Here is a 144,179-nt window from a genome sequence, read left to right as displayed (position 1 = left end):
TTTCAGAAGGTTGGAAAGCTCGCAGCTACTGCAGTTGGTGGTGGCTTTCTTCTGCTTCAGGTAATACAGTAATTCTTCAGGTTTCGATGTCTAGAAAATCCATCTAGTCCCTTCCGTCTACTCAACTCATTATTTACTAGATATTAACTCGTATAAGAAGAAAATTGTATGTTTTTGGGGGTAGAGGATACAGACGGCAATTACTAGGGAAACTTTTCTTCCTTTGGCAGCTCATGATAATTACATGAAATCATTTATAGGTCAGTGAACCTATCACTGTATATAAGGTGGACAAGAAAGGGATAATTAATCTTAAATTTCACCAAGACAGTCTACATTAGCGGAGATCATTTATTAAAACCTTCTAGAGAAATTTCTAATGGAGTACTCAAGCATCATAGAGGAGACAAGGTGGGAAGACCCATAGGCCTTTGTTGGATGGAATGGTAGTTTGGCCATGTTGAACTCCCAGCCATTCAGTCTCCGAGGGGCCCTTATTTTGTACCAATTAATGCTTGCTGTAGAATATTCTTAGAAGAACCTTTAGCATAAAATGACTGCTAATGCCAAGCACAGACGCTTGGTGAACCCTTAGGGTTAGTGCCCAGATCAGTTCAGTGCACCAACCCACCACCTTCTTAGTGTTTCAGTCTTTGCCCTCTGGTTTCTTGATTGACAGCTCTGCTATTAGAGTAAATTGAGTATGGTGGAAATGATCATTGCAATTGGTTTGAACAGCTTTTTTTTCTGGCACATTCACTTGAAAAAGAAAAGCAGAGTTTCCTACATTGATATTCAATGGCCATATTTTTTGTTTCCTGCTTCTAGATTGCAAGTCATGGTGGGTACATACAAATAGACTGGAAAAGAGTTGAAAAGGATGTAAACAAGGCAAAGAGAAAGATAAAGAAGCAGGCTAATAAGTCTGTTCCAGAAATTAACAATTTAATTGAGGAGGTAAGAAAATGTCTTTTAATCACTTTAAGTATTAATTTAACAACTAGTTGTGCTTTTTTTTCATCTAATCGATACCGGTTTTGTCAAAAATACAGTTTTAATTTCCTTTTCACTTTTTTTCTGAGATTAGGAGTATAATACTGTATGAAAAAAGCATTTTCCTATTCATATAATCATTCTGTTTGCAAATTTCTCATTGACAGTCAGCTCGTAATGACATCTAAATTACATTGCAGAATGTCACAGCAGTGATTGCCCATTATGGTTATTTTCTCTAGTGTTTGTTGCCAATCCTTACCAAACTACAGATTGATTGTCGCATGTGGCAATCATTGAATTAAATCATTGAATGCATTTTTTTCTCTTGCAGTCACAAGATTTTATCAAGCAGAACATTGTAGTGTCCGGGGGATTTGTTGGAGGATTCTTGCTAGGCCTTGCCTCTTAGGAAGCTGCAAAGAAGAGTGCAATGAGAAGTGTTATAAAACTGAAAATTATGGAGGATGCCTGTCTGCTAACAGAGATGCCTAGTTCTGTCTGTTTTCTTTAGGGTGGTCTTCTTGTACATGCGCACCTGAGACTGCTTGCAAAAAAGGCTGTGGCCTAGTCTGCATAAACATCATCAGACTGAACTTTGTATACGTTACACATGAACATTATTTCTGATATTACTAGTCATCTTACCGACATTAGTTTGTTTCATGAGCAGTTTAATTTTTTTGTGAATTTATAATGGCTATCATAGGGTTTGAAAAGTTCATGTTAGCGTCTATAAATCTTTTTTTATATATATTTATTTAACTGTATTTTTCTTTTCTTGACTAGTGCCAAAACTATGTACTGTAATGGCATTTGGAGCCCTATTGGTAAATGTTAGTCTTGAAGGAAGAGAAAAAAAAAAAAAAAATACTGTGCAATAGGTTATTTCCAAGAATTAGACTAGAAGTCACCAAAATAAAGCTAAGTCTATCATTTAGCCTGTGTACAATTATTTTTTTTCTCTTCAAAATTGAATGATTCTATTTGTAAAATTGTATACGGTTTATACAAGTAATAGAAAAATAATAGATTCCAGCTTCTTTAGAACTCAAAGATTTAATTATACAAAATTAAAAGCTAATTGGTGTGATCACAGAGCAACGCGTTTCCAACTCTGAGAGTCTTATAGCTTCAGTAAGGACACATGCCAATAATTTTTTTTTTTTACTAGGAAGATTCTTCCTTTTGGACAGAATGTAAAGGCTGCAGCCGATCAGTAGCTGCTGATTGGATGAATGTAGTGTTCATTTAATGCCTCCTCCAGATGTTGTCAGGAGACAAGACACATAAGGAAAAGGCTTACGGCACTCGCTAAGTATGAACGTCCACTCTCGATCTAAGGAACCCACTTGGAAAAGTAGCAGCAGTCAGGATAAATGAGAACAGCGTCTAGTCCAGGTGAAGAAACTCAAAGCAGCTTTATTCCGTCATAAAGATACAATGTTAAAAACCTGCTACAGGTCGAAACGGTGTATCTTTATGGCGGAATAAAGCTGCTTTGAATTTCTTCACCTGGACTAGACGCTGCTCTCATTTATCCTGACCGTTGTCAAGAGAGAGTCAAGGGGTACCATATAGAGTGCTGAGGATAGGCACTACTGCATTAGCAAGATTATCATTAACCCCCCCCACCTCTCTTCTTCCTTCTGCCCACAATGGGGACAGAATATTCTTATTGCTAAAATGTCCATTCAAACTGTATTGTTTCCTTGAAATGTCCGCAAACGAGTGCAGATGGAAGAAAAATCAGTGTCTCAAATGAAGCTTAACCCCTTTACTCCCAAGGATGGTTTGTATGTTAATTCCCAGGCCAATTTTTACAATTCTGACCACTGTCCCTTTATCAGGTAATAACTCTGGAACGCTTCCATGGATCCCGGTGATTCTGACATTGTTTTCTCGTGACATATTGTACTTCATGATAGTGGTAAAATTTCATTCATATAACTTGCGTTTATTTGTGAAAAAAATGGAAGTTTGGTGAAAATGTTGAAAATTTCGCAATTTTCCAACTTTGAATTTTTATGCTCTTAAATCACAGAGATATGGCACTTAAAAAACTTAATAAATAACATTTCCCACATGTTTACTTTACATCAGCACAATTTGGGAACCAAAATTTTTTTTGTTAGGAAGTTATAAGGGTTAAAAGTTGACCAGCGATTTCTCATTTTTACAACACCATTTTATTTTTACGGACCACATCACATTTGAAGTCACTTTGAGGGGTCTATATGATAGAAAATACCCAAAAGTGACACCATTCTAAAAACTGCACCCCTCAAGGTGCTCAAAACCACATTCAAGAAGTTTATTAACCCTTCAGGTGCTTCACAGGAATTTTTTGAATGTTTAAAAAAAAAATGAACATTTAACTTTTTTTCACAAAAAAAATTACTTCATGTTTAATTTTTTTTTTATTTTACCAAGGGTAACAGGAGAAATTAGACTGCAAAAGTTATTGTACAATTTGTCCTGAGTACGCCGTTACCTGACATGGGGGGAACACTTTCGGCGCATGGCAGAGCTCGGAAGGGAAGGAGCGCCATTTAACATTTTTGGCTGGAATTTAGTTCGAACGCCATGTCGCAGTTGGAAAGCCCCTGATGTGCCAAAACAGTGGAAACCCCCCAATTCTGACCCTAGCCCTAATGGGAAAATGGAAATAAATAAATTTTTTTTTTATTTTTCACTAACTAAGGGGGTGATAACGGGGGGTTTGATTTACTATATATGGAGGGTTTTTATTTTTGGCAGCTGTCATACACTAAAAGACGCTTTTTATTGTAAAAATAGTTTATGCATCACCACATTTTGAGAGCTATAATTTTTCCATATTTTGACCCACCGAGTCATATGAGGTCTTATTTTTTGCGGAACGAGTTGACGTTTTTATTGGTACCATTTTTGGGCACGTGACATTTTTTGATCGCTTTTTATTCCGATTTTTGGGACGCAGAATGAACAAAAACCAGCGTTTCATGAATTTCTTTTGGAGGGTGCGTTTACACCGTTCTGCGTGCGGTAAAACGGTTTTATTCTTTGGGTCAGTACGGTTACAGCGATACCGCATTTGTAATTTTTTTTATGTTTTGGCGGTTTTATGCAATGAAAGCAATTTTAATATAAAAAATTATTTTTGCATCGCTTTATTCTGCGAGCTATAACTTATTTATTTTTTCGCTGATGACGCTGTGTGGCAGCTTGTATTTTGCGGGACAAGATGACGTTTTCAGCGATACCAGGGATATTTATATGCGTCTTTTTGATCGCGCGTTATTGCACTTTTTGTTTGGCCGTATCATAATAAATTATTTTTTTGCTTCGTTTTTTATTTTTTTTAAGGGGTTCACTAAAGGGGTTAACTAAAGGTTGTTTTATAGGGTGGGTCATTATGGACGCTGAGATTTCTTTTGTTTTTTTATTTTCAAAAAATGAATTTATTAGGCAATTTTTTTTATTAGCGACTTTAATTAATTTTTCCTTTTTTTTTTTTTTTTTTTTTTTTTTTTTTTTTACTTTATTATAATGTCCCATGGGGGACATCACTGTCCTGTGACAGATCGCTGATTTGTTCCATCACAGATCAGCGATCTGTCACAGGCACTGCTGCAGGCTTCCTCATGCCTGCGCTCTGCGGGCAGTGAGGAAGCCAGCTCCCTGCAGACCCCCGTCGCCATATTGGATCCGGGGACCTGCAGGGTTCCCTGCACTGCTGTGGGGGTCGCAGGGAAGCACTGAGGGAGCCCCCTCCCTGCCGATGCTTCCTTTAACCCCCGGTACACCGCGATCATGTTTGATCGCGGTGTGCCAGGGGTTAACATGTCGGGGGCGGTCCGTGACCGCCCCTGACACATTGTGCCGGGTGTCATCTGTGATAATCAGCTGACACCCGGCCGCGATCAGCTGCGCTCCCCCCCCCCCCCCCCCGTGAGCGCAGCTGATCGCATTAGACACACTATTCCGTCCTTGGGACTTAGGTCCCAGGTCACATGGACGGAATAGTACTTCTAATGTAGGAAAGTAATCTCTCTACATTTTTTTTTTTTTTCTATCTTTTATATAATGCAGATTGGTGGGGATCCATGTCACAATACACCACCAAATGATCGCATAAAATATTGCTCTGATGTTCACAGCTCATGTATGCCAAATACACAGGTGTGCGGACCTAACAGGCCGGTGTCACACTAACGTATAGCATCCAATGCGATATACTAATGACCCTCGGGTCCTGCTCTGCTGCGAGCGTTAGCCGAGTGTCCAGTTCTCTGTTCTCCGATCTTCTCTCATGACAAGATCGAAGCACAATTGCAGAGGAGATGGAGAAAGGAATTTTTCCATCTCTGCTGTTGGTGGGAATCGCACTGCATTTGGCTGATATCCGAGTGCAGTACGATGTTTCACTCGCACCCGTAGACTTGCTTGTGTGTGAGAGCCAAGCTGCCCCATAGTATAACAATGGGCCAAGTGCTATCTGATGTTTTATTGCATGTCACTCGGCCGTGTTATACAGTAGTGACTCCAGCCTAGGTCTGAGCTCTGTGAGTTGGTGTTCAGACCCATAGGCTAAAGGCCCCGTTACATTTAGCGATGCACCAGCGATCCCGACCATGTTATGACCCGGTCAGGATCGCTGGTGCATTGCTAAATGGTCGCTAGTGAGCTGCCAAACAGGCAGATCTCACAGCGATGCAGCAGCGGGCAGCGGTCGGCGGTCGATACATGTCTAACGCAGCGATGATTATCTTCCACCCGCGTCCATGGCTCGCTTGTCGGCGCCAGCAGGAAGCCGACGATAAGAAATGGACCAGGCCGATCTCACGCGATCAGCAATAGCCAACGGGGGGGCCGGTCGGAGGTGAGTGTCACATGTAGTGAGATTGCTACCGCGTCACAAAATCGGTGACGCTTTAGCGATATTGCTATGTGTAAAGCCCCCTTTACTGTTGAGCCCATACGCCACTCTGTGCATGCAGTATACAAGAGCTGCACATGTTTAAAGCAGTATTGTGTGCAGTCTGTGGAGGTTTCAGTACCCAAACCCCACCCACTAGAACGAAAAAGAAAAAAAATCATAATTAAATTTTGAGTGTAACGTTTGTCTATATCTGTTATTCCATTCAGTTATTTTCATGAAAATCTCTCAGATGCAAGTCCTTAAGGAACATTTTTCCCTTCACCCATGAAAACACACCTGAGAGGGGGATCCGCCCAGCCAGGACAGAAAACCTACTGAAATAAAAGGGCGGTACCTCTCCCCCACTTCAGTTGGGTTTCCTGTCCTGACCGGGACCCTCGTGCTGAAACCCGGGGCAGGTTGAAGGTTTATCCATCTACTCACCCACGTCTGTCCTGGCACTGGAAGAACAGGCAGGGTACCTGTATGCCTGCCTTCAGGTGGTGGAAGCGCCGCCTGTGGGGCCTCGAAGTACGTGCAGGTTTGGGGCGGTGCAGTCATGGGCCGCTGCGCCGCTTTCCTTCTGCCTCCTGACCGCCGCTCCATAGTGAGCCCGGCTTCCGACTTCAGCAAGGCACACTGGGAATGGGCGTGCTCCCGTGATGTCAGGGGGTGTGCGCCGGGGCCAAGATGGCGGCGTCCATGGTGAAGAATGCTGGTCGGGGCACGTGGATATTTGGCATGTCCTGGTGGGGGGGCTGGAGGAGGGAGGGGCATTGATTGGGTACTGGAGGAGGCTGGAAGCACAGTGGATCCTTCTTGTAAGGACAGGCCGGAGATAGATCTGTTTTCCAGTTTACACAATAGGAAAGTGAGGAACTTCTCATTAAACCCAAAGAAGAATCCATTTGCAGTAGATGCCCTTCAGATACCTTGGAAGTTCAGTATGGCCTACGTATTTCCCCCGCTAGCGATGATTCCAGCGGTCGTCAGAGATCAGAGCTGATCATTTGAGAGTGATTCTCATTGCTCTGTTTTGCCCGAGGAATTTCTACAGTTGGAATTGCAACTAGAGTTAGAAACTATACTCTCAAGGTACAGGTGTCGGCCTTGGGTGCCTTTTATAATTGCAGCCTAGCATCCAATTGATGTGTATCCCGATTTATTAAATCATGTAGTAGATATAGACCGGTTATAGTTCTGAAAATTCCTCCATGGGACTTGAACCTAGTTTTAGAGGCGCTAAGTAGGGAACCATTTCAGCCCTTACAGGAGTTATCTGCGAAATTCCTCACGCTTAAAATAGTGTTGCTAGTTGCCTTAACATCAACCCGTAGGGTAAGTGACATACTTGCCCTGTCTATATGCCCCCCTACATGCAAGTGTATGAGGACAGGGTTGTTCTAAGACCGGATCCGGCTTATCTTCCCAAGGTAGTTCTTAAATTCCATAAGAGCCAGGAGATCACCTTACTCTCCTTCTGTGATAACCCTAAAATCCAGGAGAGGAAAAATTCCATACTTTAGACGTGAGGAGGTCCATGTTAGAGTGCATGTCCATGACTAGTCAATGGAGGAAAAATCAGTCCCTATTCATAGCTTTCCAGGATAGCGGAAAGGGTTACAGGGTATCTAAAGGTACCTTTGCCAGACAGATCAGGGAGGCCATTAGTTTATAATACTCTGCAAGTGGCGCACTGGTTCCTGAAGGCATCAAGGCTCACTCCACCAGAGCCGAGGCTACTTCCTTGGCAGAAAAGGCGGAGGTATCGATTGATCAGATCTGTAAGGCTGCCACCTGGTCCTCACCATCTACCTTCTTTAAGTACTACAGACTGAATCTGTCCTCAGCTGACCTAACTTTTGGTAGAAGGGTGCTGCAAGCGGTGGTCCCTCAGTAAAGGTGTTCTCATTTCTCAAAAAATCTCTCAGGTATGCTGGCATGGGTGAAGGGAAAACACCAAGGTTACTTACCGATAGCTGTTTTTTCCGGAACCCATGACAGCACCCGTATATTCCCTTCTCACCTCTTGGGTGTGCATTATAATTTGGGTGTCTTTTTTTTATATAATGTGGAGTTGGTTATCCATGTTAATTTTACTGGAGGTCCTCTCATGCTCTGTAACCCAACTGAAGTGGGGAGAGAGGTGCCACCCTTTTATTTCAGTAGGTTTCCTGTCCTGGCTGGGCGGATCCCTCTCTCAGGTCTGCTGTCAGGTTTGCTGTCATGGGTTCCGGAAAAAATGGCTACCGGTAAGTAACCTTGCTGTTGTTTTTTTTAAACCCTCTACATCTAATATTGTAATATTACGTAGAGTATGTATAAGGTGATTGTAGAGAATACTGCAACTCTACCTATGAAATACTGGTATTAAACTATAGCTCTAAACATGAATTACCAACCCCAAGGAGAGATGACGTATGTGAAGGAGACCTTGGCCATCATGTCACCCTACTCCACACTCCAATAGCTGTTAATGAAGCAGCAGTTGCACATGCTCATTCACACTGGAGGACTTTGGTTCTCACATTCTCATTTTCAGTAGAGGTCTCTGACACCCAAAACCTTAGCAATCCTACCTTTCCAACGGATCCTCTGGAAAGGTGATGTGTGTTGTTTATGAGAGATCTCCTTTCATGTGAAATGTTATAATTCCCAAGTGTAAACAGTCAACTTTACTAAGGCTCCACACAATATGTACGCTATGCTTGCACACTACAGCAAAGAAGGTGTTAAATTTTGGGTATTGTGGTGCTGCTTACTTCTGCATTGGGAGGAGCAGAGGCCATGGCCTCATGTCCTCCGGTCTCTGCTGGAGCGAATGTTTGATTGGTAGACACCTGTCCTGTTCTAATGAATGTGGAAGATAGGGGAATAGGTATAGCCCATAGGCGGGGTTCTGATGAGCGTATGAAAAATTATCCCTACGTCATCCAAAATTCTTGGAAAACTTTCATCCATATTGTCATCTGTCCGTTTTTATTTCTGTGTAGCATTTCTTTTTATACTTGATCAAATTGTTTGCTATGTTAATGGCAATAAACTTGCAAAAAATCAGATGCTGCACAGATATTTTAATATACGGTATTTATCTTTTGTGTGTGTAACAGACTTGGGTGAACTGTAGTGAACAGCTCCGCTAAGGCCATGTTGCATAGTTTGAAAAAAGACCTAGGTCTATCAAGTTCAACCTTTCTTCACCAGTTAATTGTACATTTTATCACTAAACTATCTACTTGCTAGAGATGGGGTGCACCTTACGAAGACTGGAAAACATGTATTTGGAAGTCGCCTTGCTACACTTGTAAGGAGAGCTTTAAACTAGAACAACATGGGAAGGGAATTAAAAGACCAGAAAAAGCCATACACCTGACAAATGCTATTGAGAACTCTGCTATTAGAAGTGGAAAGGAAGAACAAAGACAAAAGATTCTAATTAATAAAAAAATTGGAGAAAGAGAAACCAATCACAAACTAAAATGTTTCTATACTAATGCACAAAGCATGGGCAACAAACAAGGAGAATTGGAACTACTAACACAGGAAAAGAAATATGATGTCATTGGAATCACTGAAACTTGGTGGGACGATACACATGATTGGAATACAAGACTAGAAGGATACAACTTATTTGCAAGAAACAGACTTGATAAATGAGGAGGAGGTGTCGCATTGTATGTTAGAAACAAGTATATCTGCACACAGATAGAAGCTTCAGAGACTGGGAGTTCTGTGGAAACTGTTTGGGTAAGAATACAAGGACAGAACAATAGAAAGGACACCATTGTAGGCATTTACTACAGGCCGCCTGTGCAAGCTGAAGATATGGATGAACTCTTTATGCATCAAATGGCCAAGTTCTCCAAAAAAGATGACATAGTTGTCATGGGAGATTTCAACTATCCAGACATTTGTTGGGAATCTCTCTCAGGCAAAACTAACAGGTCAAGGAAATTCTTATCCTCTCTTGCTGACAACTTTATCTTCCAAAAGGTAGGGGAGAAAACAAGGGGAACTGCTACCTTGGATCTAATCCTTATAAACAGGGAGGAAATGGTTGAGGAGGTAAAAGTGGCTGGGACCCTAGGAGGTAGCAACCATGCTATTTTAGAATTTTGGATAACTAGAGGAGGAAGACCTGTGAAGACTCAGACGTCAAGGTTAGATTTCAGAAAGGCAGATTTTAAGGGATTCAGAAAGAGAATTGGAGGGATCCAATGGCTGGATATCCTTAAAGACAAAAATGTCCAGGAAGGATGGGAAATCTTGAAAAGTGAAATTCTCAAAGCACAATTGTTAACAATTCCGAAAAGAGGGAAGAATAGGAAGCATTTAAGGAAACCAGGATGGATGAACACAGAACTTAAGCACATGCTAAAAAGGAAGAAAAAAATGTTTATAAAATGGAAAGAGGGAGGCATATCTAAAGAAGAATATAATGCTGTCTGCAGAATCTGCAGGGCACAAATCAGATTATCTAAAGCTGAAAATGAATTGAGGCTTGCAAGAGATGTCAAAAGCAATAATAAAGGATTTTGGGGATATGTCAAAAGTAAAAGAAAAGTCAAAGATGCTATAGGATTTTTACAGGATGAAAATGATGAAATGGTAAGACAGGATGTTGAGAAGGCCGAACTTTTAAATTACTATTTTGCATCTGTTTTCTCTCAGAAAGGAAATGTAACATCAACTGTTCTTCACTGTCCTATTAAGGGAATAGAAGAATCCAGGATATCTATAAACAGAAAGATAGTGAGGAAACACTTAGCTAACCTAAATGAATTCAAGTCTCCAGGTCCAGATGAATTATACCCCAGAGTACTGAAGGAGATAGCTGAAGAAATTTTTGAACCCCTCTCCATAATCTTTGAAAATTCTTGGAGAACAGGAGAAGTCCCAGAAGACTGGAGAAGAGCAAATGTTGTTCCTATCTTCAAAAAGGGGAAGAAGGTGGACCCAGGCAACTATAGGCCGGTGAGTCTGACTTCTATACCAGGAAAGATCTTTGAACAGATTATTAAACAACATGTATGTCAGTACCTGGATAAGAATGAAGTGATTAAACAGTCAGCATGGGTTTGTAACTAATAAGTCATGTCAAACTAACTTAATTTCCTTCTATGACGGAATCACTGATTGGGTGGATCAAGGAAATGCTGTAGATATAGTATATCTTGACTTCAGCAAAGCATTTGACAAAGTATCTCATACAATCCTTATTGAAAAAATGACTAAGTATGGAATGGACAAGGCAACTGTTAGGTGGATTCATAACTGGCTTAGTGATCAGACCCAAAGAGTGGTCGTAAATGGCTGCACATCCAGTTGGAAGAATGTGTCAAGTGGGGTACTACAGGGCTCTGTCCTGGGCCCTGTATTGTTCAACATCTTTATCAATGATTTAGATGAAGGAATTGAGGGTAAACTGATTAAATTTGCTGATGACACAAAGCTAGGAGGGATAGCTAATACTAGAGAAGAGAGAGAGGATTCAAAAAGATATAAATAAACTGGAGAAGTGGGCAGCAACTAACAGAATGGTTTTTAACAGGGAAAAATGCAAAGTACTACATCTGGGCAATAAAAATGAAAAAAGCATATACAGAATGGGAGGAATAGGGCTAAGCAACAGCACATGTGAAAAAGACTTGGGTATACTAATAGATCACAGACTGAATATGAGTCAACAGTGTGATGCAGCAGCAAAAAAGGCAAATGCAATTCTAGCATGTATTTACAGAAGCATACAGTCTAGATCACGTGAAGTCATTATTTCCCTCTACTCCTCTTTGGTCAGACCTCATCTGGAATATTGTGTTCAGTTTTGGGCACCACATTTTAAAAAAGACATCAACAAACTGGAGCAAGTTCAGAAAAGAGCGACCAGAATGGTGACCGGTCTGCAAACCCTGTCTTATGAGGAAAGGTTGCAGGATTTGGGAATGTTTAGTTTGCAAAAGAGAAGACTGAGAGGAGACTTAATAGCTGTCTACAAATATCTAAAGGGCTGTCACATTGTAGAAGGATCAACTTTATTCTCATTTGCACAAGGAAAGACTAGAAGCAATGGGATGAAACTGAATGGGAGGAGACACAGATAAGATATTAGAAAAAACTTTTTGACAGAGTGATCAATGAGTGGAACAAGCTGCCACGAGAAGTGGTGAGTTCTCCTTCAATGGAAGTCTTCAAACAGAGGCTGGACAGACATCTGACTGGGATGATTTAGCGAATCCTGCTTTGAGCAGGGGGTTGGACCAGATGGCCCAGGAAGTCCCTTCCAACTCTACGATTCTATGATTCTAACCCACAATGTTGTGTACTGAGAAAATCATCCAGCCCCTTTTTTAAAGGCGGTTATAGTATCTATCATTACTACCTCTTGCGTTCAGGCATTCCACATTCTGACTGCTCTAACTGTAAAGAACCCTTTCCTATTTAGTTGCTGAAATCACCTTTCTTCCACCTGTAATGAGTGCCCCTTGGTTATTAGTATGGTCTTTGGAAGGAATTTGCCAGTCCTTTGTATTGACCACACATGCATTTATACATGTAAATGAGATCTCCTCTAATGCTCCTTTTTTCTAAGTTAAACAAGGCCAACTTGTCCAACCTCTCAAATGAGAGGCCTTCCATCCCTTGTAATAATCTAATTGCCGCCTTTGAAATGACTCTGAACTTCTGAATATCCTTTTTAAAATATGGAGCCAAACCTAGTTCCATATTCTACATATGGCCTCACAAGTTATTTACAAAGGGGTAATAATATGTTGGGAACATACAGTTGTGGCCAAAAGTATTGACATCCCTGCAATTCTGTCAGATAATACTCAGTTTCTTCCTGAAAATGATTGCAAACACAAATTCTTTGGTATTATTATCTTCATTTAATTTGTCTTAAATGAAAAAAACACAAAAGAGAATGAAGCAAAAAGCAAAACATTGATCATTTCACATAAAACTCCAAAAATGGGCCAGACAAAAGTATTGGCACCCTCAGCCTAATACTTGGTTGCACAACCTTTAGCCAAAATAACTGCGACCAACCGCTTCCGGTAACCATCAATGAGTTTCTTACAATGCTCTGCTGGAATTTTAGACCATTCTTCTTTGGCAAACTGCTCCAGATCCCTGATATTTGAAGGGTGCCTTCTCCAAACTGCCATTTTTAGATCTCTCCACAGGTGTTCTATGAGATTCAGGTCTGGAATCATTGCTGGCCACCTTAGAAGTCTCCAGTGCTTTCTCTCAAACCATTTTCTAGTGCTTTTTGAAGTGTGTTTTGCGTCATTGTCCTGCTGGAAGACCCATGACCTCTGAGGGAGACCCATGTTTCTCACACTGGGCCCTACATTATGCTGCAAAATTTATTGGTAGTCATCAGACTTCATAATGCCATGCACACGGTCAAGCAGTCCAGTGCCAGAGGCAGCAAAGCAACCCAAAAAACATCAGGGAACCTCTGCCATGTTTGACTGTAGGGACCGTGTTCTTTTCTTTGAATGCCTCTTTTTTTCTCCTGTTAACTCTATGTTGATGCCTTTGCCCAAAAAGCTCTACTTTTGTCTCATCTGACCAGAGAACATTCTTCCAAAACGTTTTAGGCTTTTTCAGGTAAGTTTTGGCAAACTCCAGCCTGGCTGTTTTATGTCTCGGGGGAAGAAGTGGAGTCTTCCTGGGTCTCCTACCATACAGTCCATTTTCATTCAGACGCCGACGGATAGTTCGGGTTGACACTGTTGTACCCTCGGACTGCAGGGCAGCTTGAACTTGTTTGGATGTTAGTCGAGGTTCTTTATCCAACATCCGCACAATCTTGCGTTGAAATCTCTTGTCAATTTTTCTTTTCCGTCCACATCTAGGGAGGTTAGCCACAGTGCCATGGGCTTTAAACTTCTTGACGACACTGCGCACGGTAGACACAGGAACATTCAGGTCTTTGGAGATGGACTTGTAGCCTTGAGATTGCTCATGCTTCCTCACAATTTGGTCTCTCAAGTCCTCAGACAGTTCTTTGGTCTTCTTTCTTTTCTCCATGCTCAATGTGGTACACACAAGGACACAGGACAGAGGTTGAGTCAACTTTAATCCATGTCAACTGGCTGCAAGTGTGATTTAGTGATTGCCAACACCTGTTAGGTGCCACAGGTAAGTTACAGGTGCTGTTAATTACACAAATTAGAGAAGCATCACATGATTTTTCGAACAGTGCCAATACTTTTGTCCACCCTCTTTTTTATGTTTGGTGTGGAATTATATCCAATTTGGCTTTAGGACAATTCTTTTTGTGTTTTTTCATTTAAGACAAATTAAATGAAGATAATAATACCAAAGAATTTGTGTTTGCAATCATTTTCAGGAAGAAACTGAGTATTATCTGACAGAGTTGCAGGGGTGTCAATACTTTTGGCCACAACTGTATCTCTTTTTATACACCATAAAATTTGAGTACTGCTGCTCAGCTTACTTATAACCAGAATACCCAAGTCCTTCTCGTGTTCTGTAGTCCCGAGTAAATTCTCAGTTAATGAATATGCAGCTATAGGATTACTCCATCCTAGGTGCATTATTCTACATTTATCTACATTAAACCTCAATTGCCAAGTGTTTGCCCATTCAGTCATCTTATCCAGATTGCTTTGTAATATTGTTCTGTCAAGGACAGATTTTAATATCCGACATAGTTTGATATCATCACTTTTACTCTTAATTCCTTCCACAAGGTCATTAACCCCCTTACGACCTTAGACATCCATACGTCCAGGGTGCCTAGTACTTACTGGCCTTGGATATATGGATATGTCATGGCGATCACCAGTGCACGGGGGCTGTGCGCTTGTAATCGCCAGATGTCGGCTGATTCTGACAGCTGACACCTTGCTCTCAGTGCCAGGAGCTGTGCCCACACTGCTCCCGGCACTTTAACCCCCAACCATTTAAAGAGCAAGCAGAGGGAAGAAAGCTGCTCTGCCCTTGGATCGGCACCTCCGCGATATTATCACATATTGCTATGGTGACTTGATGTCATCATGCCGACATCCGGGTCACCAGGCACTAGCAAGTTAGAAAGATCATGTGCAGTGCATGATCTAACTAACTTGCGTCTGCAGCACTGACAGGTTATAAGATATATCAATGCTCCTGCATTGTTATGCATTATAACTGTGATCAGACTGCAGAAAGTAAAAGTCACATATTAGGACTAAGTAGAAAAGAAATGACGAAATTATATAAAAAAAATATATTGTACCTATAAATAAATATTATTCTGAAAAAAACAAACAAACATTAAAAGTACACATATTTGGTATCGTCGTCAGGAATGACCCAACCTATAAAACTGTTCCACCAGTTAACACCTTTAGTGAACACCGTAAAAAGAATAAATAAAAAACGAGGCAAAAACCGCTGCTTCATCATCTTACCGCCAAACAAAAAGTGGAATAAAACACAATTAAAAAGACGAATGTAAATAAAAATGGTATAGCTGAAAACATCATCTTGTCCTGTTAAAAACAAGCCGCCATACAGCTCAATCAGCCAAAAAATAAAAAAAAGTTATACAGTCCTGCTCATCATTAATGGCATTCATGAAGTGTAAGTACCTAATGTGGAATATCTCCTGAAAAAAATGAATCAAGTGAAAGTTATTTTGTATAGCGCACTCGTGTTAAATGCAAAAGAGCAAATCATAACAATTTAAAACAAAAAACAATGGGATGGAAAACTTGAAAAACCTAAAGCTTGCTCCGACAGTGGTATTGGCACCCTTTTCATTAAATTAGTATGAAAACACTTTGACTCGCCTGTGGTAACTCACAAATAAGAATCACCTGTGCCCATGTGACATGAATTAGCCAATGAATGATGACTTTACTGTTTTAAAAAGCCAAATAGTAGGCCATGCTCTCAATGGTGCACACAAAGGAGCTGTCTGAGGACATCAGAACTGCTATTATTAGCAAATACAAGACTTCCTAAAGGTATAAGGCCATCTCCAAAGACTTTGTCATCCCAGTTTCAACAGTGCACAATGTTATTAAATAGTTTTCCAAGCATGGAACCATCAAGAACCTCCCTGGACATGGGGGAAAATTTACAAGAGATGTCTTTGAAGGATGGTGAGAATGGTGGAAACAACACCACATCAAACATCCAAAGACCTGGAGGCCAACATAGAGCAGTCTGGGGTTATAATTTGAACAAGTACTATATGCCACACAGTAAGTGAAGCAGAGCTTTATAGGCAAAGGCCTAGGAAGAAACCACTGCTGAAGAAAAGATGTAAAAAGGAACGACTGATCTTTGTCAAAGAGTACCTTGACAAACCATAATCTTGGGAAAATAGTTTGTGGACAGATTAAACAAAAATAGAACTTTTTGTCAATGCAAAGCAACAGTTTGTTTACTGATGACGCTATGAAGCTTATAAAGAAAAAGAACACCCTACCAACTGTTAAGCATGGTGGAGCATCCATAATGCTCTGGGGTTGCTTCGCTGTGTCTGGTGCTGGAAGCCTTGACTATGTCACAGGAATCATGAAATCAGAGAATTATGAAGAGATTTTAGAGCGAAATGTCCTACCCGGTGTAAGAAAATTTGGTTTGTGTTGGTGATCATGAGTGTTCCAACAAGACAATGACCCAAAGCACACATTCAAAACTACACAGGAATGGTTGAAAAAAAAATGGACTGTTTTAAAATGGCCAGCATTGAGACCTGACCTTAATCCCATTGAAAATCTTTGGGGTGAGCTGAAATCTGCCATTAGGAAAAAGAACCCTGCAAACAAACATTCAAGAGCTTCAGCAAACTGCAAAGGAAGAGTGGGAGAGAATACCAGCTGAGAAGTGCATGAAGCTTGTAGATGACTGCAAGAAACGTTTGGAGGCTTTCTTTAATGTCAAAGATGGTCAACCAAGTATTAATTAAGGGTATCTTTATTGCTGCACTTGCTGTTTATTCAGTTTCTTCTTTGAAATTGCAACATGCAAGTTGAAAAAAAAAATATTTTATTGTTGTATTACTTTGGACCACTAATTAAAAAAATCTGGTGCTATAAATATGGTACATTTCCATTTATTTTTGAAGATATTGTACAGTCTATGAAAAATATGAAGGGGTGCCAATTATGGTGACCAGCACTGTAGTTCTCAGAGAAAAGCGATGCAAAAATAATTATTTTTGCTATAAAATAGGTTTCATTGTGTTAACCCCTTTCTGTCATGTGACGTACTATCCCGTCCGACTTAATTCCCAGGGACAGGATAGTACGTCACAGCGATCAGCGGCGCCCACTTGGTGAGTGCCGCTGATCGCGGCCGGGTGTCAGCTGATTATCACAGCTGACACCCGGCACAATGTGTCAGGGGCGGTCACGGACCGCCCCCGACACGTTAACACCTTGCACACCGTGATTAAACATGATCGCGGTGTACCGGGGGTTAAAGGGAAGCATCGGCAGGGAGGGGGCTCCCTCCGTGCTTCCCTGAGCCCCCCACAGCAGCGCAATGTGCAGCGCTGCTGCTGGGGGCTCCATCCCTGCAGGTCCCCGAATCCAAGATGGCGACGGGGACCTTCGGGGGCCTGCAGGGAGCTGGCTTCCTCATGCCTGCAAAGCGCAGGCAAGGAGGAAGCCTTGTGCAGTGCCTGTGACAGATCAGCGATCTGTCACAGGACAGTGATGTCCCACCTGGGACAATGTAATAAAGTTAAAAAAAAGAAAAAAAAAGTGTAAAAATAATTTTTAAAAAAATATCGCTAAATAAATTTAAAAAAAAAAAAAAAAAATTCCCTAATAAATTCATTTTTTGGAAATAAAGAAAACAAAACAATAAAAGTACACATATTTGGTATTGTCGCGTCCGTAACAACCCGCCCTATAAAACTGTCCCATTAGTTAACCCCTTTAGCGAACCCCTTAAAAAATAAAAAAAAACGAAGCAAAAAATAATGATTTATTATCATACCGCCGAACAAAAAGTGCAATAACGTGCGACCAAAAAGACGCATATAAATATGCATGGTACCGCTGAAAACGTCATCTTGTCTCGCAAAAAACGATCTGCCATACAGCATCATCAGTGAAAAAATAAAATAGTTATAGCTCACAGAATAAAGCGATGCAAAAATAATTATTTTTTATATAAAATTGTTTTCATTGCATAAAAGCGCCAAAACATAAAAAAAAGACCTAAATGAGGTATCGCTGTAACCATACTGACCCGAAGAATAAAAGGGCTTTATCAATTTTACCGCACGCGGAACGGTGTAAACGCACCCCCCAAAGAAATTCATGAAACGCTGGCTTTTATTCATTTTGCGTCCCAAAAATTGGAATAAAAAGCGATCAAAAGATGTCACATGCCCGAACATGATATCAATAAAAGCGTCAACTCGTCCCGTAAAAAATAAGACCTCACATGACTCGGTGGGTCAAAATATGGAAAAATTAGAGCTCTCAAAATGTGGTGATGCAAAAACTGTTTTCACAATAAAAAGCGTCTTTTAGCGTGTGACAGCTGCCAAATATATATACCGCCATAAATAGTAAATCAAACCCCCCGTTATCACCCCCTTACTTAGGGAAAAATAATGAAATTAAAAAAATGTATTTATTTCCATTTTCCCATTAGGGTTAGGGCTAGGGTTAGGGCTGAGATTAGGGTTAGGGGTGTGTTGGGGTTAGGGTTGGAGTTAGAATTGGGGGGTTTCCACTGTTTGGGCACATCAGGTGCTCTCCAAATACAACATGGCGTCTGATCTCAATTCCAGCCAATTCTGCGTTGAAAAAGTCAAATGGTGCTCCTTCCCTTCCAAGCTCTGCCATGCGCTCAAACAGTGTTTTACCCCCATATATAGGGTATCAGCGTACTCAGGACAAATTGCCAAACAACTTTTGGGGTCCAATTTCTCCTGTTACCCTTAGGAAAATAAAAATTGGGGGCAAAAATATTATTTTTGTGGAAAAAAATGATTTTTTTATTTTCACGCCCGGGCGTTATAAACTTCTGTGAAGCACTTGGGGGTTCAAAGTGCTCACCACACACCTAGATAAGTTCCTTAGGGGGTCTAGTTTCCAAAATGGGGCCACTTGTGGGGGGTTTCCACTGTTTAGGTACATCAGGGGCTCTCCAAAAGCAACATGACACCCGCAGACCATTCCATCAAAGTCTGCATTCCAAAACGTCACTACTTCCCTTCCAAGTCCCGATGTGTGCCCATACAGTAGTTTTCTCCCACATATGGGGTATCAGCGTACTCAGGACAAATTGGACAACAGCTTTTGGGGTCTAATTTCTCCTGGTACCCTTGGGAAAATAAAAAAATTGGTGACTAAAAGATCATGTTTGTGGAAAAAATACGATTTTTTTTATTTTCACGCCCGGGCGTTATAAACTTCTGTGAAGCACTGGGGGGTTCAAAGTGCTCACCACACATCTAGATAAGTTCCTTGGGGGGTCTAGTTTCCAAAATGGTGTAATTTATGGGGGTTTTCACTGTTTTGGTACATCAGGGGCTTTCCAAACGCGACATGGTGTCCGATCTCAATTCCAGCCAAAAACGTCAAATGGCGCTGCTTCCCTTCCGAGCTCTGCCATGCACCCAAATAGTGGTTTACCCCCACATGTGGGGTAACAGCGTACTCAGGACAAATTGCACAATAACTTTTAGGGTCCTGTTACCCTTGGAAAAATAAGAATTGAGGGTGAAAAGATCATTTTTGTGGAAAAAATATGATTTTTTAATTGTACCGCTGTACGTTATAAACTTCTGTGAAGCCCTTGGGGGTTCAAAGTTCTCACCACACATCTAGATAAGTTCCTTGGGGGGGTCTAGTTTCCAAAATGGTGTCATTTGTGGGAGGTATCCACTGTTTTGGTACAACGGGTTTTCCAATCGCGACAAGGTGTCCGATCTCAATTCCAGCCAAAAAAGTCAAATCGCGCTGCTTCCCTTCTGAGCTATGCCATGCACCCAAATAGTCGTTTACGCCCACATATGGGGTATCAGCATACTCAGGACAAATTGCACAATAACTTTTAGGGTCCTGTTACCTTTGGGAAAATAAAAATTGGGGGTGAAAGGATCATTTTTGTGGAAAAAATATGATTTTTTAATTGTACCGCTGTACGTTATAAACTTCTGTGAAGCCCTTGTTGGTTCAAAGTTCTCACCACATATCTAGAAACGTTCCTTGGGGGGTCTAGTTTCCAAAATGGGGTCACTTGTGGGGGGTTTCCACTGTTTAGGTACATCAGGGGCTCTCCAAACGCGACATGGCATCCGATCTGAATTCTAGCCAATTTTGCATTGAAAAAGTCAAACGGCGCTCCTTCCCTTCTGAGCTCTGCCATGCGCCGAAACAGTGGTTCCCCCCCACATATCAGGTATCAGCGTACTCAGGACAAACTGAACAATAACTTTTGCAGTCCAACTTCTCCTGTTACCCTTGGTAAAATAAAAAAAATTGAACCTGAAGTATTTTTTTTGTGGAAAAAAAGTTAAATGTTAATTTTTTTTAAAATATTCAAAAAATTCCTGTGAAGCACCTGAAGGGCTAATAAACTTCTTGAATGTGGTTTTGAGCACCTTAAGTGGTTCAGTTTTTAGAATGGTGTCACTTTTGGGTATTTTCTATCATATAGACCCCTCAAAGTGGCTTCAAATGGTGTTGCAAAAATGAGAAATCGCTGGTCAACTTTTAACCCTTATAACTTCCTAAAAAAAAAATTTGGGTTCCAAAATTGTGCTGATGTAAAGTAAACATGTGGGAAATGTTACTTATTAAGTTTTTTGTGTGCCTTATCTCTGTCATTTAAGGGCATAAAAATTCAAAGTTGGAAAATTGCGAAATTTTCAAAATTTTCGCCAAATTTCCATTTTTTTCACAAATAAACGCAAATTATATGAATGAAATTTTACCACTAGCATGAAGTACAATATGTCACGAGAAAACAATGTCAGAATAACCAGGATCCATGGAAGCGTTCCAGAGTTATGACCTCATAAAGGGACAGTGGTCAGAATTGTAAAAATTGGCCCGGTCATGAACGTGCAAACCACCCTTGGGGGTTAAGGGGTTAAAGAGCTAAAATGTAAAAAAAAAATTCTATATAAATGGGGTATCGCTGTATTCGCACTGACCCAAAGAAGAAAGTTGCCTTATCAATTTTACAGCATGCGGAACGGCATAAACAAAATCCTGAATTGTTGTTTTTTGTTTATCCTTCCTCACAAAATTTGGAGTAGAAAGCGATTTAAAAAAAACCTGAATTTTTTCACAGTTGGTTTTAACTGAGAGGAATTGTAATGGAAAATTCGCATACGCGTCTCTCATACCAGCAACACGTGCGTCCAGCCACAGACCAAGCACTATTCCTCTCCACCCTCAGTGCTTCTCCTGAACAGTGCGTTAACTCTCCCTGTGACACACTTGCCTCCCTGGGCAGGACAGACCATTTGGATAATCACAGCACCCAGTTGTGGACATTTATGCCTGTCACAAACAATACAGGATAGTTTCCTGAATATATTACAGTACAAATTTCTGGACACCCACACCAATTATTGGATCTACCGGTCCCTGTATAACCCAAGGTGTCAAACCCGTGGGTCTGATGATTTCCTAAATGAATGGTGTCCTTTCATCCTCAGTAGCTGCTGCTTCCCAGACGTCTGTTTCTCCACATTATTAATGAATATACCCAGTACTGAATAGTGCCTACTTATGACAGTGGTTCTTTAATAATAATATATGGAATTTTCCGTTATGGCTCCTCTCAGTTAAAACCAACTGTGAAAAAATTCTGTTTCTGATGAAGGTCAATTGTATGACCGAAAACGTTTAAAGAAGTAAAAGAAGTATATTTAACTGGATGCCTTTTACAATAAAGGAACTGTCAAATCAATTTTTCTTTTAAGTGCCAAGTTTTTGTACTACATTGTTAGTTGGCTGGATACACGACTTGTGCACCTCCCTCCTCACTGAGTGCCGTGTTTTTTCTATATTCTAAAAATGTCATGAGCCTGAAAATGGTACCAATAAGAACGTCAGCTCATCTCACAAAAAATAAGCCAGCACATGAATTTTGTCAGCAGAAATATGGACAAATTATAGCTCTCAGACTATGGTGATGCAAAAACTAGTTTTTGAAAAAAAAGCGTCTTTTAGTGTGTGACAGCAGCCAAACGTAAAACAAAATATAAAATTTGCTAACGCTGTAATCGCACCGACCCGAAGAATAAAGTAGTCTAATCACTTTAACCGCACGAGGAATGGCATAAAAAATAGATTAGAACCAATTCTTCAGATGTTGTTGATTTGCTCATTCTGCCTCCCAAAGATCGCAGTAAGGCTCAGATCACATTTATCCTGCGCTCTACACTGAGTGCTTACACCGCGGTTTCCGTGTAAATCTATGAAATATGTGATTCAGACGGAATTCCTGGCAGGAGATTTCCTATAATGAGGCAGATGAAGGCACTGTGGACACTGTCTGACTTGTGATCCGGTGTTGTCCGTCTTTTTATTAGGAGTACATAAAAGTGCCAACGGCCACAGTTTTATGCACCTCTGACAAGGGCACAGCTGAATAGAGGCCAGACAGAGTAACTCTGCTGCCTCATTATAGCAGATGTCCCTGCCATGCGCTGCTTATAAGCATAAAGCAATTGCTAGCTGTGAGGGAGCGCAGGAAAGGTAAATGTAATGGTTTGTTTTTTAATGATTTCTGATGGAGCCATGCATACCAGGATGTGGGTGGGGGCTAATCATACCAGGATAAGGATGGGACCATGCATACCAGGACCGAAATGGGGCCAATCATACTAGGGTAAGGATGGGACCATGCATACCAGGTGTCATGATCGGATTTTGAGTCCTGTCTTTCCATGTTCCCGGTCTGGTCACTTCAGGGGTTAACTTTTCTCAGTCTCAGTCTGGTTTTGGGTTTGCATTTTAGCTCCACTGCATCCTGCAGGCAGTGTCAGCTATAGTTCTGCTTTCGGCGTGTGTATCTGTCTCTGGTATATCTTGATTTGTCCTGCTGTGATCCCTGACTTGCCCCATGTCTGTTTATTACCTCAGTATGTCCTGACTCAGTGTTTCCCTGTAAGTTTGTTGACTCCCTGGTTTTGACTTGGCTTGCAATCAGACTTGCTTCTGTCTTTTATTTTTGTCTTATCCACTTCTGACCGTTGCTGATCCCCTGGCTTGTATCTGACCACATGTACTGCTGTGACCTCTGGTACATCTGCTCCTGACTGTTTCTGACTTGGCTTGTCTGACGACTCTTTCGCCACCTGGTGGCGCTTGTGCTGCTGCTCAGTGTTGCTATGCTGTGTGAGCAACCTCTCTTTCCTCACCAGCACCCCCTGGTGGAGGTTGCGCTATACTGCACTGCACTAGCATGACACCAGGATTGGAATGGGGCAATGCATATTAGGACGATATGCGGGCCCTGCATACCATGATATGGATGAGGGAGATCATGCCTGCCATGATAGGGATTAGGGGGCATGCATACCAGTCTAGGGATGAGGGAGCCATGCATACCATGGTAGGCATGGGGGGGCTATGCTTACCAGGGTAGGGATGAGGAGGGCCATACATACCAGGGTAGGGATGAGGGGGGACATACATACCAGGGTAGGGATGAGGGGGTCCATGCATAGCAGGGTAGGGATGAGGGGGTCCATGCATACCAGGGTAGGGATGAGGGGGGCCATGCATACCATGGTAAGGATGAGAGTGGTCCATACATTCCATGGTAGGGATGAGGGGGGGCCATGCATGCCAGGATATGGCTGAGGGGGCCATGCGTATCAGGATAGGGGATATTAAGTACAAAAACGACCACATTTTTTGCTTCAATTTTTTTCCTAATTTCCTCCTCTAAAACCTAGGTGCGTCTTATGGTCCGGTGCGTTTTATAGTTCGAAAAATATGGTAAATGCAAGTCATATCAAAGACATTTTACCACTATCCTGTACAATATGTCACAAAAAACAATCCCAGAATCAGTGGAATCCGTTGAAGCATTCACGAGTAGAGTTGAGCGAAACGGGTCGAAAAATTTCAAAAGTCGCCGACTTTTGTCAAAGTCGGGTTTCATGAAACGAAACCCGACCCTAGGATGAGGTCGGCCACGAGGTCGGCGACTTACGCGCCAAAGTCGCGTTTCAAAAGTTTGTTTTGCGCTCTTTTTCAGCCAATCAGGATCCACGGACACTGTGGGCAACGTGATGACATAGGCAGGGGTCACCACCATCTTTCAGAAGGGCATGCAAGTGATTGGCTTGCTTTGGTGGGCGTCACAGGGGGTATAAAAGGGCGTGCACGCCGACCGCCATCTTACTTCTGCCGATCTCAGTATAGGGAGAGGTTGCTGCTGATTCTGTAGGGAGAGCGTTAGGCAGGGAAGAAGACAAAAAAACTGCTTCTGCTGCTAGCGATTTGGCCTGCACAACACACCAGTCACTGTGTGTGCAGTGCAAGGGGAGGCTATATAGTGGTGTATCAGTGGTGTTGGTTGTTGGGCTGCCTTCTAAGGCTTCCTGACATTCCTGCATTGCTGTTTACCCACTGCTCCGCAAACTGCTTTTTTAAAAGCAATCCCAATTTTTTTTTTTTGTCCTGCTGAGAAGAAAAAAAAACTGCTTCTGCTGCTAGCAATTTGGCCTGAACAACACACCAGTCACTGTGTGTGCAGTGCAAGGGGAGGCTATATTGTGGTGTATCAGTGGTGTTGGTTATTGGGCTGCCTTTTAAGGCTTCCTGACAGGCTGGCATTGCTGTTTACCCACTGCTCCGCAAACTGCTTTTTTAAAAGCAATCCAATCTCCCTTATCCTCTAGTCACTTTTGTCACAGCTGTGCCATCGAGCCTGTGACATAGCGCTCAGATATCAGTGGGCCTCACACAATCCAAAAGTGTCCAGTGTCCAAAAGTGTGTGCAGAGATTCAAAATCTCCCTTATCCTCTAGTCACTTTGGTCACAGCTGTGCCATCGAGCCTGTCACATAGCGCTCAGATATTCATTGGGCCTCACACAATCCAAAAGTGTCCAGTGTCCAAAAGTGTGTGCAGAGATTCAAAATCTCCCTTATCCTCTAGTCACTTTGGTCACAGCTGTGCCATCGAGCCTGTCACATAGCGCTCAGATATTCATTGGGCCTCACACAATCCAAAAGTGTCCAGTGTCCAAAAGTGTGTGCAGAGATTCAAAATCTCCCTTATCCTCTAGTCACTTTGGTCACAGCTGTGCCATCGAGCCTGTCACATAGCGCTCAGATATTCATTGGGCCTCACACAATCCAAAAGTGTCCAGTGTCCAAAAGTGTGTGCAGAGATTCAAAATCTCCCTTATCCTCTAGTCACTTTGGTCACAGCTGTGCCATCGAGCCTGTGACATAGCGCTCTGATATCAGTGGGCCTCACACAATCCAAAAGTGTCCAGTGTCCAAAAGTGTGTGCAGAGATTCAAAATCTCCCTTATCCTCTAGTCACTTTGGTCACAGCTGTGCCATCGAGCCTGTCACATAGCGCTCAGATATTCATTGGGCCTCACACAATCCAAAAGTGTCCAGTGTCCAAAAGTGTGTGCAGAGATTCAAAATCTCCCTTATCCTCTAGTCACTTTGGTCACAGCTGTGCCATCGAGCCTGTCACATAGCGCTCAGATATTCATTGGGCCTCACACAATCCAAAAGTGTCCAGTGTCCAAAAGTGTGTGCAGAGATTCAAAATCTCCCTTATCCTCTAGTCACTTTGGTCACAGCTGTGCCATCGAGCCTGTCACATAGCGCTCAGATATCAGTGGGCCTCACACAATCCAAAAGTGTCCAGTGTCCAAAAGTGTGTGCAGAGATTCAAAATCTCCCTTATCCTCTAGTCACTTTGGTCACAGCTGTGCCATCGAGCCTGTCACATAGCGCTCAGATATTCATTGGGCCTCACACAATCCAAAAGTGTCCAGTGTCCAAAAGTGTGTGCAGAGATTCAAAATCTCCCTTATCCTCTAGTCACTTTGGTCACAGCTGTGCCATCGAGCCTGTGACATAGCGCTCTGATATCAGTGGGCCTCACACAATCCAAAAGTGTCCAGTGTCCAAAAGTGTGTGCAGAGATTCAAAATCTCCCTTATCCTCTAGTCACTTTGGTCACAGCTGTGCCATCGAGCCTGTCACATAGCGCTCAGATATTCATTGGGCCTCACACAATCCAAAAGTGTCCAGTGTCCAAAAGTGTGTGCAGAGATTCAAAATCTCCCTTATCCTCTAGTCACTTTGGTCACAGCTGTGCCATCGAGCCTGTGACATAGCGCTCAGATATCAGTGGGCCTCACACAATCCAAAAGTGTCCAGTGTCCAAAAGTGTGTGCAGAGATTCAAAATCTCCCTTATCCTCTAGTCACTTTGGTCACAGCTGTGCCATCGAGCCTGTCACATAGCGCTCAGATATTCATTGGGCCTCACACAATCCAAAAGTGTCCAGTGTCCAAAAGTGTGTGCAGAGATTCAAAATCTCCCTTATCCTCTAGTCACTTTGGTCACAGCTGTGCCATCGAGCCTGTCACATAGCGCTCAGATATTCATTGGGCCTCACACAATCCAAAAGTGTCCAGTGTCCAAAAGTGTGTGCAGAGATTCAAAATCTCCCTTATCCTCTAGTCACTTTGGTCACAGCTGTGCCATCGAGCCTGTGACATAGCGCTCAGATATCAGTGGGCCTCACACAATCCAAAAGTGTCCAGTGTCCAAAAGTGTGTGCAGAGATTCAAAATCTCCCTTATCCTCTAGTCACTTTGGTCACAGCTGTGCCGTCGAGCCTGTCACATAGCGCTCAGATATTCATTGGGCCTCACACAATCCAAAAGTGTCCAGTGTCCAAAAGTGTGTGCAGAGATTCAAAATCTCCCTTATCCTCTAGTCACTTTGGTCACAGCTGTGCCATCGAGCCTGTGACATAGCGCTCAGATATCAGTGGGCCTCACACAATCCAAAAGTGTTCAGTGTCCAAAAGTGTGTGCAGAGATTCAAAATCTCCCTTATCCTCTAGTCACTTTGGTCACAGCTGTGCCATCGAGCCTGTCACATAGCGCTCAGATATTCATTGGGCCTCACACAATCCAAAAGTGTCCAGTGTCCAAAAGTGTGTGCAGAGATTCAAAATCTCCCTTATCCTCTAGTCACTTTGGTCACAGCTGTGCCATCGAGCCTGTCACATAGCGCTCAGATATCAGTGGGCCTCACACAATCCAAAAGTGTCCAGTGTCCAAAAGTGTGTGCAGAGATTCAAAATCTCCCTTATCCTCTAGTCACTTTGGTCACAGCTGTGCCATCGAGCCTGTCACATAGCACTCAGATATTCATTGGGCCTCACACAATCCAAAAGTGTCCAGTGTCCAAAAGTGTGTGCAGAGATTCAAAATCTCCCTTATCCTCTAGTCACTTTGGTCACAGCTGTGCCATCGAGCCTGTGACATAGCGCTCTGATATCAGTGGGCCTCACACAATCCAAAAGTGTCCAGTGTCCAAAAGTGTGTGCAGAGATTCAAAATCTCCCTTATCCTCTAGTCACTTTGGTCACAGCTGTGCCATCGAGCCTGTCACATAGCGCTCAGATATTCATTGGGCCTCACACAATCCAAAAGTGTCCAGTGTCCAAAAGTGTGTGCAGAGATTCAAAATCTCCCTTATCCTCTAGTCACTTTGGTCACAGCTGTGCCATCGAGCCTGTGACATAGCGCTCAGATATCAGTGGGCCTCACACAATCCAAAAGTGTCCAGTGTCCAAAAGTGTGTGCAGAGATTCAAAATCTCCCTTATCCTCTAGTCACTTTGGTCACAGCTGTGCCATCGAGCCTGTCACATAGCGCTCAGATATTCATTGGGCCTCACACAATCCAAAAGTGTCCAGTGTCCAAAAGTGTGTGCAGAGATTCAAAATCTCCCTTATCCTCTAGTCACTTTGGTCACAGCTGTGCCATCGAGCCTGTGACATAGCGCTCAGATATCAGTGGGCCTCACACAATCCAAAAGTGTCCAGTGTCCAAAAGTGTGTGCAGAGATTCAAAATCTCCCTTATCCTCTAGTCACTTTGGTCACAGCTGTGCCATCGAGCCTGTCACATAGCGCTCAGATATTCATTGGGCCTCACACAATCCAAAAGTGTCCAGTGTCCAAAAGTGTGTGCAGAGATTCAAAATCTCCCTTAACCTCTTGTCACTTTGGTCACAGCTGTGCCATCGAGCCTGTGACATAGCGCTCAGATATCAGTGGGCCTCACACAATCCAAAAGTGTCCAGTGTCCAAAAGTGTGTGCAGAGATTCAAAATCTCCCTTATCCTCTAGTCACTTTGGTCACAGCTGTGCCATCGAGCCTGTCACATAGCGCTCAGATATTCATTGGGCCTCACACAATCCAAAAGTGTCCAGTGTCCAAAAGTGTGTGCAGAGATTCAAAATCTCCCTTATCCTCTAGTCACTTTGGTCACAGCTGTGCCATCGAGCCTGTCACATAGCGCTCAGATATTCATTGGGCCTCACACAATCCAAAAGTGTCCAGTGTCCAAAAGTGTGTGCAGAGATTCAAAATCTCCCTTATCCTCTAGTCACTTTGGTCACAGCTGTGCCATCGAGCCTGTGACATAGCGCTCAGATATCAGTGGGCCTCACACAATCCAAAAGTGTCCAGTGTCCAAAAGTGTGTGCAGAGATTCAAAATCTCCCTTATCCTCTAGTCACTTTGGTCACAGCTGTGCCATCGAGCCTGTCACATAGCGCTCAGATATTCATTGGGCCTCACACAATCCAAAAGTGTCCAGTGTCCAAAAGTGTGTGCAGAGATTCAAAATCTCCCTTATCCTCTAGTCACTTTGGTCACAGCTGTGCCATCGAGCCTGTCACATAGCGCTCAGATATTCATTGGGCCTCACACAATCCAAAAGTGTCCAGTGTCCAAAAGTGTGTGCAGAGATTCAAAATCTCCCTTATCCTCTAGTCACTTTGGTCACAGCTGTGCCATCGAGCCTGTCACATAGCGCTCAGATATTCATTGGGCCTCACACAATCCAAAAGTGTCCAGTGTCCAAAAGTGTGTGCAGAGATTCAAAATCTCCCTTATCCTCTAGTCACTTTGGTCACAGCTGTGCCATCGAGCCTGTCACATAGCGCTCAGATATCAGTGGGCCTCACACAATCCAAAAGTGTCCAGTGTCCACAAGTGTCTGCAGAAATTCAAAATCTCCCCTGTCCTATAGACACCTTGTACCTTGTTTTACATTACTATATAGTTTGTTGGATTTTGTCTACATTTCTACCAAAAATGAGGAAGGCTGGTGGAAGAGGCCGTGGAATTGGGCGGGAGTTGGCAGCTGGTAATGATGGTGTTGGTGGTGGATCTGATGGTAGTGGCAAGAGCAAAATAGGACCGAATGCAGGAGGTGTTGAGCCTGCGTCATCGTCTGGCTACATAAGGCCTCGAACGCTTAGTTTTCTAGGAGTTGGCAAACCGCTTTTAAAGCCAGAGCATCAGGAAAAAGTTTTGTCTTACATTGCTGACTCAGCCTCCAGCTCTATCGCCTCCTCTTCTTCAGTTGAAAAAAGTAAAAGCACTGAGTCGTCATTGGAGGCTCATGTTCATGAACCACACCTTTCCTTGTGTCCTTCACCCCAACCAAGATTGAAGGATGACGCAGGCCATACTACTGATTACTCCATGGAGCTGTTTTCACATACCATGCCTGGATTATCAAGTCAAATGGTGAATTACCCAGGCCAAGATGAATCTGACATGGAGTGCACTGATGCACAGCCGCTGATGGATGATTCTGCTGGTACATTCACTCAGAGCACTACATTGTCCTCGCAGTGTACAGAGCCAGATTCTGACCCTGATGAGACTCAGGTGCCCCTTCCCGCACACTATACCACCATACACGGTGACACAGAGGAAGGTGCACATGACATAGAAGAGGAGGTGATGGATGACCCAGTTGTTGACCCGGATTGGCATCCATTGGGGGAAGAGGGTGCTGCTTCCAATAGCTCAGATGAGGAGCATCCACAGCAGACATCGACATCGCAACAGCTGTTATCTGGCAGGCCCGTAGCACTCCAAAGACAGGTTCCAAACATCAAAAGAGTTGCTGGACAGCTTGTCCAGAGGGTCAAAAGATCACAGCGTGCTAGGCCGCAAAATGTCTGCCAAAGTAGGAAGAGTGCAGTGTTGCACTTTTTTGAACAAAATCCTCATGATCAGGCTAAGGTTATCTGTAAGAAGTGCGCAAAGACCTTTAGCCGAGGGAAAAATCTGAAAAATTTGAATACCAGTTGCATGCTTAGACATTTAACCAGCATGCACTTGCAAGCGTGGACACAACACCAAACCTCAAGTGCCACATGTGCAACTGATCACAACGAAGGTAGTCAGCAACGCTACATTGTTTCCTCCACTGTAAGCCCACCGGTTAGCACAGCAGCAAATGCTGAGGTGTCGTTGCAAGGCCACAGCAGTCAGGGAATCCCACTGTTATATCAATGAATGACTGATTCTAGGCCATCAGAAAGAACACCAACTCCATCACCATCATCAACCCTCTCTCAGTCCGCCCTGTCCACCGCTACTTCCACCATATGCAGCTCTCAAGTCCAGCTCACCCTCCCAGACACTATGAGTAGGTCAAGAAAGTACTCAGTCTCTCATCCGCGTACACTGGGTTTGAACGCCCACATTGCCAAACTAATCTCGTTTGAGATGATGCCCTTTCGGTTGGTGGAAAGCACAGCTTTCCGCGAACTCATGGCCTATGCAGTACCACGCTATGACCTACCCAGTCGCCACTTCTTCTCTCGCAAAGCCATCCCAGCCCTCCACCATCATGTGAAAGACCGCATTGTCCATGCACTCAAGCAGTCAGTGAGCGGAAAGGTGCACCTCACAACTGATGCATGGTCCAGTCGGCATGGCCAGGGCCGTTACGTGTCCATCACTGCACACTGGGTTAATGTGGTGGATGCAGGGTCCACAGGGGACAGCGGTGGTGGGACAGTGCTGCCTAGCCCACGGTATAGGAAACAGTTGGCTGTAGGCGTTCGACCCTCCTCCTCCTCCTCCAGAAGCAAAAGCTCGTCCACAGAGCGCAGTCGTACGAGCACTCCATCTGCAGGTGCCACTGTTGCACACGATGTGTCCCCCTATCGAGCAGCTAGTGGAAAGCGTCAGCAGGCTGTGTTGCAGATGATGTGTTTGGGCAACAGACACACCGCCGAGGTGCTGGCCGAGTACTTGAAGCGACAAACTGAGTCATGGCTGGGCAGTGTACATCTTGAGGCAGGCAAGGTAGTTAGTGATAACGGCCGTAATTTTGTGGCAGCCATAGCCCTTTCAAAACTCAGCCACATACCTTGCTTGGCTCACACCTTGAACCTGGTGGTGCAGTGCTTCCTCAAAAATTATCCGGAGTTAACAGCCCTGCTCCAGAAGGTGCGAAGACTGTGCGCGCACATCCGCTGGTCGCCTGTACACTCCGTTCGTATGCAGAAGCTGCAGCGATTGCTCCACCTTCCCAACCACCGCCTCATTATCGACATTGCAACAAGGTGGAACTCCACCCTGCACATGGTGGAGCGGCTGTGCGAGCAGAGGCAGGCCATAATGCATTTGTGGGAGGATACACGGCCAGGCACTTTGAGAGCAGACATGGAGTTGACAGGTGTGCAGTGGTCGAAGCAGAAAGACCTCTGTAAAGTCCTTCAGTGTTTTGAGGAATGCACACGGCTGGTAAGCGCAGACGACGCCATCCTAAGCATGAGCATCCCACTTATGCGTCTGCTCATGCAAACTTTGACGCACCTTAAGGAGCAGGCGTCTGCAGCCAAAGTTGATGAGGAGGAAGAGGAGGAGGGAATCCTTGATGACATTCAGCCATTGTCTGCTCAGGGACCTCTCCTGGACGAGGTGGAGGAAGAAGAGGAGGAGGAGGATGATGATGGGGATGATTACTTAGGGGAGGAGGATGCATCTCGTGGGGCAAGTGAAAATGTTGGCGTGGCAAGGTCTGGTACAGGGTTTGTGCGTGACTGGAGGGATGTGGATTTGCCAGAAAGTGCTCCTCCACCCAGCACTCGCAGTGCATCATTGACACCGGGAACATTGGCCCACATGTCAGATTATGCCTTGCAGATCCTAAAAAGGGACCCCCGCATTGCCAAAATGATGAACGATGACGACTACTGGTTGGCCAGCATCCTGGATCCACGCTATAAAGGCAAATTACAAAACATCATGCCACAGGAGAACCTTGACCTAATATTGGCTAATAAACAAGCAACTCTGGTAAATCGGTTGCTTGAGGCATTCCCAGCACACAGCAGCGGTGATGGTTCTCACACGAGCCGTACGGGCCGGGGGCAGCTTGGCAGAGGTGTTCGTGGTGCACACAGCAGAAGTGGCGTTGGAGACAGGGGTTTCATGACAATGTGGTGGACTGATTTTTCAAATACCGCTCACACAACTGGTAATACTGCATCGATGGAAAGTGAAAGGAGACAGCAGTTGTCAACTATGGTTACAAACTACTTTTCCTCCCATATCGATGTTCTCCCACACAGGTCATTCCCCTTTGACTATTGGGCCGCTAAACTGGACACATGGCCTGAATTGGCCCAATATGCCTTACAGGAGCTCGCTTGCCCAGCTGCAAGTGTGCTATCGGAAAGAGTCTTCAGTGCAGCTGGATCAATCCTGACAGAAAAAAGGACCCGTCTGTCAACCCAAAATGTGGATGATCTAACCTTCATTAAAATGAACCATGCATGGGTTTCCAAGGATTTTGTCCCACCTTCCCCTGATGACACATAGGGTGACAGAAAAATGGCTTGCTTTGGTCCACCTCTTCCTGGGACTTCACCTATTTCGCCTTTTGCATCAGCTGAATGTCCAACATCAACATATCCCACTTTCTAAAACTCCCTAACTGTGCTGCCTCCCCCCCATGGCCGGGGTCACCACCTAGCGCACGACACCGTGCGAGTGCCGTTGCCCTGGACAGGTGGGTAGGCTGACTCTTGGGTGCGGGCACTGGCACAGGGTCCCTCATAGTGCAATCAAGTGTCTCTGACAGTGGTGGTGCACACCCGCCGTCAGACACACCGCTGTACTATGAGGGGCCCAGTGCCAGTACCGACGCCCACGAGTGGGCCCCCCTTGCTTGGGCAGGGCCCCAGCATTTGCAATCTTTACCTCTCCCTGCTCCTCCGCTGTGTAATCTGGGCCGTCAAATCCATACTGTGCCTGACACCGTCTGAGCCTGCCTCCTGATGTATAGACATATATTTTTAATGTGTACGCTATCCATACATGTTATCCGGGGATACGGTACCCTTTCTAACCTTTGTGCAATCACGTGCAATCCATACTGGGCCTAACACCGTCTGAGCCTGCCTCCTGATGTATAGACATATATTTTGAATGTGTACGCTATCCATACATGTTATCCGGGGATACGGTACCCTTTCTAACCTTTGTGCAATCACGTGCAATCCATACTGGGCCTAACACCGTCTGAGCCTGCCTCCTGAGACATATATTTTGAATGTGTACGCTATCCATACATGTTATCCGGGGATACGGTACCCTTTCTAACCTTTGTGCAATCACGTGCAATCCATACTGGGCCTAACACCGTCTGAGCCTGCCTCCTGAGACATATATTTTGAATGTGTACGCTATCCATACATGTTATCCGGGGAAACGGTACCCTTTCTAACCTTTGTGCAATCACGTGCAATCCATACTGGGCCTAACACCGTCTGAGCCTGCCTCCTGAGACATATATTTTGAATGTGTACGCTATCCATACATGTTATCTGGGGATACGGTACCCTTTCTAACCTTTGTGCAATCACGTGCAATCCATACTGGGCCTAACACCGTCTGAGCCTGCCTCCTGATGTATAGACATATATTTTGAATGTGTACGCTATCCATACATGTTATCCGGGGATATGGTACCCTTTCTAACCTTTGTGCAATCTCGTGCAATCCATACTGGGCCTAACACCGTCTGAGCCTGCCTCCTGATGTATAGACATATATTTTGAATGTGTACGCTATCCATACATGTTATCTGGGGATACGGTACCCTTTCTAACCTTTGTGCAATCACGTGCAATCCATACTGGGCCTAACACCGTCTGAGCCTGCCTCCTGAGACATATATTTTGAATGTGTACGCTATCCATACATGTTATCTGGGGATACGGTACCCTTTCTAACCTTTGTGCAATCACGTGCAATCCATACTGGGCCTAACACCGTCTGAGCCTGCCTTCTGATGTATAGACATATATTTTGAATGTGTACGCTATCCATACATGTTATCCGGGGATACGGTACCCTTTCTAACCTTTGTGCAAGCACGTGCAATCCATACTGGGCCTAACACTGTCTGAGCCTGCCTCCTGATGTATAGACATATATTTTGAATGTGTACGCTATCCATACATGTTATCCGGGGATACGGTACCCTTTCTAACCTTTGTGCAATCTCGTGCAATCCATACTGGGCCTAACACCGTCTGAGCCTGCCTCCTGATGTATAGACATATATTTTGAATGTGTACGCTATCCATACATGTTATCTGGGGATACGGTACCCTTTCTAACCTTTGTGCAATCACGTGCAATCCATACTGGGCCTAACACCGTCTGAGCCTGCCTCCTGAGACATATATTTTGAATGTGTACGCTATCCATACATGTTATCTGGGGATACGGTACCCTTTCTAACCTTTGTGCAATCACGTGCAATCCATACTGGGCCTAACACCGTCTGAGCCTGCCTCCTGATGTATAGACATATATTTTGAATGTGTACGCTATCCATACATGTTATCCGGGGATACGGTACCCTTTCTAACCTTTGTGCAATCTCGTGCAATCCATACTGGGCCTAACACCGTCTGAGCCTGCCTCCTGATGTATAGACATATATTTTGAATGTGTACGCTATCCATACATGTTATCTGGGGATACGGTACCCTTTCTAACCTTTGTGCAATCACGTGCAATCCATACTGGGCCTAACACCGTCTGAGCCTGCCTCCTGAGACATATATTTTGAATGTGTACGCTATCCATACATGTTATCTGGGGATACGGTACCCTTTCTAACCTTTGTGCAATCATGTGCAATCCATACTGGGCCTAACACCGTCTGAGCCTGCCTCCTGATGTATAGACATATATTTTGAATGTGTACGCTATCCATACATGTTATCTGGGGATACGGTACCCTTTCTAACCTTTGTGCAAGCACGTGCAATCCATACTGGGCCTAACACCGTCTGAGCCTGCCTCCTGATGTATAGACATATATTTTGAATGTGTAAGCTATCCATACATGTTATCCGGGGATCCGGTACCCTTTCTAACCTTTGTGCAATCTCTTGCAATCCATACTGGGCCTAACACCGTCTGAGCCTGCCTCCTGATGTATAGATATATATTTTGAATGTGTGCGCTATCCATACATGTTATCTGGGGATACGGTACCCTTTCTAACCTTTGTGCAATCACATGCAATCCATACTGGGCCTAACACCATCTGAGCCTGCCTCCTGAGACATATATTTTGAATGTGTACGCTATCCATAAATGTTATCTGGGGATACGGTACCCTTTCTAACCTTTGTGCAATCACGTGCAATCCATACTGGGCCTAACACCGTCTGAGCCTGCCTCCTGATGTATAGACATATATTTTGAATGTGTACGCTATCCATACATATTATCCGGGGATATGGTACCCTTTCTAACCTTTGTGCAATCTCGTGCAATCCATACTGGGCCTAACACCGTCTGAGCCTGCCTCCTGATGTATAGACATATATTTTGAATGTGTACGCTATCCATACATGTTATCTGGGGATACAGTACCCTTTCTAACCTTTGTGCAATCACGTGCAATCCATACTGGGCCTATCACCGTCTGAGCCTGCCTCCTGAGACATATATTTTGAATGTGTACGCTATCCATACATGTTATCGGGGGATATGGTACCCTTTCTAACCTTTGTGCAATCACGTGCAATCCATACTGGGCCTAACACCGTCTGAGCCTGCCTCCTGATGTATAGACATATATTTTGAATGTGTACGCTATCCATACATGTTATCCGGGGATACGGTACCCTTTCTAACCTTTGTGCAATCACGTGCAATCCATACTGGGCCTAACACCGTCTGAGCCTGCCTCCTGAGACATATATTTTGAATGTGTACGCTATCCATACATGTTATCCGGGGATACGGTACCCTTTCTAACCTTTGTGCAATCACGTGCAATCCATACTGGGCCTAACACCGTCTGAGCCTGCCTCCTGAGACATATATTTTGAATGTGTACGCTATCCATACATGTTATCCGGGGAAACGGTACCCTTTCTAATCTTTGTGCAATCACGTGCAATCCATACTGGGCCTAACACCGTCTGAGCCTGCCTCCTGAGACATATATTTTGAATGTGTACGCTATCCATACATGTTATCTGGGGATACGGTACCCTTTCTAACCTTTGTGCAATCACGTGCAATCCATACTGGGCCTAACACCGTCTGAGCCTGCCTCCTGAGACATATATTTTGAATGTGTACGCTATCCATACATGTTATCCGGGGAAACGGTACCCTTTCTAATCTTTGTGCAATCACGTGCAATCCATACTGGGCCTAGCACCGTCTGAGCCTGCCTCCTGAGACATATATTTTGAATGTGTACGCTATCCATACATGTTATCTGGGGATACGGTACCCTTTCTAACCTTTGTGCAATCACGTGCAATCCATACTGGGCCTAACACCGTCTGTGCCTGCCTCCTGAGACATATATTTTGAATGTGTACGCTATCCATACATGTTATCTGGGGATACGGTACCCTTTCTAACCTTTGTGCAATCACGTGCAATCCATACTGGGCCTAACACCGTCTGAGCCTGCCTCCTGAGACATATATTTTGAATGTGTACGCTATCCATACATGTTATCCGGGGAAACGGTACCCTTTCTAACCTTTGTGTAATCACGTGCTATCCATACTGGGCCTAACACCGTCTGAGCCTGCCTCCTGATGTATAGACATATATTTTGAATGTGTACGCTATCCATACATGTTATCTGGGGATACGGTACCCTTTCTCACCTTTGTGCAATCACGTGTAATCCATACTGGGCGTGAGAACGGCTGGCGAGCTGTTAAGCAAGCTACAGCACCTGTGGTTTGCACACGTAAGTTTTTCATTTTTTCAGGAATGACGGTTAGGCCTAATTCCGGAACTGCGGTTGACCTGCACTTACTGGGAAATCATTGTTCGCGGGTAATAATTGTAATCAGTGATCCCCATCACTAACGTTGTTCAGCGGGTTATCTGCACCTGTAAGCGACAAACGCTGGCCTTTTCAGTGTAGCGCATATGCAGCCACGGACATGTAAGGGCATGACACACCAGTTATTGGCCAATCTCATGTGCCAGAGCCTCACGTGTCCCTCTAGTAAGCCGGACTCGGACCGCGGGGCATGACGGAGTCTCGTTCGTTAACGGAATTAAGCTTGCAATGTGTGCATCTGTTCTGTAGCTGGCATGGTTGAGGTTTCCCAGGTGGAGTCGAATTTAACCGTAGGCTCCACTCCTGGTGGTGTCCTTCTGGACATTCCTTTAAGGTTCAGCTTTGCAACCATACTGCCCACGTAAAACAAACACTTTGCCTTCATGAATGCTGTTTGGAGGGTCATGACTCGTGGGAATAACGCCGCCCAATCAGTTAACCTGCTAGAGAGATCCTTCGTTGCTCCCAAGCATGACATCACACTCCCTAGGAAGAAGGTAATGCCACTGTGGCGACCGTACTCCTGGGGGCGACACAAGTGCACTGATGCCCAGCCACTGCTCGATGAATCTGCTGGTACATTGACCCAGACCACTACATTCCCCTCGCATGCTACACGACCTGAATCTGACCCTGATGAAACTCAGGTTACCCTTCCCATATACAGTTCCATCTTACACGGTGACAAAGAGGAAGCTGCAGATGAAAGTGCAGGTTCGGCCCACCCGCCATCAGACACACCACCGTACTATCAGGGGCCCTGTGCCAGTGCCGTCGCCAACGAGTGGGCCCCCCCTGCTTGCCCAGGATCACAGCACTTGCAAAGTTGAAATACTGTGCAGTGAGATGGAAGATGGGGACGACGAGGAATCCAGACAAGTACAGGGATTCCCTAGCAAGGAGACTTATTTGATTGTTTTCAATGTTGGGACAGCAATTTTTGGGGAGCACTATACTCTGGAGAATGATAGACGGGGCCCACCATACACTGGAACATTCCAAAGGTGGACATCAGACACTGGAGCAGCATTTACAGGGCCCATTATACACTAGAGCATTAGAAATGGGGCCCATTATGTTTGGAGCATTATTTGGGCCCATAAGACAGTGGAGCTCCATCCATGGGGACCAACATATACTGTAGCATTATGTGGAGCTCATCATATACTGTTTCAAACATTATATGGGACCAATGATTCTGTATGGAGAAATAGATGGGCCTCGTCATGAGATGTAAAAAGTGAGGTATTTTTCATTGTACTATACCGCTATTTCTCTGCCGTATCGGAGCATGATGAGTTGTGGTATGTGTTAAAGGGGCGCTCTTTCGCCCAGGGCACATGAAAACCTGCAGCCAGCCCTCCCCCCCCACAACTTTAGCCAAATAACCCCCATTTTTCAGTGCGTAACTTGTATTATGAAGTTAATTAAGGTTGACAAGCTTAAGTAAGAAGAATTGATGCTTTTGGCATTCAAATGGGCACTGTAGGTGTGTTTCCTGTCCTCCTCTCACTGCCGACTTTTATTCCCCATTGACTTACATTGGGTTTCGTGTTTTGGGATGACCCCGACTTTTCCCTATAATCGGCCGATCTTGCTCTACCCGACTTTTGGAAAAGTCGGGTTTCACGAAACGAAACGCGACCCTACAAAACCAAAAGTCGCTCAACTCTATTCACGAGTTATAGCAACATAAAGTGACAGTGGTCAGAAATGGAAAATTTGTCCTGGTCATGAAGGTGCAATCAGCCTTTGCTGCGCTTGTATCTCCCTCCTTCCTACAGCAGCTGTTTTCCTGATTGCTAGGAGCAACGTCCAGCTGTAGTGATCCTAGCCCTGAGTACTGTCTCCACAGAAGGCAATTGTAGCTGACTGATAAGGTATCCAAGATGAGGAGCAGACAGGACCAGCCCAGACTCAACATCTGTAGACTCGATTGTAGAACCCCAGAGTGGTTTATTTAGACCCGGATACAGAAATAATATTTGTCGGTACAATGCTGTAACTTTTATTTCTTCACAAGCCCAGCACAAGTGGTCCCTATCTCACAGCAACAGCTATAAAATGGCTAGAGCAAGTGACCCACCACATGCCGTGTGACACCACGCTCAGTTTGAACCAACTTAATTGGAACTAACGAGTGAGTTGTAAACAGACACTAGACAGCAGATGGCGACGTAGAAAGTTTATACATTTAACAGGTAACAAACAAATGCAGAACTTATTTTCTAAGATATACAAACCAAACAGCTGAATAGTAATTACCTCTGGGAGACAGCATTCCTATTAGCCAAACAGGCATATTTACTAGGTTGTGCCAGATCAGGGCTGGGCTCCCTGGCACTTTTCCCCCTACAAATTCTTCTAAATGTTACCCAGCTACCTACTTTTGGGTCCTGATTTTCCCCACCGCCACCCTCCTCCATATCACTGGTCCTAGGCAGAGTGGCTCAAGAGCTCTAGTCTCCTCTCCAGGTTTGCAGTGTTCCTGAGGGTTTCCAACTGCACATTTAGATCCATTACATGGGCTTCCAAACATGTAATTCACTGATAGCGAGCACAGATATATTCACCCTCAAACGGCTGTTCAAGGCATGTATACATGTTTTCAGGCTAGAGAACTTTAGTTGGTTGGTGTGTCTGCTAAGGCCATTCACAGAGCAGTATGGGAACATGCTCCTTTAATAGGCGGTGTGACAATATGGAGGGAACTTATCAGGACGGGACTTTTCGAAGTCGGTTTTGCTTGCTGCTGTGTTGTCTTTTTTTGTTCCAAACCTATCAATGTGTTAAATAACAGTCGATAAATTTTGCACCGTTTACATATAAAAATGCCAGAAAACTATCACAAAATTCTTGATAAATTATCTCTTCATTGACAAGTAGGACAAATGAAATGCTATAGATTGAACTAAAACATTGGTATTTCTGTGCAGCTGATCAGGACTTTGTACGTGGATCTTTGGCAGCCTGTGTCACAGGTGAACACAATTATCTGGTAATTAAAGTTGCATAGCGAAAAAAAGAAAAAAACTGAATAGACGGTCACTAGGTAACTAACTGGTAAACAATGCTGTCTCCATGGCGGCAGCAAGTGAGTGACTTACATCGGAGGCTGATCAGTGTGACAGCCCAGACTGCCGATCACCATGGCGCTGCCACTCTTACCAGGAAACTCCTTTAATCAGAATGTAAGTAAAAAGTGTTCGATATGAAGCTGTCACATCACCAGGGAAGGAGATCACTGGTCATAAAGTGCATGACCAGTGATTAGGTGTTAGGTTGGAGCTCTATTTATCTGGATAATTTTGTTTTTCTGTCGTTTTTACAGAAAAAAAGCTCTTAAAAAGAGGCTACTTTAACATCCGCACTATTTACAAAAGGGTAAATTTAACTGAAGGCAACCAGTATGCAACTACTGTAGAGCAGGGCAGCGGGGACAAGCATTTACAAGTGTACATTCATTTGGCTTACAAATACTGATGAAGAATGCTGAACGTGCAAACATGGCCAAAGACTGAGCGATTTTAAGCACCTTTGCTCTTTTGTTCTTTTTTGTAACTTTTTTATCTTCTTCCTTAAGTAGCAGTATGGGGGCTTGTTTTTTTTGTGGGACAAGTAGTTTTGGATAACCCCATTCATTCAATGCCACATTTTTTTTGTTTTCATTCTATAATAAAAAATGACTCTGAATCATTATTCTCCAAATTACTACTTTATTATTTTAGCTATTATGCTTTGCTTAAATAGCGCTATCTTATTCCTCAGCGCTTTTACATACATTATCATCACTGTCCCCATTGGGGCTCACAATCTAGATTCCCTATCAGTATGTCTTTGGAATGTGGGAGGAAACCGAAGAACCCGGAGGAAACCCACGCAAACACTGGGAGAACATACAAACTTTTTGCAGATGTTACTATGATTATTGTGATGTCATTATAGTGATACTAAACTACCATAGTGTTTGGCTCAAAAATTTTGTAAGAAGAACATTTATGGAGCAAGTCGGTGGCAGGTGTGCAGAGCCCCCGACGGCATAAGCACGAGCAATACCTGGCAGATAATGGCTGTGTGTCACCCGCGAATGTTAAGCTGTTAAATGCTGCTGTCAAAATCTGTGGCGAGGCATGGAGGCGAATCCACCATCGGCGCCGATGGTTTGCTATGACAGCCATGGTTCTGTTGAAGAGCTCAGTGTCTGTCATCGTGGAGCTCCTTTGAAACTCACCCTGTAGCTGGGCTTCAAAGTGGACCATGATTTTTACTATATGCAACAATACTATGGTATTTCATTGTATAGTACAAGCGATGAGATGATCGCAGCTTCAAGTCTCCTAAGGGGACTAATAAATAGAGTAAAAAAAAGTTTATAAAAATATGAATAATAAAAAAAAAATTACTTCAAATCACCCCACCGGACTGTTAAAAATATAAAATAACAAAAAAATACACATTTGTGCTATCTCTGCATCAAGAAATGTTCGATCTATCAAAATATGAACATAATAAACCCGATTAGTAAAACTGAAAACAAAAAAAAATCAATATTGCAAAATATTTTTGTATTATTTCCCCGCAATACTGCAAAAATGCTGCAAGAAGTGATACAAAATCTTGTGTCTATCCAAAAAAGGTATCAATAAAACCACAATGTCCAAAAAAAAGCCATCGATGACACAGACCCATAGATAGACATATGAAAACGTCACGGGTCTTGGACAACGCCAACACAATTAATGTGTGTGTGTGTGTACATTATATATATATATATATATATATATATATACACATACACAGTACAGACCAAAAATTTGGACACACCTCATTCAAAGAGTTTTCTTTATTTTCATGACTATGAAAATTGTAGATTCACTCTGAAGGCATCAAAACTATGAATTAACACATGTGGAATTATATAATTAACAAAAAAGTGTGAAACAACTGAAAATCTATCTTATATTCTAGGTTCTTCAAAGTAGCCAGTTATTACTTTGATTACTGCTTAGCACACTCTTGGCATTCTCTTAATGAGCTTCACGAGGTAGTCACCGGAAATGGTTTTCACTTCACAGGTGTGCCCTGTCAGGTTTAATAAGTGGGATTTCTTGCCTTATAAATGGGTTTGGGACCATCAGTTGTGTTGTGCACAAGTCTGGTGGATACACAGCTGATAGTCCTACTGAATAGACTGATAGAATTTGTATTATGGCAAGAAAAAAGCAGCCAAGTAAACTAAGTAAAGTATGTGTAGGGCTGCAGCACTTCCTAAGTCTAATAGAGACAGAGCAACAAAAACTGTCAGTCTTTACTTTGCTGCTGAGTTGCCAGGTCCAGTCCTGGTTCCACTTCTCTGAGGGCTGCATACCCAGACCCATTTCTGTGTTTCTTGTGTTCACCTCCCTGGGGGCTGTATGCCTGTATCCTTTGTCCTGTACTTGTTCCCGCGTCCGTCCTTGTCTACTAAGTCCATTTCTTGTACCTGTTTGTGTCCTTGTCCGTTTCCTTAGCTACTCAGCTGTGTGTAGCCTTGTGTCTACTCCTTCAGCTCTGCTCTGCTCTTTGCTCCGCACCCTGCGTCTGTGCTCTGCTCTTCGCTCTGCACCCTGCGGCCCTGCTCTGCTCTTCGCTCTGCACCCTGCAGCTCTGCTCTGCTCTTCGCTCCTCACACTGCGGCTCTGCTCTTCGCTCCGCACCCTCCAGTCTGAACTGGTTCCTACCTGTCTTTTATCCTACCCATGCCTGCCTGTATGCTAGCCGTGCCCGCCTGTTCTTGCCTGCACCTGTCATTAGTGTTCCATCCCCCAGTGGGATCAGCTGCTACAGGGAGACACCGCCCTGGAGTGGTACCTGGCAGCTAGATGCTGCACATGCCTGACCTCACCACTAGAGGCTCCAGTGAACACCAAGGTAGCTGCTTAGGCCTGTTTCACATTTCCATTATTTTGACGGGAGGCAAATCCGCCAGAGCGGTTAAAAACGGATCCGCCTCCGTCATGGGCTAAACGGATGCTACAGGATCCATGTGATCCGCTGGAGGGGAAATTTAAAGGAACCGCGGCCTGGAAAGGAGAGAGAGAGAGAGAGAGAGAGGGGAGAGACAGTTTTTTTTTTGTTTGCATGGCTGTTCCGGAACACCATTCAGGGGTTAAAAGTCCTGCTCCAGTGAATCTGCCTTGCATGCGCAATAGAAATTAGCGGACCGTTGCTCGGAAAAAACGTTGCAGAGTCCGTCCCATCCGCCCGGGAGACGCTAAAATTTTGACGGATCCGCCAAAAAACGGGTAGGATGGACGACCGTCAGTCAAGATCCGCCGCTAATGTAAGTCTATGGGGGAAGAACGGATCCACCCCTTTTTTGGCGGATCCGTTTTTTTTAGAAAATTGGCGGATTTTGACTGACGTCAAAAAATGGAGGTGTGAAACAGGCCTTAGTCACGCCCTTCCAGGGTAGTCTGGTTTGTGGCACAGTGGGGCCGCAATCCTCGCTCGTGTCATCCTATCTCGACGCGAGCGTTACACCCACATAGTGCTCCTTATAGCATCATGGCCCCACGTAGTGATCAATACAGAATAGTGTCCCCACATAGTGCTCCATACAGTATAATGGCCCCACCTAGTGCGCCATACAGTATAATGGCCCCACATAGTGCTCCATACAATACAAAAGCCTCACATAATGCTCCATACAGTATAATGGACCCCATTTAGTGCTCCATACAGTACAATGGTCTCACTTAGTGCTCTATATACAGTAGCACAATGGCCTCACATAGTGCTCCATACAGTATGATAGGCCTACATAAAAAAATACTCACCTCTGCCCTTTACCCTGCTGCTCTGGTCTCTTCATGGTGTCTTCAGATCCTCTGCACATCTCGGTACAGCGGGTTCGTTATAATGACGTCATTGCACCTGCTGCCAAGAAACGTTATACGCAGAGAGGGATGCTCCCTCATCCATCACTGCTTTCAACTGTATTGGCATTTAGTTTAAAGTACGATACCGGGTGGGGGCATCACAGGACAAATATACTAGGGCGGCCCACCTGGCATTGCGGACCAAATATCACCCTGTGGGCCAGGTTTGGCCCATGTGCCACAGTTTGATATATGTGGATTAGTGGATAGCATTTGTATATTTATCTTTTTTTTTTAGACGTTTGATACTGTATAAGGGTGCCCACAGCATTGGAAGAGAGGATTATTGTAAACTCCAGCTTTTGTCATTATACTCCATCAAGTATCATTGATGAGCTTACCCCTGCATTGTGAATCCCATTATTTCATTATTCTGTTGAAGAGTGGCAGAAAATGTTAGTTTATTAGAGCTATGAGATGCCACTTAAAAGGCACACCCTACTTTACATGAAGTTTAAAAAATGTTTGTGTCTCAGTAAAAGTGAAAATTAAGGTTTCTCAATATGTGTTTCATATACCATTTTGTATTACTCCCATTACAGGAAAACATTATTTTTGATGCCCCTGTATTACTTGAACCCCTAATGACCGTTGTCTGGTTTTCAGGGCCAGCTCCAGGTTTTCGTGGGCTCTGCGCGAAAGAGTCTCAGTGACCCCTTTAACATCTACCATGATTTATAATGCACAAATATGGCAGAGGTATATTATAATGACAAAAATGTCCCTCATTTCTTACATTACATGAGTGATATATCTATTGTCAATTTTACAATAGCTCAGAAACCGTCGAAATCTCGCAGCAGTCACAGAGTGATGAGAATTCATATTAGACAGGTAAAAAGTTCTGTGTTTTCCAGCTCTTTTTTTTACCCTTGAGCACTGAAAAAAATTCCTTTTAACTTAATTTGAGTTGTCTCATCTGCCTAAATAGGCGAAATTATTGTAAAGCGTTACGTTAAACAAGCAACTTTGCAATTTACTTTTTAATTAAAAGCATTTATAGTTCTATTGTGTTCTGTTTGCTGTTCCCGGCCACCTCTACAGTTTGTCAGCTGGGAGGCAGGGACATGGTGCGCTCCCGAAGAAAAAAGATGATCAGACCTCTGTAAGAAGTACCTATTACCCCCAGAGAAACTTTATGATGTAAAAGGAAATAAAAAAAAGTAAAATCTCCCAAATAAATAGTTAGGGAAAAAAGTTTTTTGCCCCTTAGAAATAGATTTCTGGATCTAAGATGAAAAGTCTGCAGTCATTTTATGTGACTGTAGAATCATGACAGTGTGTAATGTGCACACAGTCACAATTCCCCTGTATCTCAATGCGAGTGGGTGATCACAGGACAGCATGCATGCGATATGCACAGTTGTGGTGGCTTCTTTCAGTGGATGAGAACTCTGAAAAGCCAGATGAGACTAGTCTGTACGTGACCGCCCACTTGCATGGCGAATCGTGACAGTCTACACATCACACACAGTCATGATTTAGCACTGAGTTACTGCAAACTTTTCCTCTTAGACAGCAAACTCCACATCTGCATTGAGGGGTGAGAGGGGCCGATGACGTCATGCCTCCAGATGTCTGTCGGTTTGCTTGTGTGTGTGTGACGACCTGGTATCGTTCACCAGCCCTATATGGGATTCTATAGGGACAATACAAAGCTCAATCTGGGGCACTGATCCATCACTTGTGGAATATTATTTTTTGGCCAGTTCTATTGCTGTACCAGGTTTTGAGCTTTCTGACCCAGGGATCTGTGAAGATTGTTCCATGACGTATTCCATACTATTAACAGGAAACTATTGGCCTGATCTCTGTGTATGGGCTGAGCCTAAGGAAATACTTACACAAAATGTTATTCTTTACTCTGCCGCAAAAACCCAGGAAAGTGCCAATGTTTTAACAAAATCGCATTAGCCGCCCATCCGATAGCACCAGAACCAGTGCTCCCAGCTAATATAGTAAATCTCATACAAATTGCCAAGGGCAGCGGGGACTACAATGACCAGAAGGCATCTCCCGGCCTGCGGGGTATGACACAAAGTAATAGCAAGTACAAAGTGCAGGTAACCCAGCACTAGCCACCAGCTCTGCTACATGTGCAGGCAGAACGCCGCTTCCTGGGTCTGGGTACGACAAGTGTCAGAACCCTACACAGCAGTGCTCTGCCCCATTGCTGTGCATTTACTTAGCAGCTCCTGCCCAGGTCAGTGCACGTGTGTGCCCCATAAAGCGCAGCTCATGTTTATATAGTGCCAGGTAGTGATGTTGCCACTGTGGCTCCTCGCCCTCTGCACACCTCAACAGCGTCCTGCGCTTACTTTTCAGCAAGACTGCACCTAAAGGACCCCCCAACATCCCCAAAACTGCTCGTCCTCCCACCTTCACCTCCAGCAGCACCGCTGTACCTGCTGCTCTACATCCTGGCACTGTCCGGAGCCTCCAACACCGCTGCCTACACGGATCCATCCCTCACACTGCACAGCGTCACCAAATAAACACGTCAAGTGCCGGTGTACCCGACGGTCAGTGGGTTCCCCCATTTGTCTAGGGCCCCAACTCTTGTCTGGATACGCTGGCCCTGCCGGTAATCTTGAGTTACTGAAAGTTTCAGATGCATTTTTACAAGTGCCTGATTTATTCAAATTTTCTCAGAGCCATTAAAAATAAGAATAATTTTGTGATTCTTCAATAATATGTGTAGACATTGTTTGTTGTCATTTTTAGTCCTTGTGACACTTTTAAATAAAGTTGTAGAGTTAAAATAGGAAAAAAAAGAGGGAGCGAGTAGACTTGCGGTTACCAGGTAACCAGAAAAGAAACAATGCCGTCTCCATGGTGGCAGCAGCTCAGTAAATTACACCCAGGACACTGCTGCTGATCAGTGTGACAGCCCAGACTGCAGATCACCATGGCGCTGCCACTCTTACCAGGGAACTCCTTTAACCGGAAGGTAAGTATAAAGGTTTTCTCTTTAAGATATAATACAGATTAACAATTTTTTTTCCTACATCTTTGTGAAACGTCCTGTTACTGCTTGTATAAACTTTGCTCCCCTGTTTGGGCTGTGTATCTTGTATATATAGCTCTCCATGGGTAGCTGTCTATTTAGCAGGCACAAAGTGAGGTGAACTGCAAGCGTTATGGAGCACCCTGATTGGTCACCTTGTCGTTGTGTGTGTGGGGGGGGTTTGCTCTGTTCATCAAAATAGCGTCAACTAAGTACCCTATGTAATGTACATGTACTACTGCTATTTATTTACTTGCTGCTCATTTGTTTTTATCGTCAGTTCTGTCTGATAAATGGCCGCAGTGTGAACGTGCACCAACACATTGCACTCATACCAACAGGTGTGCTGGCCCATTTCTTCGGTTTTGCAAAATCTATTGATGCATTCTCCAGAAATGTGTTCTTTTGTAATTTAAATATGCTAATAAGGTTCTCAGTGCACCTCAGGTGTCTCTGACCAGTTCAGTGCATCTTCCCATCTACTTTTTTTCCATCACCCCTGCTGTGTCCTTGATTGACAGCTCTGGCATTACAGGGGCAGTCATTTTGTTCTGACAGACTGCAGGTCAATGGGGTAGTCCGCAGGAGCGTTTTTAAGCACGGACTGATTGTCCACATGTACAGAATTGCAGAATGAACTAATTCGATCTATATTTTTTTAATAAAACTCCCCTATTAATCTCAATGGGTGTGTTAAAAAAACTGATGCCGTACAGATACTATCTGCACGGTATTAGCTTTTTACGGGTCCAGTGCAATTAGCCGTATTTGGTCTTGTAAGTTTCTCATGCTTCTGCCACCAAACCTGAAAGCCAGGCAGCACAAGGATGCAACTAGGATGGTATCCGAGTACAGTGTTTTTCATGGACCCATAGGCCTAAATTGTTGATGTTGCAGATTTTCTGTAGCATTTCTACACCATTTAGGTAAATTTTATTACTTGTGATTTTTCATTGCATTTTTTGGAGTGTGTTATTTTACATGCATTTTTATTGAGTTTTTCATGCTATGGTTTTTATAATTTTTTTGTTTCATGTTTTAAATAAATTTGTCATATTTTTGATACTTCTTGATATTTGCCTTTGACAAAACTTTATTGATACAGTCATGAGTAGATTACATGTGTTTTTAGTGCATTGTCCCAATGGAAATGTAGAAAAAAACACTTGGGAAAAGCCATCATTAAAATGTAATGTTTTATGTGGTTGCATTATCCCAAACAGAAAAGAAAAGAAAACGCCAAACTGGTTAAAATAATACATTAAATTGATATCAAATGTTGGTATATTATTGATAACAAATACAGTTGTGCTCAAAAGTTTACATACCCTGGCAGAATTTTTGCTTTCTTGGCCTTTTTTCAGAGAATATGAATAATAGCCCCAAAACTTTTTCTCCACTCATGGTTAGTGGTTGGGTGAAGCCATTTACTGTGTTTTCTCTTTTTAAATCATAATTACAACCCAAAACATCCAAATAACCCTGATCAAAAGTTCACCTACCCAGGTGATTTTGGCCTGATAACATGCACAGAAGTTGGCACAAAATGGGTTTGAATGGCTAATAAAGGTAACATCCTCTCCTGTGACCTGTTTGCTTCTTTCATCCAGCTACTGACGTTTCTGAATTGTGAGTCATGGGGAAAGCAAAAAAAAATGGCAATGGATCTACGGGAAAAGGTAGTTGAACTGTATAAAACAGGAAAAGGATACAAAAAGATATCCAAGGAATTGATAATGCCAGTCAGCAGCGTTCAAATTGTGATTACCAAATGGTTAATCAGGGGCTCTGTAAAAACAAAGCCAATAAAAGGCCAAGAAAGCAAAAATTCTGCCGGGGTATGTAAACTTTTGAACACAACTGCATTTAGAATCCAAAATTGGAATGTAGGAAAAGACAAGCTTATAACTGTATCTTTGTGGTCAAAGAGAGATTAGGTAATGGTCTGCTGTAATAGATACTAGTTTGTAATATATAATTTTTATTTCCAGCTTGGAAAAGAGAGATTTCATAAGTCACAACATTTTGGTTACTCCAATGACATCTCCTTGTTGCTGGGTGAAGACAAGCCGGGGATTGGAGGAGAACGGCTTCTTGGACAGAGGTTAAAGCCTAAATTTAGTGTTTTCCCCAGAGGAGTGGGCAGCGATGCTCCATCTTGGGTTGCTTTTGACAAACAGGTTTGTATAGGTGGTTCCCTTCTATGTATGATGAGAGCAACCTTTGCTTGTTTTGTGGTTTCCTAGATTGCTTTTCTAGACTCACTGAAAATGTGATTATTACTAGAGATGAGCAAATTTGATCGGGTCACTGCTTATTCTGCAAGCTATAGCGCTTCCCGAATAAGCTGCAGAGGGAACCCGGATACATGGAACATGGCGGCTGATCAGTTATCCGGCTCCGCAGCTGCATGTGTTGTGGCTGTGTGACAGTCACAGCACATGCATGGAGAACCTGTGTGTTGAGCTCTCCATGCATGTGTTGTGACTGTGACCCAGTCACGACACATGCAGCTGCGGAGAAAAACAGCTGATCAGCTGGCGTGCTCCATGTATCCGGGTTCCCTCTGCAGCTTATTCGATAAGCAGTATAGCTTGCCGAATAAGCAGGGACCAAATCAAATTCGCTCATCTATACTTATTACCATAAAACATAACTTTTATTATAAATCATATTCATAGACAATACAATGACATACTACATATAGTGCAGTCAAGTCATATATAACCTGATAAACTATTTATCTATCAGGAAATAATAGATAAACTAAGGATAATATGACCCGCAAATAAAACCCAGATCACAATACACCTTTACGTCCTAATATCTCTACACATTTCATACCCCTTAGTATGTGCAAATCATCAGGAGACAATAGCCTCTGATCAGGATACCCAAACCATAGCCAAGAGATCCCCATTAAAACACATATACAACAATGGTTATGTGTATTCCTATTTACAAAGGTTGATCGATACAGACTGTATGTTGTCCAAAAACTAAGAGAAAGGGTGAGGAGAACCAAAAACGACCAACAAGTCATTACAGATAAAATTTAACAATTTTATAAACATTGATATTCAAATAACACGTATTGGGATAGAGTGGACAAATTCAAATGCAACCAAAATGCACAGATTGCAAAGGGACTCACGGAACCAGGGCTCTAATGGTTGTTTTTGGTTCTCCTCCCCCCTTTCTCTTAATGCATGACGACCAGTCCACACTTTGGCCCAGAACTTATGCCAGCAGTTTTTGAGCAATATTAGAGGCATACAGTGGGGAAAAAAAGTATTTAGTCAGCCACCAATTGTGCCAGTTCTCGTAGTGTGTTATTGATGGTAGCCTTTGTTATGGTCCCAACTCTATGCAGGTCATTCACTAGGTTCCCCCCCATGTGGTTCTGGGATTTTTGCTCAGCATTCTTGTAATCATTTTGACTCCACGGGGTGAGATCTTGCGTGGAGCCCCAGATCGAGGGAGATTATCAGTGGTCTTGTATGTCTTCCATTTTCTTATTATTGCTCCCACAGTTGATTTTGTCACCCCAAGTTGCTTGCCTATTGCATATTCAGTATTTCCAGCCTGGTGCAGGGCTACAATTTTTTTTCTGGTATCCTTCGCCAGCTCTTTGGTCTTCCCCATAGTGGAATTTGGAGTGTGACTGTTTGAGATTGTGGACATGTGTCTTATATACTGATAACAAGTTCAAATAGGTGCCATTACTACAGGTAATGAGTGGAGGACAGAGGAGCCTCTTAAAGAAGAAGTTACAGGTCTGTGAGAGCCAGAAATCTTGCATGCTTTTAGGTGACCAAATACTTATTTTCCACCATAATTTGAAAAATAAATCTTGCCAAATCACACAAGGCGATTTTCTGGATTTGTTTTCTCATTTTGACTCTCATAGTCAATTACAGGCCTCTCTCATCTTTTTAAGTGGGAGAACTTGCACAATTGGTGGCTGAGTAAACATTTTTTCCCCACTGTATATGCACATTGTTAGCGTGGGTGGTCAGGAGCCGGAATCTCGAGGAGTGGACCCTCTGGACCGTGGCACCGAGGGGCCCCGGGCGAGCTGCCAGGTGGAACCGACCCCTATACAGGGACCGTTAGGAGCAGGCCCAGGGGTTCGAGTACCACAGTAGCCGGTACCGAGAGGGGCGGCTCAGGATGGACTGGAGTAGGACAGTGGGAGTGAAGTGTAGATGACAGAACAGGGCTGGCACACAGGAGACAGGAATGGAGTAAGACTATAGACTGGAACGTGGAGGAACTGAAGTGTAGATGACAGGGCAGAGTTGGAACACAGGAGACAAGGAATAAAGGAGGATGGAAGGGCTGGAGCAGGATGGAACTGGAACACCGGAGGCAGGAGTGGAGTAGGACGGCAGGACTGGAACAGGATGGAACAGGAACACCGGAGGCAGCACTGGAGTAGGACGGCAGGACTGGAGCAGGATGGATCAGGAACTCCGGAGGCAGGAGAAGGAGGAAACAGGAACACTGGAGCAGCACTGAGAATAACTGTTAGCGAACACAGAAGACAGGCTGCGAGGCTGCTGCAGGAAACACTGAGGACCGCACCGAGAGACTGTAGAGAGAGCACAGGAGGAAGCAGGACCCAGTGTGCAAGGTAACACAACGATCAGGCGCCTCGCTCAGGGGGAAGCGGCCTGATATAGCCCCGTCTGGTCTGCCATTGGTCCGAAGGTGCTTCCTGGTCAGGGCACAGCTGGAGCACAAGAAGCAGCAGGGAGGCGCGGCCTATGGCACATGCGCATTGCATGCAGGGATGGCGTCGGCCACGAGCTTGTCAGAGGTGACCGCCGTGGCTGTCGGGTGGAAAGAGGCTGCGGTGTGGGAGCGGAGGCCGGCTGCGGCGTGGGTGCGGAGGCCGGGTGATTATGACGGAGCGGTGTAACACACATATTGACACCTTAATATGCCGAAGCTTTTCATGAGTTTTCTTTATTGTCTAAATACTAAGTAAGGTAACTACAAGAGTCTCCTATATGGACTCTTTTTGACTTTTTGCTAAATACTAAATACATTTTCATGATTCAAAAATTTTGTTTACAGTTTCTCACCATTTACATATCATTAACATGTCTATCAGTCTTGTGATTTCCATAATGCCATGACTTTTCCTTCTTGGTATTACAATTTCAATGTTGAGGTGTATAGTTTTTATCTTTATATTAAGGTTCTGAAAAGTGGAAAACCTCCTTAATAACTTACACTATATCATACAGTATACATATTATCAAGATCTGCTAACATGGTACATCATGCTAAAGTTAATCATTAAATTCATTTTAGCAATAATATCATTTTATTTCATTTTATCATGTTACTTCTTTTTTACTTTATTTCAGGTGTTATCATTTGAGTCATATTTTGAAGAGGACGTTCATCAGAGGAGAGAAGAAGTTTACCGTGTCCGGCAGTGTAAAATATATTTCTACTTAGAAGATGACACAATTCAAGTAGTTGAACCTGAAATTAAAAACAGTGGAATTCCTCAGGGTTTGTACTGTTGCCTTTTTTTATTTTTATTTAATAAATACTAGTATTTGAATTACTAGGCTCACATGTACAGAGCAAAATTGTGAGCACGGACCTCTTAGGCTACTTTCACATTTCCGTTTTGAAGCATCAGGCGCGATGCGGCGAAAAATGTAAAAACCGGATCCGGCGCCTGCTGCCACCGGATCCGGCTTTTTTCCCATAGACTTACATTATTGCCGCATTGCGTCTGATGGCCATGCGGTGTGTCCGGCTTTAGCCGGAAACGGCAAAAAATGCCTGTCCGGCGTCAGCAAAAAAACGTTCCATGCAACGTTTTTTGACAGCGCCGGACTGCTATTTTGCAGAGCGCATGCGTGAAGACTCTCTTTCCCTCTCCCTCTCCTGCACCGTATCCGGCAAAAACAGATGATCCGGCGGGCTGCGGCTTCTACCGAATCAGGTTTGACAACTTTTCGCCGCAGCCCGCCGGATTTAAAATCCGGAAATATGAAAGTAGCCTTACAGCTGCACACTGCACACCTTGTTTGCTAATGAGCACTGTATTATTCTTTAGATCAAGGGTGGGCAATTAATTTTCTTGAGGGGCCACATGAAAGACTGACTGTTACGGAGGTCCAAACCAATACGTTGAAATTAATTCTGTTCAATATTAACATGAACATATTATTTTATATTGTTATTAATTTTATTGCTTATTATTGAGAAGATTAAAACCATATAATTTGCTAATTTTTATAAAGTTCAGAAAATGCAATAAATAATATTGCTCCTGTTACTCAGCCTTTGTACTATGATCAAAAGCTATCCCAAAAACTGTATGATGTCCCCACAGTCTCTGCACACAGTATGATGGCCCCATAGCTCCCCACACAGTATGCTGAACCCTACTGCCCTCCAACACAGTATGATGACCCCTCAGCCCTGCATATTGTATTAACTCCCACAGGGCCACCAAATGTTTGACACCAAACACAGTATGATGGCCCCCACAAAGTATGATTGCCCACACAGTCCCTCACACAGTACAATCCCCCACCACAGACTGATCCTCGACAGCCACCAACTCAGTATGATGACTCCAACAGCTCCCAAAAAAGTATAATCCCACACACAGAATAATCCCCTATAACTCCCTTTATACAGAATGATGACTCTCACAGTATCATCCTCCATAGCCTCCAACACATTATGATGGCCGCTACAGCCACCAAATGGTATCATGGCCCCACAACCCCTTAACACAGTTTGATGTTCCCTAATGTTTCCTTCTCAGTATGATCCTTCACAACCCACAAATAAGGAATTATAACCCCCACAGTATGATCCCCCACAGCCCACCAACACAGTATAATTGCCCTCACAGCACCCTAGCACAGTAAGATCTCCCACAGCCATCACACAGAATGATGATCCTCACAATATCATCTCCCAAAGACCCCTAAAACAGAATGATGATCCACACATGGTCCCCCAGAGAGTTTGACCACCTGCTGCCCCTCAATACAGAATAATGACCGCCACAGAATGATCTCCCCTAGCCCCCAACACAGAATGATGATCCCACAGTCCCATAACGTAGAATGATGACAGTCATCATCCCCAATACAATGATGACCCTCACAGTATGATCCCCCACAACCCATCATCACATTATGATGTCACCTACAGTATGGTCATACACAGTCCTCAAACACAGAATGATGAACTCTGCAGTATCATCCCCACAATCTTCAAACAGATAATTATGGCCCCACGTATCCCCCACAAAAATCAATGACAAAAAACAAACATTACTCCCCTAACCCGCGCATCTCTGGTCTTTGCTCTGCACGCTGAGGCTCCACAGCAGGTGCGATCTAATAGTGTAATTGCGCCTGCTTCTCTGAGACAGTCACACAGGCTGAATGGTGGAAGACGGAGCCCACGGCTCCCTCCTCCACCATGATTTTTACAGGTATCTGTGTTGCCCCTGAGGGTTCAGTCGCCACAGAGGTACTGCACCTCCTCCTGAGGTGTGGTGCCCCACCATTCAGGTAAGGTGGAGACACCTGACCACACTCCAACACCTGCATCCCACACAAAATAGTAGTGCAGCAAAGCACCCTTTGGTGGCTCCCTGATTGGAACACGAAGAGTGCTAGGAGGTGGGTGGAGCTTAGTCTGCACCAAAAGATTGGGAAGAGTTTAGAATTTAGGCAGTCGGACTCAGGGAGTCTGTGTGAGAGAAGATCCCCTGAGTGGGATGGATGGAAGGAAGTGCTGCAGCAGACCTCAGTGACCTGGGTCTGCTGGCACAGGAAAGAGACATTGATGGAAAGCCTGATTCTTTATAAGAAAGGTAGATTTGAACGGAACGTAAGGAGAAGAGGAGGACTGAGGATTTAGGGTTAGAGCAGAACCCTTCCCAAGTTCACAGCGCAAGGCCGGGGTCCGGTCCCTGAGGTTGTATGGATACTAATGGTCCTGCGACAGACACCGGAGGAATCGAAGTTGTCACCACTTTATTCCCACACAAGACTTGGGGGCACAACAGCAACGTGAGTGAGCCGGGACTTAGTAGCAAGGAGTCCCCGAAGCAGGCTACAGCTGTCTGCCATACAAGTAGAGTTCATAGAACATCTGACAGGAGGAACTCCTGTGTAACTCAGTACTGAGAGTACTTCACTATAGGCGCAAAAGGGAGACGTTCAGAAAAGGCACATATGTTGGCGGAGTGTTGGAACGGAGTACTTCATCTTGCCTGGAAATTGACTGAGCTCCTGACCCGGAGGACACGGCATGGATGCGAGCACCTGTATGCACAACAGACTGTGAGTAAATCGTAAATCTTTGGAACCACATGCCCTGGTGTCCTCCACTTATTCCTGTGCCAACACCCTCAGCACTGCTACATCTCTATGCCTGACACTGCACCATCTACGCCTCTCCCCTATCTCTTCACCTACACTGCCCTGGGACTACTGTCCTACCTGTGGAGGGCCACAACATCATTGCTGCACTACACCATCTGTCCCAGAGGATCTGCTCGCAGCGTCGGCTTAACACCTTTCTTGCCGAACACCACAGGTGGCGTCACGAATCATTCAATGAACATTTCTGCTATTTACAATGGGCGCCCAGGGCCATGGAACGGGTCATAGCCGCCGTGACAACAACCCCACTCGTGGAGATCTGCGAGCCCGATACAGAGTACCCCGCTGCCCTGGGTGTGAGGGCGACCGATCTGCATCTCCAGGATGCAGGTACTGGTGAAATCGGGATGGTGGACAGATATGGGGAGTGTGGCCTGCGGGGTGTTGCTTCCAGCCCTGTTGCTGTCCTGATCTGTGTGCTGATTAGGAACAGCCATAGAGCCGGATGTGGCCCCCAGGCTGTTGTTTGCCAAGGTCTGATCTAGAACCATCACTCCATAATATGGCATGCAATCGTTTTTAATTCATTGCTCTTAAAGTGAACCTTTTAACCTTTTTTAACCCAATAATGAGTTACCAGTGCTATATCATCCTCTTAGTAAAGTTTGCCATCATAACCTTAGCGTTGCAGCAATTAGCAAAATAATAAAATTAAATATTGCTACACTCCATTTTTAAATTGACTAAACACAGAAGCAACTTCTCACCAAGGGCCGGACAATCTGAATCAACCATTATCACCCCCTCAGCCTGCGTTCAGACTAATGGTATCTTTCCACCGCACAGTGTTAGAAAAATCCTAACAATGTTTTCGTTTCTAAAATGAAGGTACGATAATCAGACGTCATCGTATTCCACTTCCACCCCCTAACGATGACCAGTTTTACACTGTGGATCATTTCAACATCAACAAAGACATTGTGTTTTACTCCAAAACTTTCAAGATTGTAAACTGTGATGAATTTACTAGAAACTTTCTGCGGAAACTCGGAGTCAGAATAAATCCACCAGGATCAGTTCCTGCAGATGCATACTCTACTATTCGGAAACAGGTAAAAACAATTGCCAGTACAGATCCTGATTCCACAATGAGGTTTTGAAATTGTTAGATCTTTGTAGTATAATATATGTAAAGCAGAAGCATTGTCACACCATTTAACACTTTTTTCTAAAATGTACTAATTTGGAAATGCCTGTCTCCAACTACAGATGGGAGCAAACATTTTAGGAAGCCTATTACAGTACTTTCACATCTTCTCTGGGATCTGCTCTTGTGATGTCTACTCCTGTCACTAGGCACCACCATATTCATTGTATAACCAGTTCTAGGAGAGACATTGGAGACTAGGGTGTATGGGACTTGTAATGTTATTTATTATGCTCACTTATACAGCACCATTTATTCCACTCCACAGACATCATTGTCACTGTCCACATTGGATCTCGCATTCATTGCATCAGTATGTCTTTGGATTGTGGGAAGAAACTAGAGTACTCAGAGGAAACTTGTACAAACACAGGGAGAAGATATAAACTCCTTGTTGATGTGTCCTCAGTTGGAGGACACATCAAGGCTAACCACTGAGCCACCATGGGTGTGCTGTCCAGCTGGAGTAATCATCTCCATGTTTTGGCCAATAGGACAGTACTAACCATATTATATTCCCAGCATACTGCTGGGATCTGCCAGATATAGTTTCTCTTTCCTGGATTTTATCCATAGATTTCAGCTTCTATTTTTCTTGTGCTTTTTCCTATTAAAGACCTAGGCCTGTTCCATGAATATTTCTCCGTTTTTTGATTTTTGTACCTTGACTGCCCTCCTGTTTCTGACCTGGCTTCCTGTCCACTCCTGTCAACCTGCACCATCAACCAGCAGCTGACTCCGTGGCCTTAACCCATGGGTCCCTGTATAAGTCCAGATCTCTGGACAAAAGTTAAAGGATGAAGGCCAAGGAAAGCCCTTGTGCTAAGCCTGTTTGTGGTAGCTACCGTATTTTTAGAGCTGCCAGGCAACCACTGATAGACCCACGTTATAAGATACAGTTTATGTTCCCTCTCATATGTATACACAAGCACATTGTTCTTCTATTTCTTTTGGTGAGCATTTTGATGACTAGTGTCTGTCCTTCCTCTTTGTAGGTTGCAGATAACATGAAGCCCCTACGCCCATATGAGCGAATGGACACTCTGAAACAATTCCTAGATCATGATAGACAAGTTTTGCGGTTTTACTGTCTATGGGATGATACAACTTCAGCTTTTGGAGATACAAGAGAACTTATATTACATTATTACCTAGCAGATGACACAGTGGAAATCATAGAGGTCATTCCACCAAATTCCGGACGGGACACTGTTCCAGTCTTTCTCCATCGAGGAAAACTACCTAAGGTAAAAAAATTACTGGCAGAAAAAATGGCTCTGACTTGTGTCGCCTGCAGTTTACTTGTGGACCATTTTTTCAATGCACATGTGGTCTTCTGCATGTAGAGGAATGTGTGTGTAATATAAGACATATGTTATATGTGATATGATTCTGAGTTATCTCTGCATCCTTTCCAGCAAGGTTCAGCAAGAATGTATAATCCTGGAGAGATCACGTGTCGCACTGTCCTCAATGTTTTTGGCCCAATGGGACATGGAGGTCGTTATATTTTGGATAATCTTAAAGTAAGATTTTCACATCCTTTTATACCTAAGAATACTTTCATTGTCTTAAAAATAACTATATATTAATTTAACTAGTTATCAGCCGCTGACGTATATTTTCATCATTGGTCATTAAGAAAAGTATGAAGCCGGCTCAGGAGCCACCGAAGTGCTTTCCGATTGCTGTAGTTTAACCTTTTAAATGCCACTGTCAATTTATGACCGCAACATTTAAATGTCAACAATGCTGTCCAATACCTCAGAAGATATGCTGTGCCATATGTCACTATATACACTCGTTGTACGAATGACACAACTTTGGATTTTCACAAAGTTTCAGTGTTTCTAAATCTTTTGGTTCCTTTCCTTTGTTGTGTTTTGTTATAGGAGCAGAACAACAAAAATGACAATCTCATTACAGACATCAACTGTCCTCGATGAACCCCACTGACTAAATGGGGTCTGTTGACTTTAATGTGAGCCATCTGGGTTCTGTTAAGATGTGTGTTATTGGGTTCTGAACACAGTCTCATCACTGGTATAAGCAAATATATGCAGATTTGTCTGCAGATTTACTGTGGTTTTCACCTGTTCCATTGCCATGGACAGGATAAGGCTAAGTTCACACTAGGTATTTTTGCAGCGCTTTATGTGTTTTTTATGCTACTTTTCAGCTGCTTCTTACAGTACGAGCAAAGTGTACGAGACTTCTTAAATCTCATGCACACACGTTTTTTCTCAGTATTTTGTGCTTTGCATGGTATTTTGGACATAGAGCATGTCACTTCTTTCAAACACTAAACTTTATCAACATGCACAAGAGACAAATCTAGCATGCTAAAACCGCCGCAAAAATGAACAAAACGCCACGAAAAACACAAGAAAAGCTAAGGATAATATGCTTTTTTGCTGCAGCTTCTTTCCTGCCAAGAGATCAGGTTTTTCTGCAAAAAAAAACCACTGGAAAAATGCCGAGTGTGAACTTACTCTTAGGGCTCATACTCACTGGCAAGAAATACGGACGAGTGCAATCCGATAAAAAATCGGATTGCACTCAGACCAATGTTATTCAATAGTTGACATCTCATTTGCGATTTTTTTTTTTCTCAGCTGAAATCGGACTGAGAAAAAAAATCGCAGCATACTGCGTATTGCTGCGATTCTCGGACGAGACTCGCCAATGCGTGTGAGAAAAAAATTAGACAGCACTCGCACCATCCAACATTTTCCCATGCTGTCAAGTTCACTGCGGGTCAGGTGGGGAGTCTGCGCAGCCTCAGTGTCTACCGCTGACGTCACTTATCCTGTACTGATCCTGTTGATGTTTTAGAGGGCTGGCCATTTTTAGTAGACAAGCACTGTAATGTACTTGTCATTGGAAGGCACATTACAGCACTAGTCTATTGAAGGAGACGTCATTTTCTCTCCAAAGCATCTGCAGGGTACAGAGGATTATGAAGTTTGTCATTTGAGCTTGCCAAAATGTGGCACTGCCGATGCTCCAGAACTCAGGTGCCAGACCCTTCAACTGACAGGTACCAAATGGACTAGTTCTCAAAAGCGTGTATACAGTGAAGAAAGTTAGCAGCACTCACCAATGTCAATAAAAAGCTTTTTCTTTATTTCAAATCTTTCTTAAAACCATCTCTGAGGGAGAGGGGGGGGGGGCAACAGGTGCAGCAGAACTGATGTCCGACCGAGTTCACACAGAAGTTTCCCATTTTAATTATATGATAGTGCTGAGTCAATTCCCTTCTTTGTGTCACACTGGTTCTCAAACGCCCAAGACTGATCTGAGCTTGTGTGCTCAGACATGTTGTCAATCATTTAAAGGCAGCTCCACCCCGATTAAGAGCAGAATGATGTGCGCCAGCATTGTAGCTAACGAAGGGTAGCAGAGAGAGGCAGTTGACCTGGGCCCTGCACTCAGATAGGCCCACCCGGAGCTACGCCAATATAGCTAAGCCAGGCATGCACAACATGCGGCCTGCAAGAGAATCGGAGCAGAATGACGTAGCCAGCAGTGCATCTCCTGTAGGGAGCAGAGGGGCAGCTTCACCGATATAGTTAAGCTAGGCTTGCCAACATGTGGCCCTCAAGAGGATCTCCAGCGGTCCGTAGCCGACTCCTTTTCCCCTGAATTTAGATGTATTCACGTTTCTCAGGCTTGAATACATTTGAACAACACTGCAGTGCCAGGATAGGGGTAGAGGATTGCTTGTCATCTCTCCACCCCAACATGTAGTGGAGGGATGATGTCAGCACACTGCTGACCTCATCACTCTGCTACTATAATCGCTGTGCAACAAAGGTAAGGTGGCAATGACGCATCTCACACAGCCAATCCAGGTTTCACAGTTTGCACTGATGAGGGGCAGTAGCCTGAAACACATTGTCTGAAAATTGAGGTTCTGATTTGGCTTTTATCCTAAATCATGTAACAAGGCTTGTTAAAGAGTTGATATTGACTTTTAGGATTGCAACTTCCAATAGGTGGAACTAAAGTTCTAGCTCTCTTCCTCTCTGAAGTGACAATTTGCATATTCTGACAATTTATAACTCGTATCTTCAGTTTTCAGAACTCCTCTCCTCTGATTTCTGACCAAATAGTTCAGCTCAACTTTCATTTGGTCATAAATCAGCTGAGTAGAACTAAGAAGAAAGAAGATAACAGTTATAAACTCCTGTGAGAATGAGCTCACTGATGGATTCTCAGTTAACTGTGCAGCCAGCAGTCGACACAGAGTATAATATAATACAACACAGACGCTATAGGAGGCAAATTGTGCTAAATGTTTAATAAATCCCAATTGCAAATATGATTTTTAGCCAAAAATGCAGTCAATAAGTTAAAAAAAATGCCCCTATAGGTGGTCACTAGTGATGAGCGAGTATACTCATTGCTCAGGTGGTCTCTGAGTGTTTTGGCATGCTTGGAGATTTAGTTTTCGTCGCCACAGATACATGATTTGCGACGGCTAGATAGGCTGAATACATGTGTGGAATGCCTGTTTGTTAGGGAATTCCCACATGTATATTCAGCCTGTCTACAAGTCGCAAATCATGCAGCTGAGACAAGGAAAACGAAATATCCAAGCACGCCAAAAGACTTGGAGGACACCCGAGCATGCTCGGGGAGACCCGAGCAACGAGTATACTCGCTCATCACTAGTGGTCACATCCTTTAATAATTGAATCTTTTTTTATTTAAATATGTTCAGATATGGAAACTTTTGCTTCGTGTTTGTCAGAAAAATAAAAATTTCATATCCTCATTAATATTGCTGCAGGCAGTGTTGAGCATTCCGATACCGCAAGTATCGGGTATCGGCCGATACTTGCTGTATCGGAATTCCGATACCGACTTCCGATATTTTTTCAATATCGGAAGTCGGCATCGGAATCGGAAGTTCAAAGTTGATTGACAGCCTGACGTCATCATGATGCGCGGTGTGTGCGCATCATGATGCGCCGTAATTTCGGGCCTTCCGGGGGTCTCTGCCGGGGGGCTGTGTGGACTGCCCGGGGTCTGTACCGGCCTGCCGGGGGGCTGTGCCGGCCTGCCGGTGGTCTGTGCACCCTGTGGGGGTCTGTACCGGCCTGCCGGGGGGCTGTGCCGGCCTGCCGGTGGTCTGTGCACCCTGTGGGGGTCTGTACCGGCCTGCCGGGGGGCTGTGCCGGCCTGCCGGGGGGCTGTGCTGATGTCCGGGGGTCTGTGCAAGCATCGTCCGATGGGACTACAAGTCCCATCTGGCGATGCCTGCTACCATGACAGTGATTGACACATTAGCCAATGATGGGACAGTAGTAGTCCCATCATCCGGCTAATGTGTTAAATGTTAAAAAAAAAAAAAAAATACTACATACATACTACATGCATGCTACATACATACTACATGCTACATACATACTACATACATACCACATACATACTACATACATACTACATACATACCACATACATACTACATACATACTACATACATACTACATACATAACACATATATACTACATGCATGCTACATACATACTACATGCTACATATATACTACATACATACTACATGCATACATACTACATACATACTACATGCATGCTACATACATACTACATGCTACATGCATACCACATACATACTACATACATACTACATACATACTACATGCATGCTACATACATACTACATGCTACATACATACTACATATATACTACATGCATGCTACATACATACTACATACTACATATATACTACATGCATGCTACATACATACTACATGCTACATACATACTACATATATACTACATGCATGCTACATACATACTACATGCTACATACATACTACATATATACTACATGCATGCTACATACATACTACATGCTACATACATACTACATATATACTACATGCATGCTACATACATACTACATGCTACATACATACTACATATATACTACATACATACTACATACATACTACATGCATGCTACATACATACTACATGCTACATACATACCACATACATACTACATACATACTACATGCTACATACATACTACATATATCCTACATGCATGCTACATACATACTGCATGCTACATGCATGCTACATATATACTACATGCATGCTACATACATACTACATGCTACATACATACTACATATATACTACATACATACTACATGCTACATACATACCACATATATACTACATACATACTACATACAATACATTCATACAATACATACATAGACATACAGTACATATAACATAGAGTAACATACTTACCAATACTTGTCACATTGTTCCCCGAAGCCATTGTCTTTTACGGAATAAATATTAACATAACAAACCACAAAAATACTCACCCACGATCCGAAGCAGTCCACGAGTGTGTCCCACGACGATCTTGGGTAGAGAACTGCAGCATCAGCTGTTGCTGCCGTTCTCTACGGGCTGCAGGAATCCAATGACGGAAGGTAGGTATCCTTCCGCACTGTATTCCTCCGCCACTTAAAAAAAAAAAAGTCCCTAGTCTCACTTTATGCCATTGCTGTGTGGGAAATTCCCACACAGCAATGGCATAAAGTGAGACTAGGGATTTTTTTTTTTTAAGTGGCGGAGGAATACAGTGCGGAAGGATACCTACCTTCCGTCATTGGATTCCTGCAGCCCGTAGAGAACGGCAGCAACAGCTGATGCTGCAGTTCTCTACCCAAGATCGTCGTGGGACACACTCGTGGACTGCTTCGGATCGTGGGTGAGTATTTTTGTGGTTTGTTATGTTAATATTTATTCCGTAAAAGACAATGGCTTCGGGGAACAATGTGACAAGTATTGGTAAGTATGTTACTCTATGTTATATGTACTGTATGTCTATGTATGTATTGTATGAATGTATTGTATGTAGTATGTATGTAGTATATATGTGGTATGTATGTAGCATGTAGTATGTATGTAGTATATATGTAGTATGTATGTAGCATGTAGTATGTATGTAGCATGCATGTAGTATATATGTAGCATGCATGTAGCATGCAGTATGTATGTAGCATGCATGTAGTATATATGTAGTATGTATGTAGCATGTAGTATGTATGTAGTATGTATGTGGTATGTATGTAGCATGTAGTATGTATGTAGCATGCATGTAGCATGTATGTAGTATGTAGTATATATGTAGTATGTATGTAGTATGTATGTAGTATGTATGTAGTATGTATGTAGCATATATGTAGTATATATGTAGCATGTAGTATGTATGTAGTATGTATGTGGTATGTATGTAGCATGTAGTATGTATGTAGCATGCAGTATGTATGTAGTATATATGTAGTATGTATGTAGCATGTAGTATATATGTAGTATGCATGTTGCATGCATGTAGTATATATGTAGTATGTATGTTGCATGTAGTATATATGTAGTATGTATGTTGCATGTAGTATACACTCACTGGCCACTTTATTAGGTACACCATGCTAGTAAGGGGTTGGACCCCCTTTTGCCTTCAGAACTGCCTCAATTCTTCGTGGCAGAGATTCAACAAGGTGCTAGAAGCATTCCTCAGAGATTTTGGACCATATTGACATGATGGCATCACACAGTTGGCGCAGATTTGTCGGCTGCACATCCCTGATGCGAATCTCCCGTTCCACCACATCCCAAAGATGCTCTATTGGATTGAGATCTGGTGACTGAGGAGGCCATTTGAGTACAGTAAACTCATTGTCATGTTCAAGAAACCAATCTGAGATGATTCGAGCTTTATGACATGGCGCATTATCCTGCTGAAAGTAGCCATCAGATGTTGGGTACATTGTGGTCATAAAGGGATGGACATGGTCAGCAACAATACTCAGGTAGGCTGTGGCGTTGCAACGATGCTCAATTGGTACCAAGGGGCCCAAAGAGTGCCCAGAAAAAATTCCCCACACCATGACACCACCACCACCAGCCTGAACCGTTGATACAAGGCAGGATGGATCCATGCTTTCATGTTGTTTACGCCAAATTCTGACCCTACCATCCGAATTTCGCAGCAGAAATCGAGACTCATCAGACCAGGCAACGTTTTTCCAATCTTCTACTGTCCAATTTCGATGAGCTTGTGCAAATTGTAGCCTCAGTTTCCTGTTCTTAGCTGAGAGGAGTGGTACCCAGTGTGGTCTTCTGCTGCTGTAGCCCATCTGCCTCAAAGTTCGACGCACTGTGCGTTCAGAGATGCTCTTCTGCCTACCTTGGTTGTAACGGGTGGCAATTTGAGTCACTGTTGCCTTTCTATCAGCTCGAACCAGTCTGCCCATTCTCCTCTGACCTCTGGCATCAACATGGCATTTCCGGCCACAGAACTGCCGCTCACTGGATTTTTTTTCTTTTTCGGACCATTCTCTGTAAACCCTAGAGATGGTTGTGCGTGAAAATCCCAGTAGATCAGCAGTTTCTGAAATTCTCAGACCAGCCCTTCTGGCACCAACAATCATGCCAAGTTCAAAGGCACTCAAATCACCTTTCTTCCCCATACTGATGCTCGGTTTGAACTGCAGGAGATTGTCTTGACCATGTCTACATGCCTAAATGCACTGAGTTGCCGCCATGTGATTGGCTGATTAGAAATTAAGTCTTAACACACAGTTGGACAGGTGTACCTAATAAAGTGGCCAGTGAGTGTATATGTAGTATATATGTAGCATGTAGTATGTATGTAGTATGTATGTGGTATGTATGTAGCATGTAGTATGTAGTATGTATGTAGCATGCAGTATGTATGTAGTATATATGTAGTATGTATGTAGCATGTAGTATATATGTAGTATGCATGTTGCATGCATGTAGTATATATGTAGTATGTATGTTGCATGTAGTATATATGTAGTATGTATGTTGCATGTAGTATATATGTAGTATGCATGTTGCATGCATGTAGTATATATGTAGTATGTATGTTGCATGTAGTATATATGTAGTATGAATGTAGCATGTATGTAGTATGTATGTAGTATGTATGTAGCATGATGATGGGACTACTACTGTCCCATCATTGGCTAATGTGTCAATCACTGTCATGGTAGCAGGCATCGCCCGATGGGACTTGTAGTCCCATCGGACGATCCTGCACAGACCCCCGAAGCCTGCACAGCCCCCCGGCAAGCCGGCACAGCCCCCCGGCAGGCCGGCACAGCCCCCCGGAGCCTGCACAGCCCCCTGGCAGGCCGGCACAGCCCCCCGGCAGGCCGGCACAGCCCCCCGGCAGGCCGGCACAGCCCACCGGAGCCTGCACAGCCCCCCGGCAGGCCGGCACAGACCACCGGAGCCTGCACAGACCCCCTGGCAGGCCGGCACAGCCCCCCGAAAGGCCCGTACAGACCCCAGAGAGGCTGTACAAGGGAAAAACAGGATTTTTCTTATTCCGATACCGGAAGTCCCATAGACTTGAATGGGACTTCCGGTATCGGAATCGGCGATACCGATACTTTTTTTTAAGATCGGCCGATCCATTCCGATCCGATACTTTGAAGTATCGGACGGTATCGCTCAACTCTAGCAGGCACATTAAATAGTAACATACTAGGAATTACAGAGGCAAGCAAGATATTAAGGTGTATAAAAAGAGAGGGAAAATGCCATGATTCAAATGTATTGTTACCCCTCTATAAATCTCTTGTGACACCACATCTACAAATGCAGTTTTGTTTTCCACATATTAAAAAGGATATTTGCTTGCTAGAGTCAGTTCAAAGGCAGGCAACTAGATTTTTGCAAGGGATGGAGGGCTTAGGCATCTCTTTTCGGAAAGGTTGGAGAAGTTGGGCTTGCTTAGCTTAGAAGAAAGACGTCCAAGGAGATCCCCTTTATATGTATAAATATATGTGTGGTCAGTACAAAGGACTGGCACATGACTTATTCCTTCCAATGACCATACTGAGGACCAGGGGACACTCATTACCGGTAGAAGAAAGGTGATTCTGGCAGCTAAATAGGAAAGGGTTCTTTACAGTTAGAGCGGTCAGACTGTGGAATGCCCAACCACAAGAGGTAGTAATGATAGATACTATAACAACGTTTATAAAAGGGCCAGATGCTTTTCTCACAGTAAGGCCGGGGTCACACTGGCGAGGAATACGGCCGAGTGAGAGGCGCTAAAAGCACGCATTAGACGCGGACCAATGATTCTCTATGGGGTCCCTCGCACCAGCCGTATATTTCTCATCCGTATTCTACGGTCCGTGCCAATCGCAGCATGCTGTGATTGACAGCGTACTACGACCGTAATACGCCAATGCAAGTCTATGGGTGCACAAAAAATACGGATTACACACGGACCACATATGTGACTTGCGAAAAATACGCACCCGGTGTCTTTTAGCAAAGGCGGCAATTCAGTGCGCTATACAGTAAACTCACACTGACAGATTTAATAAAGAAACGAAAGAATAGATATAGACACATAGAATACATATATATATATATATATATATATGCATTCTATGTGTCTATATCTATTCTTTGTTTTCTGTTTAGAAACCCTGTCATAGGGCTCCATTATATGTCCATTTTGCAAGCTTGCGAGAAAATCTCACCATACGGATGCCATACAGATTACATACGGATGCTGACATGCGCAAAATACGCGACCACACCTTGATTACGGATGACATACGGAACACTGTTTAGGGGCCATTCATCCATATTACGCATGTAAAATACTGACCGTATTTTGCATCGGTTAGTGTGACCCCGGCCTAAATGGCATTGTAGGATATAAATAATCTAGGTATAGATATTGTATAACTGGTGGAGAAGGGTTGAACTTGATGGATCTGTGTCTTTTTTTCACCTATATATTTATATAACTATGCATTTTATCACATGTTGTATAACAGACAGGATCCGTGCATCAAGAATTTTACAGCGACAATGATCTGACGATTGGTACTGCAATCAATGCTTGGGGAAGAAAGATAATCTTATGTTACTGTGATGAATTTACCAAGAACTATTACAAAACAAAATATGGGATTGGTAAGAATAATACAGAATATAATCTAGATGGCATACTGTACTGTCTATATAAATTACTGTATTATTTTCTAGAAATCCAGCAGATAAAAAGTCAGCTGTGCATATGAAGGCTCTATGTAATTGAGGATTATGTATACAATTCATAATATTTTACACTCCTTTATTTCAGAATATAATAATCAAGATACTCTAAAACTTGTTTCAAGCACTAAACTGCAATAATTTTTTTAATAGGGGATCAAATGTAAAAGATTTAACCCCTTTCGGACAATTAACATAACTGTACTTCATGATCGGGAAGGGGTTCCCGCGGATTGATATACAGTTACATCATAGCAATCATGTGGTCACATAAGCTATGCCCGTATGATCGCTGCTAGGAGCTCAGCTTATGTGATAGCCAAGCTCTGGCTGTCATAGCCAGGGCCGGTGCCCGCATTGCTTTTGGCTCTTAACTCCCTAAATGCTACAATCAACAGCAACCGCAGTACTTAGAAGCCTGGGAGAAGGCTCCTTCTCCCACCCGATCGGCGCTCCCCCACAATGTAATCGTGGGCTGCTGATGGTAGTCATGGCAATTGGAGGTCAAATAATTACCTCTGGGTATGCCAGCTATGGTGGCCTGTTAGACCATGCCAGCAGTAAGGTCTAAAAGGCGTTTGGTCAGTGTAACACTGACAGCTATAATGCATTACAGTGAATGAGTATTGCAATGGGTTACTGCAATGATAAGAGAATTAAAAGTTAAAGTGCTATAAGAGGACTAAGTAATAAATTACAAAATAGCTATTTTTTTTATAAAAAAAATACAAAATAAAAAAAGTCAAAATATTTATTTATGTAAAAGCAAAATTGAAATGAAACCCCCACCCACATATTTGGTATCATTGCGTTTGGAACAACCTGATCTATAAAACTGTCACATTATTTAACCCCTTTCTTTAATAACGTATAAAATAAAAATAAAAAACTTCGCAAAACCAAAGTTTTTTCATCATACAATGTGGAATAACATGCGATCCAAAAGTCCTATATAAGTATGACTGTTATCCCTGAAAATGTCATCTTATCCTGCAAAAAACAAGAACTCATGCAGCTCTGTCAGTGGAAAAATAAAACAGCTATAGCTCTCAGAATATATCAATGCAAAAACAATTTGTTTTCTACAACATTGTTTTTATTGCGTAAAAGCAGCAAGACATAAACAATATAATGGGGTATCACTGTAATCATACTGACCCGAAGAATAAAGCCTTTTTATTACCTTTACCACACGGTAAACAGCATAAAAAAAAACAATTCCTAAATTTATGTTTTTGCTAATTCTGCCTCCCAAAAATTGGAATTGAAAGTGATCAAAAAAGTAATGTGCCAAAAAAATAGTACCAATAAAAACCCCAACTCGTCCTGCAAAAATCAAGCCCTCACATGACTCTGTCAGCAGGAAAATAGAAAAATTGTAGCTCTCAAAATATGCTGATACAAGAAAAAGGTTTTTTTTTTTGCTAAAAAGGGTATTTTTAGTGTGTGATAGTGACAAAACCTAAAAAAAATATGAATGTGTTATTGCTGTAATCTTACTGACTTGAGGAATAAAGCCATCTTATCACTTATACCGCAAGGTGAACAGTGTGAAAAAAGAAAGAACTAAAACCAATTCAAAGATCGCAGTGAGGCTCAGTTCACATTTATCCTGCGCTCTACACTGAGCGCTTACACCGGGATTTCTATGTAAATCTATAAAATACGATAGTCACACAAAATCCCAAAGGAAACATTCCCTATAATGAGGCAGATGGAGTTATTTTGGACTCTGTCTGGCCTATGATGTGACGATGTTCCTCTTTTTAGGAGTCCACACTACTGAACAGAGGCCAAATGAAGTCTGGAGTAACTCCGCTTCCCTTATTAGTGAATGGATCCGTTAGGGGTCTCATCTGAATCACATATTTCAAAGATTTAGATGGAAACCCCGATAAATGTGAACTAATCCAAAATGTTCTGTACCCCAAAATGCCTCCAATAAAATCTTCAAGTCAATCCACAAAAACAAGTTCCCACTCATGTCCATCATCTGTTGGAAATGGGTGTCCCTATTGCTGGTAGCACAAAGGCTCTGGAAAAACGATATGGCTCCCACCAAAAGAAATCCAGTGATCTCTGCACTTCCAAATTCAAATGCCCCCCTCCCTTCTGAGCCCCACAATGTGCCTAAGGCCGGGGGGTCATACTTGTGAGAAACTCGTACGTGTCTCACGTATCTATACCCGGCACTGCCGCCGGCACTCGGACTGGAGTACTCAGCTGCATAGAAATACATGCAGCCGCACACTCTGGTCCCGAGTGCTGGCGGCAGTGATGAGTATTGAGACGCGAGACTCGTGCGAGTTTCTTGCAAGTGTGACCCTGGCCTAAATCACAGTGTCCACATGTTTGTCATTACTATAGTGAGGAGAGTCCTCTTCATGTATGGGTTCATTTCTCCAGAAGTACGAACTGGGCATAATGTACTGGGTATTACAATGGCATATTTATATTTTCACTCTGCAACTTCCACTGTGTGTTTGGTACTGGAAATCACCCAAAGGCTGGAGTCACACTAACCTGTGCAAAATACGGTCAGTATTTTACATGCGTAATACGGATGACAGACCCCTAAACAGTTTTCCGTATGTCATCCGTAATCAAGGTGTGGTCGCGTATTTTGCGCATGTCAGCATCCGTATGTAATCCGTACGGCATCCGTATGGTGAGATTTTCTCGCAGGCTTGCAAAATGGACATATAATGGAGCCCTATGACAGTTTTAATAAAGAAATGAAAGAATAGATGTAGACACATAGAATGCATATATATATATATATGCATTCTATGTGTCTATATCTATTCTTTCATTTCTTTATTAAACCTGTCAGTGTGAGTTTACTGTATAGCGCACTGAATTGCCGGCTTTTCTAAAAGACACCTGGTGCGTATTTCTCACAAGTCACACGTGTGGTCCGTGTGTAATCCGTATTTTTTGTGCACCCATAGACTTGCATTGGCGTACTACGGACGTAGTACGCTGACAATTGCAGCATGCTGCGAGTGGCACGGAGCGTAGGATACTGAGGAGAAATATACGGCTGGTGCGAGGGACCCCATAGAAAATCATTTGTCTGTGTGTAATGCGTGCTTTTTGCGCCTCTCACTCTCCCGTATTCCTCGCCAGTGTGACCCCGGCCAAAGAGTCAAAATCGTCACTACACCAGTGGATTACTTCCCTTAGAGTTGTAAATTCCAATAAGTGGTCACTTGAGGGGTTCTTTGTTGTTCTTGTGCTTAAGCTTTCTGCAAATAGAGTCCTCAAACTATTGTAGGAAAATCTGTGCTGCAAAAGTCAAATAGCACTCCTTCCCTCACATGCCCTGCTGTGACACACAAGTTGTCTCAATATCCTCACTGCATCACTAGATGTATTTACTGAAGGGTGCAGTTTGCAAAACGGGGTCACTTATGGGGGGTGTTCGCTGTTCTTGCACCTCAGGGGCTCTTCCAATGTGTCATGCACTCCTAAACAATTCCAGCAAAATCTGCATTTCAATATGGCGCTGCTTACCTTCTGAGCTTTGTACTGTGCCTGAAAACCACATGTAGGATATTGGCAAACTCGGGATAAATTGCCTAACAAATTATATGGTCCATAGCTTCTGAAAATTAAAAATCTGGGGCTAAAAGGACAGCGCGCACCAGGTAAGCAACAGGGGGCAGGCGAAGAGCATGAGACAGAGGAGGCAGCGAGCTGCTGCACACAGAGAAGCGGAAGGCAGGGAGGTAGTGAGAGATATCAGGTGGGGAGGACACTGAGGGCTGCGGTGATGGTGGCCTGAGGGACAGAGGTAGGAAAAAAGAGGACACATGGGGCTGTAGAGGGGGGACAGGGGCAGCTCAGGTGAACAGGAAAGAGCAGGCAGAAAAGAGAGACTGAGAACTGCCTCCATTGGATATTTGAATCCAGCGTGGCGTGCTCCCATGTAGACATGCCCCAGCCCTCCTTTTGCACATGTGCAGGCTGGGTGCGAGCGCAGATGCGTTGAATATGATGTCACAGCCGGGTGCCTGCACTGATATGATGCAAATAAATATATATTAAATCACAAAACTCAAGATAAAAAGCGGACGGCACCGCTGTTACCGTATGACTTCAAATGATGTGCGGCATACAGAAGCCCAGCAGCTGGGAATCTCGGGTGCCAGACCTGGAAACAGTCAATCCTGGGAATCCATGCAAAGAGAAAAGGTCGCACTCATCGAGATGGAAGTTTCACTGATTTATTGACATATCATAAACATGTCAAGTCGGGGGAGTGACATAAGGAGTGCAAGAAAAGCTGACATAGCCTTTCTTGCACTCCTTATGTCACTCCCCCGACTTGACATGTTTATGATATGTCAATAAATCAGTGAAACTTCCATCTCGATGAGTGCGACCTTTTCTCTTTGCATGGAAATAAATATATATGTTCAACCTGGCTCACTTCCCTTTTCAAGTCACTTGTGGGGGGTTTCTGCTGTTTTGTCACCTCAGTGGCTCTTCAAATGCTGCATGGACGAGCCGTCTATTCCTGCCAAATCTGCACTCCAAAAGTTAAATGGTCATTCTTCCCTTCTGAGCCCTGCTATGTACCCAAACCGTAGTTGTTCTCAACATTTGGGATAATGAGGAGAAATTACACAATAAATTGAGTGGTCCATTTTCTCCTCTTACCCTTGTAAAAGTGAAAAATTTGGAGCTAAAAGAACATTTTCATGAAAAACTCCTAATTGTCCATTATTTTTCTCCACTTAGCTATTAATCTTAAGAAACACCTGAAGTGTTAACAAACTTCCTCAGAGTGCTTTTTTCAATGGCATCTTGTTTTGGGGGTTTTCTGGCTTATAGTTCCCTCAAAGTCACTTTAAAAATGAAGTGGTCCCTAAAAAAAATAGGATTTGTAAATTTCATTGGAAAATGAAAAATTACTGATAATTTTTTAACCCTTCAAACTTCCTAATAAAAAGAAAATGTATCTGTCAAAAATGATGCTAATCTAAAGTAGACATGTGATAATTGTTGCTATTTTTTTGTGTGGTATGACTTTTTTAGGACATAAAAATTTATAGTTCAAAAATTATGAATTTTTCATAAGTTTTGCAAAATGTTCCATATTTTCATAAAATATGCATATCATATGAACATAAATTTACTACTATCATGAATTCATGAAGTAAAATTTGTCACAAAAAAACAACAGCTCAAAATCAATGGGATATGTTGAAGCATTCAAGAGAACCTCATAAAGTGACACTGGTCAGGATTGAAAAATTTGGCCTGGTTAGGAAGGTGAAAACAGGCTGATGGGGAAAAGGTGTTAAAGGGCTTGTTTAGGAAAAACATACCCTGCTGAGATCACAGAACCAGGGCCTGACACATTCTGCCCGTGGATCGGGCAGCATGTATCAGCTGTCAGGTTCATTTTAATCGTCATTTTAGCATCTTTTTAGTAGTTATTTCCTGAGTAGTGTTGAGCATTCCGATACTGCAATATCGGGTATCGGCCGATATTCGCTGTATCGGAGTTCCGATACTGAGTTCCGATACTTTTAGAATATCGAATACTGGAATCGGAAGTTCCCATAATGCAATGAGCCAGTTTGATTTTATTCAGCCAATGAGGAATCCTAAGACGTGTGGGCACATCCTGTTATGCATGTTAGGCATGTTAACTAATGGCATGGCTGTGATTGGCTGCGAGCAGACCACCCAGCTGCTCCTCCCCCAGACACAGGCTGAACAGTGATCTATGGAAAGTGAAACTAGTGAGGGAGGAGGAAATGACCAGTTCTCATTTCAATGCCAGAACACCCCCCCCGGACGTTTATCTTAGAAGCAAGAGATGATATCTTGGAAACCATGCAGACTAGCCACAGAAGGTAAATTACTTATTGTCAGCATTCTGCAGCCCAGATATGCACTGAGATTATGTGAAAAGCCCGGACAACCCGTTTAACATAGTCAATATCTTTGTAACTCCGAACGTCTTAAAAAAAAAATTAATTCCTGCTATTCCATTTGATTGGGCTAAACCTCTATGCCTTTAATGTCTCCTCCACCTCCCCCAATACATTCTACATTATTCTTAGTTGTTTTCCTTCATGTAGAATTAAGTTACAAGGAAAGCAAGGGTTTATTTTCATTCCGATATTTCTGTCCCATTGACTTGCATTGGTTTCCGGTATCGGAATCGGCGATATCCGATATTTTTGGGGTATCGGTCCGATCCAATCCGATCCGATATTTCCCGATATCGGGAGGTATCTCTCAACACTATTCCTGAGTGCTTTTTTTAACGTCTTTGGTTGCTGATGGGTTTTTTCAAATTTTTTCCATTGTTTTTTTGTATTGCCGTTTTATTTTTTTAACTCCATTCAACAATGACGAAATCGCTATTGGCTTTTGAAGCAATGCTGCTGGTAAAAGGCTCAACATCCGCATGATGTCTTCAGAGACCTGAAGTGTGTAAAAGACACTCAAAAGCCTGAACATGTGAACAGCAAGTCGTTTTTACATGAGATGAATATGTTCATTCTTTTGACCTTTTAGTGCTTTTTCGAACCATTTTCTGAGTGGAATCATTCTGAAAAATATGTTTTCTGCTCATTCACTAAAAATGTGTTTTGTATGTAAGACAATGGACAGAATTTCAATCTGCTCCAAAATTAGCATTTTATGTAATGGAACCTTTAGAAAACTGATCTCTTATTGATTCCACGCTTTCTGTACCAGAGGCTGAGCTTTTATTGCATTAATATTGATTATATACACATCAAAACAACCTAAATCAATTATATTTGTGAAGGGTAAGTTTAATCTGGTACAACCAAATTACTGCTCTGCTCGGGTCAATTCTATGATTTTGTTTTCCTTGTCCTTGTAAATCCCTTTGCTAATAAATAGAAAGTGATTTTATTTTAGGTAATGTGCTTAGTTATTATGATTCATTCTGTTTTAAAGATAATTTCTCACTATAATAACAATTACAGAATTCTAAAATTATAATAATAATCATTTGTTTTGGGCTTCATTCACATCAAGTTTGGGTCGGTGAAAAACACGTACTGCACACAATTAGCATCCATGTACTGTCCGTATTTAACATTGCAAAGTATAGGATATGTAATTAACAGTGGCTTGTGAAAGTATTCACCCCCCTTGGCATTTTTCATGTTTTGCTACCCCACAACCTGGAATTTCAGTTTTTTTGGTGGTTTGCATCAGTTCATGTACAGAACATGCCTAGAGCTATGAATATTTGGTCTTTTTATTTGAAGCAAATCACAAATAGGGCAAAGTAACTCAAAACTTCACTGTGCAGAACTATTCATCCCCTAAAAGTCAGTACTTTGTAGAGCCTCGTTTTTTAGCAATTACACCTGCAAATTGCATTGGATAAGTCTCTATGAGCTTTCCACATCTGACCAGTTGGATTTTTGCCCATTCTTCACCAGATCAAACATTTTAAATTGAAGGATTTAGAGCAGTTTTGCCTTGAACAGCAATCTTCAAGTCTGACCACAGATTCTCAATTGGATTAAGGTCTTGGCTTTAACTAGGCCACTCCAAAACATTTCCACAATTCCCCTTAAACAACTTGAGTGTTGCTTTAGCAGTATGCTTTGGTTCATTGTTTTTTGGAATGGAACCTCCATCCCAGTCTCAAATCACTGACCGACTGAAGCAGGTTTTGTTCATGAATATCACTGTATTTCGCACCATCCATCTTCCCCTCAACCCAAACCATTTTCTGTTTTTCTGCTGCCAAAAAGCATCCTCATAGCGTGATGCTGCCAACACCATGTTTCATTGTGGGCATGGTGTTCTTGGGGTGATGAACTGTGTTGGTTTGGCACCAGACAGAGCGCTTACTTTAGTGGCCAAAAAGTTCAATTTGGGTTTCATCTGACCATAGCACCTTCCTATATTTTGGCAAAGTCAAATTGAGTATTACAATTTTTGTGCGAAAGTAAAGGCTTTTTTCTGCCCAATCTTCTATAAAGGCCACCTCTATGGAGTGTACGGCTTATAGTGGTTATATGGACAGATACTCCAGTCTCTGCTTGGGAACTCTGCAGCTTCTTCAGGGTTACTTTTTGGTCTCTGCTGCCTCTCTGATTAATGCCCTTCTTGCCTGGGCTGAGAGTTTTGGTGGGCGGCTCCCTCTTGGCATGTTTGTTGTGGTACCATGTTCAATTCCATTTGATGATAATGGATTTGTAGTTGCTTCAGGGGATCATCAGAGATTGGGTTATTTTTTATAACCCAACCCTGACTTCTACTTCTCAACAACTTTGTCCCTGACTTGTTTGGAGATTTCCTTGGTCTTTATGGTGTTTGTTAGTGGTACAACTTGGATGCAGTGAGGATGCAGCCTCTGTGGCTTTTCAGAAAACATGTGTAAATACTGACAGACCCCGTGACACTTAGATTGCACACACGTGGACTTGATTTCACTAAGCATGAGACTTATGAAGGCAATTTCTTGCACCAGAAATGTTTAAGGGCTTCATAACAAAGGGGGTGAATACATATGCACATTCCAATTTTTATTTATTTTATCTCATAAATTTAATTTTTGCCTATATTTTTCTCACTTCACCAACTTAGACTAGTTAGTGCTGATGCATCACACACAAATATCAGATTAAAATACTGTAATATTTAAACACAGTTTGTAAGGTAAAAATCCGAGGCAGGGGTAGGGAGTGGGGGTCAATTATTTTGCAAGCCACTGTATATATCTATTTACCCATTTTTGAAAAACAGTGATGACACACTAATCGTAAAATGGACACACGAATGACTCACTAATGTTATAAATGAACACATAGATGACACACTGATGGTAAAAATGGAGACACGGTCCATACACTGATGACACATTGATGGTAAACGCTAATCCAAAACACTGATGATACTGGTACCATTTTTTCATGTATGTGTTTAAACACGGGACTTGTGAATCAGGCCTAAAGAGTATTTGTTTGGCATACTTTTGGCTTGTATATCTGTTTTTTTAACTTTATTAAAATTCATGGTTTAATACCATTTAAGTTTATTGTGAATATAACTTTGTTTGATTGTTAAAGGGAATCTGTCACCAGGTTTTTGATACTAAATCTAATTATTAAAAACTGACCGTCATTTCCAAACAGAGACCAGGTGTGAACAGGTTATAAGGAGGCTGTAGGATACCTAGCGGACGGGAAATAAACCTGGAGTAATGCTTTAGTACATATCGGACTAGAAGGAGTTAATCGGCCATGACAGCTTGGTTGTGAGAAGCTGAATAGTTGGGAGAGATGGCTGTTCACCATATCTCCACTCTTGGGTGTAGTTCACTTTGTAAAATGAGACCTGTTTGTCTCACACATGGTTCTGTGTATGGAGGTGTGTAGATCTCCTGGATTGCGTGCCTTTGCTAAAGGACTATGAAGCTGGACTCTAAAGCCCCCTTCTCACATAGCCAGATCGCTAACGATATCGCTAAAGTGCCACCGATTTTGTGACGCAACAGCAATATCGATAGCGCTCTTGCTTTGTGTGACACGTACCTGCGACCGGCCCCCCCGCTGGATGTCGCTGATCGTGCTCGAATGTCCTGGGCCATTTGTTCCTCGTTGGCGTCCCGCTGGCGCTGACTAGCGATGCATGGACTCAGGCGGAAGTCGTCATCATCGCTGCGGTGTGACAGGAAAGAGCGACCGCTGACGGATCGCTTATCGCTGCTGCGTCACTGGTGAGATCTGCCTGTTTGGCAGCTCACTAGCGACCATTTAGCGATGCACCAGCGATCCTGACCAGATCGTATCGTTGTCGGGATCGCTGGTGCATCGCTAAATGTAACAGGACCCTAAGCCAGACGGGCTAACCAGCACTAATGTATGGACTTGTTACTTTGTTTCACTTTGAGCCGGACAAAGGCTGTATTTTTTATTCCTGTGATGTGGTTTATGTACTAAACCAGCTGGACTTTAAATAGAAACGGTTCCTGTGATACCTCAGATCGCTTCCAAGTGGGAAGCATTTTTACTAAGAGTAGCCACCTCCATATATAACTGACAAAGAAAGTTGCACTCTGTAATGCTATTGCATGCAAATATGAAATATATGAAATTGGAAATGCATTACAGCTATAGAAAATGGGAAAAGCAGTAAAGCAATTCCAATTTCATATATTTCATGGTTGCACGCTGTAGCGTTGCAGAGTGCAACTTTATCTGTTAGTTATGTATGAACATAGCTATTCTTAGTATGCACCTGTTCACACCTGCTCTCTGTTTGGTGACGACCAGTCTTTGATATTTGTATGCATAGGCTCTCTGACTGAGCACCCCATCCATAAGCCCGTGGCGGTTTTAACAACAGCAGCATACTACCTACCTATATAAATGCAGGCTATCAGCCCATGAGAAGAATCACATTAGGTTAGGTCCCCAGCAAAAGTGATTGCCTTTTCCTTTTCGTTGGCTGCTGGACATACTTGAATTGGCCAAGTTATGCGCTAAGTATCTTTTGTTTTTTTCTATTTTATAGAGCAGTAATGCAATTCCAATTTCATATATTTCATGTTTTCATGTTGTAGCATTACAGAGTGCAACTTTATTTGTTAGGCCACGTTCAAGCGTTTAGTATTTGGTCAGTATTTTATATCAGTGTTTGTATGCCAAAACCAGGAGTGGGTGATAAATACAGAAGTGATGACGTGTTTCTATTATACTTTTCTTCTGATAGTTTCACTCCTCATTTTAGCTTGCAAATACTGAACCTGGCATTAGTTTGATACTCCATTTAACAGCAACATGATGTAGGAGCAGAAACACTGATTCTAGCGATGTGTCACTTACTGGGCTACTTGCTACAGTTTTGATGAAATCACTGTTTTATACGCTGCTGCGCTCTGATTAACCCTACCCGCTCACACCATTGATTTCTCAGTTTTCTGCCTAGGCACAGTATACCTAGAAAATTGCCAATCAGTGGTGGGGGAGGCATTATATAGAGCTCATGAATATGGATGATTACAAGGCAGCAGGTAGTTTTATGAACACTATAACAGCAGCCTAGTAAGTAACACATTGCTAGAATCTGGGTCTCTGTCTCTGCATTATGCTGCTCTCAAAAACCTGGAAACCAAGTCCGTTTAAATGGTTTCACTGGAAAATTTGAAGATTTAGGCTGTGTCAAGATGACCGTAACACTTTAGCCATTCATATCTGCAAATTGGAGATGTATCTCACTCTGTATGCTGCTCCATGCACTCCTCTGCTTGAAGAACGGGTGAAGGTTCTACCTGCCATTACATACACTATTCTGGTGTGTAAAATACGCCAGACCAATGCAGTCAACAATTTTTTTACACCTGAGATCAATGTGAAAAATTGCTCATGTGCAATATTGCAAAGGTAATAATTGGATCATGTGTGGCCTTCCGTGCACTTCGGCAGGTCGCGAACCGTGAATATGTGCGTCCGAATATAGCATTAGATTACAAGAAAGCACTGTGATCCAGATTGTAGAACATAACACTCCACTAGGGGGCATCATATCACCACTTATTCCTATCTACCATTTTTTACACATGTAGATATTTTTCATCCCCTGTTGTGGCGTCTTAAATTCCGGAAACTAATTTCCATGAATATAGTCTTATACACTCATCTCTCATACCCTGCAGCTTGGATTAGAGAATGGCACAGTGGCTGTAAATCATAGACTACAGACATTATCTGGCAATTGGAAGAGATTTGTTTTTCAAAGACATTAACACTTCATGCTTTATATCTCCAAATGTTCAAAATTGGCTTGGTGCTTTATAACCAATTTTACTTTAACACGTTAGAAAATAAGGCCTGTTTCTTCGAAATCTGGTAGTCGTGTAATGACGCTACATACATTACTTCCCACAAGATAGCGTCCTAATATCCGATAGTTCATTTATTTATTTTTTTGGCTTTTAGAGGATTTTACACCTGTTCAATACAAAGTTTCTCAACATGTAAAGATTGAGAAGAAGACTCCCCCTTACAATGGCTTTGGTTCTGAGGAAGACTCTCTTTGTTCTTGTTTGGGACTCCTACCAAAACCACCACAGCGAGATTTCAAGAAATTTATGGAAAAAGACAGGTATTTTTTTGTCATCTCTATAACTTTAATTGTATTAGCATAGTTCTTGCTTAAACACCTGGGGACATTCTTATGTGTGAAGAATAGGCGAATCCATCAGCTACTGTGGCTTGTGAAAGTATTCGCCCCCTTGGCATTTTTTGTTTTGCTACTTCACAACCTGGAAATTCAGGTTTTTTTTTAGGATTTGCATCAGTTCATGTAAAGAATATGCCTACAACTGTTGAAATTTGGTTTTCTTTTTATTGTGAAGCAAACAACAAATAGGACAAAATAACTGCAAATTTGACCTTGCATAACTGTTCACCCCACTAAAGTCAGTATTTTTGTAGAGTCCCCTTTTGTGGAAATTACAGCTGCAACTCGCTTTGGATAAGTCTGAGTTTCTACATTTTGGCACTGGGATTTTTGCTCATTCCACAAGGCAAAACTGCTCCAGATCCTTAGATGGTTTCCTCTGGTAAACAGCAATCTTCAAGATGGACCACAGATTCTCAATTGGGTTAAGGTCTGGGCTTTGACTAGGCCACTCCGAAACATTTACACGTTTCCCCTTAAACCACTTGAATGTTGCTTTAGCAGTATGCTTTGGATCATTGTCTTGTTAGAAGGTGAACCTCCATCCCAGTCTCAAATCACTGACAGCCTGAAACAGGTTTTTCTCAAGAATACCCCGGTATTTCCCACCATCCATCTTCCCCCTCATCTCAGACCATTTCCCCTGCTCCTGCTCTGAAAAGCATTCCCACAGCATGATCCTGCCACCAGCATGTTTCACTGTGAGGATTATTTTCTTGGAGTGATGAACATTGTTAGTTTGGCGCCAGACAAAGTGCTTACCTTGTTGGCCAAAAAGTTCAATTTTGCTATAATGCGACCACAGCATCTTCCTCCATACATTTGGGGAGTCTTCCACATGTCTTTTGGCAAATTCAAAACTTGACTTACAATTTTTGTGTGTAAGTAAAGGCTTTTCTGCCCATTCTTCCATAAGGGCCACCTCTATGGAGTGTGCGACTTATTGAGATTGTATAGACAGACACTACAGTCTCGGCTTGGGAACTCTGCAAATCTTTCAGGATTTTCTTTGGTCTCTATGCTGCCTGTTTGATTAATGCCCTCCCAGGCTGAGCGTTTTGATGGGCGACCATGTCTTGGCCGGTTTGTTGTGGTACTATGTTTTTTCCATTCGATGATAATGGATTTGTTGGTGCTCCAGGGGATCATTAGAGATTGGGATTCTTTTTTTTTATAACCCAACCCTGACTTGTACTTCTCAACAAACAACTTTGTCCCTGAATTGATTGGAGATCTCCTTGGTCTTCATGGTGTTGTTTGGTTAGTGTTGCCTCTTGCTAAATGGTGTTTATGCACATGCCAATTCTTAGTTATTTGATCCCATAAATTTAATTTATGCCTATTTCTCACTACACTATCTTAGACTATTTAGTGCTGATGCATCACAAACTAATTGGATTACAAAAAGCCAAGGGGTGAATAGTTTTGCAAGCCACTGTAAGAAAGTGTTCTTTACAGTTAGATGCAGGAAAGATGTATATCTTGTACCGTATTAGCCAGTAGATAGAAAAATATTCAAAATTGAGAGTCCTCAGTGGTTGATACCTTTTTAATGGCTAACTGAAAAGTTGGTAACAAATTGCAAGCTTTCGAGACTGCTCAGGTCTCTTCATCAGGCATATAGACTAATACAAAATCTGAAGAATCACATATTTATGCACAAGAGGACACTGGAATAATGAATTAGATAAAACAAGTAACGTGAAGCAGAACTATCAATGTGGGACGGGGAGAAAACAGTTGAGGCTGTAAATATTGGAACAGTTCATAGATAAGGAGTGTAAAAGTTTTATTGTCCTCTGATTGTGGTCTGGTTATGTGTTGTAATGCCCCAACAAGGTCTGAGGAGCAAATTCCTTAATTGATGTAAAAATACATAAATCCATGCAACACATTCATTCCTGCACTGACTGTGTCAAAGGTTGTCATGAATTTATACTCCCAGATCCTTCTGTCTCTCTGAAATTTGAAGTTACCTTTTAATACAAATAATTTCATGTCCATGGCGCTGTGATCAGGGATACAAAAATGTTTTGCCACAGGTAGATTCATACTTTTTTCTCTTATTGGGTGATGATGAGAATTCATCCTTGTTCTAAGCTTTTGCCCTGTCTCCCCCACATACAGACTTTTCACACTCCTTATCTATGAACTGTTCCAATATTAAGGCCACAACTGTTTATCCCTCTCCCATAATGATAGTTCTGCATCACTTCACTTGTCTTAACTATTGCATTATTTCTGTGCTGTGTTGTGTATAAATATGTGATTCTTCAGATTTTGCATTAGTCTTTGCCTGATAAAGAGACCTGAGTAGTGTTGAGCGATACCATCCGATATAGAGAAATATCGGATCGGACCGATACCCAAAAAGTATCGGGTATCGCCGATTCCGATACCGGAAGTCCCATTCAAGTCAATGGGACAGAAATATCGGAATTAAAAAAAACCTCTTTCTTTCCTTGCACATCCATTTTGGGAGGGGGGAAGAGTGTGGGCGGTGCGTGGGCGGACACTGTGCGTGTCTGTGGGCGGGGTCTGTGCGGGCCTGCCGGGGGTCTGTACAGGCCTGCCGGGGCCTGTGCCGGCTGCCGGGGGTCTGTACGGGCCTGCCGGGGGCCTGTGCCGGCTGTCGGGGGTCTGTACGGGCCTGCCGGGGGCCTGTGCCGGCTGTCGGGGGGGTCTGTACGGGCCTGCTGGGGGCCTGTACCGGCTGTCGGGGGTCTGTGCGGGCCTGCCGGGGGCCTGTGACGGCTGTCGGGGGTCTGTACGGGCCTGTGCCGGCTGCCGGGGGTCTGTACATTCAACACATTAGCCGGATGATGGGAATACTACTGTCCCATCATTGGCTAATGTGTCAATCACTGTCATTGTAGCAGGCATAGCCCGATGGGACTTGTAGTCCCATCGGATGATGCCTGCACACACACATGACCCCTGGCAGGCCCGCACAGGCCCCTGGCAGGCCCGTACCGTCCCCCGACAGCCGGCACAGGCCCCCAGCAGGCCCGTACAGACCCCCGGCAGCCGACACAGGCCCGTACAGACCCCCGACAGCCGGCACAGGCCCCCGGCAGGCCCATACAGACCCCCTACAGCCGGCACAGGCCCCCAGCAGGCCCGTACAGACCCCCCGCAGTCGGCACAGACCGCGCATCATGATGCGCACAGACCGCGCATCATGATGACATCATTTCAGCAGCCAATCACAGCCACAACAGTGGCACATTGCATTATGGGGACTTCCGATTCCGGTATCCGATATTGAAAAAATATTGGTACTCGGTATCGGAATTCCGATACAGCGAATATCGGCCGATACCCGATATTTGCAGTATCGGAATGCTCAACACTAGACCTGATTAGTCTCGAAAGCTTTCAATTTGTTACCATCTTTTCAGTTAGCCATTAAAAGGCATCAACCACTGAGGACTCTCAATTCCAAATATTTTTATTTACAGTTAGACCAGTTTGAGTGTGGAATGCTCTACCATAACAGGTACTAATGGTAAATACTATTTCCGCATTTAAAAGTAAAGGAATGGATGATTTTCTCACAACATATGGTATTGTGGGTTATACAATATTTGGTGGAGAAAGGTTTCACTTGTTGACCTGTATTTTTTTTTATTCCTTTATAACTATGTAAATGCATATCGATTCTGTATATTTCGTGGATATACTGTAGAACAACTGGGAAACTGGCTTGCCTGATGTAGAAATCCTATGGCAATTATTCCATCATTTATGCTCCCTACAAGACCCAAAGTATGGCGCATTTGGATCCCTGGTTTATATCAGGTGTGTCATGTATATGCCGGGGGGGGGTTAATGCCAAGATACCTTTTGTTATGTATGACAATTTGAGCCTCTTGTATAGAACCGTGCAGAGGGCAATCTTTATCTGTCATTTTTATGCCATAGAGCTCTTTTCACCTGTCTGAGACAGACACCTGCGCAGTACCTTTTGGGCAAAAAGTGTCTCAGCTGTATTTTTCATAATTAGGACATCACTGAGAGCTACAGACTTCCATACACACAGTGGTGCAGTAGACGTCAGTGTACACATTGCACATGATGACATCTGCAAATTAATCACTTCTCTCTGTTTTAGGAATGGTTTGGACAGCAATGTTCTGAGGTTTGTTGCAAAACTTATCACTGACAATCCAATTGAAATAGAAAGAACGTTCATCGTCTCCTACTTCTTAAGTGATGACACCATATCTGTGTTTGAGCCGGTGCAAAGAAATTCAGGTACTGAAACCAGACTGTCAAATAAGTTTATGTATATAAAATCTATTTCTAGATGAAAGCTTTAAAGGCAATATGTCATCAGAAAATGGCCTACTGTTTAAATCAGATTTTAATGTTAAAGGGGTTTGTCCAGGGGTTGTTGCAACGCCAACGATCGGATATCAATGACCTATTCTAAGGATGGGCAATCAACATAAAAGACCTCTGTAAATGTATTTTTAAACATTTATTTTTCATATCTTGCCCTTTTTACACTGGCCAATGGGCCTCCTATTATGATAACATGTCTGCTTGGCCAATCCAACAACTATCTTCTGCCCATTGGAGGTGTAAGAGGTGTTTACCCCCAAAATTGTATATGTGTGAATTCACTTAACCCTTGTTTATGTAAAACTTGGAATTACTGTATTTTTGAACTAATAGACATTTTTGTTTCTTAACCCCCTCCCAACATATGACTTACTGGTATGTCATATTGTGCAGGAACTCTGCGTCATTTGATGTACTGGTATATCATAATGATTATGAGGGCACAGGAGCTCTGCCGGCACAATCATGGCTGGGAGTGCGGCTGTACTGTTACCTGAGCTCTTGCTGTAACAGCCAGGGTTGGTGCAAGTATGGGAGTGGTGAAGATAGTGTGCACTCTCTGGCACCCCAATCAATTGGTTAAATGTGTTTTACAGTAAAGTATGTTATCTGAAAGCAAATCTCATGGGGCTGCAGTATAGACTAGACAATGTTAACTATAGATGCCGGCCAAGATTGAAGCGCAGAATTGAGGGTTAGTGTCAAGAACAGGAAGTTGACTTCAGTTGGAGGGTGTGGGGAAGTGACTGCAGAAGTCAAATGCAGTGGGCTGCTAGGGACAACATGAGCCTATTGCTTGGGACAATGGATTGCCATATAACCATTCTGTGCAGACACTTCTCTCTCTCCTGAAACCTCAAGATGGATGTCAGGGCCTTTGGACACGTCAAGCCTGCAATGCTGCATGGAAAAATAGACCCAGACTCCATGAGGTGCAAGGTAATGGAATCCGGGTGCACTGCCTTCGGTGGAACAGAATCCCCAGTGCTAGTGGAGTTAGTAGGAAAAGGGGTGTTCTACCCAGACAGAGTGCAAGGGCTGAAGTTATTTCCAGTACCTGAGGGGAAGACTGTAACCTGTTGTGCCCTATCCCACATGGTTCATTGTAATAACCGTAAACATTTGACTGTTACAAATCATGTGATATCTCCTGGATTGTGAGCTGCAGATCTGGAAGTTAGATGCCTGGAGCCAGTGGAGGCCTATGGCCCACAAGGAAGTTTGATGCACCCCACACATAGCAGTGTATCGAGACTGGGACATGATTTTCCTATTGGGTGCCAGAGTGTGCAGGAGCATCAGTTCGCCCAGGACTATCCTACACAAGCACCGTCCTTGGCTGTTTAACCCTCTCAATGCCACAGTCAATAGCGAATGTGGGATATAGAAATTACATAAACCTAAATTTACCACTACTGTAACATGAAGTACTATGTGTCTCAAAGTCACTGATATCTGTGGAAGCATTACAGAGTTATTACAACATAAAGTGATACTGTGCAGATTAGAAAAAAATAGCCTTGTCAGGAGGGTGAAACAGGCTTTGGTGTTAAGTGGTTAAAGAAAAATGTATTCCTCTGTTTGTTGTTGGACAGGTCATAGCAGAGTGGGATTTGTACCCGTATTTCTTATTTGTGTGTGATTGTATTTTTAGGAATCACGGGTGGCAAATTTTTGGAAAGATGTCGAGTTAAGAAACCTGGACAAGAGTTATTTAAGTCTGAGATGACCAAATATTTCAAAGCAGAAGACCTCTTTGTTGGTGCCCGGGTTAACTTCAATGGACACATGTTTATCTTAGTGAATGCAGATGAGTATGTCTTCCGCTACATGGAGAAGAATGCTCAGGAGGTGATTAGAACATTTAGATTTTCTGTAATATCATTTGCTGTGTAAATGGGAGTGTAAGGCTGGTTTTAGACAAGCGTTCAGGAGGGCTGCGGATGGCAGCCTACTTCCTCCTTCTTTCCTCCGTGAAGCTCTGCCTACGCTCCGCCTACGCACCGCCTACTGCCGCACGCGTCCAGTGTTTCCCTGCGTACCTATCTTTAACATTGGTTACGCAGGGACATGTGTTGTTGTATGCGGATGCGTCAAATCGCCACATGCATCCACATACAACGCATGTCCCTGCGTACCCAATATTAAAGATAGGTACGCAGGGAAACACTGGACGCGTGCGGCAGTAGGCGGTGCGTAGGCGGAGCGTAGGCAGAGCTTCACGGAGGAAAGAAGGAGGAAGTAGGCTGCCATCCGCAGCCCTCCTGAATGCTAGTGTGAAACCAGCCCTAGACTACGTTCACATTTCTGTATTTACGGTGTGAGTGCTTGCCACAGAAAAAACAGACCTGATATAGTCAGCACTATTGCCAATGTTATTTGATTGGGCTGTCCAAATTCCTTTTTATTTTATTTACGCTGACCGGATGTCTGTGTGAAAAAAATTGCAGCATGCACACAAGTCTTCTCCAGCTATTCAAGTATATTTGCGAGCAAAGAAAAATCGGATACCATAGGGATCAACCTTATAGCAACCGATTGTTACGGATACAATGCCATGAAACCTTTCAAGACGTATGGCATACAGGTTCATCATATGTTGTGTCCTGGACCCTGCCTTTGATGCTTGCATGCTGAGCCCACTTCTTTCCTGGCAGATGATGGTTGATTTAACCTGCTGAAGACCCCAATGCCTGTCATGGTAATTTGTCTGTGAAAGCCAGCCTCTATCTGGCCTTCATAGGAGATCATGATATTAGATAAACGAAGCAGTGCTGATGCAGAACAAGCAATCAGACTATTACAGCTTCAAGTCTCCTAAGGGGACTATTAAAAACAATAAAAAATGAAAAAAATGTTTTAAAAAATATGAAAAAAAAATAAAAAAACAGAAGTTCAAGTAACCCCCCTTTTTCCCCATTAAAAGTAAATCAATTAAAAAAAATTGCCATATTGACCTGGAGAATCATACAAGGTGAGTTTTACCGCATAGAGAATATGGTAAATTTATTTATTTTGCTAATTTATATAGCGCCATCAATTCCATAGCGCTTTATAGACGTTAATGGTTAAAAAGAAAACAAAGCAATTGTGAAACTGTGCTTTCTTTTGCAATTTCCACATACTTGTAATATTTTCCTACTTTCCAGTGCATCACATAGTAAAATGAATGGGGTCATTGAAAAGTACGACTCATCCAACATAAAACAAGCTTTGATATGGCTTTGTGGACAGAAAAATAAAAAAAATGATGGCTCTTGGAAGAAGGGGATGAAATAATGAACGACATGTCTGCTTTAGAAAACCCTTGTATCCGTTATGATGTAACAATCCCAAAACACCTATTCTTAAATCTCTATTTTCCATTATACTGTTTCTCTGTTATTCCTCCCAGAAGTTTATAACTTGAGTTTTCCTATTTAGGAGTGTGTCCCGGAATACTCAGACACTGCCCAATCAGTGATGACACTGTCAGAGAGTGCAGAGGACACCCAATTGTCAATTTATTCTTACATTTCCTGGAAGAGAATCAGAAAAACAGCACAATTTCTCAATTTTCTTTCAGTGGAAATATGCTTTAGGATTGGTATTTCATGAGGAATGGCTAAAACAGACATGTCAAGACAGTAGACAGGTCCTCTTCAAGTAAGCTATGATCTGTGCAGGTCTTGCACTTAATTCCCTTCAAGTAAGCTATGATCTGTGCAGGTCTAGCACATAATACCCAGGTGATAAGCTGTTATCTTTCCATACATTCATTGGTTGCTATCCAGATGATACAAAGGAAATGTATTCCACGTTGCCCATTAAAATGAACATCTCCACCAGAGTTGGTGGCATTATTTCCAGTACAATATACAAAGAATGGTTGCACTCTATCATGCTAAGGCATGTCAATGTGGAATATATGTAATTAGAATTGCAATACAGCTTTAGAATTATAGATAAAATATATGAGACTCTAAGCATAAAATTTGGCCAAATATTATCTGCCCACCAGCCAACGTCAAGGCGGCCTCAAATCTGATGGGTACCTATTCACACAGTGTAGGTACCCATCAGATTTGAGGCCGCCTTGACGTTGGCTGGTGGGCAGATAACATTTGGCCAAATTTTATGCTAAGAGTCTCATATATTTTTTCTATAATTCTAAAGCTGCATTGCAATTCTAATTACATATATTCCACATTGACATGCCTTAGCATGACAGAGTGCAACCATTCTTTGTATATTGTATATGGGGTTGCTCCTCTTGGTATGTACCTATTCACATTAGTTTGGATGTGCCAGTCAGTTTTTTTGTCTATTGTTTGCAGTACAGTTGCTCTTCATTGTGGCTAATAGAGAATAGTGTTTGGTTCCCCTTTTATAATGCTGGTATTCCTTTAAAGGAGTCAAATAGCATAGCTGGCTTGAAGGGAATGTGTCAGAACAATCCAACCCCTAAAACTCTATGGTCTGAAAGATAATGCCTTTATGCGATTTATTACTCTTTGACTGAAAAAAAAACCATTTTAATTAATATGCAAATGAGGCTATAGTGCTCTGGGTTTGATCAGAGCACTTCCCAAGCCTCTCAATCTATTCTCCAACCAGCCCCACATTTCTTTACCTGACTTGTGTAGTCAAGCCAGTAAGCCATCAGTCAAGCTGAAGTAGATGGAGCTGGGCATATAGCCAGGGAGGCATGGCCCCAAGAAGTTCTTTGATGCCAGCCAGAATACTTATGCCTCATTTATACATGAATTAAAACAGTGATTTTTTTTTTCTATCAGAGAACAACAGATTTTATCAGTAAAGATGTTGATGACGTTATCTTTCAGAGAGCATCATGACCATATAGTGAGGAGGAAAGGGGTGAATCCTTCTGACATATTCTCTTTAAGCCTCCTAAAGTATTCAATATTCCTGTGTTTAGGCATCAGGTGAGGTGGATCCTCAATGCTTTGGGACAAGGTGGGCACATGGACATCGACCCAGCAAGTACAAACCCAAAAGTACAGATGGTGGAACACACCAAACATAGGACTAGGAGTCTTAATCTCAAGACACAGGAGTGTGTCCATGAGCCTTAAACAGGTCTAGAGAGAGATGATGTCACACTTATCCATTCTGAGCATCTTGAAAAGTGTGGAGCACAACAGAGAACAGCAGACCCAGGAGAAGTGAGCAGAGCTCAGGATACCCGGGACAGGTGTGTAACATTCTGTAACAAATTATTGCTCTGATTGTTTACTACAAGAATGTTGATCAGTGATTACTTTTAGACACTTAAACACACATAATAAGGAAAAATTTAGAATATGATGTAAAATATACCTGTGTATATTCAAACAGTATGCATTAGCACACTATGATTATTGAACCCAAATTCTACTATTACTACATGTTAAAAAAGGTTACTTAGTTTTAACATTTTTTGATCAAAAAGTGAATAAGCACATCTACCAGTGACAAGGTGCACTAATTGATGGTCCCTATCTCTAGTGACTTAGCCTAGCCAGGCCTCACATGAGCTGGGAAAGAGATCAGCTCCAGCTTAGCTCGAATTAAAACAAGTCTGAGAAAGATGGTTGGTAAAGGGTGTACACCCCATAATAATTACTACACATGTCAAAAATGTGAGGTCCTTAGTTGACATTTTTTGACCAAAAAGTAAGTTCTCATGGATTGTCCCTCACTAGTGTATTGATTCACCACTCTATGGGGTGGCCACAATCACAATGCACAATACAGGAAACATACAGACAAGTCCTTCCCTCCTATAGCAATAGATTAATGTCACAATCATCACCATGTATAACAATAGGGTTTTATGTACAAGTAAAATATGCCTACATATCAAGCTGTCGTGTGAGTAAATATATTTATTTGGGTTTAAGGATGAAAAAATGTGTTCATAAAGAAGAAAATGAATTGTGAATGGAAACAATTTTAGGAACTGTAAACCTATATTTGAGAAACAATTTTAGGATATCACATAGCGAACACAGGGTAACATGAGAGCCCAATACACCTCATAACCCAGGCATTCCACATCAACTCTTACCCAAGGCATTGACATTGGCTCAAATGTGACAGTTAAAAATAACCCCTCAAAAATCTGAACCATCATTTAGAAGTTGAGCTTGGCTGGGATGTGAGCAAGATCAGAGAAGTTTAGATGCTTTATCTTAAAATATTCACAATCTAAAAAAACAACATCGGGCAGTGACATTCCATGGTTTATTAATGCATTTTTCTGGCCAGAAACAGCTCATTTCGTCCCTGGGATATACACATTTGGCATTTGTGTTTCTGTTTGGTATTTTGACATGTAGACAATTTCTTATTTTACTGTTGTTATATAGTTTCTTATATTTTTATATTTTTTGGAATGATAGATCTTCAGATGTTTTACATACTTGCCCATTCGGTCTTTATCTTACTAATCACCTGAGAAGGAATGAAATTGGGGAAGCTTAAAGTTGTTTATTTGGAGGATTTTTCTTACCAATTCCATATGATCATTTTGCTAACAGGAAATATTAAAAAATGTGAAAGTTTTTTGCATTTCTAAAAATATTCGATAACCTGATAGCTCTGGAGTTTATTACCATTTTATGCTATTGTTTTTCTCCTCTTCTTCCAAGAGTCATAACTTTTTAGACATATCCATAGAAGACGGCATATTTTTATGGAGCATAAGTTGAAATTTGGAGTGACACCATTAACGTTACCATATAATGTACTTAAAAATGGGGAAAAAATTCTAATTGGTGTGAAACAGTGAAGAAACTCCAATTCTGCTATTTTTTTTTATTATTTATTTTCAAATTCCATTTTTTGGGTTTAATATGTTGTAAAATGACCCAGTCAATATGATTGTGGAGATGCCAAACTTGGTTAGGTGTGGTGATAGAGCGGACTTTTATCGATGCGGCAATATAAAATATGCTTCTTTTATTTTGGATTGGGAAATGGATGGAGGGTGAATTTAAACTTTTATTTGGTGTTTAATTTTTAATTTATTGTAAGTTTAACATGTTGATGATATTGTGGTGGGTAAAAAAATTGATAGTCCACTTTTAGGAGTACAATGGTGGTTGAAAGCCATTGGCACTCCGTGATTGCAAACTGGACCTTAACCCATTTTTGCTTAGTTTTTTCCTCCTCATCTTCCCAGAGCCATAACTTTATTTTTCTGTTCACATAAACGTATGAGGGCTTATTTTTTGGGAGTTGTACTTTTGAATGACACTATTCCATTGTATTGTATTTTACCACTTAGTGTAATGGAAAACGGGGAAAAAAATTCCCAGTGGGGCGACGATGTGAAAAAAAAACACAATTCTGACATTTGTTTTTGGCAAATTGTTTTTATGATGTACTAGTTTGTGGTAAAAATGACCATGCAATATGATTCTCCTCATTAATTCAATTATAGTGATACCAAACATGTTCAGTTTTTTACTATTTTAGTGGTGAAAAATCAGATGTTTGAAGAAAACATTTTTTTGGGTTGTCATTTTCTGTGACCCATAACATTTTAATTTTATCGATCAATGGAGCTGTGTGATGGCTTCTTTATTGCAAGTCAAGATGACTTGTTTATTGATATCATTTTGGGATAGATGCAACAGCAATTTTTGTGGTCTTGCAGGGACAAAAAAAACATAATTTTGGCATTCTTGAATTTTTCTTGTATATGGTGTTTACCGATTGTGTTAATTATTATATTTTCTGAAAGCGGACTTTTCTGAATGCGACGATACCACATAAGTGTATTTTTTATCTTTAATGGGGGGGAATGAGGGGGGTGATTTGAGTTTTTGTGTTTTTTATTTTTTTTAAAAAAACTTTTACTTTTCATTGTTAATCTTAGTCCCCTTAGGGTACTGGAAGCTGCGATTATCTGATCACTTGTGCTACATACAGTGATGCCAGATTATTGCTGTATATAGTAAGGTCTGCTTTGAAGCCCGGCCACAGGTTGGGTTTCAAGTGAGCTCTGTAGTGACAAGAACGGAGGTCTTCAATGTACACGCAGCTGTCGTAGCCTTTGGCTACTCGCAATCAATTCGAGGACCCAGCTTTGGGCGCATGAAATGATGCACCCCCATGCCGACACTTGTTAAATGCCGCTGTCAGAGTTTGACAGCAGCATCGAATAAGGTTAAATCACCACCTGCAATTGTTAGGGGCAGGACCCAGCGGTACTACACAGCTATCACCTGCTGCTTTCCTCTTGTGCAGTACATGTACAGTGGACGTTGTGAAAGGGCAGGAGCAAATCACTTAAATGACGGACATGTACAGCGGCATCTAAGTGGCTGAACAGCAGCATCAGTACATAGTGAGCAGTGGCGATAACCACGCCCCTGCAGTGACTGACAACCATCTTAGCATTAATGCAGTAGCCAGGCTTTCAGTGCGATGGCTGCACAGCTTCAGAACACTTCTAACTTGCAGATTAACCGATTATATGCAGGTTAATAGCATTTGGGGACAGTGCAGGTTAATATAACTTTTTCACATGACTGCTTCCATTTAATGAATACTCTAGCTAAAAAAATCACCAGTCCGCTATCACAGTTTTTACACATGCAGCTTTGAATTGGATCACTTGACATTTGAACGCTATGTTCGACAAATACGCCGGGAATGCTACAGGCTTAAATCTTAACATATATATGAGACCTTGTTACACTTGATGTATGCCAAATGAGTGTCTGCCCATTGCCAAAGTGTCAACATGACATTTTTTTTTATATGGAACTGCATAGACAGAAGCATCCAGGAAAAGAGTAAAAAAAAATAAAATTATATATATATATATATATATATATATATATATATATATATCTTGTGAGGTGCCAAGGGGAGAGGTACTAGAAAGCAGATATATTTCCCCCCATTTCATTTCATATGTCTCCCTGTACTGATAGTGAAGCCAGTTTATTTCACTGTAATCTGGTCCTGGTTTCTTTAGTGATCAGCATGGAAAAGACTGGTGGTTCCCCGTCCACACGTTCAATCCAGGTTTTGATTCCTGACAGGTCCAGCTGATATAATCAGGAAGAGCTGGGCTCTCTCTCTCGTCTGCTGGGCTGGGAGCTGACACAGTAAAGGTACTGTCACACTTAGTGATGCACCAGCGATCCCGACCAGCGATATGACGCGGTCAGGATCGCTGGTGCATGGCTATGTGGTCGCTAGTGAGCTGCCACATAGGAAGATCTCACCAGCGACATAGCAGCGGTCGGGGGTCGCTACTTACCTGTCAAACGAGGCGATCCTGACGTCCTCCCGCCCGCGTCCACGCGTCGCTCGTCTCCACAGCAGAAAGCCCAGCAGGAAGCTGATGATGAGAAACGGTCCAGGACGTTCTCGCGCGATCAGCGATAACCAGCGGGGGAGCGGTCGGAGGTATCAGACATAGAGATATCGCTAGCAATATCACTATAACGTCACAAAAAACAGTGACGTTATAGTGATATTGCTAGCGATATCGCTTAGTGTGACAGGCCCTTAAGACTACATGGACTTCTTTGTTATTGTATAGGTTTATTTCGTAGTTAGCCTTCTATTGTTAGAGGCCAGACGGTCTTAGACATTTTATTTCATGTTTGGCATGTGTAACATTGAATGACCAATGTGCACAATAAAATAAGCCGTGCCCATATCCGTGTGGAACTCGCTAGACTGCTGTTGTGACTCCATAGCCACCCACTTGTGCCAAAGCAAAGATCCCAGCTGAGCTTTATACATATATATTCCTCACAAATGGTGTTTCGAATGCGGGCAATTGTGGCTGTTGGACTGTTTATACATATATATTCCCCACAAATGGTGTTTCGAATGCGGGCAATTGTGGCTGTTGGACTGTGACTGCGGAGAAAACGCTCTGTGTATGTCCTGGTTGAAAGCTCCGGTGCTTTTGAAGAGCCAAGAGTCCAGTAAAATGGAGGAACTAGTGAAACAGTTATTGCAAGCACATGTTCAACAACAGCAGACTAATACTTACTTCCAGAAGGCTCTGGAGCAGCAGCACCAGATTCCGCAAGAGCAGTTGGAGACAATAAAGCAGGCCTTGGCTCGGCAGCCCCGAGATGAGGGGGACCGTGCACAAAGCGTTGCTAGTGCGCAGAAAGCCATACAGAAGGCATTACTTAAAATGACTGCAGACGATGATGTGTAAGCATATCTCACCGTGTTCGAACGTATTGTAGAACGTGAGCACTTACCGCTGGACAGATGGGCTGAATTAGTTGCTCCATTTCTGAGTGGAGATCCACAAAAGGCCTATTATGATCTAAGTGGAGCGGATGCTATGGACTATATCAAACTCAAAGGTGAAATCCTGGCGAGGCTGGAAGTAAACACATATATACGGGCACATAGGGTGCATTTATGGACTTTTGTGGAACATCAGCCAGCCTGCTCACAAATGCATGATCTCATCCATCTAGTAAAAAAATGGTTGCAGCCAGAGACTTTGACGTCCGCACAGATGGTGGAACGTATTGTTCTAGACAAGTACCTGCGGTCCTTACCCGCTAAGATCCAGAGGTGGTTTGGACAGGGTGACTCAACTACCGCTGACCAGTTGGTGAGTATGGTCGAACGTTACAATGCTTCTGAAAGCCTACTCCAGGGGATGTTATCACCCCGCTGAGTCCCCAAGAAATCGTTGGAGAGTCCTGCGAAACCTACTCCGTCTTCAAAAGAAGAGAACGTCGCAATGAAAGGTAGCAGACCTACAAAGGACTGTGGAGGCAGTACGGTCTCACAGCAAGCCAGTAGACCCCGTCTGGGACCCCTATCGAGGAGGCAAGGGCCTATACAGTGTTGGCAATGTCACAGGCTTGGCCATGTAGCAGCTAACTGCCCAATGACTACAGAGCCGTCTTTCGTTATATGTACAGTCAGTCTGTGTGGCGGAGACCCTCACGGGAAATGAACAACACGTGTGTGGCGTGGAGGTCGACGGCTATAGTGTGAATGCCGTCTTGGATTCCGGCAGTCAAGTAACTTTGGTACATGCCAGTTTGGTGGACCCTAGGGCCCTAACGAACTTAACCATGGGCATTAGTTGCATCCATGGCGATACTAAGAACTACCCCACTGCCTGGGTTACCCTTGCCACGCCAGTAGGGACCAAAAGACATCAGGCGGCAGTCGTGAAGTCTACGGGACATAATGTAAACCTGGGGAGAGACTTTCCCTTATTTTGGGACTTGTGGAGCTTTAAAAATGGCATGAACCCTCTAGTGGAGGACGGTGCTCTGGGGCTAGCCCCTGGGCCATTGCAGCAAGATGACGGGGAACCCATCTCAGAGGAAGCACCAGAATCTGTAGACTATCCTCTGACTGTGTATGCAGGCGAGGCAGATGACCTAGAGGATGTTTTAGAAATGCCAGGTCTTGAGTGGGCCCGTGGTAAGTTCGGGACCGCTCAGCACCAAGATCCTACTCTAGCAAGGGCATGGGAAAATGTAAAGGTCTCTGAGGAAAGACCATTGTACCCAGGGGCTCAAAACGAGTTCCCACATGTGGCGGTGCAACAGGGTATGCTGTATCACATAGACAAGGTGCGAGGAGTGGTGGTAGAACAGCTAGTGGTACCTAAGTCCTTTCGCCAAGTAGTTTTGGACTTGGCACATAAACATCCCTTGGGAGCACACCTGGTGAGGGAAAAAACAAAACACCGTATTCTGCAACGTTTCTTTTGGCCAGGTCTAGTGGGAGACGTGACCCAGTACTGTTGGTCCTGTCCTACGTGTCAGTTGATCGCACCTACGTCACATTTTAGAAATCCCTTAGTGCCCTTGCCAATAATAGAGGTGCCCTTTGAGAGTATAGCAATGGATATAGTCGGTCCGTTAGTTAAATCTGCCAGGGGTCATCAGTACATTTTAGTAGTACTAGATTATGCCACTCACTATCCCGAAGCAGTACCCTTTTGGAATGCCAGTGCGAAATCGATTTCAAAGGAGCTGGTTAATATGTTTTCTTGCACCGGCATTCCGAAAGAGATACTTACGGATCAAGTGACCCCCTTTATGTCTCGTATACTTAAGGACTTATGTAAACTACTAAAAATCTCCCACTTGCGTACCTCAGTATATCACCCTCAGACTGACGGATTGGTGGAGCGCTTTAATAAAACCCTAAAGGGAATGTTGAAAAGGGTGGTGGCTAAGGACGGGAGAGATTGGGATGCCCTCCTACAATATACTTCTTCTGAAGAAGAACCTGGTGTGAGGTTCGAAACGTGCAAGGCGTGGGGGTTTTCCCCTTGTTCTGTTTTTATTTATGAGATTATGTGAATAAAGTTTTTTTCGTGGATTTTATCAAGCCTTCAGTGCCGGATTTTTTCCTCTTCTTATTTGCTACACGTGGTGGTCAGCCATTTGATCCATAGGCACGATTGGCTTGCAGGACTATTTTTGGTGAGCACAGATTCCCTTTCCCTTTTTCTAGTTTCATGCTCCTACCATATCTCCTGTTCGCTATACGTGAAGTACCCCAATCCTCCACAGGCTTTTCGCCTTTTGAGTTGGTTTATGGGCGGTGTCCCAGAGGCCTGTTAGATTTTGCCAAGGAGACTTGGGAACAAGAGGTGACTCCTTATCGCAGTGTAATTAAACACATAACACTTATGCAGGACAGAACTGAGGCAGTTATGCCAATAGTTAAAGAATGTTTAGTGCGCGCACAACATGCCCAAAGCACGGTATACAACTGAGCAGCTAAAACACGAGTCTTTCAACCCGGAGACAGGGTGTTAGTGTTGGTACCTACCATAGAAAATAAATTTCTTGCGAAATGGCATGGCCCATACGAAGTACTGGACAGACTAGGTGAAGTAAATTATAAGATACACCAACCAGACAAGAGAAAAAACGAACAAATATACCACATAAACTTACTTAAGGCCTGGCGGGACAGGGAGAGTCTGGTGGCAGGAGCTGCCCTTGAGGATGGGCCCCAAAGGCCACCACCATCTAAGGTAAAAGCTAGCTCTGCCAGAAGTGGGTATTGCAGACACGCTATCCGAAAGCCAAAAACAAGAGACCAGGGAGTTCATACAGAGGAACTCAGATGTTTTCTCAGAACTTCCTGGCCGTACTCACATAATTAAACATGACATTGTTACTGATCCACAGGCATGGGTACGGCTGAAACCATATCGAATTCCGGAGGCTCTGAGACAAGCCATTGCCCAGGAAGTTAAAAAAATGTTAGAGCTCGGAGTCATTGAGGAGTCCCGGCGTGATTGAGCTAACCCTATCATACTGTACCCAAACCCGATGGGACTATACGGTTTTGTAATGATTTTCAGAAATTAAATGAAGTATCGAAATTCGATGTCTACCCGATGCCAAGAGTCGATGAACTAATAGAGAGACTGGGTTCGGCCAGGTACATATCCACTGTTGACTTAACAAAAGGTTATTGGCAGATTCCCCTCATGGAATCAGCCAAAGAGAAAACTGCCTTGGTTACGCCCCAGGGATTGTTCCAGTACCAAGATATGCCCTTTGGGTTGCATGGTGCCGCAGCCACCTTCCAACGTCTAATGGATATTGTTCTAAAACCCCATGTCCAGTATGCGTCCGCATACTTGGACGATATCATTATCTTTAGTGATGACTGGGACACGCATTTGTCAAAAGTACAAGCCGTCTTGGACTCTCTAAAAACAGCTGGGTTGACAGCCAATCCCAAAAAATGTACGTTGGGATTGGAAGAGGCTCGCTATCTGGGATATAGCATAGGGAGAGGGGTTGTAAAACCTCAGGCCAATAAAGTGGATGCTATTCAGAATTGCCCACAACCGGTAACCAAAAAACAGGTTGGAGCTTTTTTAGGGATCGTTGGTTATTACAGGCGGTTCATCAAACATTTTGCGACCATCGCAGCCCCTCTCACAGATCTTACTAAGGGGTTGAAATCTTTCACAATAAAGTGGAATGCAGAAGCAGAGGAGGCCTTTCAACGATTGAAAATGGTCCTCTGTGACCAACCAGTGTTGGTTGCGCCAGACTTTAAAAGGGAGTTTATTGTCCAAATGGACGCCTCTGGTGTGGGCCTCGGCGCAGTTTTGTCTCAAGAAGTGAATGGCGAGGAACACCCAGCGGCCTATCTAAGCAGAAAGCTTACGAGGGCAGAAAAGAACTACAGTGTAGTTGAGCCGGAAGCCCTGGCTGTGAAATGGGCCCTGTACACCTTGCGCTATTATTTACTAGGTCACCAATTTAGGCTAGTGACAGACCATTCGCCCCTAACGTGGATGGCAGCACGGTGGCTCAGTGGTTGCTGGGTTCGAATCCCACCAAGGACAACATCTGCAAGGAGTTTGCATGTTCTCCCCGTGTTTGTGTGGGTTTCCTCCGGGCACTCTGGTTTCCTCCCACACTTTAAAGACGTACTGATAGGGAATTTAGATTGTTAGCCCCATCGGGGACAGTGATGAAAATGTGTGCAAACTGTAAAGCGCTGCGGAATATGTTAGCGCTATATAAAAATAAAGATTATTATTATTATGTCCCGGGCAAAAGAGGGCAATGCGCGGGTGACACGCTGGCCCTAAGCATTACAAGGGTTTAAATTTACCGTTGAGCACAGGGCGGGCACATCGCACAGAAATGCAGATGCGTTGTCTAGAACGCACTGCTTGGAGACTCGTTGTGTCCGACCCCACGGGCTCGAACAGAGATGGGGGGTGTGTGAGGTGCCAAGGGGAGAGGTACTAGAAAACAGATATATTTCTCCCCGTTTCATTTCATATGTCTCCCTGTACTGATAGTGAAGCCAGTTTATTTCACTGTAATCTGGTCCTGGTTTCATTAGTGATCAGCGTGGAAAAGACTGGTGGTTCTCCGTCCACACGTTCAATCCAGGTTTTGATTCCTGACAGGTCCAGCTGATATAATCAGGAGGAGCTGGTCTCTCTCTCTCGTCTGCTGGGCTGGGACCTGACACAGTAAGACTACATGGACTTCTTTGTTGTTGTATAGAATCATAGAATCGTAGAGTTGGAAGGGACCTCCTGGGCCATCTGGTACAACCCCCTGCTCAAAGCAGGATTCGCTAAATCATCCCAGTCAGATGTCTGTCCAGCCTCTGTTTGAAGTCTTCCATTGAAGGAGAACTCACCACTTCTCGTGGTAGCCTGTTCCACTCATTGATCACTCTAACTGTCAAAAAGTTTTTTCTAATATCTAATCTGTGTCTCCTCCCATTCAGTTTCATCCCATTGCTTCTAGTCTTTCCTTGTGCAAATGAGAATAAAGTTGATCCTTCTACAATGTGACAGCCCTTTAGATATTTGTAGACAGCTATTAAGTCTCCTCTCAGTCTTCTCTTTTGCAAACTAAACAATCCCAAATCCTGCAACCTTTCCTCATAAGACAGGGTTTGCAGACCGGTCACCATTCTGGTCGCTCTTTTCTGAACTTGCTCCAGTTTGTTGATGTCTTTTTTAAAATGTGGTGCCCAAAACTGGACACAATATTCCAGATGAGGTCTGACCAAAGAGGAGTAGAGGGAAATAATGACTTCACGTGATCTAGACTGTATGCTTCTGTTAATACATCCTAGAATTGCATTTGCCTTTTTTGCTGCTGCATCACACTGTTGACTCATAGTCAGTCTGTGATCTATTAGTATACCCAAGTCTTTTTCACATGTGCTGTCACTTAGCCCTATTCCTCCCATTCTGTATATGCTTTTTTCATTTTTATTGCCCAGATGTAGTACTTTGCATTTCTCCCTGTTAAAAACCATTCTGTTAGTTGCTGCCCACTTCTCCAGTTTATTTATATCTTTTTGAATCCTCTCTCTCTTCTCTAGTATTAGCTATCCCTCCTAGCTTTGTGTCATCAGCAAATTTAATCAGTTTACCCTCAATTCCTTCATCTAAATCGTTGATAAAGATGTTGAACAATACAGGGCCCAGGACAGAGCCCTGTGGTACCCCACTTGAGACATTCTTCCAACTGGATGTGCAGCCATTTACGACCACTCTTTGGGTCCGATCACTAAGCCAGTTATAAATCCACCTAACAGTTGCCTTGTCCATTCCATACTTAGTCATTTTTTCAATAAGGATTGTATGAGAGACTTTGTCAAATGCTTTGCTGAAGTCAAGATATACTATATCTACAGCATTTCCTTGATCCACCCAATCAGTGATTCCGTCATAGAAGGATATTAAGTTAGTCTGACATGACTTATTAGTTACAAACCCATGCTGACTCTGTTTAATCACTTAATTCTTATCCAGGTACTGACATACATGTTGTTTAATAATTTGTTCAAAGATCTTTCCTGGTATAGAAGTCAGACTCACTGGCCTATAGTTGCCTGGGTCCACCTTCTTCCCCTTTTTGAAGATAGGAGCAACATTTGCTCTTCTCCAGTCTTCTGGGACTTCTCCTGTTCTCCAAGAATTTTCAAAGATTATGGAGAGGGGTTCAAAAATTTCTTCTGCTATCTCCTTCAGTACTCTGGGGTGTAATTCATATGTGTATAGGATTATTTTGTAGTTAGCCTTCTATTGTTAGTTAGAGGCCAGACGGCCTTAGACATTTTATTTCATGTTTGGCATGTGTAACATTGAATGACCAATGTGCACGATAAAATAAGCCGTGCCCATATCCATGTGGAACTCGCTAGACTGCTGTTGTGACTCCATAGCCACCCGCTTGTGCCAAAGCAAAGATCCCAGCTGAGCTTTATACATATATATTCCTCACAATATATATATAGATATTTATATTTTTATAATTATGATACAGTGAAAATATTGGAGTCTTCCTCCAGAGGTCTAAAAAGTGAAAGGCTCTTACCATGTGAAGGGGATGACATAATGTGCACAGAACCTTACCTGTGCATTATAAAGAAGGTTCCAAAATTTTTATGGCAGTGGGCTCTTCAAGACATCTCCTTCTCTAAGGGCAGCAACCCCGGTGATCAGCTTATGTCAATGGCTAGAGATTTTTAATGTTTTTGTGTGTGTTTACAATGCAGAGTGACAATCACTCATACTCAGCTCTGACATTTAGGCGTATGCCTTCTTGAGCAACGACTGGATGTAAATGAATATACGTATAAGAAGGAAGCTATATGAATAATTAGTTTTCAATATTGACATAAACCTTATTAAAAGAGGATCCATTTCTTGCAGTGTAATTTACAATGATGACTATGAACCACCAGGTGGAGCACTAGCACAAGCTATGATAGGACACGTATCACCGTCTCTGACGCCTCTTTGTGGCTTAGCCCAATGTCATTGTGCAGTTATACTGGCTTCACCCATAGACAAATGAGCTCATAAAAACTGTCGCTGGTAAACTGTAAATTCATTGCAATGAGTTCAGATAATGAATGAATGTAAATCTGTTTATAGCTGTTTACTGCACTTGTTCCTTGAATTGGATGTGAATGCTCAGCACATGCTACAATCTCAGCAAAACAAAAGCCCTCAGTTATAGGAGACCTAAGGCTTATCAGAACGTTGTAAGCACCAGTGGAGGTCTGTGTGCACCATGCAACGGCTATATCATGTCTTGTTTAAAGGGTTGTCCGGTCTTGTTAAATAGGTAAAAACAAGCAACTGTGCAATTTACCTGCTACTAAAAATCTTCTCAGTTATCAAGATCAGGTCACTTTTTAATTCTATAGTTTACTGGGCAGTCATTTCAATCTCCACTCGGTTTGCAGAACCTAATGAGCTTGCCCCTAAACTCTAATCCAGTCATCTGGACTTTGTCATCGGAGTCTCCAACGTTTTATCTGCAGAGTAGTCCCTTAATGGTGGAGCAAACTTAAAAATGACACCATACAAACCGGGATCAGAATGAGAGAATAGCTAGACTATGACTGCAATGCAAGGCCTGGTCAAAATTTAGGAGAAAGGCAGCACAATCAAGCCAACACAGGGTCAGGCAGTCCGAGGTTAGAATTGGAGTGGGAGTTCCAATTCCCTTGGGTCAGTGCCCAGGAGGTAAATTGGGCAATGGCACCGCTGAGTGACGATCATTCTGATCGGACAGATGAGCACAATGTGCCCTCCCCATTCAGCATCTCCACCATTGTTGATGAGAGGACTGGAGCAGCGGCTAATGGCAGAGAATGTTGTGGGTGTGCAGAATCTATCAGTCCATCTGTCTATTATCATTCCTTCTGTCTTTCTTCAGTTATTCCTCATTTTTTTTAGTTCCCTATGGCGGATATTGCTTCAATCATGGGTAAACTAAGAAGTATCAGCGAATCCAACTCCAGAGAGATAAAACAACATTTTGTGACCAATGATCCAAGAAACAGGAATGAGATGACGTATGAAACCTTCAGGTATGGAATGTGAATGTAAAATATGGCTGTGTGATCCTAGGGTGGGCTATATTTATCATGTTTTAAGGGAGTCTATCACAGAAATGCTTTTACTGTGTGTGATGACTTCACAGTGACCAGAGAAGTGTCAGAGGTTACACTTGCCTCTCTGGTTTCCCCAATCTCTCTATTTAGAATACAGTGCTGAGTGGTCTGATCTATCAGCATGATTTAGGAAGTCATGGGATGAATTAATCGACCGCCATACACCACCGGCGTGTTCTTGAGTGTATTCACAGCTGCACTAAGTACATAACTATAACTCTTGGATTTTGTGGGACACGTAGCATTTGGCATTCCATCTATGTAGCCAAGATGTCAACACGTGGAAATGTTTGACCAACTACAGACACTTGTTGCTGCATTGCACTATTGCACCACCAACAAACTGCATCTTACTGTAGAAAACCTATAATAGAATATTTGTTATTTAATAATATTTTAATTATTAGTGTTTATTTTCCATTGAATATATATTACATCCTATTTACTATGTACAAAACATGCATTAATAAGTGTAAGGACACGCACTCAGGGAGAAACATGTCTGCGGCTATTAAACTATTTTTTTTTCCTCTGAAAAACTGCAGTGTTTCAGAGTTAAACATATATGGCTGAAATCAAGGCGCCCATGTCAGGTTCGCGTTAAAAATTATAGTTGGGATATATGCCATCCATTATGTTCATCATCACAATATTAAGAATTACAGGTAAAACTAGGCAAAAACAAACCATGTTTAGGTTAATCCCTCCATAGCATAAGCCTGCAGTTCTTGTGTACTCCAACAACCCTTCTCAACCATAAAGGGTTAGTTCATTAGATCCAGTCACTTGACCAGCCCAAAACATCACTCTCTGTAGTCAGTAACTTCTGCAGAAATATCCATCATGGCGTGTCTATGTTATCTATTCTTCACCTATTCTCATTTGCACAAGGAAAGACTAGAAGCAATGGGATGAAACTGAATGGGAGGAGACACAGATGAGATCTTAGAAAAAACTTTTTGACAGTTAGAGTGATCAGTGAGTGGAACAGGCTGCCACGAGAAGTGGTGAGTTCTCCTTCAATGGAAGTCTTCAAACAGAGGCTGGATAGACATCTGACTGGAATGATTTAGTGAATCCTGCTTTGAGCAGGAGGTTGGACCAGATGATCCAGGAGGTCCCTTCCAACTCTACCATTCTATGATTCTATGAATCTATAAACCTAGACCACATTCTTTTTGATGATCATACAGCACCTTGAAAAGTATTCATACCACCTGAACTTTTCCACATTTTTTAACGTTACACTCACAAGCTTAAATGTGTTTTATTGGGATTTTATGTGATATGCCAACCCAAAGTAGCAAGTGTTTGTGAAGCGTAAAGGAAATGCTACGTGGTTTTCTAATTATTTTAAAAATATAAATCTGACAGTTGTGACATGCATTTGTATTCTGCAGACCCACCCGAGTCAATACTTTGTATGGCCACCTTTTGCTTCAATTACTGCTGCAAGTCTTTTGGGATATGTCTCTACCAGCTTTACACATCTAGAGGCTGACATGTTTGCCCATACTTCTTTGCAAACTAGCTCTAGTTCAATGAGATTGAATGGAGCGTGTCTGTGAACAGAAATTTTCAAGTCTTGACTCAGATTCTCAATGGTATTTAAATCTGGACATTGAGTGGGCCATTTAAACAGTATGTTTAGGGTTGTTTTCCTACTGGAAGATGAACCTATTCCCCAGTCTCAAGTCTTTTGCAGCCTCTAACAGGATTGCTTTGTATTGAGCTCCATCCGTCTTACCATCAACTCTGACCAGCTTCCCTGTCCCTGCTGATGAAAAGCATTCTCACAGTATGCTGCCACCACCATGTTTGATGGTGGAGATGGAGTTTTCATGGTGATGTGCAGTGTTAGTTTTCTGCCACACAGCGTTTTGCATTTAGTTCAAAATGTTCTATTTTGGTTTTTGGTTTCATGTGACTAGGCTTGCAGCAAAAACAAGTCCTACAAAGCATTGACTCAGGGTTGGCTGAATACAAATGCATTTCACATTTTTCAGATTTCTATTTTTTAAATATTTTTTAGAAATTCCTGAATCATTTCCCTTACACTTCACAAATACTTCCTACTTAGTGTGGGCATATCACATAAAATTCCAATATAATACATTTCAGTTTGTGAGTGTAAAGTGCAAACATGTAGAAAAGTTCATAGGGTATGAATACTTTTTCAAGGCACTATACCTTGGTCTCTTGCGGTTTATATGCCAAGTTTTATCTCAGCTGTTTTAGGTGTTCCTTCAGAAGTTTCACATGACTTTCCATGCCTTTTGATTTTTCCCTTCATCTTTGAGAGATCTTTCAATAGTTGGAATGCTTTATTTTTCATTGCAGTATTGTCTTCCTCATCAGGTTTTATCCATTTAATGGCATGTCCTTCTGAGAGCTGAGAAATGTCTCTTGCTTTTTCTTCTTATTAAGCATTGGTTATGTATCTGGATTAGATTGTTTCTGCTTTCTTGTAGCATTTGGGGGTCACAATGACTTTATCAATTTTTTTCACAAGTGGAATTTTTCTGCTGTTCTTATTTTCAGTAGTGTCATGATTCTTTCTTTCTGTCAGGTGTCGGGTTCCATTTTGCTGTTTCGATATGACACCAGACAAAATTGAGCGTGTCTCATGGGATTTCTATTTACATTTTGAAGAGTGCATGCATATCGAACGCATGCGCATGCATGTCCTTGCGTACCAATGCGTTCCCATAGACAGTAATGCGTTTTTTGATGCACTCATCCACATGCGCATGCCTACGCATATTTGATGGATTTTTGACGCTTCAAAAAAAATGCAACATGTTGCGTTTGCCGGACACTGCCACACACCGCGAAACGACGCATGCATACACAACAGCGTGCGAACGCATGTCCCTGCGTACACCATGTTAAATATATGTACGCGTGACGCATGCGGATCTATGCGGATCAGACGCTGCGGACACAAACGCTAATGTGAAACCAGCCTATCACAGCAGGCATGTACTTAGTATGAAGCAGGTTGTTATTTTGACTTGAATTTTCAGAGTAAATACATCAGTATATTCAGGTGTAAGAGATCTACTTAATAATGTATATGCTTTAAACAAGGCATTGGAACATTGCAAAAGATAAATATGTAATTGGCATGATTACAAAAAGTCTGTATTGATGCTGGTGGTCCAGCCAATCTCTGACGTTATGTCTGCCCTCATTTGAATGGTTGAAAACTGATTTCATGATTAGTTATGGCTGCTGCTATGCTGTGAGCCATGATACAAATGGCAACATCTGCCAATCTAGATGGTTTTAAAAATGATCATTAATGCATTCATGTAGCAGCAGCTTGGTAATCCACCTCTAATTGTATTAATGATGATTCCGATGTACACAAAGCTCACCTAAGGGACTATACAGTATATAAATATATATATAGATGCATTTACACACACACGGTAATATGTTTACATATATAATATCTATATCCATAGATACTTGTTTATACAGCTTGCATAGATATGAACGTCAATGAAGAGTTGTCGGAATGTCCGTTAAATTTGGTAATATTTGTATTATACTATCCTGTGTTTTTGACTTTGCTGACAAAACAAATAAGGGAAAGAGAGAAAAAAATACCACCTGCATTGTCAGCTGTGGATATGATGTCATGCAACAATAGTTTCTGTGTTAAATATGGTATGGGCAGCAAATATTTGGCTGGGTCACGTCTCGTCTTCTGGGTGGTAGTGCAGCACTTTTGAATAGCTCTCACATTCTTCTTCAACAGCGCATTGTACTTGTACAGTGGTTCTATATTCATCTTGGCTCAGATACAAAGACAGCTTCCTCTTTTAAGTAACCAGCTTTCTTTTTCTGACCTTCCCTGGCATCCTCAGGGCGTTGAGACACACATTGGCACTGCTCAAGTGTCAGTGTGAAAAGGTGGACTAGAACATTGTGTTCCATGTACTGTCCGATTTCTTGCATGCAGTCCATTTTTCTTTTGTAAAGAAAGCATAATCGATAGGGTAGGATGTGTGTTTTTGTGTGCTACTTGCTCTCATGTTATACATGTACACTTGCATGTCCGATGAAATTAGGTCATTGAGCAGCTGAAGAACACTTTTGATGCCAAGTAGAAATACGTGCGGTATGAACTTTTAAAGAGGACCTGTAATATTTTTTACCTGGTGTAAATGTTGCTCTCCTGAATATGTTTTTTTTTTTTTTGTTCCTGCACCTTTGCATTCTTTAGATATTACCCCTTCATCACTGGTCTTCAAGAAAACTCCCATAGAGAAGTTGTGGATCATGCCCCCTTAGCTGATAGGACTAGATTTACATACAAGGAACAGATGGCTATTTCTCAGGAATGGAGAGACTTAAGAACAAAAGAAAAACACAACAGATTCAGAAGGACATCAGCTTTTATATCCGATAAAAAAAAATACAAGTGAGATAGGGTTTCTTTAAAAGGAATCTGACATGTCCCGAAACACAATAAATCTGCATATATGGGGTTAATCTGCAATATCTTTTTAGAACTGCCCGATGGCTGCACTGAAAGTCTGGCTACCGGGAGGAAATCATCTTTATTTTTCCAGGCAGCCTCCAGCTTTCAGTCATTGAGGCATGACGGCGCAACTTCATTCACCGCTCATTATATAGTTAGGTAAGAATGCCCTGGCACATTGACTGCCATCTCTGCACCGTACTCATGCAGAGCCAGTATGTCAGGGCATTCTAACAGCTGTATTCTCGGCAGTGACTGAAGCATGTGCCGGTATCGCCTCTATGACTGAAAGCTGGAGGCTGCCTTGAGGAAGAAAGTTAATTTTCTCACGGTAGCCAGGCTGTCAGCTTTAGAGCACTATTAACCTTCAGATTAACCTCACATTGGCAGGTTAATATCATTTGAAGACACAGAAGGTTCAATTTAAAATAGAGATGGACATATAGTTAAAAAGGAAACCATTACCCCAATTCAGGACGCCTTATTCTTCTCTAGTCAGAGTGAACCTACATAAGCTCCATCTTTCCAGAATACATGTTAAAAATAAAAATGGAGAATTACAAAGTCTTGGCAGTTTGTCTCTCATATAAGGGAAGGGGTGTAAAAGAAATGGTTTCTTCTGGACCATGGCTAGCTGGGCTAGATTTTGTTTCCTACAGAATGAGATTTGTAACTTAGCTTGATAACATACAGATCATATAATCTGTGCAGTTATTCCTAATTCTACATGCACTGAATCATTAGCAACCAAAAGTAAGATAAAGTGGTCTTAGGTCTCTGCCACCTATCTCCGATAAAAATGGATTGCAGGTGAATGAGCCTTGAGTTCTCCTTTATCATAACTGCTGGGACTAGTAAGCCCCCTTCACACGTCTGTGTGTCTAGTAAGAGTGGCATCCGTTTTTTTTCACGGATCCCACACGTACCCATTGTAACCAATGGGACTGCTCACATGTCCGTGTTTTTACATGGATCTTGTGTCCTTCTAACCCAAACGGAGACATGTCCGTTTTTTTTACCGGTAGTGTGGGTGAACCGGGCCAATACAAGTCTATGGGTCCATGTAAAAAATGTACAGCAAACAAATGGCATCCATGTGCCATCCGTGTGCTATACGTGTTTAACATTGAAAAAGTATAGGAGAAGCTTTGTAATTTCATTTTCTTTTGCCATACTGGAAAAGCACTGATGGCACACTGATCCAAAACGCCGATGACACCAGCACTGTTTCTTCCGGTACCGGTTTTATATGGATGTGTTAAGGAGGCCTAATGCTATGCAGATACTCCTATGAGTTCGGTCAGTGTGCTGACTGTATGCTCAACAGACAGAACACTGAGACAAAAATAACCTGTGAGCCAGTGAATATTTATAAAGACTGCTGGTCCGTCTGAAAAAAATCACAACATACACCAATCTGGTCCATTTTATGGACCAAACAAGTGCATGTCAATAGAGAACAGTCCTTGAACCTGTGCGACATAAGGGCAAGCACAAAGAGCTGCACATGGAGCCACTCATGTTCTCAATTTGCACATAAGACTAGTCCAAGCTTTAGTATTAGTAAAACCAGGCCTAATACTAAATGCACTTGATTGTTAGCAGTTTAAGGTGAGGGAAACCATCTCCTGCAAGACTCATACCATCAAACTCTTACACAAGAAATTGGGGAAAAATGAGCACTGACTGCTAAACTGAACCCAATCTTTACTTTTAGTATGTTAGTTGACCTTTTAATTTATTTGTTATATTTTAGCATGGTAACTTTATTCTGATTTTATTCAGAATAGTTTCCTTTAGCCAGTGTTGAGAAGTGTGTGTGTGTTCCTGTGTGTGATTTCCTCTTCTGAAACCAATGATTTATTGTTACGTTTACTTAATCTTAGACCACACGGACCTCCCTCACTTACCTTCTTCTTAAAAGATAAATTATTTTGTTGGGAGAAAATATGTTAACGGTCTTGTTAATCAGCTAGATTTGCTTACATCCCAAGTGGGTCATTCATTACACCATACATGAGTATTTCCAGCTTGTGATGGGTAAACATGGCCTACATGTTCCGTTTAGTACTCGATGCACCGCGCATTCACACATTTTTTCACTTCCATGACAATTGGCGAAACATGTTTGTAAAGTGTTCATGAAGAACAATATATATTGTGTGAGCAAGACGAAAATGACAGATGTTTCTACAGTCAGATTCTTTTCCTTTGGTTGCAGTCCATGTTATAAATGATATCTGTAGGTCATTAATGGGATCATATCATTAACGATAGTCATGTTTAGAATATGGCACCCCTGGCAATCAGATTGCTAACAACTGTTTTCATAGAGGGAAACTGTGGCTAGCCTGGCATTACCCCTGCAATGGCTCCTTCAGGGGAAAGGTGGTATTAGATGGCAGTGTTTCCAAAGAATTTGTTATGCAAGAATGATTTGAGTCTGCCAGACATGGAGTCTTTTTTTTGTAGAGTGGATGCCTGTTCTTGCTCATAGAGGGGGCATCAATATGCCCTACCTTTAACTATAATAGAGGTGACTTCCTAATGTATGATAGAGGTCACTGGCAGACACAGAAAAGGGGGCCCCTGTGCGTGAACAGTATTTGCGCCCTTTACAGTCCAGCAGTTCATCATAATGCACAATTCCACCTGCTTTCCAGGTAGAAGTGGGCCCCCTTACGTCTTGGGCCCCTGTGTAGCCGCATAAGTTGCATCAATGATATGTCTGTAACTGATGGGGGTATAAAAGTATTATAAATTATATTACAGGTTACATTTTCCTGCATATTGTTTTTTTGTATATTAAATATTTAACAGTGATTTTATTTCTAGGAATATCCTGGTGGAAATCGGTGATAGAAGACTCACAGAACATGAAATAATGACCATTGGACGCCATTACAGTGCGCAAGAAAACCTAGAAGTTGACTTAGGTCTTCTGATGGCTGTAGCCCAGGAACATCTAAAGAAGAAGTCATTTGAAAACTTCAATAAACTTAATGATTCCTTTGTGTACAATGATCGTGAACGGTAAAAGCAAAACCACTCTCTAAGCATGTTAGAGATCCAGTCTAATCTATCTTACTATCTGTTAAAGATGTTGTCCAGTCTAAAATGACAAGTCTAAAGTCACTCTGTGTGAAGCATTGCACGCTGTGAGGATTCTCTGGTGTCAGCACTGGGAACTCTGGTCACTTGACCCCAAGTGCAAAGTGCATACTCTCATCCAGTATCTGACTAGAAGTGTGTTCCTCGAGGAGAATAGTGTGACTGCAAACTTGTTGTTTTAGGCTGCAAAACCCCTTTAAAACTATATGGACAAAACTATTGGGACACACCCCTTGATTATTTAATTCAGGTTTTTCTTTCAGTCTCATTGCCATCATGTCTGCCTTTACCAACATTAGTGAAAGAATGGGCCGTTCTAAACAGTTCACTGAATTCAAGCATGCTGCTGTAAATTCCTAACCCTCCTAAACATTTCATGACCAATTGTGAGTTGAATTATTGAAAAGTGGAAATGTTTAGAAACCACAACAACTCAGCAATGAAGTGTAGACCCTGTAAAGTTACTGAGCGGGACCGCCGAGTAATGAGGCACGTAATGCATAAAAGTACCCAGGGTTGACGCAACTGCAGAGCTCATGACCTCCTCAAGTATTATCATCAGCTTTTACCAAGCAGCTGCATGCAAGCCTGACATCACCAAGTGCAATGCCAAATACCAGATAGAGTGGCATAAAGCAGCTATCACTGGAGTCTGGAGCAGAGGAGACATATTCTGTGAAGTGCCGAATTATGCTTCTCTATCTGGCAGTCTACTGCTTACTGCTAAGATAGGTAAAAGAGGGATAATGCTATGGGGTTGTTTTTAAAGCTTAAAAAAGGTTTTGTTATAATACCGAAACATCGCCACATGGGCCAATAAAAAGTCTACCTTTTTGCACACTTTTTAAAACTTCTTTTTTTTTGGGGGGTGCTGCCTTCTTTTTCTCTAATCTTTAGTGATGAGTGAATGTGCTTGGATAAGTTGTTACCCGAACACTTAACTGTGCTAACCGAATGAATTTGGCGTTCTCAAATAATATATTTGAGTCCCCGCGCCTGCATGTCTTCTGCCTAACAAATAGTTTGTAGCAAAATTGGTAAATAAAATGTAACTTTTATTCAGATGTTAAAAACTGTAAAGTGCAAAATAGTGCCAAAAAAGTGCCCGTGCAATTGTGCAAATAAAAACAGCAACCTGTGCTAAAAAGAACTGCTTATTCCATCCTAGAAAACTAAGGATGAAGGAACTATAAGGTTCATAACAAAATACTCAAATGGAGCCAATGATATAAGGGAGATCATAAACGACATTGGCCAATTCTGTGTTTGGACCAGGACCTCATGGGAGTTATACCCAGGAATCCACCAATTACATATAAAAAGGGCCGTTCCATTAAAGATAGGCTGGTCCGCAGCCATTTCACCCCAAACAGTTTGAACAGTTCCACATGGCTAGGCACCCAACCTAAAGGATGCTTCAAATGTGGTAGCTGCAAATACTGTGCATCCATTGTAAAACGTAAAGAATTCCGCAGTAACATCACAGGAAAAGTATACCCCATCCACCAGTTCATTAACTGTAGATCGGTAGGGATCGTATACAAGATGACGTGCATGTGCGGTTTGGAATACGCTGGCAAGACCAAGAGGGAGCTTAGAGTAAGGATAGGAGAGCATCGCAGAGATACCCTCAACAAACGTGATACCCCAGTAGCCAACCACATCAACCAGGTCCATAAGGGGGATCTCAAGGCTGTCCGTTTCATGGGTATTGAAAGAGTTCCTAAAAAACAAAGAGGAGGTGACTGAGACAAGCACATCCTCCAAAGAGAAACTTTTTTGATCTTCTGCCTACAAACAGTGCACCCTAAGGGACTAAACAAAATACTAACCTATTCTTCCTTCTTGTAGGGAGAAAATAACAGGGTTAGGTAATTTAGGGAGAGCTGCCGTCGAGTGGGGGCGCCACTTGCGCAGGTTCTTAGGGTGCCAACCTCCACGTTAGGCAGGGAACAGGTAGTGAGGGATTAATAGGGAGAGATTTAGTGGGCACCCTTTTCTATCTTTCCATTATTTTTAGGAGGATCCATGGTGTCTTAGTAAACATGCAACAACATTCCAGGTGATCTATAAATTTGACACTTTCTATTTATACATGTGTGGAAGCCACTATAGACACGTTTAAGCTGACCTTTTCCATTTCTGATTGGGTGTATAGTAAATGGGGTATAGAAGCCATGTAAAATGTCCATCATATGGGTAACTCAGCAACGGATTAATTGCTGACCAGCTGAGTTTTATTTGCTCTTTTTATGACCCCCACAAATCTAGTTAATAAAGCCGTATTGTTACACGGGGAGCCATTGTTTGATTGCCGAGGCCTGATATACTTATTTGCGCAAGATGTGTTAGTGTATGGGCCCGGTATGACACAGCGTCAGGTTGTCATGGACACCTTAGATTATGTGAGTGGTGTTGTGATGACGCTGTACTTCAGAGACCGGATGTGACGCCACTGGCCCTAAGCCGAGTCCAGGAAGTGGGGCATGCAGCTAGATGAGGAACCAATACATGTGAGAAACCGGAAGCGTCGCACCCGGCGTCCGAAAATGACAAGATGCCGCAGTGTGCCTGTGTATATATATATATATATATATATATATATATATATAGCAAGTGAAGGAGGAATCTGCGCGCTATGTCTCATAAATGAACTCCACAACTCCCCTGATGAGTCCTGATAAGATGAAATGCGTTGGGAGATACGGTTCGGGATAAAGGCCTTCCAGATGAATATAAGCAGGAGAATATGCTAAGGCTGGGGGCCCCCTTATAGGAGCGCACATACAGGCATCGGTGTACAGGACCACTACACCTGAGAGGAGTAAATGACATATTTTTGGTCCACCATGAGAGCACTAATTATGCAGTATTAATGTGGAATGTATTATATCTCGATTTACTGTGCTCCATAGGTGTAATATATGTTTCATTAACCTGTGAGGATGAGTTGCTAGTTTGAGTATTCCTATACAGGGTACTCGGAATATATTTGGTCCGCCTTATTTTGAAGGGCGTATATAATGTTGTAAATAAGGATCCATAGTGGAAGCTGGATTTTTTCATACAGGTTCCTACAGATGATGTTGTATTAACATGTCGTCATAACATGTTGAGATAGCGTTTATATAATATACCTGGAACTGTATACCAGGATACACTAGTACTCAGCTGGTCATAAGACATGAGATTTTGGTTTTTCAATAAGACACTATAAGGCGTTTTAGCACAGGTTGCTGTTTTTATTTGCACAATTGCATGGGCACTTTTTTGGCACTATTTCACACTTTACAGTTTTTAACATCTGAATAAAAGTTAAGTTTTATTTTTACTGATACCAATTATGCTACAAACGATTTTGATCTGACATTGGTACATTAGACCCCTGCTTTACTACATGCCTAACAAATAGGCAATTCCTGCATCTGTTGCGACTGTAGAACAGCCGCATGACATGCTGCCATGAGGACTGAAACATATTTTTGAGCATGCTAAAGACACTTGGTTATTATCACACGATCATGCTTCAATAACACCTTATCCGAGCATGTTGGCTCATCACTAAATCTAATCTTATCTATCTATAGAAGAAAAAGAGGTCACAATCCAAACATGGCAAAAAGCGTGAAAAAATGTATTCCATGCCAAAGGTACACAACTTTTCAGCTCAAGGTTTTAGCCTTTCTCAAGAAGAACTCCTTGAGCTGAAACGTTTTGCTGTTTGGAGTTGAACCTCTTTTTTTTTTTCTCCTCTATACTGTAATATTATTTAGTTATTATTATTATCCATTTGCCATTGGATTTGGAGGACTGCACCCATCTCACACTATCTATCTATCTATCTATCTATCTATGTAAAGCTGTTCATGCTTTGCAGGAAAGGATTGCTCCCACTCCAAGAAACAAGAACAATTTTGAAAGCCTTTAAAGTACCTCTGGCAGACGACCTTCTTCGAGTTATTCTAGAACAGTAAGTAATTAAATTTAGGCTCAGTGCACAGCTAATGTCAAGAAATATTTCATATATTTAAGATGAAGTGAAGATAGTGAGATTATGATTTCGCAATCTATACACCAGGGTACAAATAACATAATGAAATACATGAAGTAATATATACAGTATATATTGTGAGGTAGCGCTGTCTTTCAAGTAGGGGATACTCGCTTAGCCGCCACAAAATCAGATCCGGCACTGGTTTTCCACAAAACAATCATAGTCCTTTCAGTTTATTCAGCATCATAAACCATCACAGCAACAGAAGACAGCATATAATCAGCATAGCGTCCATTACATAGTTTCCCTCTGTTATCCTGTAGTCATATAAGTTATGCACTGTTCAATGCGCAGGCTTCCTAGCCCCAAGTTATCTCACCCTGTCAGGGTTTCCTCATGCTGCTTCACCATGCTGCACATGTTCATTCCCTCCAGGGAACTAACAGGCACACGTCGCCATTACTCACAACCACTTCACAGGCTGTTAGCCAGGAAGCCCCATCTCAGTGGGACCTTCCACACTGGACCACCTGGGTCCCAGCATTCACCACATGTGACCTACTTATACGGTCCGTAGCCACACACCCCGGTCACATGGCTATGACCTCATCACAGGTCCTTGAACCATTCACACATTTTTATCACAATGTTCTCAAACACACCCCCTGGGTGGGTTTGTAGGTAACTGGGTCCACCCATCTCCCCAGTTACCTGGAGACTTCTCCCTGACACATTAAAACAACACCTCAGCAATATCATTGCTGATCAATGCACACACATAAGTCTCCATCTCAAGGCCACCCACCTCGAGATACATAACGGTCCTTCAGGATTCTGCCACTCATCCTCTCTCTTAGGATATCCACACAGCGCCCCCTAGTGGACACAGTGATCACTGTATATGTATGTATGTATGTATATATATATAAATATACACACACACACTCATTCTAGGGAGACTGAATTACATTTTGCAACATTTTAAAAAGTCACCGTTGTTGAATCAGCCAAAAACTTCTGGAAAATGAAAATCCCGCCCATAATATCGAACATAGAGGTGCAAATTAAAAGGTGAATTTGCCGCAAAATACCAAATACTAGACAAAAAAATGCACAAACAGGGTCCAATATGTTTTATTTTTGTTTGAGGTTATCAACAGCCAAACATTTTGGAAACCCCATTGTTTTTTTTTTATTGCTGTGAGAGGCAATTATATGAAAAAATGGCATTTTCCATGGTATTTTACCTTGTTATGAACTACGGTGTATAAAAGGCTAATTTTTAAATCTATATTTAATATCCATGATTTGAAAGATTGTCCACAAGTATAATAATAGAAATATCTGCTTATTAAACATGTGAATGTAAAATTTTTATTAACAACCCAGTGTCTTTTGTAGGCTTTAGTTGAAAAGATATTTGTAGCCAAATGGCCTTCTTGTTATAGAAAAGCATGAAATATTACAATTCATGGCTCGACAGGACCCAGGCAAGAAGTGATGATAGAACGAAAACAGTACAAAGGCACACTAGACTCCCAACAGTGTAACAAACTCACCATGTCAACAAATGTAACTAAATATGTGTAGTAAGCAACAACTGCTCTGTGGCTCTGTGCTCACATGTGTTTCTAGTTTGGAAAGTTTTTTGGGATTGGTACTAAATCAGATAGCAAAAAAGTTATGAAACTAACCTTGACCTCTGTGATATTCATTGGTCTCAATGCTGGATAGGAGCCAACGTCCACAATCAGACATTTAATTACTTACACGCGGCTGCAGTTGTTTCATTGAGTCTTAAACGATCATGTAATATCTCTTGATTACTCCTTCTAGACATCAAGAACATGATGGTCAAATTAATTATATAAAGCTGGTGTCGGGCCTTAACTGGAGAGAACATCCAAATCTGGCACATCAGAGCACACCAATTAAGGTAAGCTGAATGAGCAATATATTTAGGTATTGCTTCTGATATTAATAGTTTTATGTACGTTTTTTTTTTGTCTTATGCAATATTCACCAATCAGTGAATTTCAATGACACTGATTATCTCATTCCAATGATACTTATTAAGGGTTGAGATCTTTTCAGTGACATATTAAATAGCAAGTGAACAGCCACTTTCTGAAGTTGATGTGTCGGAAATGGTAAAGGAAGGTGCAGTTTGATGAAACCACATTTGATGGCTGCAAGATTAATTCAGATCACCTCCAATTTAGTAAATCTTACTGTTAGCAATATGCATTGATTAGAATCAACCAAAAGTGCAATGAAGGATAGGTGGTGAACCAGCGGTAGGATCAGAGACACCCAAGGCTAATTGTTTTGCATGTTAAGTAAAGACTGACCCATCTGGTTCTACCACATAGAAAAACTACAGTAGCAAGAATTGTTGATGGTGATGGGCGAACCCATGGATGTTTGGGCAGCTTTGGCCGAAAAAAGTTTGGTTCATGTACCAGACAGGTACCAAACTTGAACCTAGACCCCATTCAGATGAATGGAGGCTCAAACATCCATTGTTTACCACACTGTCATCTGCATAACAGTGCGGAAAACACGGGCTCTGATGAATACTCCCATCAGCAGCGCCTGCTCTCCCTGTTACCAGAGACAGCAGGTGCAGACTGTTGGGTGTAGTACTCTCTCATCAGCCGATGTGTGTTACTTGTAAACTTTTTACCGCCGGTCACAGTTGCTGTCTCACACTGTCATCTGACAGCGTGGGAACTGCAGCTCTCTGACCAGCGGTAATGATCCTACCACCGATCAGAGCCGCTGGTGTTTCTCGTGCTGTCATGCAGATGACAGTGTGGGAAACACCCAATATTCTAGGTGCTGCACCTGGACAGTAACACAGATTTCCTGGACAAGTCCATGTTCGAGGTCTGTACCTGAACACTAGGTGTTCAGTACGGACTCCGAACTTTACTGTTTGCGTTCGCCCATCTATAATTGTTGATAAACTTACTGCTGGATATGATGTAAAGGCAGAAACAGAATCGTAATGCATTCCATTGCATCTACGACTGCTTAACCACACATCGAGTGCCCTTGCTAACTCCTGTTCATGACTTAAGGGCCTGTCACACTAAGCGATATCGCTAGCAATATCGCTATAACTTGTGACGTTATAGCGATATTGCTAGCGACATCGCTGTGTCTGATACTTACCTCCGACCGCTCCCCCGCTGGTTATCGCTGATCACGCGAGAACGTCCTGGACTGTTTCTCGTCGTCAGCTTCCTGTGGAGAGACGAGCGACGAGCGTGGAGCCGGGCGGGAGGACACAGGATCGCCTAGTGTGACAGGTAAGTAGCGACCCCCGTCCCCAGCGATGTCGCTGGTGAGATCTGCCTGTGTGGCAGCTCACTAGCGACCACTTAGCGATGCACCAGCGATCCTGACTGCATCATATCGCTGGTCGGGATCGCTGGTGCATCGCTAAGTGTGACAGTACCTTTAGACCATGGAACAATGGAAGGTGTCTTAGGCCTCTTTCACACATCAGGTTTTCGCCGTCAGGCGTGATCCGGCGCTTTTGACAGAAACCGGATCCGGCGAAATGCAATGCCGGATCCGGTTTCCCCTCCATTGACTTGCATTTGCGCCGGATCGCGCCGGATGGCCATGCGTTTCATCCGGTTTTCGCCGGATCCGGCAATGTGTCGCGATCCGGCGTCTGGAAAAAACGGCTACTGTAACGTTTTTTGTCTCCGGCGAAAAAGCCGGACCCGCCGGATCCGGCGCGTCCGGCTTTTTCACACAATGAAAGCCTATGAGCGCCGCAATGCGCCTGATCCGGCGAAAGCCGGATCCGGTGGCCGGATCCGGTTTTTTTGGTCTGAGCATGCTCAGTAGCACTGCCCGCAAGACATATATAAAAGCAAGACAGTGGGACCCACAGCCACACCCAACATGCCACCCAAGAAAGCAACCAAGCGCAGCAGGAGAAGGCAGGAGACCACTGCAGCACCATCAGCACCACCACCACCCCAAATGGAGCAGCAAATGGAACAGCAAATGGAACATGCTGAGGAGGGGAGTCCAGCAGCAGATGAGAGACGGTAATTATCAAATCCCCCATTCCTCCAAACTAGGGCCATGGAATATCAAGATATTCATTGGCCCTTTGTTTCTCTTTATTCAACAGCCGCCCAAGAGATGCAGCAGCAGCAGCAGCAGAAATGGCATCACTGGCAGCAGCAACAGCAGCAGCAATACCCACAGCCATGGAGTCTGGTCATCAACAGGACAGCACATCTTCTTCTGGGAGCCCTCCCTCGCATCGTCAGCGTTTGACGGTAAGTTTTTATTTCCAAAATCCATCATCTCTGTAATATATGTCTATTCATTGCCTTTTATTTCAAAACAGGAATCACAAGATGAAGAGGAGCTCCCAGAAGAAGAAGGAAGGGGTGGACAGACACCTGGAGTGGGCTCACAATTGGTAAGTTTTTTGCATCAAACGCAGAAACACAACATCACACTACACACAACACATAGAAAACAATGTTCTGCAGACCACACACAGCAAACAAATGCCTACATCCAAAGACATAACATTTTTTGTTTTCTTCTCTAGTCTTCCCAATCTGGTGCTCGGCCAAGAGGTCCTCGCAGTGCCTCCCAGGGTCGTCGGCGACAGCAACGCGGCGGTCACCAGCGTGTAAGTATAAATATTTTTGCTTTGTTTTTTTGCACTTTTTATTTCATTTCTTTTGTGGAGGCTAATTATGTTATTTTTGTCTTTTTCTTTAACAGCCTTCACAGCCTGCTCCCGACTCTGACGGTGAGGATGGAGGACTCGATGTGGACCACCTCATCGATCTTGTCAGAGAAAGGGAGCCGCTCTGGAATATGGCTGACCGCCGCCACGCTGACCTTATCGTTACTCGACGACTCTGGGAGGAAATCTGTTCGCTCCTTGTGGGCCGCTGGGAGGACCTCGATGTTCGGGCCCAGATTAAAGAGCGTAAGTATATACAGTACCGGTTGCTTGATGTAAACCAGTGTTTCCCGAACTCCAGTCCTCGTGGTCCCCACGGATCATGTGTTCAGGATTTCTATTTACTATGGAAATCCTGAAAACATGACCCCTGGGGACCATGAGGACTGGAGTTTGTGAAACACTGATGTTGTATACTAACCACTCCTTTCTCGTTTCAGGGAACAGAATTGTGAATCGGTGGCGGTCTGTGAGGGATCGTTTCAAGAAGGAGTTCAATAAAGAGATGCGGGCCCCGAGTGGATCTGGAGGACGCAGGAGCAAGTACAAGTACGCACAAGCCCTGTCGTTCCTCCGGGAAACAATGCTCACCAGAAGGTAAATATTACACACCACATGTGAAAAAAAATGTTAGATGTAACTTTTTTTTTTCAGCCAGGGCCATACCATGTCAGTATTTTAATTGTTTTTTTTCTCTTTATTCCACAGCACGGTGAGCAGCACTCGGGAGCCTGCACGATTGGACCCTTCTGAGGCGATCCCTGAGGAGACCGGCACCGAGGGACACTTCGACCGCCCCGGTACATCTGCACCTTCCCAGCCTTCCCACACATTCGACCCATCTGTCCCATCCACCAGCACAGGAGCATCGTGGCCGCCTACATTACATGAAGCTGCTGGTGAGGAGATCACTTTCCCTTTATCCCACCCTTCTGCCCCTGCCACCTCTAGTACACCTGCGGGTACTGGGCGGCAGCGGCAGAGGGGTCAGGAAAAGAGTTATGCGCAAGAGTTCTTGCATCTGAATGCATCTTTCCAGAACTGTCTAAAAGTCTTGTCAGAGCAAATCTCCGCAGGCTTTCAGCAGATCAACTCCAGCATTCTGGAGGTGAAGACACTTCTGCAAACCATGCATTCAGAAGCAAGATCTTCGCCAAACCACACCTTTTTCAGGTCTGTTGTGGAGCGCATGGCAACACTATCTCCTACCCAGCAGATGCATGTAATGCATTCGTGCCACGGTGCTCTACAGCAGGTTACCTCCCAACCTCCACCTCCCACCACTGTAGTTCCTCCACCTGCACCCCCTCCAGCCACTTTCCATCCTCCCCCTCCTATTACATCTGCACCCCCTCCAGCCACTTTCCATCCTCCCCCTCCTATTACATCTGCACCCCATCCAGCCACTTTCCATCCTCCCCCTCCTATTACATACCAGCAACCTCACCAGTACCAGCAACCTCCCCAGTACCAGACATCTCCCCACTTCCAGCAACCTGCCCCGTACCAAACTCCTTCCCCGTAACAAACTCCTTCCCCGTACCAAACTCCTTCCCCATACAACTTTCCATCAACATCATCTGCTCCTACAGTCCCTGCCCAACCCTCCACTCCACCGCCCACCACCTCTTCTGCCTCCCACATGTCCACCCATTCTGTAGCTTTTTCCACACCTTCACCTCTAACTGTTCCTTCCCCACCACGATCCCAGTCCTCTCTCCACACACCCAGTGTCGAAGTGTCCCGCAGCCCCTCCAGCAGTATTTCCACCCCACACTACACAGATTTGTAATGTGTGTTTTTTAATAAAAATGCCCATTGGGTTTAAAACCTTTATTAAAAAAGTTTTTTGCACTTTAAAAACATTTTACAAAAAAAAAAAAAAATTTAAATAAAAGTTAAATTATCGTTTCACAATGGTTGTCTGTCATTTCTTTCTGCGGCGAACTATGTTTAAAAAAAAAGGTTAAATACAGGGTATTTCAAAGGTAAAAAGGTATTCAAAACCAGGTATATAACTGTGGGTAAATTTTAGCTTTTTGCCACAGTTGTGTTCCTGGTTGTGTTTGAAGCAAAGTATTTCACCTAAAAAGTTGTGTTTATTGTTGGTGATTTCCTAACAATGTACACAACTTTTGTTAAAAGGTGAAATACTTTGCATAAAACACAACCAGGTACACACCTGTGGCCTAAAGCTAAAAATAGAGACCATGACAAGATAGCCAACTTTGGTTGGCAAAGGTATATGCTGTTGGTCCAGAAGGTACACAAGTTTGGTTAGGGCACAAATCTTTCACACTCTGTCATCCTGCCAGTGTACTCTGCCTTGAGGTGACATAAAGTATAGTGCAAAATTGTCCCTCATTACTGAAACCGTCACAGAACTTCTAGTGGTAATATTTCCAATGACAACATCCATCTTCGCCAGTAACTTGCTCTTCTCTCCAACCTGCACTTTCTTCTCTACAACCTGTCAAAGAAGGGCTGTAGGAACATGCTATATATAGTTTTCCAGTAGCCAATCCCGTTCGGAAGGCCACAAGGGTCAATTTTAAAAACCGGATCCGGTGTAATCCGTCGAAAAACGGATAGAAAAACGGATGAACCGGATGAGACGGATCCGGTTTTGTCTGTCAAGAACAAGACGGATCCGGCAGAAAACCGGATCCGGCACATCAGGTTTTACAAAACATTTGCCGGATCCGGCATTCCGGCATGACGCCGGATCGCGCCTGACGCCGAAAACCTGATGTGTGAAAGTAGCCTTAGTCTGATAATTCACTGTCTTGTTTACATAATGTGGATGACCATGTGTCACTTACCTGAGAAGATATGGATGCAGATATGGCTGAAGGATGCAGGTTTTTCAGGGCTATATACAGTAGGAGGAGTCAGGGGGTTACATAAGTATTTAGGGAATGCATAGCAAATGCTTAGTAAGATCATATTTTAGCTGGTATGACACAAAAATGGTGACGGGTTCCCTTTAAGTCTACATCATGGCTGTTTTGGCAGAATATCTGGTTTTAATATTATGGCTTTTTGGGATACTTAGCAACTTAACAGTAAAACAAATGTATGATATTTAACATGAAATCATGAACATGAGCAGCATGAAGAGATTAACAACTGATATTGTTGAGAGTTCACAAGGAGTGCTGCAATTCTCTGTTTATACCATCGACAGATCACGCTTACACGTTCACAATTAGTATAAAATAATAAATACAGTAAATTTCCGTCACTACAACATTATGATGGTCCAGCAAATGTTTCTGGCAAAAATTGTAATATAATCTGGAATCTCACAAACTAGAAGTAAAAGGCTAACTGTGCCGAAAGAGCTGCAGCCATTTCTATAGTACATGTCCTCTGAGGATGGGGGTCCATGACCCCTTAGCAATGACCTTTTATATGGCACTGTTTACATTGGTGTCAGAGGCCCTGTTAGGTGTAAATGACAAAGGATCATCAGCAATGAAAGTGGTCAAGTGATACAGCAAAAGCCAATGTGAACCCAGCCCGAAAGTGTGGAAGCATTGTTAGCCACTTCATCATTTGCAATGATGTTGAATGCAACATCGTTTACACATTTCATACAGGAACATTTACGTTTGTGGTTAAACTTGAATTCACATTAGGTTAAGATTCACTTTCAGTCAATTAGCGTGAGGCCATTTGCATAATGACTAAAGAACGGTAGCCTGCTACTTGTGTTTCTATAGCTGTTGTACATTTATGCTCATGTGGTCAGGGGTAGATAACACAGGTCTGCAAAATTTGGGTTTATGAACATTTTTCGAATCCAATAACTGATTCTTTTGTTTTATGCCCTGATTTAAAAAAACACTTCTATTTTTAACCATCACATATGGATTTTGCACAAAACGCGTGTGAAATTACATATAAGCGAGATGAAAAAGAAATATCTTGATAGTTATTCTTTTATACAATATTATTTAAAAAAAATATTGAACATTCATTCTGGAACTTTATTGAAAATTAATTCTTGCGCCTTTTCCTTTTCTCTTCAAAGTTGCTCTTGATTAGAGTTGAGCGAATTTGTTCGGATTCGGTCGCCAAATCTGAATTTGCCAAATTTGAGCCATACTGGTACCCTTTTCGTGCTGAATGTATGCTTGATGATCGGTTCCAAACATATTCGGCAATTTCTACTCCCATGGACTCTAATGACATTCGACTGTGTTCAACAAATATTGCAAAAACAATATTCGCTGCCGATCATATTCTGAACCGAATCTGAACAAATTTTCTCAACTCTACTCCTGATACCTATTGTCTTATAGAAGGCCTGCGGATCTTCACTGTGAAGTATCCAGCAGTAGTTCCCCATCATATTCACGTTCCATCTATCTTGGTATCATCGTTCCATCTCATTGATATCCTGATTACATTTTTCTCCTTGCTCTTCGCTTACAGCACCAAGGTTTTTGGGAAAGTAGTCCAAATGATTATAATCAGTGACAGAAATCCAATGTTAAAATTGTGATTTCTGCCTTGAAGTACCCAGAGTTATTCAATGGAGCTAATCCAGAGCTTTTCATTTGTCAATCTGTCAAAAGTTAGGAAAGTTTGGCCAGAGCATACAGTGTCACATAATTTTTCCCAATCTTAGGCTGTCAGAGCCGCCCAAAATAGGAAAATGTAGAATCACAGAATACATAGTTTTCTTAATTGCTAAAGTCGTGTACCACAGGTATACAGATGCAGTGACACAGAGGCACAGAGCAAGGGTTAACAATTATTCACTTTATCAAGACAGGAATATCCTCCTCGCAGGCAGAAAACAATGGAAATATGATTAAAGAAATGAGGGTTAAACAGGATAATGGTAATTCAGTTATTCAGAAATGTGACTCGGTTGTCCATTTCTCTCGCAGAGTCTGATGGTTGCTTGGCTGCAGGCTGAGGCCGGTGATGAGTCTTCAGGCTTACCTGCCTAACAAATGTCTCACTTCTGGCAGCAGTGTTTTTTCCCGCTGTGCCCCTATTCCATTCAGCTGCTGTGCAAGAGAGTGGAGTCCTCTGTAACCCTCCACTCGGCATTTGCTTCCTTGCACGCCCGCCGGTACTTGAGAGTCTTCGCCGCGCCTGTCCAGAGCTCTACTCTGCGGCCTATCCTCACAGTCCGTCAACGGTCCTCACTCACTCTGCTCTCCAGCGGGAAGCCCCTTCTCTTTCCCACGCAAACCCTTTTAACTCCCTCTCGCTAGCCACGCCACCTTCGCCTAGGTTAAGAGTTTGAACCATCTCTAATCTCCTTTCCTCTTGCAACATGCGGCTTGGCCCCAGCAGTTCCAGACCCGGCACTCCATCAGTACCCACAGCCCGGTCCTCCCTTCTGCACCCCTCGCTGTCTTTTAACTAGCCATGCCATGGGCGAGAGCTCCTTCACCAGGCATTCACAATTCTCAACTTCTTGACTAATTCGTTGCCAAATGAATTGATCTTGCTCATAGCAGGTGGGAGACATCCCAGCTGTAGTTCGCTCTGATTGTTGTAATCCGGGCTGACCCATAGGCAGCGGAGAGCTGCTCTGATTCAGTGGGCTTGCCATTTCAGTGGCTTCAAGCATCGGTGACTCAGTGCTTTTCTCCCTTGGAGTGATAGATTGCGACGCATTGAGGTCTGGGTGCAAGGCTGGCACTCCTTCTTCTCCATCGAAGTCAGGAACCAGCGAAGTGGGCACCTCGGCAGCCTTTGTTGACTCCTCTTCACCCTTGGGTTCTTCGGACAGACAGGGCTGCAACATGTCACGATGGACTACTCGAGTGGGCACTCCTTCTCCGTTCAGGCTGAACTTCATACACCAGACCATGAGAGCTGACTTGTCGTGTCACTCGATGCAGGGTTTGCTCCGATAAGCTTTCCAATTTTCCCCGGGCTGCTTATTCCAGACCAGCACTCGATCCTCGGGTCTCAGTGCTGGCCCTTGGATAGGTGGCGCCTCATGATGCTTGAGTTCTTGAACCTTTGTCTGTACCAGCCAACGGAGAGTCTGTAGTCGATGCCGGTGTTCCAGAACCCAGGAGGACACCCCCATCCGTAGGTAGTCCACATCAGGGTCCAACTCTTTAATCTCTCGTCCTCTGTGCCTGAACAGCAAGGTGTACTGAGTGAACCCTGTCATACTGTGCACTCGGTTATTGTACACCCACACCAGCTTAGCCACGAACTCAGGCTACCGTATCTTCTAGTCTTCCTCCAGCGTGTGCAGCATCTGGATCAATGTCTGATTGAAGCGTTCACAGGTCCCATCCCCTTGAGGGTTATAAGGAGTAGTTCTGAATTTCTCAAACCGATATAAACAATGAAATTCTTCCATAACTCGCCCCTGGAAGCAGGTGCCTTGATCAGAATGAATCCTCCTTGGGCAACCATACATGTTACCACAGCAAGCTTTGTGAAATGGTTGGTCATGACCAGGCAATGTTCATATCCAAGATGCACCGGTCCAATAGTGAAGTAGTCAATCATTAGAACCTCTAAGGGAGCAGAGGACACAATGGGCCTGTATTGGGGTTCGTTGCTCTGGGGGTTTGGCCATTTCACAGCTCCGACATTGTTGGCAAGCATTTTACACCGCTGTACTCAATTGTGGGTGATACACTAGCCTCTGTAACCACGGAACTTCTTCTCTGGACCGAAGTAAGTCCCTCGCTCATGAGCCTCTGTAGCTACTATTTTAATCAGCTTCTCTGGGAACACTACTTGCCAAGTGACCCCATCTTCTTGCAACAACTGCACTTTCCAATACAACAGTCCATCCCTCATTGCCCCAGAATCCGCGAAGCTCCTGAATATAAAGCATTTCTCTCTCAGACTAGGAAGTTGTTTCAGTGCCATCCATTGTCTCAGCTGAGCAGTCTCTTTATCCATCAGTTGAATCCCCAGTCATCCCAAGGCCGCCCCAGCACCTGATCTTCGGACGCCTCTTCCATCTGTCCCTGCGTTGCCACTAACGATGCAACCAGGTTCCGGAAGCCAGGGATCTCCTCCACCTCAAGCTCTTCATCTCGATCACGGTCAGGATGTTTGTGAGTCACCCTGGAGAGGGTGTCAGCATGTTTTTGGCCATGGCCTGGTAGACAATCTTGTACCGATACTTCGCCATGCGGGCCACCCACTGTTGTTTTAAGGCCCCTAACTTTGCATTTTCCAGGTGACTAGGGGATTGTTGTCCATCTGCACCAGGACCTCTGATCCGAACAAGTACTCTGCAAACTTCTCAGTCATTGCCCACACCAGTGCCAGCAGCTCCAACTTGAAAGAGCTATAATTGTCTGGGTTTCGTTCTGAGTCATGAAGAGATTGGCTTGCGTAGGCCATCACTCGTTCTTTCTCCCCTTGTATCTGTGACAGGACTGCCCCCAAACCATGTAAACTTCCATTGGTATGGAGAATGAAGGGCTGTGAAATATCTGCATAGGCGAGTATGGGGGCCTCCGTCAGGGCCATTTTCAAGGCTGAGAAGGCTTCTTCTTGACGGCTTCCCCACTGAATGGTTCGGCTCCTCGAGCCGGCTGGCACTCCCTTTAGCAGTTCCAGCAAGTGGTTGGCAATATGGGTGAAATTCTTCGCAAATCTTTGGTAGTAACCGGTAAACCCCAGGAAGGCCCGTACATCTTTCATTGTCGTAGGGATGGGCCATTCTTGCACAGCCGCCACCTTTTCACATGCAGCTCTTACCCCTTCACTGGACACAATATGTCCCAAATATTCGATCTGCTAGTGGAAGAGATGGCATTTCTGTGGCTTCACCTTTTAGGTAACCGACTTAACACTTGCTTCAGGTGCTGAAGATGTTCTTCAAAGGTGGGTGCGTAAACAATGATATCGTCAAGTTAAATCAGTATAACAAAGAAACCCCTAATGAACATCATTAAGGTTTATGCAAATCTATGCAAAAAAAATACCAATATATCAGATAAATAGCAACTCAATCAAAATATTAGACATAAAGAGGCCAATGAGTCATGCTATATCAATAAAGCTGTTTACATTTTATTAGAAAAAATGTTAAAATCAGGAAACAAAATATACACAAACAAATGCATATTATAATTGGAGCAAATAAGTAACACAGAGTGAAACCAGTGACATAAGAACCAAAGTAAATAGCACAGGGAGTGCTATCTATATAAATAGACCATAGAGCAATGTCTGCACAGTAGTCAAAATATTGTAACCATCTCTCAAGTAATTCAAATGACTATATGTATAGTAAATATATCATTCAAGTGCGGCATTTAAACAAAATGGTCTGCAGCAGTATATAGTAATTAGTGTAGGTTCAACTGCTGCTGTATACCCACATTGATGCCCACATTGCAAGAAATGGAACAATATCCGCTATAATATATAATAGCAGCAGTGGACACTCTAGTGAGAGTTAGTAAACATATGTGTGTATACATCATATGTAGCAGTCATTACCCATAGCTGTAGACAGGCTAGCACTCCTGTGCGCCAACCCCAACGCAAGTGTCACTAAACAATAGCTTCCTCATTGTAGCCTCGAAATTCAAATCCCCCAGATATCTCTCCATCAAGCGCTCGAACGTTCCTGGGGAATTAGTTTGGCCGAAGGGCATACGGCTGAACTCAAACAACCCCATGGGCAATACAAATGCCGTCTTTGGCCGGTTATATTCAGCCATGAGCACCTGCTAGTACCCACTGGCCAGATCAAGGGTAGAAAAGTACTTCACTTGTCCCAAGGCAGATAGGGACTCCTCAATTCTCGTCAACGAAGAGTCCCTCACTGTACAGGTATTCAGCCATCTGTAATCGACACAGAAACGTAAGGTCCCATGTTTTTTTTTGAACCAGCACAATGGCAGCCGTCCATGGACTCTGACTTTCTCGTATCACTCCAGTTTGCAAAATATGAGCCAACATCTCCTTCACTTCTTTATACATCTGGGGAGGTATTTGATGGTATCTTTCCCGAACTAGCGCGGCACACCCCATAGGGATTTCATGAGTGATGGTCTGAGTGCAACTGGAGTCATCTTCATGGCGGGCAAGGACCTCCTGATAACGCTCCAGCACATCCTCTACCTGTTGCACCTGTTGAGGTGATAGTCCTGTCAATTCTGCCCTCATCAACTCTAAGATTGAACAAATTATTAAACATGTATGTCAGTACTTGGATAAGAATGAAGTGATTAAACAGAGTCAGCATGGGTTTGTCATGTCAGACTAACTTAATTTCCTTCTATGACAGAATCACTGATTGGGTGGATCAGGGAAATGCTGTAGACATAGTATATCTTGACTTCAGCAAAGCATTTGACAAAGTATCTCACACAATCCTTATTGAAAAAATGACTAAGTATGGAATGGACAAGGCAACTGTTAGGTGGATTCATAAAAGGCTTAGTGATCGGACCCAAAGAGTGGTCGTAAATGCCTGCACATCCAGTTGGAAGAATGTCTCAAGTGGGGTACCACAGGGCTCTGTCCTGGGCCCTGTATTGTTCAACATCTTTATCAACGATTTAGATGAAGGAATTGAGGGTAAACTGATTAAATTTGCTGATGACACAAAGCTAGGAGGGATAGCTAATACTAGAGAAGAGAGAGAGAAGATTCAAAAAGATATAAATAAACTGGAGCAGTGGGCAGCGACTAACAGAATGGTTTTTAACAGGGAAAAATGCAAAGTACTACATCTGGGCAATAAAAATGAAAAAAGCATATACAGAATGGGAGGAATAGGGCTAAGCAACAGCACATGTGAAAAAGACTTGGGTATACTAATAGATCACAGACTGAATATGAGTCAACAGTGTGATGCAGCAGCAAAAAAGGCAAATGCAATTATAGGATGTATTAACAGAAGCATACAGTCTAGATCACGTGAAGTCATTATTGCCCTCTACTCCTCTTTGGTCAGACCTCATCTGGAATACTGTATCCAGTTTTGGGCGCCACATTTTAAAAAAAGACATCAACAAACTGGAGCAAGTTCAGAAAAGAACGACCAGAATGGTGACCGGTCTGCAAACCCTGTCTTATGAGGAAAGGTTGCAGGATTTGAGAATGTTTAGCTTGCAAAAGAGAAGACTGAGAGGACACTTAATAACTGTCTACAAATATCTCAAGGGCTGTCACATTGCAGAAGGATCATCTTTATTCTCATTTGCACAAGGAAAGACTAGAAGCAATGGGATGAAACTGAATGGGAGGAGACACAGATTAGATATTAGAAAAAACTTTTTGACAGTTAGAGTGATCAATGAGTGGAACAGGCTGCCACGACAGGTGGTGAGTTCTTCTTCAATAGAAGTCTTCAAACAGAGGCTGAACAGATATCTGTCTGGGATGATTTAGCGAATCCTGCTTTGAGCAGAGGGTTGGACCAGATGGCCCAGGAGGTCCCTTCCAACTCTACGATTCTATGATTCTAAGATTCTATGACCCTCTTTCACGCTGCTAGGCGGGGGATCCGGTGTCATTGTAACTGCTAGAGTCCATGGATCTCCTCACACAACAGCCAGTTGACCTGCTTCAGGTTGCATTAGCTCATCTGGCATCCCCAAGATCTGGGCCACTTCACTCTTGGGCAGGAGAGTGAGATGTTCAGTCCTCAGGTTGACGCACCGTACTACAACATTGCCGTCCTGAACTGTGGTTAATGTCCGGGCTACGAGCAGCCCAGGGGGTATTTGATCCATCGATGACGGTTCTATTTGCACTTTCACTCCCTCAAGGGGGGTACAAGCTCGCACTGGTAATGTGAGCACAGTCTGGCCGGGCTGTAGGGTAATTTTGCAGCCGCAGATACCATCACTTTCCTCAAGAATTTTTCTTCCCCCGACGTCTCCTGAGCTTGAGCAGCTCGGATCAATTGCTGAAACACCTTCCGTTGAGGGGTTTAAGGGCTCCACTGGTTCAGGAAAGGCTCTCGTGGCTCATTAATCAAAAGCTGTCCCATCTCTTTAAGCACATTCATCCCAAAAGGTATTATGGTCCACGGCCGTCATCTACTGTGCCCAAAATGACCCCTTTACGGCCTACATCCTTCCCGCACACTCTGATCTCTATCCAGACCATTCCAGCAACCGGAATGGGCAATTGGTTGGCTGCTGTCAGTCGAATTACTAGCTCCTACTCTGGCCATGATACCTCTGGGACGTGTCGTCTGAAGTAGGCTTCTGGCACCTGTGACCCGTTGTCTACCAAGCAATGAACAGCTTACCCATTTACCTCAGCCCAGACCGTAGGGCTTGCAGAAACGATGTTTTCGGGACTTCCTTTACCCTTCCTTTGCCTTTGTCTTCCCGGCTCCGGGCTGCGTCCCTCAGCCATGGAGCCCACTAGTTTAATGACTGCCGTGGCAAGAGCCATCCTCAGCTCGCACAGCCTCGAGCGTAATGTTTTGTCTTCCCACATCTGTAGCACGCCAGGCCCCCTTCTGCTCCAAGTGGTCTCATTCCCTGACGAGGTCTGATGGAAAGGCGAGACCCTGAATCACTTCTATCTCTTGTTGAGGAGGCTTCTCTCGGCAGCTCTTGGACTGGAGCGGGGGCTCTTCTGAAACTGGACCATTCACTCCGCATTTCCTGTATTTCTTTCCGGATCTCTCGGGCCCACTCCAGCTCTGCTATGGGCTGGGTAGGTACTTCATAGCTCCGGGCCATCCCTGCTAGGGCCACCACCCCCTGCTACTGCTCTCTCACGCGTGCCTCTGCCTCCACTTCTACTACGGTCATACACGGGCTAGTGTGCAAGTGTTCTCGCAAAGCCTACTTAAGCGACGCATTCCTTAGACCCGGCACAAACTGATCTCTCAAGATCCTATCAGGTGGTCCCACTCCCAAAGTCCCCAAATCTTTCCTCTTAGTAATATGTGCATGCATCTCCTGCAACGCATTGATATACTGCGTCACCATCTCCCCTTCTCACTCAACGCGGCCAATCAAATGCATCAGCAGTGGGGTCCCCATGCATCTCTTCCTTCCTCTGAATCTTTTAACGATATTATGTACTGTAGATGGGATATTAAATGTTCTTGCAATTTAAAGTTGAAAAACATTTTTCTGAAATTGTTGTATAATTTTTAGATACAATTGTTCGCAGATTGGTGAACCTTTAACCATATTTGCTTTAGAGAGACTCTGCCTCTCTAACATGCTCTTTTTATACAGTCATAGGACTGATTCTCTAGCTGTTTTTCATGAGTACCATTTAGTTTTTCAGCCCTTTGTTAACCCTGTCCCAACATTTTTGACATGTGTTGCTGCTCTCAATTTCTAAATGAGTTAATTTTTTTACAAAATAAATGAAAAAGTGTGTAACATTCGCCTTCTAATCTGTGTTCTATGTTCTGTTGTGAGTAAAATATGTGTATAAGGGTTCATATTCACATGCGAGAAACTCAGACGAGTCTTGCACGTCAATACTCGGCACTGCCGCTGGCACTCGGGAGCGGGGAGCATTTAGCTGCATAGAATTACATGCAGCTGAACGCTCCAATTCGAGTGCCGGCGGCAGTACCGGGTATTAAGATGCGAGACTCGTCCGGGTTTCTCAAATGTGAGTATGAGCCCTAAGAGATTTCCAAATCAGTGCATTCTTGTTTTCTTTACAATTTCCAAATGGTCTCAATTCTTGGGAATTTGGTTTATAGATTGTGAACTCCAATGGTGACAGTGATAACAATGTCTGTAAAGTTCTGTGTAATGTTGCTATATAAGCAAGCATAATAAATATCTGAATCCCTCAGACTATCTGTTGATACCATAGTCAAGGTAGAGACACTCTGCTCTGCCTTAAACCCAAACACCTAGCGTTAATAAAATAAAACCTTTGTGTACTGACTAATGCAAAACTAAGAAAGTACTAAAGTTTACTCATACCCCCCTAAATCCATGTCTTCTGCCATCTCCAGTTGAACTTGATGGACAAGGGTATGTTTTTTTTTTTTTTTTTTAAGACTAGTAACTATGTAGTTTTGAAAAAGAGATTTTGACACATCGCAGTACGTATAAGGGGGGGCGTAATTTTTCTTTTAGTAGTTAGAACGGCACAGCATTTTAAGTTATTTTTATTGTCAAAAATCACTGTAAACCTGATGGAAAAGTACTAATAGAGGTGTGAACAGAACAACAGATTATCACTTGAGGGACAGAGGGACATTCAGTACTACATTAACCATTTACTGAATTTGATCATGCATCATCCATTAGTGCACTGATGTAAATATATGGTCCAAGAGTAGCAAGGAATGAATGTAACTTGTTCTCTTCTATTCTCGGACGCAATTGTGACAATTGATATCAGAAGTTTTGGGATTCCCTGAGCTAAATTTGGTCCAAACATGAAATCAAGTATGAAACAAAATTTCAGTGGTCTAAAATCATAGTGTAAATATATTTTGCTGTGACTTAAAATACCGTACATGTCTCCATTCTATTGTTATGCTCATAGCTAGCTGATAGATCATATCTTTATTAATTACATAATTAGTTTTGAAAATGTTAATTCTTTTAAGAGAACCTTTCAAATTTCCAAAACTTTGCCTTGTCTGACAGCTTCTTCATTATCCCAACTCTGTCGCCTTTAAAGTCCAATTCATAAAAATCTGTTTTCTTTTTTGTTTGTGCATTTTTTCAGTTGCTTAAAAGGTTATTATTATCTTAAGAAGTTATGCTCACAGGATAGGTGATAACTTGATGATTGCTGGAGTTCTGACTCCAACGGGGCCCTGAAATGCCTTTTTTATTTTTATTTATTTATTTTCAATATAATACATTTTTGAAGATGCTTCAATGAATTCATTAGCTAGGATACTTTGGGAGATGGCCGAGTACAGATCTCACTTATCTCACACAGACCCATAAGCAATGAATGGAGCCACTGATAATTCTAATGAGCCATTTCAGGGCCCTGTTCTCAGAATCTGTGGGTTCCCAGCAGCCAGACCTCCAGCTATCATCAAATTATCTCCTGCAAGTAACTAAAATAATTTGCTACAATGGAAATAACCCTGGACCCTTCACCAGATTGAGCATGTTTTAACTGGCCACATCACACTATAGTGCCTGCAGAGCAGGGTAAAATTAAGTTTATCTTTTTAATTTCTTCCCTACATTATGGAGATATTAACATGTAAAGCTTATGTTATAATTTATGTTTTAGTTCAATTGGGTGTTACCAGAGATTTTTTTCAGGTGGTTTATACTTCTTCCCCTGGATGAAGTTGACCAATCATAAGCAGCCACAGTCCTGCAGAGGAGAAAAGAATACACCTCCTTTCTTAACTGATCTCTACAGTTACTGTGTAGAGATACAGCAGAGCTGAGTTTTTTGTCATTACAAACCCTTCTAGATCTCATCTCAGGGTAGTGTCAGGTCTACAGCCACCATCCTTGATGTGGCTAGCTTAACATGCTCAAATTCATTCAAGGTCCTCTATAATTAACAGGGAATTTCTCTTTGAGTTATTAGATTATTTATCTCTATTTAGGACAAAGTCTAAGAAAAAAATACTTCCATAAAGGCATGGGAGCTACACGGTTACTTTGGCTGCAAAGCAAGTCATTTGGGCAAAGATCAGCACGTGTAGCTGCTATATTTTTGTACAAGTGAAAGGTGACACATTCTGACCCCTGGAGTCCGATGTGTTTGGATTTTTATGACTTGCTTGGCAATGTACTCTAGGAGTTGCAATGTGATCCCATTCACTTGTGTTGTACTGCGACATAGTGAACTTTGGTCGCACAACCTGTGTTGCGGCCAAAGTTGCCATGTAGCCCCAACCTAATGGAAGCAATTTTCCATAGAATTTGTGCTCTTAGGAGTGAGTTAAGGTTGAGGAACCCAGACCCCCACACAACCTCCAATAATGGTTATATGTAAAAGATGTGGTAATGCACATGGTCAACCTCTCAAGTAAGTCACCTATGCATCTCCAATCTTTCTTGGCTTGATAGAATTGCTTAACAGCCATCAGAAATTGCCATTTTCCTGAAAACTGGAGACCTTAGTGGTGAGAAACTTTATGCTCTAGAAAAAATGACGCATCTAGGAAATGCAAAGCCTTGTATAACACCTTTACAAAAGGCCTTTGCCTTTCAAATTTTAGACCCATAAAAATGTTGCCACAAGCCTTCCTTAGGTATAAGTTCTTTTCCTTAAATTGTAACTGAATGCACTAGATGTATGGGAAAATGAAAGATGTACACAGAGATATATAAAGGGCTTGGGCAGTTCCTGTCTCTGTAAAACAAAAAACAAAAAATGATTAAACACTCAAAGTTCTTAGGTATTTCACTGATCTAAAATATAAAATGAAACTATAAAATTACAAAAATGCATTTTTGGGGTTGATCAAAATAGGAGGGAATGAAGATGATGATGAGAGGGAGCTAACCATCAGAAGAGATCTCCCACTCGTTTACATATTTAATTTTGGCTCATGAAGGAAGGTTTATTTTTTTTTTCTATAATTACTGCCAAATCAATTACATATATAGTGTATCATTTTTTTTCTTTGCAGTTTGATGCTGATTGGAGTGGACAGACAACATCAAATGCAGTGAAGATTGTGAACTATCTTCTCCTTCTTGAGGATTTGTTTGGTGTACAAGAATGACACCTTTTCCTATTCTTTAATTCATAATGTACACATTTCTGTAGTCCCAATGTGCTGCATATGATTAAAAAATGAAATGTATATATTGGTAGTTATGTCTGTGTGCGGTTTCCATAGGAGGAAATAGAATGTCCTAGGTGATAACCAGAGTTCTCCTTGCATTTCTGTTGTTTGCTGACTGATACCTTTCGTTTGCCCTTGTCAATGTCCATTAAAAAGAAAATGAACTAATGTTTTTACTTATTATTTTCCAAATGTTTTAGATCTAATTGGATACTCTTGAAAACCTCAGGGCAAATTTCCCATTTGTAGTCTATGCATGAATCCAAGACATAACAAAATTCACTGCGTAGATTATGTACTAGGCTTTTATTTGTTTTATTTTTTAAAATTGTAAGAAAACCATCCAAATGTTTTATCATTGTTCTAAATCTGCTGCAAAATCTGGATTCATTTTCCATCTTAACTTGTACGCCGTTCATCATGCTTTATGTGCAATCGTAGGACACATGGCATTAAGTGACTGGGTAGAAAGCTTTATAATTATCAGTTTTTCTATTTTTCCAGCCTGCACATATAGTGATTAACAATATAAACTAAATGAAGGCAAAAACATTATAATGTTTTTGGGAGAAATGTTTCAACTATTGGTGATCGGCCAATTTTGCTTCATTGCAGTGAGAACACTGGTAAAGTTCTGTTATATTTTTGTTGGTATTGTGCGGGGTTTTAGCTCTCTGGTTGTCACTTGGATATGCACAGGGTTTTAAGCAAAACAAAGTAAAGTTTATGAAGGACAACAAACTTTTCAGCTAAAAAAAAGGAAAACTGCTTTCTTCAGCTCAAATGAACAACAAAACAGTCCTTTCATTTGGGTAAGGAAAAACAAATCAAATGGTCTCACCAACTTGCTGTCACAGGCACTTTTCAGACTCTAAAGGGCCTGTCACACTAAGCGATATCGCTAGCGATATCGCTATAACGTCATAGGTTTTTGTGACGTTATAGTGATATTGCTAGCGATATCGCTATGTCTGATACTTACCTCCGACCACTCCCCCGCTGGTTATCGCTGGTCGCACGAGAACGTCCTGGACCGTTTCTCGTCGTCAGCTTCCTGCTGGGCTTCCTGTGGCGCCGACGAGCGACGCGTGGATGTGGGCGGGAGGATGTCAGGATCGTCTCGTCTGACAGGTAAGTAGCGACCCCCGACCCTTGCTATGTCGCTGGTGAGATCTGTGTGGCAGCTCACTAGCGACCACTTAGCGATGCACCAGCGATCCTGACCGCGTCATATCGCTGGTTGGGATCGCTGGTGCATCGCTAAGTGTGACAGTACCTTTACAAAGACTATCCACTGTGGACTGGTTTTATCCAGGCTCAGCACAACACCATCTATGGAGCTAACCCAGCTGTCTGTTATTAGGCTAGTAAGACCTGAACTGGAGCATGGGAGCGACCTTTCCCTCCCAGTCTCTTTTGGTTGCTCCTAAATCCCAGACCCAAGATCCGGTCAAAATAAAACCATCTTAGTAACCTATTGTTTCTCCTGGTCCTTACATGACTTCAGTGACACATACTTGCTAGCCAGGACCTTACCTTCTGCTTTCATACAGTATTTATTATATATTATATATTGCAATTTATTGTGCCCATTTCAATTGCTAAGCTGGCTTCCAGAACTCTCTATGTAACAGAGAAAGGGGCGGCATAGCTGTTAACATAAGTAGCCAGCTGACTCTCTTCATGCATTGCTCTTGTTATGCTGACATTGGAAATGTTGCCCTGTGTTGAGCTCTGGACCAGAAGACAGGAACCAAGGATGGAGTACAAATCCCCTCTGAAATGTAAAGTGCTGCGGAATATGTCGGCGCTATAAAAATAAAATTTATTATTATTATTATTATTAGGGAGTGACAACCAGTGGATGAGCTAGTATATTTCTTATTATTTAAAGCTGTTTTAGCAACTTTTTTCCTCAAGAAAACCCCTATAATAAAGGGGTTCAATTTTCATGACTTTGCTAGTTAGAGAGAAGAGCGACTACAAATTCTTGGTCTTAAGGGTCCAAAATCATAGAGATTTTACATTACATAGACAACCTATTGAGCTCAATAGCCACTATGTAATACTTTTTACTCTCTGCGGTAGTGCTGCAGGGAAATTATACACTTGGTGATATGTTTCCCCACAGAGTCCAACTTATTGGCTTTGCAGCTTATTGTCTGGTGATCCTTCTAACAAAGTGATTTCAACCCCCCTTTAATTAAGTTCTCATATTAGAGCAAAGTTTATCTAAATTCTCTATATCTGGCTTATTACAAATTAGATATATGAAGACTGGTAAGACCGAACACAAAGAATTAAGAAAACTATATGAAATCTCATTTACTTTTATCTTGCTGCTCAGTTTTCGTTGTATTTCGTTCTTACTTTTATAGAACTCGAATACAGTGTGTAACAATTTCCCTAACATTGGTGGGGATTTTATCTGACCAATCTCAATTTGTATAGAAGCAGTGACTTAACGTACCGTCACAATTAGCGATGCACCAGTGATCCCGACAATGATATGACCCAGTCAGGATCGCTGGTGCATCGCTAAGTGGTCGCTAGTGAGCTGCCAAACATGCAGATCTAACCAGCGACATAGCAGCGGTCGGCGGTCGCTACTTACCTGTCAGACAAGGCGATGAAGACGTCCTCCTGCCCGCGTCCACTCATCGCTCGTCTCCACAGCAGGAAGCCCAGCAGGAAGCAGATGACGAGAAATTGCCCAGGCCATTCTCGCGCGATCAGCGATAACCAGCGGGGGAGCGGTCGGAGGTAAGTATCACACATAGCGATATCGCTAGCGACATCGCTTAGTGTGACGGGGCCTTTAGGGATGAGAGCTTCCATCAAGTAGAGTCCTCATGCAATGCTCAAATGCCTTCCGTACTTACCCTGGTGTAGTGGTCCACCCCCACCACAAGACTTACAAGTGTATAACAGAATCCAGAGCCCTACAGATACCATAAAGCTCAACTTTTATTATAAGAAATGAGATGTCACATTTCCACATTTTAGCCACACAAAGTCTTTTTCAGCATGTAGTAATAGTTTATGGCACCTCAGGGGGAACCTTCTTGGCAAGAGCATGCTGGATCTATGTTGGCAATGTTGCTTTGATGTGTGTCAAAATATACTGTATATATTTCTACCCCTTCTGAATCTATGACTGTTGAATTGATTTGGTAAGCGTATTTTGATAGGGGTTTGGAAAATTAAGTGTAGTTGCCAAATTTTTACTTTTGCCTTTTTTTTATTTTTTTTTTAGTTTGTAAGGCAAACCTATTCTTGCCCTATGAAAAACTTGGGCAATGGCCCAAATTGGCCTTTTGGCATATTTCAACATTGTTGTTAAAACAAATTACAAACATATCCGGCAACATACATAGTGCAATAACAACATTGCAACTTTACACATTTGTAATCCAAAGTAAAAAATAGGAGTTATCTATCATCAATATGAGCTACAAAAGATAATACTAACATTTATTCTGAAGGTTTTCAAATCATATTAATAAGCCACCATGACAGGCAAGGCTACCTTACGCGTTTCTGACATATATTACATGTCTGTAATAAACACAATATTTCACGCACTATACTGGGAAAGTCAAAGGATCAAATTAGAAGACTGACTTGATAATACATAGAGAGAGTGTGATGGTCTTGAGGCTGTTTGCCTTGATTTTGGAATATAGTTAGCTGGCCTAAATTTTACTAAGTGAATATGGACAGCACGCCTTTTCTATGCATTATCAAGTGAGTACTCTATTTTGATCCTTTGACTTTGCCAGTATAGTGCCGTGAAATATTGTCTTTTTTACGGACATGTAATATGTCTCAAACGCATAAGGTAGCCTTGCCTGTCATGGTGTCTTAATCATATGATTTGAAAACCGTCATAAGAAATGTTAGTATTATCTGCTTTAGCTCATTTTGATGATGGAGAAAACCTCTTTTTTACTTTGGATTGGGATTTTGAGCACCAGTTCAAACACACTGGACATCTCCTCCCATCAGACCGCTTAAGAACACTCATGTACAGTATGGGTTTACAATTTCCATGTTTTTAGCCACTTATAAATTGTGGAATGTTGGGGAAGGAGAAGGCGGAGGAGCAGCCTGTGGTTTTTGCTGACTACTTTGAGCAACATCCCCCTGTGTGGGTGCATACTGTTGCCCATGCTGTTGGTACTGACCTTCCTCCTGTGCTTGTTGGGGGTAGTGGCCATAGTAATACTGCTGAGGGGCATCTTGTTGTGGCGGGAAGGCCCGTGTCTCATACCCACCAATATAGCCATGTCGTCCCCAACCAGGTTGGGACCAGCCTCCAACACTGGGTGGGAAAAAGTGGCCATATTGGTGGGGATGGCTAGAGCCAGAAATCTGTTGCTGCTGTTGGGAAGGTTGGGTAGGGGGAGGAAGGGGGTGAGGTGTAGTCCCACGTATTAGATGATGTTCAGACCCTGCTTGAGCAAGCATCTGTGTGGTCTCATGCGCATTCGATTTCTGGGGGAAAGCTGCCACCTGTCCAGATATTCAAAAAGCTCATATGGGGTATTGGGGGGGTGCTTGCATCAAGCAGGATCTGAAAACATCCCCGAATACGGAGCCTGGCCTCACGGGAAAGGGCACGGAGATAAAGGGCCAGGCTACGTGAGTAGGCCTCCTCCCCATCATCTGTAGTGACTCGAGAGAAATAATTTAGGACCCCTGTGTCCACATTGGTCCTGCTCTCTTGAACAGCGACCTGGCGCCTTCTTCGGCCTCGCCGGGATGTAACAGCAGCCTGTGGGGAGCCCCGGATCTGGGCAGTTGGGCTGCTGCTCAAGTTGCCCTGCTCCTCCAGGATGGGTGATGGGGCAGCAGCAGATGGTCCTGGTGGTGTGGTTTGTTGGGCAGCCGATGGGTTCTCCTGTGATGACTCATCTTCAGCCATGCTTCTTGTAGGGGGAGAAGATGGGCCAGCCACCTTATCCCCTACAGGATCAATTATGGGCTCTGTCTCTGAGCCCGTTCCTCAATCCATAAGGTTGGATTGAGTTCTGTTATGAAATAGAACAGAGGCAAAAATACATCAATATTTTTGGCCCTGTAAAGTATCCGTGTAATGTGGTGTGAGGTATGTACTTACGGTCTCAGATCCAGAATTGGGGCGAGGAAGGAGTGGCGGTCATAATACACATATTTGCGTTTCACGTAGCCCGCATCCCCACTCCTGGACCGCTGCTGACGTTCCCGGCGGTATTGGTCATGGATGCTTCGGCAGCGTTTCATCACATCTTCCACTGCAATGTGACAGGAAATATTATCAATTTCACATATTTGATCGGTCACATTTGCTACCAGTAGTCTAGGCATGTGGTATTCTGGGGTGTGCTTTCTAGCCAGGCTGGCATATCTAATTGGCCCATCCAGGCCAGATACACAGGGTCAGAATAGTTTATGTATCAAGTAACTACACTTAATAACTTGGTTGGCTAAGAGGAAGAGGAGCTGGTGGCCTGGGCAAAATTATGGCAGTGTGAAACTATGTGTCACATCAAAATCTACCCGCCTCGTGAGGCAAAAAGGAGAAGGACAGGAAGGGGAGGGGGGCAGAATCTGTAATCATTTTTGTTTGTGAGGTAAGTTAAATAATTTTTGGGACTTGTACTTACTCAGTTTCTGCTGCTCCTCACGTGGCCAATCACCAAAGTCATGGGACATCTGGCGACATGACGCCTCCATGACGCCTCCTTTCTTGCGCGGTTGGCATAATTGGCATCCCTTTGGTCCCAAAGTTCTGGCCGCTCTTGCACTAATACTATAAGCATCTCCACATTAAGGAAATATGGCGCCATGACGCTGCTGTACTCCGTGGAGGCTGACTTCCTGGATGTCTGGGGCGCTTTTTGAGCTCATTTGTATGTCTAGGCTTCCTGATGATGGATTGGCATATTTCCTGTCACCAGCCAAAAGACCTGCATATTTCTCGCAAGTCACACGTGTGGTCAGTGTGTAATCTGCATTTTTTGCGCACCCATGGACTTGCATTGGCGTATTACGGGCGTAGTATGCTGACAATCGCAGCATGCTGCGATTGGCACGGACCGTAGAATACGGACGAGAAATATACGGCTGTTGGGAGCAAACCCATAGAGAATCATTTGTCCACGTGTAATGCGTGCTTTTAGCGCCTCTCACTCGTCCGTATTCCTCGCTAGTGTGACCCCGGCCTAAGAGTCCATGCACACACAGCCCCTCTGGAGTTCATGTATTCTACAGCTCTGGCAAAAATTAAGAGACCACCACATCAAAACCCTGTCATGAGCAGCCCATTCTCCAGACCTAAACCCCATTGAAAAGCTCTAGAATGTAATAAAGAGGATGATGGAGAGTCACAAGCCATCAAACAAAGAAGAACTGCTTAAAATTTTTGCACCAGAAGCAGTGTGAAAGACTGGTGGAAAGCATGCCAAGACACATGAAAGTTGTTTTTAAAAATCATGGTTATTCCACAAAATATTGATTTCTGAACTCTTCCTGAGTTAAAACATTAGTATTATTGTTTCTAAATGATTATGGACTTGTTTTCTTTGCATTATTTGAGGTCTAAAAGCACTGTTTGTTTGTTTTTTATTTTGACCATTTTTCTTTGTCAGAAAAAAAATACAAAATTTATTGCTTGGAAATTCGGAGGCATGTTGTCAGAAGTTTATAGACTAAAAGAACAATTTACATTTTACTCAAATATACCTATAAAGAGAAAAATCAGACAAACTGAACATTTGGACGTGGTCTCTTAATTTTTGCCAGAGCTGTATATTATGGCTGTGTAGCTCATACTAGTGAACATAGCAGAAAAAAAGCAATATTTTTCTGTGTGAAATTCTTAGAAATGAGTCTGTGTGGTCACAGTCCATTTGCATGATCTTGATTTAAGGATTTATTTTGTACTTTCTTCAAAACAGAGAAACACAGGAAGATTGTCTAAAATTTGTCTCCAGTTGATGAAACACATCTGTAAAGTAAAGGTTCTGCTTTATAACAGTGTGGTAGCTTTGAAGTCATGCCAAATCAGCAACATTGGGAAAATTAGAAAGGTTTCTTCATGTTTCCCCTGCCGTTATTGCTTATTTGTCTAGTATGTATACAGCCCTGATCTTATCTAAGCTTGCATTACATTTCCCCAACACCTCCTAATTTTCCATACATAGTTGGGCCTTGTTACTATTTATGGAGTAACCAAAGGTGACCTCTCCCATTCCGCTGATGAATTTGAAATCTTTGGCTGGTCTGATTAGAAACTAGAATGTAAGCATATTTTTTATGGAAAATACTGACATTTGTCTAAAATAGAACATCAGAATAATCAAAACAACTATGAAAATTACCAATAACACCTTGCATATAATAAACAGAGCTTTATTTTCCATAAGTCTGGAGATAGCATTCGCCCAAAAAGTCAGTTGTTTTTCTTAAGATGCTCAGCTACACTGTAAAGGGCCACTAAGACACCCTGCACCTTCTCTTCAGTGCATTAGCAAGACATGAAGTAACTACCCTCCAAAACACTGTTTCCCAACTCTCAGAAATTGTCACAAGTTCTCTCCCCTGTGCAATACTAAGGAAATCCTGAAAATATGATCTGTTGGGGGCTGTGAGGACTGGAGCTTGAGAAACACTACTCTAAATCAGTGGTTTGCAACCTTTTTTGGCCCAAATGCCAAATTTTGTAATTGTACCACTTCCAATGGCCACATAAAATACGAAGGGGTACTCTCCTTCAAGGTATATATCAACATTACTGTATATGCCATCATCTAATGAATGTGGGTTCTACTTTTTAAACTTCCACTGTAGGCAAAGAGGGTCCTCTGCTCCCCTATTTAGCATTTCATAAAATATAGTCATGATGACCATGAGCACTGCTATCCCCACAGTTACTGAATACACAGAATGGCATTGTTGGTTGTATGTGACCCCCTGCGCTTCCGGTTGTGCCCCCCCTTTTCTAATTGAATTTTCCGATCTGTTGGTTGAGTTACAGGAAAACAAAATATACCATGTCCCTTATATCATTCAGTAATTGAATACTGGCCATGTTGTAAGAAGCATTCTATTGTTAGGATCTCGGAGATGGGAATACCCCTCTATCTCAATATGTAGTAGGTGTAAAAATAATAATAGCAAATAGTAGTAGTAGTATAGTTCTTCTGTAGGTATCTAAGGCTATGACCACTCATATATTGACAGTTAATTATTTAGTTGTTAGTGGTTGAAACCATGGATACCCAAGCTACTGCAATGCCCTGCGCCTGGGGAAAGCGACATAGCAAATCAGAAGAACTATAAACTTTGCTAATTGAAGGTATTTTCTATTATTATTATTATACCTCCTATATATTGGAATAGGATCTTGGAGATGGGAATACCCCTCTAAGCTCCCACTTACATTGAAGACTTGCTGGTATAAATTCAGGTTCTGCTCAGCCCCCATACCTCTAGATAAAGCTTAACTGCCAAGAGTTCTTTTCTAGGGCATGTTCTGTCTTCAGAACATGCATAGGCAATAATTTGTGTATCATGCAGAAACTGAGTTTAATTTTTTTGCAAACCAGTGCTAAAAATATCCTGATGCTTTGGTGCATGATACTATTCCTATCAGGGGAATGGTGAGGATCGTGTGATAGGAGAATATGAATTCATTAAAATAAACAGTTAAGTAGAATCCTCCCATTTAAAGATAACCTGTCACCAGAAAAAATGCTATTAACTTGCAGATATGGGGTTAATAGTGTTACTAACCAGCCTGGCTCCTGTATGAAGCTGAATGTTGCGGGGAGAAAATAAACTTTACTTCCCCAGCAGCATTCTGGGCTCAGTCATGGGGTTCAGCGTAAGCACAGGTTCAGTCACTAAGCATCATCTCTAACCGCGCGTCTGGCCCTAATTGTCAGCTGGCCCCAATGCAGACCCAGTGTCAGTCCGGGTTGGGGACACAGTTACAACAGCTGCTCAGTATACCCAGAGTGGTGACAGAATCAGTGCTGCCCCATCACTGAAATTGGAACTCTGCAGGGGGGAATAAAGCTTAAAATAATACTTTTCTCCCAGCAACGTTCAGGCAAGTACCATTGCCGGGCAGGTTAATAACGCTATTAACCTACAGATTATCCCCCTATCTGCTGGCTAATAGCGTTATTTTTGGTGGCAGGTTCCCTTTAACCCATATGTCAGTCTTTATAAATCTGCATTATGGGTGCATCAAACTTCCAATATATAACTGTTATGAACTGTTG

General features: G+C 42.8%; 2 protein-coding genes across 5 annotated transcripts in view; both read left to right on the top strand.

Annotated features, from left to right (window-relative positions):
- FUNDC1 (FUN14 domain containing 1) overlaps positions 1-1,933 on the top strand; it is a 6,146-nt gene extending 4,213 nt beyond the window's left edge. For both annotated transcript variants that reach the window (XM_073566065.1, XM_073566064.1), the window contains exons 3-5: positions 1-60; positions 829-957; positions 1,328-1,933. The exon at positions 1-60 is cut by the window's left edge and continues 16 nt beyond it. In XM_073566065.1, coding sequence (XP_073422166.1) covers positions 1-60; positions 829-957; positions 1,328-1,405 — 267 coding nt within the window. In that variant the 3' untranslated portion in view covers positions 1,406-1,933. The remainder of the gene's footprint in view (positions 61-828; positions 958-1,327) is intronic.
- A 38,476-nt stretch (positions 1,934-40,409) lies between these two features.
- On the top strand, positions 40,410-135,075 carry EFHC2 (EF-hand domain containing 2). 3 transcript variants are annotated; one of them, XM_073566062.1, is made up of 15 exons: positions 40,410-40,479; positions 49,207-49,395; positions 52,594-52,744; positions 56,488-56,711; positions 57,802-58,053; positions 58,225-58,332; positions 67,697-67,835; positions 79,871-80,036; positions 84,229-84,371; positions 86,116-86,312; positions 102,673-102,806; positions 110,218-110,415; positions 114,371-114,463; positions 116,324-116,423; positions 134,749-135,075. In XM_073566062.1, exons 1-15 carry the CDS (start codon positions 40,438-40,440, stop codon positions 134,842-134,844), a joined length of 2,232 nt encoding a protein of 743 aa, XP_073422163.1. In that variant the 5' UTR covers positions 40,410-40,437; the 3' UTR covers positions 134,845-135,075. The 3 variants fall into 3 exon arrangements, with proteins under 3 accessions (XP_073422163.1, XP_073422162.1, XP_073422164.1); XM_073566061.1 differs by lacking the exon at positions 40,410-40,479 and adding an exon at positions 47,048-47,158; XM_073566063.1 differs by lacking the exons at positions 40,410-40,479; positions 49,207-49,395 and adding an exon at positions 55,814-55,989 and having other exon boundaries at positions 52,643-52,744.
- Positions 135,076-144,179: the final 9,104 nt, after the last annotated feature.

This window comes from Dendrobates tinctorius, unplaced genomic scaffold, assembly GCF_039654945.1.
Source record: "Dendrobates tinctorius isolate UK_male_01 unplaced genomic scaffold, ASM3965494v1 ptg000016l, whole genome shotgun sequence".
NCBI lineage: Eukaryota > Metazoa > Chordata > Amphibia > Anura > Dendrobatidae > Dendrobates > Dendrobates tinctorius.
The sequence above is the reverse complement of the archived record's forward strand: the minus strand, read 5'-3'. Positions and strand labels throughout refer to the sequence as shown.

Excerpts from the sequence above, each read along its gene's own strand:
- EFHC2 (XM_073566062.1), top strand. The coding sequence starts at position 40,438 with ATGGCGCTGCCACTCTTACCAGGAAACTCCTTTAATCAGAAT. Across the intron at positions 110,416-114,370 it reads GTGTACAATGATCGTGAACG|GAAAGGATTGCTCCCACTCC; the intron begins GTAAAAGCAAAA and ends CATGCTTTGCAG. Across the intron at positions 114,464-116,323 it reads CTTCGAGTTATTCTAGAACA|ACATCAAGAACATGATGGTC; the intron begins GTAAGTAATTAA and ends TACTCCTTCTAG.